Source organism: Marmota flaviventris, chromosome 1 (genome assembly GCF_047511675.1).
Source record: "Marmota flaviventris isolate mMarFla1 chromosome 1, mMarFla1.hap1, whole genome shotgun sequence".
Taxonomy (NCBI): domain Eukaryota; kingdom Metazoa; phylum Chordata; class Mammalia; order Rodentia; family Sciuridae; genus Marmota; species Marmota flaviventris.
In genome coordinates this window covers 208,490,865-208,635,043 of record NC_092498.1, presented here as the reverse complement: position 1 = coordinate 208,635,043, position 144,179 = coordinate 208,490,865, and the positions used below count along the sequence as shown (strand labels likewise).

General features: G+C 43.2%; 3 protein-coding genes and 5 pseudogenes across 3 annotated transcripts; 6 read left to right on the top strand and 2 right to left on the bottom strand.

Moving 5' to 3' along the window:
• The first annotated feature begins 13,252 nt into the window (after nt 1-13,252).
• LOC114107720 (olfactory receptor 7A5-like) lies at nt 13,253-15,527 on the top strand (annotated as a pseudogene).
• Nucleotides 15,528-19,937: 4,410 nt separating this feature from the next.
• Nucleotides 19,938-20,867, bottom strand: LOC114107722 (olfactory receptor 7A10-like). The gene has a single exon (XM_027955080.2). The coding sequence runs from the start codon at nt 20,865-20,867 to the stop codon at nt 19,938-19,940; it is 930 nt and encodes a 309-aa protein (XP_027810881.2).
• Nucleotides 20,868-24,832: 3,965 nt separating this feature from the next.
• Nucleotides 24,833-38,686, top strand: LOC139707386 (olfactory receptor 1571-like; annotated as a pseudogene).
• A 5,515-nt stretch (nt 38,687-44,201) lies between these two features.
• On the top strand, nt 44,202-73,813 carry LOC114082210 (adhesion G protein-coupled receptor E2-like). Its single transcript, XM_071618603.1, has 17 exons — nt 44,202-44,253; nt 45,857-45,976; nt 46,522-46,677; nt 52,617-52,763; nt 52,878-52,924; nt 57,854-57,931; nt 58,342-58,519; nt 61,061-61,168; nt 61,509-61,732; nt 61,936-62,115; nt 67,518-67,715; nt 68,986-69,221; nt 69,452-69,518; nt 70,107-70,198; nt 70,967-71,135; nt 71,219-71,329; nt 73,647-73,813. The coding sequence occupies exons 1-17, from the start codon at nt 44,202-44,204 to the stop codon at nt 73,653-73,655; spliced, it is 2,172 nt and encodes a 723-aa protein (XP_071474704.1). The 3' UTR covers nt 73,656-73,813.
• Nucleotides 73,814-76,833: 3,020 nt separating this feature from the next.
• On the bottom strand, nt 76,834-84,962 carry LOC114081988 (zinc finger protein 333-like; annotated as a pseudogene).
• Nucleotides 84,963-86,126: 1,164 nt separating this feature from the next.
• On the top strand, nt 86,127-98,807 carry LOC139707316 (olfactory receptor 1571-like; annotated as a pseudogene).
• A 4,376-nt stretch (nt 98,808-103,183) lies between these two features.
• On the top strand, nt 103,184-127,963 carry LOC114082423 (adhesion G protein-coupled receptor E2-like). Its single transcript, XM_071601814.1, has 11 exons — nt 103,184-103,241; nt 105,568-105,621; nt 105,796-105,915; nt 112,519-112,665; nt 112,780-112,826; nt 112,939-113,016; nt 113,426-113,603; nt 116,217-116,324; nt 116,666-116,889; nt 117,094-117,273; nt 126,902-127,963. Exons 1-11 carry the CDS (start codon nt 103,211-103,213, stop codon nt 126,908-126,910), a joined length of 1,176 nt encoding a protein of 391 aa, XP_071457915.1. The 5' UTR covers nt 103,184-103,210; the 3' UTR covers nt 126,911-127,963.
• Nucleotides 127,964-139,701: 11,738 nt separating this feature from the next.
• On the top strand, nt 139,702-140,614 carry LOC114082357 (olfactory receptor 7A5-like; annotated as a pseudogene).
• Nucleotides 140,615-144,179: the final 3,565 nt, after the last annotated feature.

Sequence of the window (144,179 nt, the reverse complement as noted above, 5' to 3'; positions counted from 1 at the left end):
ATGCTTTCATATGAAGAAAGATGCGTCCCAGTGACATTGCATGCAGGCTTTGAGGAACATTGCTCTGTCCTGTACCCTGTGCTCCATAGGTGGCATCAATTTGAGAGTGTGGCCACAGAAACAGACCTTATGTGAGAGGTGCCCATTCTCCTAACAAGGGAAGAAAGGAGAAGCAGTAGAATCTCATAAGCCTCTTGCAACTTCTCCTGAATCAGAAGCACATCATCTTGGCACATGTCCTATCAAATAAAGAGGGTCATTTGTTTTATTAGTCAGCGTTGTCCAAAGAAAAAGAACAAACAGAAGGTAAATAGAGAGATTCATGGGATGATAGAGATACAGATAGAAATAGAAGATTGACTCACACAATCACAAAGGCTGAGTATTTCCATAATGACTCTCTATAATCGGGGGCCAGTAAACCAATCTTGTTGCTCTATCCAAGAAGGTGAAAGCTGCAGAGCCATGGAGGTCAAGGGTGCAGCCCCTGGTCCAAATAAAGGCTAACAAGACCCCCAAGGGCTGATGGTGCAGGTCCCATAGTCCAAAGATTGAAAATTAGAGTCTGACATCTGGGGGTAGCAGCAGGAGAGACCGTGCCCTGCTCCAGAAGGAAAACCCAGCGAGAGTTTCCCCTTGTTCTCCCTTCCTGTCACATCAACCCCCTTGACAATGGAGGGTTCCCTCACTACCCACATTCAGGATGGGTGGTCCTCACCCACTCACTGACCCACACACAGCTCTTCTCTGGAAACACCCTCCCAGACACACTCAATTCTTGAGAAATCCCTCCATGTAATAAATTTCATATCCCAAATGGATTTTCATGTTGTCCAAATGAAAAGGCACAAAGAAGGGACACACGATCCTAACATGTGGAGCACTATCTAGACCCAGGTAGTGGGTGGGGTTGTGCAGTCTCCCTGTAGACAACACAAGAGTGACAACCAACTGCGAAATGGAAAATTGGTGAGGCATTTCACATTCCTTCAAGCATCAAATGTCTACTAATTGTGTGTCTTGGATTTGCAACAAGGAGGATGAGAAGAGAGGGAGAGATTACTTAGTGCATCAAGAACCATCAGCTGCATTGATTGGCTAAGAGTGTAAAATAGTAGAAAAGAATCTAAAAATCCTTACTGTGCCTACTTGGAGCCACCATGAGTGAGTCAGAGATGGCGCCTGTGAATCCAACACAGCATAAGGTGGTGGACTCAGACCTCGCTTGAACAGCCTGCCTGGGTCCTGGGATGTTTTCCCTTGCACCACCCCTCCCTGTCTCCCAGGAGCATCTGGATGCTAGACTCACATCCTGTGCCAGGACACTTGTGACATCACAATGAACTGAGCCAATGAGGAACAAGAGGTGATGGTCACAATGGATGCTATCTGTGGGGCACCTGCCCTGGGCAGATCATTTCCTGCAAGCTTCAACTTATGAACCAGTTCACACCAAAACTAAATGAAAAAAGGAGAATCTACCAAGTTTATATATAAGGAGACAAGGTCAGTAAATCTGAATTCCTGTTGTGAAGGGAATATTGAGGAAACAAGTGTCAATGTTTTTAGGCAGAAACTGAGCTGGTAAATCCAGATTTGATCTCCTAAAATCAGAACTGAGATTGTGGAGGTAATTATCAGTAGAGAAGTCCTCAAAATGCCTAAACCTGACTCTTATTCCACATCATACCCTCCATGCTCTAAGCATAATGTACAGACCAGGACAGGAAGCATCAACATTGAGGGCTATCAACAAATGCAGAGTCTCTGGGTGACCCTAGACCTGCCAAATCACAAATCACAGTCTGAATTTGAACAAGACTCTGGAGAAATTCACATTCACATTGAAGCTGGAGAAATTCTGGTCTGCTTTCCTCAACTTCTCTCCTGTGGAATTTGTGCTAGATAATAACTTGGTGTGGTGTCCTGTCTCTTATAGGATGTCAAGTAGCATTCCTGGCTTCAGCCTGCTAGGTTCGGTATCAACTCCCAAGCTGTTACAATCCAAAGTTTCTCCAGACATTGGCAAGAGTCTCCTGAAGCCATAAACAATATGTTACTGAATGAACAATGGGTTACAGAGCACATCAAGGAGATTAAAAAATTCTTAGAGGTAAATTAGAACATAGACACAACATATCAAAATTTCTGGGACACTATGAAAGCAGTACTAAGAGGAAAATTCATTGCATGCAATTCATTCCTTAAAAGAAGAAAAAGTCAACAAATAAATGACCTCACACTACATCTCAAAGCTCTAGAAAAAGAAGAACAAATCAACAGCAAAAGCAGTAGAAGGCAAGAAATAATTAAAATTAGAGCTGAAATTAATGAAATCAGAACAAAAGACATAACTGAAAAAATTGACCAAACAAAAAGTTGGTTCTTTGAAAAAATAAATAAAATTGACAGACCCTTAGCTATGCTAACGAAGAGGAGAGAGAGAACTCAAATTATTAGCATACGTGATGAAAAATGTAATATCAAAACAGACACTACAGAAATCCAGAGGATAAGTAGAAATTATTTTGAAAACTTATACTCCAATAAATTAGAAGACATTGAAGGCATTGACAAATTTCTTAAGTCACACGATTTGCCCAGATTGAATCAGGAAGATATACACAATTTAAACAGACCAATATCAAGTGATGAAATAGAAGACGCCATCAGAAGCCTACCAACCAAGAAAAGCCTAGGACCAGACGGTTACACAGCCAAGTTCTACAAAACCATGAAAGAAGGGCTGGGGATGTGGCTGTAGTGGTAGCACACTCGCCTGACATGCGTGCGGCCTGGGTTCAATCCTCAGCACCACATACAAAGATGCTGTGTCCGCCGAAAACTAAAAAAATAAATACTAAAAAATCTCTCTCTCTCTCTCTCTCAAAAAAAAAAAAAAACACCATTAAAGAACAACTAATAATCACTCTTGATGGAGCTCACTGACCTGGAGCAAAACTGAGAATGTTTTGATGGAGTTCTCACCAAAGCTCAACTCAGGGCATATGGATTAGCATTTTGAGCCACATTTACAAAGGTTAAATGAATCCCTGAGTTATGAGTTATAATGGACACCTGTTGAAAACTAAATGAAACTATAATAGATTCTACCTTCAGTCTATGGTGCCATAAAACATACAAATGTACCTATTAGACCTACCAAGTGTTTCATAAAGGAAAGAGGAAATGACAAGGTTTAATTTGTGATCCAAGATTGAACCTCCTTAGTGCTTCATAGAAATGAAGCTAAGAGTTGTGGAAACTTCTCATCGTTTTATAATAAGTAAACACAAATCTCTCAATGAAAGAAAAAATAATTTCTGAAGACATCAGAAAATCAGGAGCTGTGTTCCCACATAAGTCAGGGTTTTGGAGTCCCAAATAATCTAGCAAAATCAGGTATCCTGGACTTTGGGGTAAATTGTTAACTAAAGATTGGGTGAAAGTGCTGTGGAGGTTAGACTTCTGGGGGGCAGGAGGCTTCATGGAGAAGGAGCAATAATGACTGGATCCCCCTGATTTCTAACCTTTTCTCTTGGGAACAGAGAAAAGCAGGACAATTATATTTTCTGCTCTGACCAATGTCCCAGAGGGACATCAGGTGCACAGGGGTTGCAGAAAAAAAGAAGAAATGTACCTAATGAGCAGAGAGAGGGAGGTATAAATAGATCCTCTGATGCTTTCCCTCTGCACATTTATAGTCTAGACAGGACATGATGGTTTCTTGTAGAGTCCTAGGGGTGGTTAGGCGACCAGTTCTTCACTCCTTCCTGTTTTCTTGTATGTGATAGAGCTGTGGTCTTCATCATCAACCAACCTGGGGGAATCCAGACTGCCATACAGAGACCTTCTTCTCAGACACCCCATCCAGGTGAGTCTGAGATCCCAGCAGGTACTAGGAAAGGTTCAGTAAGAATAGAAGGTGATAAAATCGACCTGAGGTACCTGAGAACCAAGCCAGCCCGGCCTCAAGCTGAGACCACTGTCTTGGTTTGCTTTCCTAACTGACTCATTTCAACCTCATTAGCATTTTATAAAGAGGTGTCTTTTAGAATTTTGAATGCATAAATCCTCATTGACAATTATGAGATGGGAATAGAATTCTATATAGATGAGAAATGGTATAAGGCATTTCTCATAAAGTATAGTCTATCTATAGAGTTTTGCAGTTTGGGAATGGGAAAATTGATTATTAAGGTGTGGTCATCTGTGCCATGAAGTGAGAATGATTTTTCTTAAATTTTTAACATGAAATATATCTGAGCCTGGCCCTGCACTCATCACAGGACCTGATAACAGATCACTTACTAAACCTACCATGAAACAGTTCCTGAGAAATAGTTTTACAAGGCCTTCTTTCGTGCTTGGTGTTCACATGGGGAAGACACAGTTTCATATAATAAGCAGAAGGAAAGTCAAGTGGCCTGACATGGCAATGCCTTTGTCACTGCGGAGGTAGGACATATTCTGTTAGCCTTTTCCTTTCCCTTTACAATTCCAAAATCCTTGTGGGGACTGAGTACTTTTATCTTTTGGTTTCCTTCTTTCAAAGTGGAAAAATGGAGACTTTGCACTAGTTTTGCTGTTTGCCATGGAGGTCTTTTACATGGGTCTTCCACGTGGTGAGGGGGTAAGTGGAAGTTCCTAGATCTCATGAGGGGGAGCCCATCAGTCATACTTCAGGCCAATCCCCTAGGTCACTTTTTAAATTAGAAAGATTTTCTTCATGGTCTGTTGTAAGGGATTTTTTTAAAAATTCCTTTTGCCATTCTATTTCACATAGATTTTACCTCACTGGTACGTTTTTTGCCTATTGATATTTTACAACTATCTTTCCATTTCCACCTGCTTGTGGGGCTTATTCTTTTGCATTTAACGACAGGTGACCCACATCTTTCTAACAAGCAGATGTGTTTACACATAGGAGTTTCACTATGTTTATGGAGACTGCCTATCTGTACAATTGATATCAATAATCAGCATCCTAGGTTTCCCGTGGAGAATGAATGAGATAATGCATGTAATGTGTTAGGTCTAGCTCACCTGCATGGTGAGACTCCTATAAAATCATTTACTGGAATACTTGAATCATGCTCACTACTCAATTTCATTATCCTATCCATTGGGTCCAGTGTCAGAAGCACATTTGAGTCCAACATATGCCTGCCTTTGTGAAAACACAAAAATAGCAAAGCAGGTAAGATCTCTGCTTCACTGGTTCTTATGTTACAATGGCAAAGGTAGACAATGATGACATCACCCATCGATTTGATCACTATCTCCGGGGTGAATCCCAGGAGCAGAGGCCAGGTCTTCAGGAGAGGTGCACTATGCACAGATACTGATAGAGAGTGAGCAGCCCTGGAACCAGTTTCTGAGCTCCTACATTCCACAATGGGAATGACCCTTTAACGTGCGGGTGTCATCATTTTGCTAGTATTTTATTGGGGATGTTTTCCACTACTGTTCATCAAGTCACACTGGCCTGTAATTTTATTTTTTGGTAGTGTTCTTTTCTGGCCAAATTGTGACCCTTATGATATTCCCCCTTGAAACATAAGTAACAGAGAAATAAGGAGGAATCCACTTTGATCCACAGGATACTTTTGAAATAAAAGTACTGCATGATTACACATAGAGCAATATCTAAAGCTGTCAAGCTCATAGATACCTAGAGTAGAATGGCAGTGTCAGCAATGGTTAAGGGGAGATATGGGCTGTGTATTTAGGTTTATAAAGTCACAGTTATGTAAGATGACTAACTTCTAGATACCTGCTGTACAATTCAGTACCTAGCACTAACATTATAATATTGTGCATGTGAAATTTTGCTATTAGAATATATACCTTGTGTTAAGAAGAAAAAAAAACACAAATAAAATTAAAAATAAGAGGAGCAAGAAGAGTCTGAGAGCTGATGAATATGTCTAGCACATTAAATGTGGTGATGGGATTGCCAGGGTTTACAAATATCTGAATTCATCTGATTGCACTGATTGCATATGTGCTGTTCATCATCTATCAACTATACACCTACCTAAAGCCGATATTTTTGACAACATGGAAACTAAGGACCCTCTGCATCCTGAGAAGCTTAGCATCTCCATAGCAGCCAGGAAGCTGTTCCTTCCTCAGCATTCACAGACGAGGCCTCTCCTCCACCCCATGGTTCATGCTGGCTGCCACCATGGCTTCCCTTGGAACGTGGATGTGTGCAGCCAGCTCTTCCCCTGGACCCCTGCCCATCTTGCTCCTCATACCAGGCCCAGGCCTCTACAGACCACCTCAGGGCGCCCTCCTCTCCTGGAGGTCTCTGCTTAAACATGACCTTTACCTCTCTTACCTGGACCCCCATAGGAATAGCACCTCCACCTCCCTCACTTATTACCTGTATGTTTTATTCATAGCAATTGTACCATGTGAACACTCTGGGTCATTTTTGTATACACACACACACACACACATAAATGTATTTATGGATTGCCACATGATGTTTTAATTTGTAAATACATTTATAATGTTCAAGTCTATCTTCTCAAGCATGTGTAATTAATTTATGGTGAAAACATTCAAAATCTTAGTCTAGATCTAGTTTTCAAATTGGCTTGTGTGATTCTGTTCTGATTTTAGGTATTTTGCTCTTTCAGGACTCTGTGTTCATTGCCTGGACAGTGCCAGGAACATGTTAGGAACTCAATTTGCACTCCTCAAGAGCATGAAAAATTAATCATTAAAACTGTGGCATAGACAACATATTGAGGAAAAGATATAGAGGGACTCCAATTCCTAATCACCAGTTGACACCAGGAACATCTAAAAGGGGAGCTGATACAAATATTAGTCATGTTTGTTTTCTCTTTACAGCACATGAAACCACAATATGACAGGCAAATTTCAGAAAATGACACACAAATTACAAAGTTTCTTCTTCTGGGATTTTCAGAGGACCCAGAACTGCAGCCCCTCATCTTTGGCCTTTACCTGTCCATGTACCTGGTCACTGTGCTGAGGAACCTGCTCATCATCCTGGCTGTCATCTCAGACTCCCACCTGCACACGCCCATGTACTTCTTCCACTCCAACCTGTCCTTTGTGGACATCTGCTTAACCTCCATCACCATCCCAAATATGTTGGTGAACATCCAGGCACAGAGCAAGGACATTATCTACGAAGGCTACATCACACAGATTTATTTTTTTTTACATTATTTGTAGTGATGGACAACTTCCTTCTGACTGTGATAGCCAATGACTGGTATGTGGCCATCTGTCACCCCCTGCACTACATGGTCATCATGAACCCCAGGCTCTGTGGATTGATGGTGCTGGCATCCTGGATCATGAGTGACATGAATTCCTTATTACAAAGCTTAATGGTGTTGCGACTGTCCTTCTGCACAGATTTGGAAATCCCCCACTTTTTCTGTGAGCTTAATCAGGTGGTCCACTTTGCCTGCTCTGACACCATTCTTAATGACCTGGTGATATATATCACAGCTCTGCTGCTGGTTTTTGGCCCCCTCATTGGCATGCTTTACTCATACTCCAAGATCGTGTCTGTTGGGAGTCTCTCGAGCTCCAAAGACTAACTTCCCCATCACCCAAGAAGAGTTGTCCAATTGTGAGCCCTGCTGGCTCACATGTTCCTTACCCACCAATTAGAGCCCTGATGGCTCACATGATCCTTATCCACCAATCAGAGTCCTGCTGGCTCATCTGATCCTACTCACCAATCAGACTAGCCTTGCTGGCTCACCTGATCCTTACCCTCCAATCAAAAAGCACCCCAGGCCAACTGTCAAACCACCCCTGGCTCTATAAATATGCAGAGCTGTTCCTCAATAAATGGGCATTTGCTCTGATGACAAGTCTTGTTCGTTCTTTCAGTGTCCTCCATTCGTGCAATCTCTTCAGCTCAGGGCAAGTACAGAGCATTCTCCACCTGTGCGTCTCACCTCTCTGTGGTCTCCTTATTTTATGGCACAAGCCTAGGTGTGTACCTCAGCACTGCTGTGACCCCAAACTCACACTCTATTGCAGCAGCCTCGGTGATGTACACTGTGGTCACCCCTATGCTGAACCCTTTCATCTATAGTCTGAAGAATAAGGACATCAAGAATGCTCTGAAAGAACTTTTTGGAAGGAAACCACAAAAGCCCTCATTATCCCGAGCCTTAAAAGTGTTGTGGATCTATCTCTAGCAATTAGAGAATGCAAATTAAAACTACACTTAGATTTCATCTCACTCCAGTTAGAATGGCAATTATCACAATTAACAATAAATGTTTTGTGAGGATGTAGAGGAAAAGGTTCACTCATAAATGCTGGTGGGACTGCAAATGGGTACACTCACTCTGGAAAGCAATATGGAGATTCCTTAGTGAACTTGGAATGTAACCACCATTTGACCCAGTTATCCCACTCCTCAGCATATACCCAAATGACTTAAAATCAGCATATTACAGCTAAATTCACAATAGGCAAGCTATGGAACCAAGCTCTGGAACCAACCTAGGTGCCCTTCAATGATGAATGGCAGGAGTTATTGGTAGAGGAAGCCTCTCTCCTCATTGTAGACAGGAAGTAGAGAGAGAGGATGATAGTTTACAAGGGCACAATACATAATCCCCAAGGACACACCTCCAGAGATGCACTTATTCCAGCTCTGCCCCACCTGCCTACCATTGCCACCCAGTAGAGCAATTCTTTAAAATTAGAAGATGGGAGAAGCAGATGTTGAACAAAAATACAAAGTTTCAGTCAGACTGGAGGAATAAGTTTTAGTGACCTACTGCTCTGCATGGTGACTGCAGTTTATAAAAAAAAATATTGTATATGTTAAAATTCCTGAAATAGGCTTGTAACGTGGGGTGAGTTTTGTGCCCATCAATAGATGAATGCATAAAGAGAATATGGCGTATCCACACAACGGAGTGTTTTGAGACATAAAGAAGGAAATCCTGCCATTTGCAGCAGAATGAATAGAACTGGAGAAAAGTCAGAAACAGAAAGACAGGTTCTTGGGAGTCCCCCTGGCTCCAAAGACTAACTTCCCCATCCCCCGAAAAGAGCCATCCAATGGTGAGCCCTGCTGGCTCACATGATCCTTACCCCAAATCAGACTAGCCCTGCTGGCTCACATGATCCTTACCCACCAATCAGACTAGCCCTGCTGGCTCACATGATCCTTACCCACCAATCAGAAAGCACCCCATGCTAACTGTCAAAACCTTTAACCATTAAACTGTCATAACTGTCAAAACACCCCTGGCTCTATAAATATGCAGAGCTCTTCTTCAATAACCGGGCATTTTCTCCAATGACAAGCCTTGTTTGGTCTTTCACAGGTAATGCATCTGCCCTTTCATAGATAGAAACAAGAAAAACGAAGATGACTGGCAAGTAGAAGAGGGATTGCTAGGCACCTGGGAAGGGTGGTAGCAGGTAGAGGAATGGATGGACATGATCAGTGCACAATGTTTGCATGGGTGGAAATATCACAGTGAATCCCATTAATTTAGACAATTAGTATGTGTGTATGATAATAATAAAATAGATGTTTCATGTTCTCATCACATAAAATAATGCATTGGTGAAGAAATGAAATTGATAATTAACTAGATTGAGATTTTGTATCATGTATACATGCATCAAAACTTCACATTGTGCCCCACAAATACACATAATTGTTTCAATTAAAAATTAATAAAAAATTTAAAAGAATGATAGTAAACAAAATTTGACAGAACATTAACATGAACTGAAGCAAGATATGTGTGAAGGCATGAACATTGAAAAATTTGGTTTTATCAAATATCTCATCTGGTTCTGTCCTGTTTCCTTCATTACCTCACATTCAACAGCACCCTAGAGAGTCTGTCCAAGTAAGTACAAAGTCTAATTATTTAACTGACTGAAAAATATTTTATGATATGGCTTAACATTTACATGTCTGATGGTCTATGATATCATTCTTCATTAAACCACTATAATATAATCAATCTACAGTGATTTTTACAAAGGTATTTGGGGGTTGGTTATTTAAAACTGTGGTTCTGGACTTGGTTTATTTTGGTACTCTGGGGGACACTGGGAAATGGCTGGAGATGGCCTTGACTGAGACACCAGGAGGGGTGACTTGCTAACATCCCACCACGCAGAGGACAGCACAGCAATGAGGCCTGGGAACTCAATGGTCCCTTGACTCAGAAAGCTGGGTTGGGATCACCTGCATTTTTGGAATTGAAATCTGCATTTAGATATTTTTCCAGGTACCATAATTCTTCCCATTTCCAGAAAAATTAGAGCATCCCTTTTCCCACCTGTTTAAAACTTCCAACCCCATCAATTTGATAGCTCTTTATGTTTTTCCCATGTAAATGGGTGTGCTTGAGATTTACAGTGGTTTCCTTCCAGCATTACTGGTTTTCTGTAAATATATGTCCAATCACCATTTCAGTCTATTTTGATTCTAGTCTATTATTTACAGTAAACATTCCAAATAAGCATTGCAGATTATTATTTCTTAATTGATTTTCAGGTATTTTGGCCATAAAAACTTTAAAATTTTATTCAGATAAATGTGTCTGTCTTCATACTTCTAAGTTTCTTGCTTTACTTAAGATAAATCTCCTATGTTGAGAGCCACAGCCGAAGGGGCCCCAGCAAACTTCCAGCTGCCAAATCCAGCTGCCGGCTGATGATTGGCTCACAGCGGCCCCAGCAACATCTAGCTGATTGCCTCCTCGGCCCCAGCAACATCTAGCTGATTGGCTCCTCTGCGGTGATGCTCATTGGACTGTTTCCCTGCCCTTTCAGACCACGGAGCTGCTCATTGGGGGACTTTTTGGCTCTGCCCACGTGACCCAGCCAATCGGCCTCAAGAGCAGGAGGTTTGTGGGAGGTGGAGAAGAAGCTTAGGGGGGGAGAGACAGGCTTGAAAAAAGCCGGTGGTGGCAGTTGAGGCTCTGAGGATTTTTCCTGAGGAGCTGTTTTGTTTGGTGTGTGGTTCTAAAAATAAAGTTAGTTTCTTTTGACAAGTGGCTCCTGATTGTGCCCAGCCAGACTGCGGCACTCCTACCCATAGATTTTGTATATATATTCTTCCTGGATGTTCATCTGAAATGTATTGGTTACATTTACACCAAGTTCTTTAATTCCTCTGATTTTTTGCTAAGATATGGAGCTAGGGGACCATCTTAATTTTCCTCCAGATACACAGTGTTATGTTTAGATAACCCCAAAGTTCATTTGTGGAACAATGAAAGAAAGTATAGAGGTGAAATTATTGGTGTTTTGAGATCCTCAATCCAATCAGTGAATTAATCCCCTGATGGAGATTAACTGAGTGGTGACTGTAGGCAGGTGGGGTATGGCTGCAGGAGGTGGGACCCTGGGGGCTTGCCTTTAGGGTTCATATTTTGTCCTTGTTGAGTGGAGCACTCTCTGCTTCCTGATCCTCATGTCCTAGCCTGCTTTCCTCCACCATACTCTTTTGCCACAACATTCTGCCTCACAACAAGTCCCAAATATTGGAGCTAGTCATCTTTGGGGTGAAACCTATGAAACCGTGAGTCACCAAATAAACATTTTCTCCTTAAAATTTTTCTCCTACGTTCCTTTGGTCATTGAAAAAAACTGAATAAAACATAGCCACTTACACCAGCTTTTATTTACTTTTTCAGGCTCTTCCAACTATATTCAAATATAATCTTGTCATTTACTAAATTTGCATATATGCTGAAACATAATCCCTGATTTGCTCAACAAATAATTCTAGTAATATATTATTCTAGAATATTATATAGGTATATGAATGTGTATGAATACACACACACACACACAGATACACATACTTAAGGATGTACCAATGTAATTAAATTATTGCTATTTTATATTTTTCACTTTGTTTAATACTTCTTTCATTTTGTTTGTTACAGTTGTTTTGACACTAATGTATTCAACCTGGCTCTATTGCCTTGAAATTATTTTTATTTTAAAACTTCTTCCTTCAAAATGAACCCTATTATGATGTGTAACTATAATATACTATCAAAAACATTAAAAAACTTCTCCCATTCTATAAACTTTTCTAAATAATGCACATGTATCCACATATAATAAACATAAAGGCGAAAACATAAAGGAGAAAATAGAAGATGAATGTCCCTGCTCATTTGTCCCTTGCATTACAATGGCACAGAGTATAGCTAAGTAAATGTATGTGCCATTGTGTCCTCAGAGATATACCATATGGAGAGTGTCATGTGTGTGAAAGGTTGTACTCATCACAGGAGCACAATTTTGTAGAGTATGGGGAGGGGGCCTTCAAATGTTGGAATAAGTCCAGAACAGGACCAGGGTGAGCCCATCTGGTGTGTCAGAGAGCTGAACAGTGGTTGCCAGAGGCTGGGATGACATGGTAGAGAGAGAGGAGGGCCCATGGGTACAGCCTGGAGCAGTAACTTCCCATGTCATGGTAACGGTGGTGGACAACACTTGTGGGTTTCAAAGCAGCTGGTGGAGAGGCTTTGTGATTGTTCCCACATGAAGAAACCATGGAAGTTCAAGGTGCTGTATACACACACGACCCTGACCTGATGGTTACACAGTGTGGATGTATATTGTCATGTCACATTGTACCCCAAATGTAAAAAAAACATGACGCATCAGTGGTAAATTTTAGAACTATTAAAAAGAAAGTCTAAGACCCAAGAAAAGAGCTGCCTGAGGAAAATGAGACAGAGGCCCTGCTCACCTGCCATCCAGTCCTGTGAAGACCAGTGGGGAAATCAATGGGGGTGAGCACATGAAAGGCCATTCTGTCTCACAAAACAGGACAAAGAGCATTTGTGGTTCTTGGTGTATTTCCTTTGGTGAGTTGTTGATTTACTCTCTAGGTAACAGTTTCTTCTATTTAGACATTTGATGTATGTGCTTTTCAACACTCTGATGCTATCCTTACTCTGTTCTCGTGGCTAATGTGGTTTTGATCTCTTGTTTTGGGGGGCATCAAGAGGAAAGAATGGGACTTGGAATGCCACCAGAAAAATGGAAACTGTTTCTTCCTTACAGTCTCCTGGGGACCTCCTGAGTTTATTAGCTCTGTCTCTTCCAGGTCCACTTACCACCCCCCTCTGTTCATTCAGCATATTTTTTGTTGTTTCTTTTAACACAGGGCAGATAAACACCACAGAAAAAGGGAACCAAAATGTAACCTGTGATGAAAAATTGACAGCCTGAGTCTCTGATGACCAATTCTACATTCTTTCAGGTAAGTTAATTTGATATCAGTAGCTCAAATCCATTTCTTTCTTATGGTGTGGCTGGGAGTGAGAAGAGACTTGTGTTATTAATTCATGCTGCGTGTACAGGGCTGTGTGTGTTGGGTGGGTGTGTGTACCTTTAGCGTTGAGAGCAGGTTTCAGAGTAGGTGTACCTGGGCACAGTATACAGACTCTCCCCGGATTTGATGGTTCTACCTGTTATTCCTCGACTTTAAAATGGTATAAAGCAATGTGCATTCTGAAGAAAATGTACATTGAATTTCAAACTTAGGTTCTTTTCCAGGCTGGTGTTAGGCTGTATGATACCCTCATGTTGCTGAGAACAGACAGCATGTGCCCTGCCAATTCTACATTGCAAGGGCTTGCAAGGGCTCAGAACTGCACTGAGGCTACAGTTACTGTGTTGCCCAGCTGGGATGTTCATGAGGTTAAGGCAGTCAAGGCTTTTTCACTTTACAGTATTTTCCACTTGTTCTAGGTTTATTAGGCCATAATATAAATTATGGAATAAAAAATCATGGAATATCTTTTGTATTCCTAATGGAGATTCATCATCCAGAGCCCAGAACATCTTCTGTCATCTAAAGTGTTATGCAATTTAAGTTTTTTCTTAAATATTTCTACATCATAAGATTTTAGGTTATACTGCATGTTATTCAAATGTCACCAGAAACTAAAATTCTAAACACTGAATGACTCAGAAAACTCTAGAAAGTCAAAAACTTCTAATGCACAAGATTTTTATAAACAGAATCTGAAAAGCATGACATTATTTTTCATTTTTATTTCAATCATAGTCTTCACTGGATTCAAAACCAAACTAAAATATACCCCTCAAACCAAAGGAAGGCTGAAAAAATGGCACTTGAAAAACAGAAAGAGAATGTCACCTCCTGCAGAGAAATAAAGGTGTTGAAACAAACAAAAAAAGATTTTAGGGATGCATGTCTTTTTTCTGCATTGCTTGCACAATGTCTACACAGCCCCAGGAACTGGGTTTATACTGAATTTGATTCTGTAAAGGCATAAAGAAATTTGTTATTGTAGAATACATGATCTCTTGGGAAAAGCTGAGAATGGGAAATCATAAATATTGGGGTGTTTCATACAGGGGAAAAGATTCACATAGGAAACACAAAAATAGTTTCTTGCCTGTAACATAAATGAGATCATTTCTGAAAAGTTAGTCATGCATGTCTGATTATTGTTGTTGTTGTCTCTCCCTCTCTATGTGTTTCTCTCTCTCTCTCTCTCTCTCTCTCTCTCTCTCTCTCTCTCTCTCTCTCTCTCCCCCCCCCCCCCGCTAGTCAGATGGACCACGTGGAACAAGGGAATAGTACACACATTTCAGAATTCCATCTTCTGGGATTTTCAGAGCAACCTGGATGGCAACCCTTCCCCTTTGGGCTTTCCCTCTCCATGTAGCTGATAACTGTGTGTGGAAACCTGCTTATTATCCTGGTCATCACCTCAGTCTCCCAACTGCACACACCCATATACTTCTTCCTCAGCAACCTGTCTTTTTCTCTCATCTATATCACCTTCACCACTGTCCCAAAGATGCTGGTGAACATGCAGACACAGAGCAAGGTCATAAGCTTTGAAGGCTGCATCATGCAGATGCACTTTTTCATAGTCTTTGCCAGTTTGGAAAACTTCCACCTGGCCGTGATGGCCTATGACCACTTTGTGGCCCATCTGTCACCCCCTGCACTACACAGTCATCATGAACCCCCAGCTCTGCATGTTGGTGGTTGTGGTGTCCTGGATCCTGAGTGTCCTGCATGCCCTGTTACAAAGCTTAATGGTGTTGCAACTGTCCTTCTGCACAGACTTGGAAATCCCCCACTTTTTCTGTGAACTTAATCAGGTGGTCCAACTTGCCTGTTCCGACACTTTCCCTAATGACATGGTGATGTACTTTACATCTGTGCTGCTGGGCAATGGCCAGCTCCCTGGCATCCTTTACTCTTATTCTAAGATAGTTTCCTCCATAAGTTCAATCTCTTCAACTCAGGGCAAGTACAAAACCCTCTCCACCTGTGTGTCTCACCTCTCTGTGGTCTCTTTATTTTATTTAATGAGCTTCAGTGTGTACTTTAATTCTGCTCTGACCATAATTCATACTCAAGTGCAACAGCCTCGGTGATGTACAGCGTGGTCACCCCCATGCTGAACCCCTACATCTATAGTCTGAGGAATAAGGACATCAAGAGCACTCCAAGAAGATACCCCTGAGGAAAACGGTAATGGTGGTTTTCCAGAACTCTCCCTGCTTGCAGGACTGTCCTCCTCTGAGATAGTGACTGCAGTTTCATGGTCAGATCATGGAAGTACAACTTGTTGCTCCCAGATTTTTCTTTGAGTGTCAAGTTTCTTTAACTTTCATGACTTTATATAATTTAAACAACTACTTTTATTAAAGTTTCTGCTGTTTCTAATATTCAATGGTATTTTTTCATGTTGTCATTTTTGCTACTTTCTCAAAGTTTTTAGCAATTTTTGAAAATATTTTGAGTTTCCCACTGTCCAATGTGATTATTATTTGCACTAATGTGGTATGAACTACATTAGGCAGCTGAGGTCGTTTGTATAACTTTATAGCAGGAGACAATCTGAAAGTAAATTTTTTGACACCTGCATTCCTGATTCCTTGCTCATCTCTCCTTAACCACTCTCTCTGGTAACACAGACCTTAAAATACGAGTATGTTTCCCAGCTGTCACGGGTATTTGTTTTCCCCATGATGGTCTTGTTTCTCTCCAGCATGGTCCTCAGTGCATCCTGTTTACCCTGCATAGTGTAGTAAGGCCAAAATTATGAATCTAATACATGTTAGAACTATAATGGACACTGAGAGTCCAATTTTAATGTGTTGGTTGACTTAGAGTCAGATATGACCAAGAATCCTGTGGATTAAAATGTTCAACCATACTTGAATTACTCTGGAAGATTTCTTTTTGGTGATGTACATGCTTCTGGAGCAAATGGGCCTGGTGTATGAGAACCACCCCCAACCTACTGGAGGGGGGGCTTAAGAAAACAAGGCCGATGGACCCAGAGAGCAGAGTACAGTTTATTGGGTCTTACTGACAGAAGCCTGGTCCTGGACCATCAGCTCAGGGCAAATACAAAGCCCTCTCCTCCTGTGCATCTCACCTCTCTGTGGTCTCCTTATTTTATTTCATGAGCTTTGGTGTGTACCTTAATTCTCCTGTGGATCCCTGCAGTTTGGGTCAGAAGGAAGAGCATATATATGTGGGTTAGGACAATTGACTTCATCTGAGCCAGAATGTACCTGGTTTACCTTAAGCTTATATCAAGTCAGGGCCATCCCTAGAGCCAGGTCCAGGTGTACAGCTGCACACACCAGGATGATGGCTTGGTCTGCTAGAATTTTCTGGAAACTCTGCAGGAAACACCACCATGGGTTACTTTGGGGCAATTGTGGTGGCTAAGACTCCAGATGGCTGCAGCTGTGCCACGCTGGGTCCATGCACACATCTAGTCACCAAAGCATGGACACTTGTTGTCCACACCATGGGGTTCCACTTGGCAGAAAGACCTGGTGAATTTTCTATATTATTTCATCTAATGTTTCTGCTTAAAACTCTCCAGTACTGCAAACTAATATGTTTCCCTCCATTGCCATTAACAAACTATCTCCCCCCTTTAAACACTTTGCCACACTCATTAGTGTGCAAGTGAGTGACAGGAGCATCACTGTAATCAGTTTCTCTTTAATCTCCTAAATTCTCTTAAAACCTCATTGTCAAAGGATGACTCATGCAAGACATTGACTAAGAGACCCAGTTATGGCTCTGGTGATGGAGACTTCTGCTTTGGTCCTACAGGGTACTTCTAGGGGGGAAAACCTGCTCTGGAGGGAAAGGAAGGTATTGGGGAATAAGATTAATCAAATTTTGTTATGGGGGCTGGGGAGTTGGCTCAAGCGGTAATGCGCTCACCTGGCATGCGCAGGGCACTGGGTTTGATCCTCAGCACCACATAAAAATAAAAAAAATAAAGATGTTTGTCCAATGAAAACTAAAATAAATAAATAAATATTTAAAAATTCTCTCTCTCTTGCTTTAAAAAAATAGTTATGTGCATGTGCAGATATGGCATAAAAAACCTCTCTTTTATTTACAATTGTAATTCAATAATAAAAAATGAAATTAAAATTTTAAAATATGGTTGCAATCACTCCTAAATGCTTAATGGTAATATAAATCATATTCTGTTTTTTAATACAGTAATCTGAAATGAATATGAATATCCAGGTCATTAGGAATAATGCCATAAAATATTAGAACAGATGCCAAAAATAAGAAACAGCAGATTATTCTGAATGACCTCTGATCTGTTTGTATCAATCACTGTATCAGTAAGCCATTGCTGCATAATGATCTATCCCCAAGGAAAATGGTTTAAGATAATGTTTTTCTTATTTCATGGGCATCTAACAGAATGTGCCTGTCATACTTCTCTTAGCATGGCATGCTCCAATGTCACTTGTGTTGTTGTAAATGAAACAATGAGAGCTGTGTGGTATTTCATTGTGTAATATATACTACATTGTATTTATTCATCTGCCAATGAATGTCAAAAGCACTGTATTAAATTGGCTTTATTTTCTTGCCATCATTTTGTTTCCTAAGCTTCTTTGCTATATTTTCTATACATAGTGCACATATATTTACACAATACCATGAGAATGTAAGGACCAACATATCAGGTGAAGTCCCTGGATATCTGTGTGGATGACGTGTGGATATCATTCTGGTGAATAGAGAAAACGAGATAAATGTGTGTATGGTTGCTGTCTTCAGGGATAAATCTTATGAAAAAAGCCATCCTAAAAGTACACCATCATCATGGTCTGCACGGATTCTTATGGAATATGGTCAGGGGAGATCTTTGCATTTTGAAAGAAGACTAGAGCCAGGAATGAAGCATACCCATTAGACTTGTCAAAAAAGAGATCAACCCCACCCCCCACCACCATCAAAAAATGGAAAAAATGTCACATAGAGCAGTAATAAAGTCTATTTTAATGTACATACCAATGCACAATGAAGCCCACCATTCTGTATAATTAACATACATGAATAAAAAGATTATATAATAACATTTTCCAACCCCCCTCTGTCTCCTTCCCCCTTCCCTGTCAGCAAATCAGGGTCTCTATGCCACACTCTGCTTCTGTGACAGCAATGATCTACCCATCCCTGATCTACCCACCAACAGTGAGAAGCTTGCAGTGCTTAGACACAGAGCCCATGAAGACGTGCACATCTCACCTCCAGGTTGGGCTCTGGACATCCTCATTCCCACAGTGGTCAACACTGTCCACAGCTATTGGTCAAGTTTGTCACTTAAGTGTGTGTGGGTGGTAGCACCTGATTATGCAGAGACAGCTCCAAACATACATTCTCCAGGATCTGCTCCCAACCAAGACAACAGGTGTTCTTTTCGCAACACTTTATTATTAAAATTTTCACAGGTACACTGAGGTGACCGAATTGTGCCTAGAGCAGCCCCACTAACTCACCACACATCTGCAAGAAACTTTCTGATACTTTTGCTTTCTTACATGTCTTCCCCTCTACTCACTCCTCCTCCCCCATCCATCCATCCATCCACCCATCCACCCACCCATCAGCCCATCATGGGAGTTTATTCCTCCCAATGCTGCTCTGCTGGGTCTCCTCCCAGGGCCATCATGGCTAATCAGGAAATATATTTGTAACTCCTTAGCTCAGTTCCATGGTGACCCACTCATTGTCACATTCCCTGTCACTCCGTGAGAACTGGCTGCCTTACATACTCCAAACACTTTGTCATACACAGGATGTAATAAGGGTGCACAAAATATCATATTAAACAAAACAGGAATTTTCATGTATTTTCTGATGCAACACAAGAAATAACTGCAGGAAAGCATGAGGATGGCCAAGGGAAGAAACGTGTGAGAATCAGAGAGAGCAGAATATTAATGAAGATAGAGAAGGAAACTGTGGGATATAAAGGGAAAGATAGGCTCTCCTCCCACCACCTGACAGAGAATCACCATTTCTGACTTTGAAGCTTTGGGCTTAGCCATCAGAATCACTTTTTCATCCTGAAAAAGGTGTTCTTTCCAAAGAATAATTTTGGGCCAGATTTATGTCTTTATTCCACAGATTGTGGCTGAGGAGCCTCCCTTAGGGGGTGATGATGGTGAACCCCATCAAGGCTGCAGCACTTCAAGGCACTTCAAGGTTCTAGAACCAAGAAACCCTTTGACTTGCACAGTGAAACAGGGAGACAACTACGAGTTGAGACACAAACAGAAAGCACATTATAATATTTCTGCTTTGTTGTATAAATTCCACTAACAAAATAAAAAAGTGTTAGAAAAAGAAAAACTATGATCAACCTGCATATACATGTTGACTGCCCTATTTGCAATAGTCAACATGAGAAATCAATCAAGGTGTCCATTGGCTGAAGAGCAGAAAAATATATGTAGTACAAGCACAAGGTCAACTATAATTCAGCCAAAAAAAAAAAAAAGAATGAAGTCCTGTCATTCAGCACAACTTTGATGGAACTGGAGCACACCATGTTAAGTGGACTCACCAGACAAAGAAGGAAAATTACTGTCTATAGTTGCCCTCCCAATTGTCTTCTCAGAGCACTCTTAATGTCCTTGTTCCTGAGACTGTAGATGAAGGGGTTCAGCATGGGGGTGACTACAGTGTACATCACAGAGGCTGTTGCAGTAGAGTATGAGTTTGGGGTCACAGCAGAACTGAGGTACACACCCAGGCTTGTGCCATAAAATAAGGAGACCACAGAGAGGTGAGACACACAGGTGGAGAAGGCTTTGTACTTGCCCTGAGCTGAAGAGATTGCACGGATGGAGGACACTATCTTAGAGTAAGAGTAAAGGATGCCAGTGAAGGTACAGAAAGCCAGAAGTAAAGATGAAAAATACATCACTATGTCATTGAGAAAAGTGTCAGAACAAGCACGGTGGACCACCTGGTTAAGTTCACAAAAGAAGTGGGGGATTTCCACATTTGTGCAGAAGGACAGTTGCAACGCCATTAAGCTTTGTAACAGGGAATTTGGGAAACTCAAGGTCCAGCACATTAGAACCAGCAACACACAGAGCCCATGGTTCATGATGACTGTGTAGTGCAGTGGGTGACAGATGGCCACATACCGGTCATAGGCCATCACAGTCAGAAGAAAGATGTCCAGCCCTGCAAAGTGTATGAAAAAGTACATCTGGGTGATGCAGCCTGCATAGGTAATGGCCTTGCTCTGTGTCTGGATGTTCACCAGCATCTTGGGGATGGTGGTGGAGGTGAAGCAGATGTCCACAAAGGACAGGTTGGAGAGGAAGAAGTACATGGGTGTGTGCAGGTTGGAGTCTGAGATAGTGGCCAGGATGATGAGCAGGTTCCCCAGCACAGTGACCAGGTACATGGACAGGAACAGCCCAAAGATGAGGGGCTGCAGTTCTGGGTCCTCTGAAAATCCTAGAAGAATGAATTCTGAAATCTGTGTGCTATTCCTTGATTTCATGTGGTGGCTGTGACAATTAGCAGAAGAGAGAGAGAGAGAGAGAGAGATGCGTTACTATTTAATTTCTATTTTGCTCTCATTTCTATTTATAGTAAAGACATCATTTTTATATTTTATCTGAATCTGGTCTCCTTTTGAAACATCATCCTACACTTTTTTAAGAAAATTTTTCCCACATTTCTCAGCATTTCCTCGAGTTCAGTACTCTACAATTATAGTGAGAGACTCCTAATGCATTTGAAGAACAAAAGTTGAGTATTTACTACGTTCTAGGAATAATCTAGAAAATGTAGGAACCATGCAGAAAAACAAATGTCCCTACAATATAAAGATGGAGAAAAATTAAAAACAAACTTCCAAAATTATACAAAATGCCAGGTAAGACAGATGCTTGGAAGAAGAGGAAAGAAGGTAAGAAACAAGACAGTGGATGATAAAGATGCTTTTTTAAAAAATCCGACTTCTGGCAAGACCAGCAAAGAAAGTAACAAATAAGATTTTAACAAAATCTGAAGGAAGAAAGAGCAAGTGCTACAAAGAGCAAGTCGTCAGGGAAGATTGTCTGGCAGGAGGTACAGACTGTGCAAAGGCCCTGAGGTAGCTGCCCATTTCAGATATCCAGGGCTAACAAGAACTAGGGTGGCAAGAGGAAAGACCAAGAGCGAGCGAGAGGGGAGGCTCAAAGGCTGAGAGCACAACAGTGGTAACCCGAGGATGGGAAGGTGAGCAAGGAAGGGAGGACATACATCGGTTAATTGATGGGTACACAAACACAGATAGGAGAATTAAATTCTAGTGTTCCACAGCACAGAAGTGGGCCTTGGGCTACCCATATTTTTTGTTTATTTCAAAGTAGTTAGAAAACAGGAGTTTGAATTTTCCTGTTGATAGTAATGATAAATGTTCAAGGACATGGGTGTGATAATTACCCCAATTTGGTCATTAAACATTTACACAGGTAGCAACGTATCACACAGTCAACCATAAATATATGCAATTAATTTTGTGTGAACTGAACATGTAAATAAATTTAAAAAGAAGATTCTCCTTATAATTTCTTCTGTAGGATACTTTCTTTGGTAGTATCTATCCCAAGATGTGATTATGCTTATTAAGTGAAGATCCATGTGTAGCTCTTTGGATCTCAGAGCTTAAAGCAACTTGCTGAGTTCAAAAATGTCAGCCCAGTAATTGTATTAGTTACGATTGCATGAACATAGTAAAGCACTCGGAAACTCCATTTCTTTAACTGTAAATGTGACGATAATGGTACCCAATACATAAGGACCTTGTGAGAAGCAAATGAGGTGATGTGTAGGTAATTTTAACTTAATTTACAGAAGGTGGAGAGGGATGTGGACAGAGAATGCTAAACAATGTTGCATATAGATGCAACATAAATGAATCTGTGCTGAGATCCATGCACAGCTCTGATTATTGCAGCACTGTTAACAACACCCAAGATGTGGAATCTGCCAGGACATCCATCAGGGGATGAATAGCGAAAAAAAAATTCCATTGGTAGGAGGATGGATACAAAACACAACAGAATCTTATTCAGCCTAAGAAACAATGAAATCCTCCCATGTAGCAATGTGGATATAAATGGAGCTCATTATTATATGTGAGATAAGCCCAGATAGTAAGACATATCCCTCCCGCTATCATTCATGTGTGGAAGCTACAGCTCCTGAAAGAGAGTAGAATTGTGGTCGCTGAAGACAGGGAAGTTATGGAGAGAGGGAAGACAAGGCAGGGGAGACGCTAAGCTCCCACACACTGATAGGCAGGAGGAGCAGCTCTGGTGGTCTGTAGCAGGGGAGGGGAACAGTAGCCATAGAAACCTTCCAACATTTCAAAGTAACTAGAAGAGTCTGAAGTTTCTCAATATGTAGAAGTGATTAATGCTTGAGGAGAAGGAAATGTTAACTACCCTGACTGGTTCATTTCACATACAATGCATCTTCCACATTATTCTATGCACCTAATAAATATAGGAATGTTATGTGTCCATTAAAATATTTTAAAAATCGTATTTAGCATGTTGAAGAACCAAGTAATCTTGTGCCACTGAAACATCAAGACAAATGATTCTGCCCACTCTTTGCTTTTGCACTATTAAATTTGCTACAAAATTTTTCCTTTGAATTGTAGTGCATTGTCATTTGATTTCTACGTGTCATTTTGAGTCCTGGGATCTATATCAGGAACCCGCATTAGGAATGTGGAAGCTAGTGGACGTATGATGGGGTTTTGTCCTGATAAAGCCACCATAAGAGTTGTAACATCATAAGTCAAAAATGCACTAACATCCCCAACCCACCAGCATCCCAGCTGAGCAGCACGGCAGCTATGGAGTCTCAGGTGCTTACCCAGGGGATAGTCTGGCTGACCAGGAGTCCAGCTCTGTGCTACAAGAGTGCAGCATCATTAAAGGGTATTGTATTACATATCACCAGCCTGGAAAAGATCAAAATTGAAAATTCAAAGTAGTTTTTTTTATAATGCACATCATTTTTAGATGATCATAAAGTTCAAAAAATCATTATTATTTTGAGCCTCATAATTTGGAGACAGTCTGCATACTATTCTCAGGTCCACTTGCTCTGAAACCAACACACAAACTGGCACACACACATACACACAACAGCCCAACGTGTTCATATCATGCTCTTCTCACCCCAGCCACACTATCCAATAGGAATGGATACAAGGCAAGTTGTCAAATTCAGATTCACTTTCCCCTAAAGAATGAAGCAATGGTGCTCAGAAACTCCAGGTTCACGGTCTCCCATCACAGGTAACCTTAGAGATCCATTTTTGTATGGTCATTATCTGCTCTGCATTTAAAGAAACAAGAAATATGCTCAATAAAGGGAAGGGGATGTAAAAGGGACCTGAGAGAGGAACCGTCTAAGGAGGCAGGGGTCCCTAGGATGCTGCAAGGAAGGAGAAGCTGCCTTGATTCTGGTGGCATTTCCTCCCATGTTTCCCTCGGTGGCCAGCAAAACTATAAGGGATCTTTAATAAAGAAAGGGCATCTTTTCAGTGTCCAGAAACATCACATCAACATCCAAATAGACAAACTGAATATTGCAAGCCATCAACCCACGAAAGGAAGTTCACCAAGAACAACAAATGCTCTCCTCATTGTTCCCGGAACAGCAGGGGAATGGCCTCCCTGAGGCTGCTGCTCTCTGGCCATGAGAGGAAGAGAACAGCCACGTCCTGTCAGTCCAAGGTGGAGCATTCTGAGGAACGGCAGCAGAGGAGACATATACAGCTCCTCAGACTGCTCATTAGGTGTGTTCCTCATTATGGCAACACTGGGCACACAACCAATTCCCCTGCTGGACAGTGCTCTGTACACAAGAATGTTTCTTTTTCAAGCAGATTCTCTATTCTCAAGAGACAGAATTAAAGTCAGCAGAATTCATCCTATTACTTCATCTCACGCCCTCTTCTTCCTTCCAGAGATTTAACCTCATGACACCCCAAGCTGAAGTTCTCTTCCAAGTCTGACAGGAAGAACATATCTTATCCATGAGGCTTGGAATGGTTAAGTGATGTGTCCACTTGGGCCCATTGAGAGTCAGATTCTCAAGACATGAATTTTGGAAGAAGCAGAAATATTAATTTAATAACAGAATAGAATTGCCCCAGACCAGGAACTACCTGCCTTGAACAGGTGCTCAATAGGCATTTGGGAGGGAAAAACATGGTGGTGGGGAGGGAGTGAGCCGCCAGGGCCCTGTGCTGCCAGACCTGCAGATCTCACCTAGTCAGAATACTGCGTCTCTGAGGTGTAGGAGCACCCCTATCCAGCTGCTCTCTGCAGAAATCACCAGCGCTGTGACCCCATGCAGGGCTCCGGGCCTCAGCGTTCCAGGAGGTCATCCAGCATTGGAGCAGGACCTAAGCCTGGGGGAGGGCCTTAGCAGAATCACCTATGAACACATCCGCAGATGGCCAAGATGTCACTCGGCTCCCACACAGGTCACTCAGCTGCTACCTACCTACAGCCCAACGCCATCACCCAGCTCTCCCCACCTCACCAGGCTCCCTCCACCTCACCAGACACCCAGGTGCTAAAAGCAGGCCACCACCATCTTGGCTCAACATTCTCGCCATATTATCTAGGGGCAGTTCCCAGATAGGATCTCTAGTGGCCAGGTACCAGATTCCCAACCTTCCCCCCATCCCCAACGGCAGTAACCCAACACAGTAGTTACACAAACAGGTGTGCAGTGAGACCAGGGAGCTGCCCACAGATCAATTGAGAGTTTCCTCAATTGGAACTGCTAGAGGAGAGGGAAAGACCAGGAACTGGGAAATCTCCAGGCAAGAGAGGGAGATAGTAAAAGGCACTCATGTCATATAAGTAAGCGGTCCCAAAAAGAGACGTGTGAGGTGCAGTCTTTCTTCAGAGACTGGTGGTGCCACTCCTCACATCCAGGCACCTTGCTCCAGGACCAGTCTTCCCACCCTGGTTACCTCCACCATCCAGAGGACAGAGGCACCAGGTTACAACAGAGGATGACACTTACTGGATGAGAAAAGAATCAGGACAGATATGGATCTCTAAAGCTAGACCCCGGCTTCTTCCTTCGAGGTTTTGGTTGGTTGGTTGGTTGGTTGGTTGATTTTTTTCTCTTCTACCCCTCCATCCTCCGGCCCTCATGTCCCCAATATATGTGAAACCAAGAACTTTGCATGAAATAAGACTTTGAGTATTGAGTCATCTGAATAATATAATATAGAGGTGTTGTATATGCCCCTTTTTTCTCTTCCTTTTTATTCTTTCATTTTTCTTTCTCCCCTCCAATATTTACTGTGCTAACATCTGTATTTTTCTAAATACCTATGTATGTTTATTTTATGTACTCTACTGTCATTCCATGTACTTACCTAATCCTCTTGCTACTAACCTTCTTCACTAGATTTCTCCTGCACACTTCCTAAGATATATTAACTCTATATCCTCACATCCTACCTCCTAAGCACATCATCCTAATCCACACCCCCAGTTTATTATCCACTGTTAGAATCTGTAAACCTTTTTACAAAATTACTGATTATATTTTAGATAATAATTGAATCCAACATTTCTGTACATCGAGACTAAACTGTAAACATTTTAATAACAAGAAATTGTTTCATAGGTGTTATATTGTTACTATCGGGATCTGTTAACATTGTCCTTCCCCACAAAGGAGAGGTCTTGGAGCCCGACAGGAGCCCTACAAACCTGTAGGGTAAAACAATAACAATCTAGACCCACAGAGCTGGAAAGGAAGACACGAGCAACATGAAAAGACAAGGGAAGAAAGTACCACAAACAAATCAAGACACCACATCATAGAATCATTGGCAGCCATAACAGACGAAATGACAGAGAAGGAGTTTAGGATGTACATGGTTACAGTGTTCTTGGAACTCAAGGAAGATATAAGAAAGAAATTCCAGGAAGTGAAAGGTCACTTTGACCAGGAGCTACATAAACAAATACAGGAAGCAAAAGATCACCTCAACAGGGAGATAGAGGTGCTAAAAAACAAACAGAAATCCTTGAAATGAAAGAAACACTAAACCAAATTAAAAGCTCAAATGAAAGCACCACCAACAGAATAGAACACTAAGAAGATAGTTCATCAGACAATGAAGTCAAAATATATACTCTTGAAAAGAATATAGAGCACACAGTGATAATGGTAAGAGACCATGAGCAGAACATTCAAGAATTATGGGTTACCATAAAAAGACCAAATTTAACAGTTATTGGGATAGAGGAATGCATAGAGGTCCAAACCAAAGGAATGAACAATCTATTCAATGAAACAATATCAGAAAATTTTCCAAACATGAAGAATGAATTGGAAATCCAAATTCAAGAAGCCTACAGGATGCCAAGTGTACAAAATCTCAACAGATCCACACCAAGGCACATTATAATGAAAATGCCCAACATACAGAATGAGGAGAGAATTTTAAAAGCCACAAGAGAAAGGAATAAGATTACCTATAGTGGAAAATCAATTAGGATAATGGCAGATTTTTCAACACAGACCCCAAAAGCTAGAAGATCCTGGAACAACATATATCAAGCTCTGAAAGAAAATGGGTGCCAACCAAGAATCTTGTAGCCAGCAAAATTAAGCTTTAGATTTGAAGATGAAATAAAAACATTCCGTGATAAACAAAGGTTAAAAGAATTTATAACTAGAAAACTGACACTACAAAATATCATTGGAAAAATATTCCATGAAGATGAAACAAAAAACAAAGAAAATTAGCAGAGTTCCCTAAAGGAAAAACTAATCAAAGAAGAAAATCAAGTCAAGTTAAATAACAAAAATAAATAAATATGACTGGAAATACAAACAATGTCTCAATAGAAATCCTGAATGTTAATGGCTTAAACTCACCAATCAAAAGACATAGACTAACAGATTGGATTTAAAAAAAGACCCAACAATATGTTGCCTCCAGGAGACTCATCTGATAGGAAAAGACATCCACAGACTGAAGGTGAAAGGTTGAGACAAATCATACCACTCACATGGATTGCAGAAACAAGCAGGGGATTCCATCCTCAAACCAAATAAAGTAGACTTCAAGCCAAGGTTAATCAAAAAGGATAAAGATGGACATTACATACTGCTCAAGGGAACCATACACCAACAATACATAACAATCATAAATATATATGCCCCAAACAATGGTGCAGCCTTGTTCATCAAACAAATTCTTCTCAAGTTCAAGAGTCAAATTGATCACAACACAATAATCTTGGGTGACTTTAACACACCTCTCTTTAAAATATATCTTTGAATATATCTTTGAAACAAAAGTTGAATAAAGAAAGTCTAGAACTCAATAATACAATCAATAACTTAGACTTAACTGACATATATAGAATATTTCAACCTGCATCAAGTAAAAACACTTTCTTCTCAGCAGCACATGGATCCTTCTCTAATATAAACCATATGCTATGCCACAAAGCAACTCTTAGCAAATACAAAAGAGTACAGATACTACTATGTATTTTATCAGATCATGATGGAATGAAATTGGAAATCAATGACAAAATAAAAATTACTACAACACCTGGAGACTAAACAATATGCTACTGAATGAACAATGGGTTGCAGAAGACATCAAAGAAGTGATTAAAAAATTCTTAGAGGTAAATGAGAACATAGACACAACATATCAAAATCTATGAAAGTAAATCTAAGAGGAAAGTTCATTGCATAGAGTTCATTCCTTGAAAGAAGAAAAAGTCAACAAATAAGTGACCTCACTTTACATCTCAAAGCCCTAGAAAAAGAAGAACAAGTCAGCATCAAAAGCAGTAGAAGGCAAGAAATAATTAAAATTAGGGCTGAAATCAATGAAATCAAAACAAAAGAAACAATTGAAAAAAAATTGACAAAACAAAAAGTTGGTTCTTTGAAAAAATAAATAAAATTGACAGACCCTTAGCTATGCTAATGAAGAGAAGGAGAGAGAGAAATCAAATTACTAGCATATATGATGAAAAATGTAATATCACAACAGACACTATAGAAATATAGAAGATAATTAGAAATTATTTTGAAAACTTATACTCCAATAAAATAGAAGCTAGTGAAGGCAATGATGAATTTTTTAAGTCATATGACTTGCCCAGACTGATTCAGGAAGATATACACAATTTAAACAGTATCAAGTGATGAAATAGAAGACGCCATCAGAAGCCTACCAACCAAGAAAAGCCCAGGACCAGACGGTTACACGGCAAAATTCTACAAATCCTTTAAAGAAGAACTAAAACCAATAGTCTTCAATTTATTTCAGTAAATAGAAAAAGAAGCAGCACTTCCAAACTCATTCTATGAGGCCAATATCATCCTGATTCCAAAACCAGGCAAAGACACACCAAAGAAAGAAAACTTTAAATAAACCAATATCCTAATGAACATAGATGCAAAAATTCTCAATAAAATTCTGGCAAATCGAATACAAAAACATATCAAAAAGATCATGCACCATGATCACGTGGGATTCATCCTAGGGATGCAAGGTTGGTTAAACATAAGGAAACCAATAAATGTATTTCATCACATCAATAGACTCAAAGATAAGAATCATATGATCATCTCAATAGACACAGAAAAAGCATTTGACAAAATACAGCATCCATTCATGTTCAAAACACTAGAAAAACTAGGGATAACAGGAATATATCTCAACATCGTAAAGGCTATCTATACTAAGCCCCAGGCCAACATCATTCTAAATGGAGAAAAATTGAAGTCATTCCCTCTAAAATCTGGAACAAAACAGGGATACCCTCTTTTACCACTTCTATTTAACTGAGTCCTTGAAACACTGGCCAGAGCAATTAGACGAAAGAAATTAAAAGGATATATATAGTAAAAAATGAACTTAAATTAGCACTATTTGGTGACCCTGGGCAGGTCATTTCTTCTAAGCTTTATCCTGTGACTTAGTTTACACAGATCCTCCATGAAGAAGGGAGAATCTACCCCACTTATACATATTGTGCCAAGGTCTGTAAGTTTGATATCTTGTCATGAGGAAACATTCAAGAGGGTATGGCAATTTGTAAATCAATGGATGTGTAACTGATGTGATTCTGCAATCTGTGTATGGGGTGAAGGTGGGAGTTCATAACCCACTTGAATCAAAGTGCGGAATATGATATGTTAAGAAATTTGTAATGTTTTGAACAACCCACAATAAAAAAAAAAAAAAAAAAAAAAAAAAAAAAAAAGAAATTTGTAATGTTTTGAACAACCCACAATAAAAAATTAAAAAAAAAAAACATTCAAGAGGCAAATGTCAAATTGTTTAGGCAGAAACTGAGCTACAAAGTCCAGCATCTGACCTAAAATCAGAACTCAGTTGTTGGAGGCCTTCATGGTGGAGAAGGCTTTGGAATGCCTGCACTTTACTCTAACTCTATACCACAGCCTCACTGCTAAATATGGAACCACCATGTGACCCCACAATCCCACCACTGCTGTTTGTTAGTCAGCCTTGTCATTGTTGTGAGGAAAAGACCCGACAAGAGCAACACAGAGTGGGGAAAGTTGATTTAGGGCTCATAGTTTCAGAAGTCTCAGTACATAGATGGCTGACTCCATTGCTCTGAATCTGAGATGAGGCAGAACATTATCACAGAAGGGTTTGGAGATGGAAAATAATAAGCAATCAGAGAGAGCTCTATTCACCATGGACAAAATATAAACCCAAAAGGTACAACCTCACTGACCTAATGTTCCAACTACCTTCTACCTGCCTACAGTTACCACCCAGTAATTCTCTATCAGTGAATGAGTGCACTGATTAGGTTATTTCACCTCTGAACTTTCTTGTACTGTTTAACACATGAGCTTTTCGGAAACACCTCATATCTAAACCATAACAGTCAGTATTCATTCAAAAGAATGAAGTATCTCAAATATCTCCACTGCTACATTATTCAAAATAGCTAAGACCTGGAATCCACCTAAGTATCCATCAACAGATGAATGGATAAAGAAAACACAGCACATATACACAATGGAACAGGATTCATCCATAAAAATAGATGAAGTCCTGTTCTAACAAAATGGATGGAACTAAAGGTCATAATGTTAAGAAAAATTAGCAGACACAGAAAGACAAGTGCCACATGACCTCACTCCTGTGTGAAATATAAAAATTTTAATTTCATCAAACTGAAGATTCAAATATGAGGGATGAGTTGGTTTTGGGGAGAGAAAGTTGCGAAAATGTTGGCCAAAGAATACACATTTCCATCAGATAAAGAAGAATAAGTTCATGAGCTCTACTGTACAACATGGTCAATAGAGTTAAAAATATATTGAATCTTCAAAAGTACCAAGAGTAGATATTAAGCTTATTAATTAGATATTAAGACTGTCATTCTACACCACAAATGATAAATCCATAATCTTTATGATGATGAGCTATATTTAGTCATTCATATGTATCTATATATGATATGTATATAGGAATGTGCACATAAAGACATATATATTTGAAAAGTTCATATACAATCAGAACATTATGGTTTATGCTATAAATGAATGCAACTTTATCTGTCAATTAAAAAAGGTAGTCCACCAATCAAGTCTGGGAGCCTCAAGATCCCTGGGCATTAGTTTCAAATGCACAATCTCTGGGCCACCCTGACCTCCCTGATCATAATCTACATTCAAACAAATCCCCAAGTAATTCATATTTTCATTGACTTTGGAAAACTTCTGGTCTAGAAAGGATGTTTCTCACCTCCCCATGTTGACCTCTATGCAAGAGAACCCTGTGGTGTGGCCTCCTGTGCACTGAGGAATGATGAGTGACATCCCTGGCTTCCATCCACAGTCAAGACCCAAAGTAGTGGGTAGGGTTGGACAGTCCTTCTGCGGAAAATGTGAAAGTGATGACTAATTGTAAAATATAAAACAAGTTCTCCATGGGGCATAATCATGAAGAAAATAGTTTATTTTTCCAGTGGTACCAAAAAGTTTATGAATATATTATATGGATTTGCACCAGGAAGGTGAGAAGCAAAGGAATTTGATGCACCAAGAAATATCAATTTTATAAATTTTCCCAAGAGTGGAACATAGTAAAACAACTGAAAATAGTCTGAAAATCCTTACTGAGCCTAGTTGGAGCCATCTTGAGCGGGTCAGTGATGGTGTCCGTGAGACCAGCACAGCATAGGCAGGTGGACTCAGGCTCTGAGCTGCCTGCCTGGGTCCTTGGAGGAGTCCCCTCCACAACCACCATCACTGTCTCCCAGGAGCCACTCAATGCTGGACTCATCACAAGGGATGCCAGGAAACACTTGTGATGTCACAGTGACCAGAGCCAATGAGGAGCAAGGTAATGGTCACAATGGCAGCTGTGTGTGGAGCATCTGCTCTATGCAGGTCATTCCTGTGAGCTTTAACCTTAGTTCACACAGAAACTAAAGAAGGGGGAATCTACCAAGTATGTCTATAAGGAGCCTTTGCTTGTAATTTTGATTTCCTATCACAAGGGAAGCCTTCAAGAGGCTAGTGTCAACTTACTTAGACAGAAGCCAAGCTAGAGAGTCCAGCCCCTGACCACCTAAAATCAGAACTGAGGTAATGGAGGCCTTCATTGTGGAGAATGCCTTGGAATGCCTGCACTTGACTCTAACACTGGTCCACAGCCTCAGTGCTAATTAATGGAACAACCATGTGACCCTGCAGTCCCCCCACTGGAAATGGTCATCCAAAAAAATGAAGGTGGCATCTCAGAGACTTCTGCACTTCCTTATCACTTCAGCATTTACCAGAGTAAGTAGATATGAATCCACTTAGGTGTCTATTCATGGATGTATGGATAAAGAAAACACCTTATGTATACTCAGGGGGTATGGTTCAACCATAAAAAATTTAAGAAATCCTGTCAATTGTGACAACACAGATGTAAATGGAGTCCCTAAATAAGTGAAATCAGGGAGACAGAAAGAAAAATGCCACATGTGGAATCTAAAAACACTGATTTTATGGAAATAAAAAGAGTGAAATGGTGGTCTCCACGGACTGATATGGTTTATGGGGTTGTGTGGAGAGATGTTGGTCAAAGGATCTGAGGTTCAGCTAGACAGGAGGAAGAGTTCAGAGTTCTACAACTGGTGACTCTAGTTAGGTACAGAATCTTTAACAATACTGAGTGGATATTGAGTGTCTCACCACAAAATATAACAATTATGTGAAGTGATGCACCTGAAAATTAGCTGGATTTAATCATTGCACAATGCATGTGTTCTTGAAAATGTTCTGCCATAGGCCATAAACACAATTTTCCTGTGTATTTAAGAAGAGTTATCTACCACCAAATGGCAGCCTCAATGCCAACTGGGAGCTCTTAGACTAACACATTCTCACCTCACTAACGTACCAAATCACAACCTTCATTTCAACCATATCCCCAAGTGATTCATATTCACACTGAAGTTGGAAAGATTCTAGTCAGAAATGTGTTTCTCAAACTCCCCAACATTGACATTTGTGCTAAACAACACCTTGGTGTGTGGGGTCCTCTGCTTTGCTGGCCACTGAGGAGCATCCTTGGCCTCAACCTGCTAGGCACAGTAAAAATCCCAAGTTGTAACAACCCCAGACTTCCTCAACCACCCATCTCCATCATCATGCCTCATGGAAGACCAGTGCCCTGAAGCAAGAGAACTGGAACACCAGGAGGAAAGCTCCTTCTTACTCAGTTCATAATTAGAGGAAGATCTCTTAGTCTCTGGGCCTCATTTATACAGATGTAAAAAAAATAATCCTCGTACATCTGTAAAAATGAAATGAAGCAATCCTTGTAAGATTTTAACTTCAGTCTATGCTGCACACACTCAAGAATATCTCTAAATATAACTCTAATAATTACCTAATGTTTTATAAATGAAGGCATAAGTGACCATTTTATACTTGATATCCAAGCATGAAACTCATAAGTGCCTTGTAAAAACCATCATGAATCCAAGGGTTCTGGCAAATTCCCATGACTTTAACAAATGAAGACAGTTCTCTCCTTTGATGAAGAGGAAATAGCAATTTCCTAAAGATAATGGGAAATGTGCCCTCTACAAGACTATGCTTGGGAGATCCAAGAATCTAGCAAAGCCAAGTAGCTCAGATGTTTTGAGGGTTGGGCACAAATGCTAAGAAGTTTGGACTTCTGGATCGTGGAGGATTTTATGGACAAAGAAAAGCAAAGCCTAGTTTCACCTAATTGCTCTGATCTCCTGGGAACATAGAAGGAGCAGGAACATTTTCCTTGCTGCTCACAAAAATGTGCCCCAGGGAAGTCAAGTGCTCAGGGGAAGGAGTTAGGAGAGGACTGAACCTAATTAGCAGAGACAGGGAGCTACGTGTAGATGTCCTGATGTTGTCCCTCAGAGCAGGCAATCGCAAGCTGAGCAGGATGTGGTGGCTTGTTCTGGAGTCCTAAGTCTGGCTCGGGGGCCTGGGCTTCCCTCTCCTGCTGTCTTGTCAGGGGACAAAGCTTCAGTCTCCACCATCAACTAGGCAAACTCCAGACTTCCACAGGAAGACCTTCTCAGAGTCCCCATCCATGTGAGTCTCAGACATGATAGGTCCTGCAGGAAATGTTCAGCAAGAACAGAAGCTGACAATATCGACCCACCCAGCCCAGAGCTGAAAGAGCTGAGTGCTGACTCACTCATCTGCCACAGGTTAACATGTTAAAAATAGAAGCGACTCTCAGACTCTGCAGTGCTTAGATCATTGCTGACCACATATAATGGGAACAGAGTCCAATTGGACAAGACTGGGAAAGTGTATCAAGTATTTTCCATAAAATGAGAACATATCCAGGGAGCTCCCCAGTTGCAGGTTGGACAAAATGAGTCTTATTGGTGGCGGGTTGTGCAGTGAGGTGAGGGCATTTCTTTCTTTAATTTCAGCCTGGAGTGTATTCAAGCTCTTTCCATATTCATTACAAAGGGGAGACTAATGGGCTGCTTACAAATACTGCCTTACCACCATCCTTCAGGGGACACACATCTCAAGGCATCCTGTCTCGTGCTGGGTGGTCACTTGAGTGAAATAATTTTTATTTGATGGGTCAAAAGAGAAAATTAAAGGGCTTTATTTTGAATTTCTTTCCTTACTGCACAGGGTAAGTACATTTTTTAGATTGTTAGCCTTTTTCTTTCGATTTGCAATTGCAAATACTTTGCTTTTGTGGGAATTTGGCATCTTTATATTCTGCATTCAAAGAAAGAATTGGAAGTTATTTTCGCTAAGATTGCTGCTTGCCATTGAGCTCTCTATATATGTCTTGAAATTTAGAGTGGGAACATTGAGTTTATGAATTTCATGTAGCAAGATCTAAGAGCTGGTCATGTTGCTGACCCACCCGACCACTGCTTTTTATATTTAATCTTCCTCTGCATGATCTATAATAATCAAGTTCCTTTTTTACCATTTTCTTCTATTTTCTTATCTGTTTTTCCTTATTATTCCCTTATTCCTTGAGGTGGTTCTATTTTTATGAGTAGCAACACCCTTTCCCCTCTTGTGGAACATATTCTGTTATATTCAAGTGAAAATCGACTGTGTCTTTCTCAGAAGCCCATGTTTCATACACAGGAGTTTCATTACCTCTACAGAGATGGCCTCCCTGCACAGTTGGAATATGCACCTGGCCTCACGGGTTTACAGGTGGGAATAGGTGGGAAGATGCAGGTAGCACTCCTTTCCCACGTGTGTGGTAGGAACTCATGAAGGGAGTGTTGCTACTGGTCAAACCATGGTGGTTACTCACTCCATCACTACTACTGCTATGTCCAGTGTCCTAAGCACATTTGAATCCACTTATGTTTTTACAGGGTGAAATTAGAAGTTGGAATACCACTTCTTTCACTGCTCCTAAAAAAAAAAGTATTTTTTTTATTATTTTATTTGCAGGTATTTGTCAATCTTGAACTAGAGACTCATGATGATGGTTATTTTAGTTATTATTTAAATTTATTTATTCTAATTAGTTATACATGACAGCAGAATGCATTTCAATCCATAGTACACATATAGAGCACAATTTTTCATGTCTCTGGATGTACACATTTATGTCTTCATATATGTATTTAGGGTAATGATGTCCACCTTATTCCACCATCTTTCCTACCCTCATGCCCCTCCCTTCCTTACCCTACACTTTTCCCTATCTAGAGTTTCTCCATTCCTCCCATGCTCACTGCCCCATCACTATTATGAGTCAGCATCCACATATCAGATAAAACATTTAGCATTTGGTTTTTTGGGGGATTAGCTAGGTTCGCTTAGCATTATATTCTCCAACTCCATCCATTTACCTGCAAATGCCATGATTTTATTCTCTTTTAATGAAGAGTAATATTCCATTGTGTGTGTATGTATGTATGTATATGTATATATATGTGTATATATATATATATATATATATATATATATATATATATATATATATCAGAGTTCTTTATTCATTCATCTACTGAGGGGCATCTAGTTTGGCTCCACATTTAGCTATTGTGAATTGTGCTGCTGTAAACATTGATGTGGCTGTGTCCTTGTAGTATGCTGTTATTAAGTCCTTTGGGTATAGACCAAGGAGTGAGATAGCTGGATCAAATGGTGTTTCCATTCAAAGTTTTCCTTATTGGCTGCTCGAATTTGCAGTCCCACCAGCAATGTATGAGTGTGCCTTTTTCCCCCAAATCCTCACCAAAACTTATTGTTGTATGTATGATTAAGAGCTGCCATTCTGACTGGAGTGAGATGAAATCTTCAAGTAGTTTTGATTTGCATTTCTCTAATTGCTAAAGATATTGAACATTTTTCATATATTTGTATATTTGTTGATTGATTGTATATCATCTTCTGAGAAATGTCGGGTCAGTTCCTTGGCCCATTTATTAACTGGGTTATTTGGTTTTTTGGTGTTAAGTTTTTTGAGTTCTTTATATATCCCAGAGATTAGTGCTCTGATATGTGTGTGGTAAAAATTTTCTCCATTCTATAGGCTCTCTATGCACCTTATTGATTGTTTCTTTTGATGAGAAGAACTTTTTAGTTTGAATCCATCCCATTTATTGATTCTTGAATTTAATTCTTGTGCTATTGCAGTCTTATTAAGGAAGTCAGGCCCTAGCCCTAATCCAACATCATGAAGATTTGGACCTACTTTTTCTTCTATTAGGCACAGAGTCTCTGGTTTAATTCCTAGGTCCTTGCTCCACTTTGAATTTTGTGCATGGTGAGAGATAGGGCCTTAATTTCATTTTGCTGCATATTGATTTTCAGTTTTCCCAGCACCATTTGTTGAAGAGGCTCTCTTTTCTCCAACATATGTTTTGGTACCTTTGTCTAATATGAGATGACTGTATTTATGTGGGGTTGTCTCTGTGTCCTCTATTCTGTACAATTCTACAAGTCTATTAGCCTACAAGTTTATTTTGGTGTCAATACCATGCCACTTTTGTTACTATTGCTCTATAGTATAGTTTCAAGTCTGGTATAGTGATGCCACCTGCTTCACTCGTCCTGCTAAGGATTGCTTTAGCTATTCTGGGTCACTTATTTTTCCAAATGAATTTCATGACTGCTTTTTCTGTTTCTATGAGGAATGCCAATGGTATTTTGATTGGAATTGCATGAAATCTGTATAGGGCTTTTGGAAAAATGGTCACTTTGACAATATTATTTCTGCCTAACCAAGAGATAGGTAGATCTTTCCATCTTCTAAGGTCTTCTTTATTTCCTTTCTTTAGCATTATGTAGTTTTTATTGTAGAGGTCTTTCACCTCTTTCATTTAGTTGATTACCAAGTTTTTTTTGAGGCTATTGTAAATAGGGTCATTTTTCTCATTTCTCTTTCAGAAAATTTGTCACTGATGTACAGAAATGCCTTTGATTTGTGGGTGTTGATTTTATATCCTGCTACTTTTTTTAAGGAGTTCATTCCTTAAAAGAAAAAGTCAACAAATAAGTGATCTAACATTACATCTCAAAGTTCTAGAAAAAGAACAAATCAACACCAAAAGCAGTAGAAGACAGGAAATAACTAAAATCAGAGCTGAAATCAATGAAATTGAAACAAAACAAAAAATTGACAAAACAAAAAGTTGTTTCTTTGAAAAAATAAATAAAATTGATAAACCATGATAATGAAGAGAAGGAGAGAGAAAAGTCAAACTACTAACATCCACGATGAAAAAGGAAATATCATGCTTGACACTACAGAAATACAGAAGATAATTAGAAATTATTTTGAAAATTTGTATTCCAATAAAATAGAAAATATTGAAGGCATCAACAAATTTCTAGAGTCATGAGATTTGCCCAAACTCAGTCAGGATGATATACACAAGTTAGACTGATCACTTTTAAGCAATGAATTAGAAGACGCCATGAGAAGCCTACCAACCAAGAAAAGCCCAGGATCAGATGGATACACAGCTGAGGTCTACATTAGTTCTTTTGATGGAAGTTTTATTTTAGTTTTGTTTTATTTCAATGTACTTCTTCCTCTCCAACCTGTTCTTTGTGGACATGTGCTTCACTCCACCACCGTCCCAAAGATACTGGTGAACATCCAGACACAAAGCAAGGCCATAAGATATGAAGACTGCTTCATACAGATTTACCTTTTATATTATTGGTAGGGTTGGGCAACTTCCTCCTGGGCGTGATGGCCTATGACGGATATGTGGCCATCTGCCGCCCTCTGCACTGCATTATCTTCATGAACCACAGGATCTGTGGAGTGCTGGTGCTGGCATGCTGGGTCATAAATGTGCTGAATTACTTACTAGAAACTTTAGTTACATTGTGGCTGTCCTTCTGCACAGACCTGGAAATCCCACACTTTGTGAACTTAATCAACTGGTCCTACTTGCCTGCTCTGACACTTTTCTTAATGACACAGTGATGTATTTTGCACCTTTGCTACTGGATGGAGGCCCCCTCATGGTTACCATTACTATTACTCCAGAATAGTGTCTTCCATGAGTGCAATCTTACCAGCGCAGGTAAAATACAAAGTATTCTCCACAGGTGCGTCTCACCTCTTCTCACTCCTTACTTTATAGTACCCTCCTGGGGGTGGACTTTAGTTCTGCTGTGACCCAAAATTAATGCTCTACTGCCACAGCCTCGGTGATGTACACAGTGGTCACCCCCATGCTGAACCCCTTCATCTACAGTCTGAAGAATAGAGACATCAAGAAAGCTCCGAAAAAAAAGTTCAAGATAAAACTATAAAAGGGCCCATGTTACTGGGTCTGAAAGATTTTTTTTAGATCACAGAGCTCAAAGCCTCAGGGGAAAATATTACAATTTTTTCATCTGATTTTAGAAGTACAACTTGTTCCTTCTGTTCATTTTCTGGAGTTTCTCTTCCTTTGATCTCAACTTCTCTACAAAAGTTATAAAGCACACCCTGATGTGCTTTCTGTTCCCTCTGAGATATGAACAGTGTTCCTCTTAACCACTTGCATACTTCCTCAAACTTATTTTCTTTTCTTTATTTTTAAGAGAGAGAGAGAGAGAGAGAGAGAGAGATAATTTTTTAATATTTATTTTTTAGTTTTCAGCAGACACAGCATCTTTATTTGTATATGGTGCTGAGGATCGAACCCAGGGCCGCACGAATGCCAGTTGAGTGCGCTACCACTTGAGCCACATCCCCAGCCCTTCAAACTTATTTTCAATCCTGGATTAGAGATATTGGAACTTCACTTTCATCTCATGGGATGACATGCATTTCTGAAAACCATTTCCTCTCCCATGATGGATCATATGGAGTAATTTTTCTTTTATTGATACTAAAACACACAGTCATGCATTGTACTCCTGTGGGGGAAATGCATTTGACAGTTAAGATGGCCTGTGTAATAATCCTATACTGGAGGGAATCCCACAGAATGGCTTTGCCCTTGTGGTTCCCTCATGACTCCGTGTGTCCCCATCTCAGCTTGCTTCCTGATGAGGCAGATTCTAACAGACCAGTGAGCTTCATGGCTGAGCACTGGCTTTTCTTCTCGCCATTGGGATTCTTTTCTCTTGCCCAGCTTGGTGTCCACAGCCTCTACCATAATCACTGACAAAGTTTATTTTCAAATACATGTCTCCACTTGAAGTCTAGATGGAAAGAAAAACTTAAAATGAAAGTTTGGTTAATTTGGTCTCAGAAACAGAGAGGACATTAAATATGATGAGACAAACCTCTACATTACACATTGTATTGCTATGTAAAATATGTCATTTCATCTGGTAAATAAAATCACCAAGGTGTGGAAGGTTGGTGTTCGTGTGTCAGAGGTTTGATCGTTGAGGTTGGTCAGTGTTTTCTAGGTTGCACTGTTGAGTCAGTGATGTGTTTCTGCTTGAAAATGTTCAGCGCTCCCTGGAAATATTAATCCTTCCATTGTTCTAAGTGAAATCTTCCTCCCCTTTCTGAATTTTGCCACAGCAAGAGAAGGGTAGTAAATGAGCAATACCCATATCCTCCATTATGTGTGTCTTCAGGCTCAGAATGACTTCAGTCCTCAAGATCAAAGGATGGGCTCACAAGGGAGCTTGATTCCTGCCCTTCATGTGATTTCTGGCCACAGGCTCTCCTATGAACATGAATGTTCTTTTCCTGAGTCAGACTCAGAAAACCCCAATAGGTAGTCCCATTAGGTAATAAAAAAAAAACCTTATTAAACTATTTGCATTGAGGACTGCTTGTTCTACAGCAATAGCTAGGCCTTGCAATAACTAAAGAGAACAGAGTTAAGGGTAATTGTAATAAACTGCCAGTTTGTTTCTTTAGTATTTGTTCTGATTTTAAAGACAATATTCACAGTTGGATATAAAAGGTGGGTAAAGTAGTCACAGGTTGCAAAGATGAGAGCTTGGATACCTGTGGGGGACTGTCCTTCTGTCCATCACATCCCCCACTTACCCAGCAGCTCTGAAAGCTCTGACCTAGAGAAGCTCATGCAAAAACACACACACACGCGCGCACACACACACAGACACACTCACTCACTAACATGGTTCTCACCTTGCCAACTTGCTTGAATGGGGGGCCCAGCAAATTTCTGAGAAGATGCACATAGTCAATATCTTCGGCTTCACAGGACACATGGTCTCTCACAGTGACTCAGCTCTTCCATGAGGGTGGCAGTCACCATATATATGAAAGGAATAGGTGTGGCTGTCTCCCAACAAAACTTTACTTATGGAGACCAAAATTTGAACTTGATGCAAAACCACAGTGAGATGCACTTCACACCCCAGAATGAACATAGAGAGCCAAAGACTGCAGAATACCCTTGAGGTAGAACCCAGAACTGCTGGTGTCTGGGGAACAGAGAAGAGACTAATGGTTACCAGGGCTGGACAGGGAAGAGGAAGGGTAGTAGAGGTCGTCAACAGGCACAAAGTCACAGTCAGGAGGAATGCGTTTTGGTGTTCTGTTGCATTCTAGAGTCACTAAAGCTAATCAGAATGTAATTTTTTTAAATCTAGAATATTTTGGATAATCTCAGCACAAAGAAATGATATATGTTTAAAGTGATGCATGTGTCAATTACTCTAAAATGATCACTACATATTATTGACAATAGGTGTATTTAAGTAATATAAAAAGTATCATTTTTTAAAAGAAAATAAAAATATTGCTGAGGATAGGAATGGAAAATAGTCCAGCCAGTGTGGAAAACAGTTTGGCAGTTCCTCAGAAAGTTAAACATAGAATTATCATATTACACAGCAACTCCACCCCATCTGTGTGCACCCCAAAGAATAGAAAACTGGGTCTCAGATAGATGCTTGTACACCAATGTTCATAGCACATATTTAGTGCTGAGTTGCTGAGGCTGGCTTTATACTTGCAATCCTCCTGCCTCAGCCTCCTGAGCCACTGGGACAAAGACAAATTTATATGTTCTTAACTGAAAAAGAAGAATGACTGGCAAATAAATACACAGCAATCAAGGAAACTGGAATTAATTTTTTTTAAAGAGCTAAAATTTCAAGCATTAGTTTAGGAAAAATCTACCAAATTGATTATATTCAACAGTTGTTAGACCAGGGGTGAAATGGATATTCCTATATGGTAGGCACTAGAGAAAACTTATACAAACATTTTATTCAGCAATTTGGTACCAGTTATGAAAATTTAATCTGGATATACCTAAGGCCCAGCAATCACACCTCTTTTATCTATGTCACATTAAACAATCCCATGTTCACAGAAAGCTATTTATAAGGTTTACTGCAGTATATTTGCAAGAGTGAAAAATTTCACTACATACAAGCAGCCATCAATAAAGAATAGCAAAATGAATAGGATATATTGGTATAAATTTTAAAAACAGGATACACCTGTGCATGATATAGCTCTTATACAGATATTGAAAAGATCTCCATTATTTCCCCCCACCATAGGGCATCAATGCATTCTACTGTCGTGTATAACTAATTAAAACAAATAAAAATTAATTTAAAAACGCTCCAATACACGAAGTTGAATGGGAAAGGCAAGTTGAAATATAATCCATATGGTATTATCAAGTTAATACTTACAGTATAATATTGTATCTTTCTATAAGTGCAAGGTGAAGAGCCTGAGTTTAGGATCAATGATTTTAAACATAACAGCCCCCATTGGTAACATGAGATTTTTTTCAATAGTACATACAATTATTAATATTATTTCATTGTTACAAGAGTTGGCTTAGGGATTATAATGGAGAAAATACAGATGAGACTTTTGCCTAGAAAACTAAGATTGGCCAGGAAGCAATACAGAATTTGGTGTAACCTGGGGATGGGGACATTCAAACTTTCAGTGTAGGGATTTGTCATTATATTCCCCATGGCATAGTAATACACTTAACAATAAAGACTGCAAAGAATAAGATGTCTACAGGTATTTGAAAGAATAGTTTAATTTTTCACAGCAATTAACCATATTTCTTTCAATGTGATTATGCATCATAAATACAGAAAACACAATACTAAAATTTGTAACAAACAATAGTAGTATGGGGACCAGGTGGCTCTGCGGGAACTGCCTTCTCAGACTTTCCAGGTGTGAGTGTTGGGAATGCCAAGTCTTGTCTCTGGTTTGGGGACATGGTGTTTTTGGTGGAAAGGAAATAGTAAGACACAAACTTACACAGACTCACCTTCTCCCTGCCCCGGAGGAGAGTCACATGTTGGGCTGTTTGACTTCTCCTGTGCCATCTACTGAAGCCCTGAGTTCTATATTTAATCATGAGCCTTGTTTTCATGTAAGTTACACAAGTAAGTCTAGTGATAGGCAATAAATAGATAAGTCTATTCATTCTAAACCAAGGTCCTAATGGGGCAAAAAGACCAGGAGTATGATCCTTCATGCCTGAGCTTCTAATACACAGTGTCCCACCTTCCTGTCTTGAAAGATGGAAGTCATGTCCAAGGAGATCTTCAGCATGATTATTATCCATACTAAGCAAATATTTGGAAACAAACCTCTGAGTTCTGAGAAATTCACCAGGGAACTGATAGGAAGAAGAAAGCATCCAGACTGTGATTTCTTCTCTGTGGTCAACTTCGTCACGAGTCATATTTAAACAGGAAGCACTCTGAACTCTAACCAGAACCAAACGTCCACCGTCACTAGGCTGGCTGGTCTCAGCACCATGAGGAGCAGATGTCTAAGACTGGTCCACGGTAAGTGGAATCGTGACCATGTGACAGGCAAGAAAGGGAGCTAGGAGCTACCAGCAAGTCCTTTGCTTCATTTTTGACTGGTTTTCTCACTGTCCCTGTAAAGGAGAGCAGGGAGGGTATTTTTAAAAGATATCAGCTCTTTTTTAAAAAATTAAGTTCTCAAAGGAGAAATTTATTCCTAGAAAGTTACTCTTAGTGAAAACTTTGGGACTTAGCAGGGATTTGTCATTATATTCCCCACGTGCAGCAGGGTTCTCATGAATAAGACCAATAGGGCACTATACAGAAAGAGGGAAGGATGATTTTTTAAGGATATGCTCATGCAGTTGTACAGGATGAGAAGTGCAGACTATACTGGGTATGTGGCAGGAGGAGACCAGGGAAGAGGTTGAAGAATGGAAACTAGGAAAGAGGCACAGAATCCAGACTAGGAAGAGTTGGCAAAATGGAGACCAAGAAAAGGGGTCGAATGATGGAGACCCAGGGAAGAGGTGGCAAGATGGAGACCAGGGAACAGGTGGAAGGATGGAGACCCTGGGAAGACGTGGCAAAATGTAAACCCAGAAAAGAGGTGGTAGGATGGAGACCCAAAATGAGATGACAGGATGGACCAGGAAAGAGGTGGCAGGATGGAGACCCTAGGAAGAGGTGGCAAGATGGAGACCTAGAAAAGAGGTGGTAGGATGGAGACCAGGGAAGAGGTGACAGTATACAGACCAGAGAAAAGGTGGCAGGATGGAAAGAAGAAGAGAGATAGCAGGATGAAGATCTAAGGAATAAGGGTCAGGATGGAGACACGGGGAAGAGATAGCAGGAGGGAGACCAGGGAAGAGGTGGCAAATTGGAGACCCAGAGAAGAGGTGGCAGGATGGAGACCAGGGAAGAGGTAGCAAAAGAGAGGCCCAGAGAAGAGACAGATATGAGGAAGAGGCAGCAGAATGGAGACCCAGGGCAAACGTGAAAGAATCCAGACCAGGAAAGAGGTGGAAGAATGGAGACCCAAGAAAGAGGTGGTAGGATCCAGACCAACTAAAAGGTGACAGGATGGAGACAGGGAAGAAGTAGCAGGATGGAGACCCAGAGAAGAGGAACCGGTGGCAGAATGAAGTCCCAGAAAAGAGGTAACAGATGGAAAACAGGGAAGAGGTGGTAGGATGGAGAAAGAGACCCAGGGAAGATATGGCAAGATGAAGACTCAAGGAAGAAGCATCAAGATGGAGACCAGGAAAGAGCTGTTAGACCAGGGAAGAGGTGTCAGGATGGAGACCAGGGAAGAGGTGTCAGGATGGAGACCAGGGAAGAGGTGTCAGGATGGAGACCAGGGAAGAGGTGGCAGGATGGAGACCAGGGAGGAGGTGGCAGGATGGGGACCAGGGAGGAGGGGGCAGGATGGAGACCAGGGAGGAGGTGGCAGGATGGGGACCAGGTAGGAGCTGATGTTCCATCTCAGGTCCAGAAGCAGTCTGGGCCAGAACTCCGTCCTCCTCAGGGGGCCAGTCTTGGTCTCTTAGGGCCTCCATGGGTTAGATGAGCCCACACAGGAGAGGGGATTCTGCTTTCCTTGCAGTCTTCACATTCAGTGGGGTCTCCTCTGATGAAGGCCTCATGGCAATGTTTAGAGCCTGACCAGCTGTCCGGGCAGCGCATTAGATAAACTGACCAAGAAGGAACCACCAATACCCCCAGACTTTATTTTGGGTATTGAGAACCAGACTCTCTTTCACTACTTGCCTGTCTCTCTGTTGAACAGCAAGAGGCTCATGTACCAAAGACCTTGTTGACTTGAGAAGGGTCCTCAGGATGTGCCCTGGGAGGGGGCAGCTGCTGAGTGGCAGGAACAGCAGGAGGAGGCCCCCCAGCCTGAGCCCAGCACCTGCCCACAGCACCTTCCTGTTGGGGGGTAATAGGGCACCACGGGGTCCCAGGACAGGCCATGGGGCTGACAGTGGTGGTGGGAGATGTGGCTCTCAGGTGCTCCAGCCACAGCTGCAGGCCAGGTGGCTAGTGTGGTGTGTGTCCCAGGAAGGGGACAGGGCCAGAGCACCTGCACAGGGCCAGGTAGGGGACCTGAGAGAACAGCTGGCCCAGACCCTCCCTTCCTACACCTAAAGGTCAGCGATGGTGGTAAACACCCTGACACACTGGGGTTTGTTCCCACGTGACCTTAGGACGTGGGTTTCATCTTATCCCCACTCTACAGAAAGAGAAACTGAGGCAGGGCAGTGAGGCAGCCTGCCTGTGCTCCAGGTTCTGAACCAGGGACACCAGGCTCCAGTCCCCCACCCACAGGCCAGGAGAGCCACGGCTGGAGCCCAGAGCTTGCCAGGCTCAACCTTCTTCCCATCCCCCATACCCTCCGGGAGGCGCCACCTGGACTCCCTCTGTGGAGTAGACCAGGTCCGAGCCCAGGAGGGTCCACAGCCCCTGCCCTCCAGTGCATCACCTCCGGCCTCCTCTGCCTGCTGGGCCCACTGACCTGCCCTCTCTGTGTTGCAGGGCTTCTGTGTGTCCTGCTGAGTCTCTCCAGAGCCAGAGCCTGGGACTTTCAGCGTGAGTGTGTGGGGAGCAGCCTGTCCACAGCCAGAGCCTGGGAGGGGCCCTGCACCCACAGCCCAGGGAGGAGAGGCCTGAGCAGGGAGGCTCAGGGCATCTCCCCACCTCCTGGGACCTCCTCTGGGACCACATTGCCCCCTCCCAGACTCTGACCAGTCTGTGCCCCCACAGCCTGTAACCCCCGGTGCCCTCTCAACTCGGAATGTGTCAATGCCACCGCCTGTCGCTGCAAGCCGGGGTTTGCCTCTTCATCTACAGAGATCTTCACTGACCCCCTGGAGATCTGTGAAGGTAAAGAGGATGGGGGAGGGGCCGAGCCACATCAGAGTTTGCAGGTGCCCACTTGCCAGTGGGGTCATGGGTAATGGTCAAGGGCTGAGCCTTTGACCTCAAGGCCATCATCAAAGACAGAAAAGAGAAAGGAAAGAGTAAGATGGCAGAGAGACCAGGGAATTACTTGGCTTCCTGCACAGAAAGGACCTGGGCCCCAGGAGTTGGTCTCAGCCTGCCCTTAGGTCTGGGGAGGGTGACACTGAGCTTGTAGCCCACACACTACCTTGGCATTGTCCCCTGGGGACAATGTCCAATTGTCCAATTGCCCCCTTTGGACAATTGTCTAAACTGGGGGTGTTAGTCAGAGAACTGTGTTGAGCAGATCAGACTGTGTGGACTTCAGCAATGGCTTGGCCCAGCATAGCCTCAGCAGTGCATCCCAGGATTCTGTCCAAAAGATACTAACTCAACATCAGACCCCATGCTGGAGGGTCAGGTAGGGGACAGGAGTCTCTTCCCTAAGAGACCACACACCTTATGGAGGTGACCCTATTATGTTGCAGACATCAACGAATGTTTGTTGCCCCAGAAAGTGTCCTGTGGATATTTTGCTGACTGCCACAATGTGCAGGGGAGCTACTACTGCACGTGCTTCCCAGGATTTGAGCTTCTTTCTGGGGCAAAAACATTCAGTAATGCGAGTGAGAACACATATCAAGGTAAGGCCCACCCTGCCCCATGCAGTTCAGGGCACCAGAGCTGATCTGGGGACAATGCCCAGTTGTATTCTCAGCACCTGGACTCTGAGATGGGGCAGCTGTGCGTGCACCCGTCACCAGTGTGAGAGGCGCCGGTGGGTCAGGACACTCTGGGACCAGCTGCTTGGCCCCATTCTGATAGCTCTGCTTGTGATGATGGCCAGGGTGCTTATCAGGAAACCCTATGGACATGTGAGATGACACAACATCATTGTTGTTTTCTGTTTTAAAAAAATGCGAGGCACCTGTGGCCTGTGCCTGTGATCTCAGTTAGTTGGGAGGCTGGGGCAGGAGGATCACTAGAGCCCAGGAGTCCAACTCAGCCTGGGAAACAGAGAGACCCCATCCCTAGCAGGGAAAAGTGGGAGAGAGAGAGAAAAGAAAAAGAAAACCACAGGAAGGAGCCCCTATCTTGTAAAGCTACAAACAAAGATAGAGGCTGGGGTGCGGCTACCGGGCAGAGCCCTTGCCTGGCATGAGCAGGGCTCTGGGCTCCCTCCCCAGCACTGCAGAAAAACAAATCCAAAACCAGAGGTAGCTTTGCTCTTGGTTCACTGTTTGACTTCAGTCAAGTCACCTCACCTCTCTGTGGTGCAGTGTGTCCATCTGCAGAAGGGGAGTCCTGGGACTGGGCCGAAGCTCAGTGGTAGAGCACTTGTCTAGCAGGTGTGAGTCCCTGGGTCAGTCCCCAGCACCAGGGGAAGAAAGAGGGAGAGGGGAGAGTCATAAGGAAGGAAATGAGATTCAAAGGCACTGAGCAGGTCCTGGCTCCCAGAAAGTGCTGTTAGCAATGGCTTCTGAGCTGAACAGGGCCTGGGCCCCACGAGTTGTGCTCACCTGCCCTTAGGTCTGGGGCGGAGGGGAGCTTCCAGCCCACGTGCACCTCAGCATTGTCCCCTGGGTCCAGATCCAGGGGTGTCAGCCAGAGAACTGGGACAGAGGTATCCTGTGGCACCCAGGGGCCAAGGCCCTGGTTGACACAGGTGGTGCCCACTCCAGGCCACTGTCCCAGCAGCACAGAGAGGGAGGGTGGTGTGATGGCCAAGGTCAGAGGCAGGGATCAGCTCCCTGGGTCCGAAGCCTGGAATGGCCACCCGTGAGCAGCATGGAATCAGCAAAACCACTTCCTCTCTTGGAGCCCTCCTTGCATCTGCCCCCAGGAGCCTGGAGCCCCAGAGATCCCATGAGGTGGTGGCTCTCAGTGGCTCATTACTGGGGAACCCAGGGAGCTGGCGGGGGGAGGCTGAGCCCAGGATGTGGGGAAATGTGGGAGTTGGTGGAAGGTCCCCTGGGGGTGCTGCACCTCATTCCCAACTGTCCCCACAAGACCACACCCCACCTCGTCCCCTCAACCTATGGCACACCTCTGCAGCCATTGCTACCAGCTGGGAACAGGGGAGGGGACTGGGATCGCCCCGTGGGGGCTGGACAAGAGCCCTAAAGGTGCATCAGCCCCTGTCCTGGCCCGTCCTGCTGTTGATCCACACAGCCCGGATGAGGGTTCCCAGCAGGGCATCCTCAGGTGCAAAAATGGGTCCAGGAGACCAGAAGCCCTCCCTGCCACATCCTGACTCCAGGAATCCTCTGGGCTCCGGGAATCTTTGGCCCCTTTCTGAGACACCCAGGGCCATCTGCCATGAGCTGTCACTCACTCCTGTCTTGGGTTCTCTGAGGCTCCTGTGTTGGCCATTCACCTCAGGCCTCTGTCCTGTGGGTCCCTGTGGCACTCAAAGGGGACCTGCTTCCTGAGCATGTTCCCCTCACGTTTAGAGACCAGGAGAGATAAGAAGCCAGGAAACAGCCCCGGGCCTCAGCTGGGAGCTGCTTCCAGAAGCTTCCTCATTTCATGTCTGTGGCCCTCTCTGATAAGGGGGAACTTCCTCCAGGGGTGGTGACAGCAAGACTCCCTGGAGACAAGCTGGGCACCTTGGAAAGGCTGTCAGTGTCCACCCACAGTTCTGAGTGCCACACTAGGAGCTGGGGGATTCCTGGGGACGATCAAGGGTACATTTGTGTCACTGTGAGGAAAGGCAGGTGGGACCTTCTGGGGCCTGGGCACCTGGGGCTTTTGGTTTTCTAGTTGTTTGTTTGTTTTGGTCCTGGGGACCTAACCCTGGGGCCTTACCACTAACCACATCCTTGGCCTCCTGAGTCACTGGGATTACAGCGTGTGCCACCTCACCTGCTTGAGCACCTCACTTTAGTTCTTCTTGCTGCTGCTCAGTGGCAGGGTTTTAGAAATTTTAATAAAACCTATATACCATAAAACTTATCATTTTAACCACGTTCCAGTATACTAGTTCTGTGGCACTGAGCACATTCCTGTTACACAGGCATCTCAGTCATCCCTCTCCAGGAATATATTCCTGTTTTTTTTTTTTTTTTGTATTTATTTAATTGACAAATAAAAATATTGTACATATTGATCAGGTACAGAAGGATATTTTGAAACATGCATGCCCACTGGGAAGGCTAAATGGAGCTGATTAACATATGCAATGCCTCAGGTGCTGATTTTTGTGGTAAGAACACTTCAAATCTAATCCCTTAGTGATTTTCAAGAATATAGAACATTGGCCAGACCCAGTGGTGCACACCTGGGATCCAGCAGCTCAGGAGGCTGAGACAGGAGGATCTTAAGTTCAAAGTCAGCCTCGGCACTTAGCAAGCAAGGCCCTTAGCAATTTGGTGAAACCCTGCCTCAAAGTAAAAATTAAGAGGGCTGGGGATGTGGCTCAGTAGTAGAGTATACTGTCTTCAAACCCTGGTAAAAAAATAAATAAATATGAACAATAGATCTCTTGAACTTAGCTCCTCCTACCTGAAGTTTGTGCCTTGGATGCATATCTCTCCAACCCCCTCCTGTTGCCCAGACCCCTGGGAAACACCATGCTACCCTCTCCTTCCAGGAGTTTGACTGTTCAGGTCCCACGTGGAGGTGACACCGTGTGGTATTTGTCCTTCTGTTCCTGGCTTATTTCACTTAACATATGTCCTCCAGGTTCACCTGCGTTATTGTGATTGAGAGTTTCCTCCCTTTTTAAGGCTGAAAAGCATCCCCCTGTGGGTGGGTTTTCTGCTTATTCACTCTCCTGTGGATGGATGGACTCCTCGGTTGACTCCAGAGCTTGGCTATTGGGAATAGTGCTGCAACATGAAGCATACTCGTCTCTCTACTGATAGATAGAGGTCAGATCAATATTCTGATCTGGTTTCCTTTGCATGCAAACCCAGAAGAAGGATTTCTGGATCCCATGCAGTTCTACTTTTAATATCTGAGGACAGTCCCCACTGCCTTCCATCACAGCAGGGCTCACTTAAGTTCCCAGCCATGGTGTGCATATTGTCCTTTGCTCTGACTGCTGGCTACCCGTGTGCACATCCGGCTTCCCAAACAGCTACCCAGCTGGTGTGAGTTGATGTTTCACTACAGTTCATTTCTAGTCCCCTGAGGATTGGCGATGGCACGGGATTTCTCCTGGGCCTCTGGGCCCTTCTCCTGTTGTCCTTTGAGAAGTGTCTGTTCAGGTCATTTGCCCATTTGCGGATGGGGTGAGCGGGTTTCTTACTGCTGAGTTGCTTGATCAAGCTCCTCATGATACTTTGCATATTAACACCTAATAAGATGTGTGGCTTGTGAGTGTGCCTCCCGTTCCCTGAGTTGTCCCTCACTCTGTCCACTGTTTCCTTTTCTTTTCAAAAGCTGTTAGTTGGCTACGATCCCCTTGGTCCGTTCGTATTTTGCTGCCTGTGCCTTGGGTCCCCTCCAAACCATCACTGACAGGCCACCGTCACGCAGCTCTCCCCTGTGCTCTCCGCTAAGCAGCTGGGCAGCTCCAATCTGACCTTCACTATTTAATCTGAGGTGATTTTTATGTGGTGTGAGGGGAGGGTCTGATGTCCTCCTGGTTGGCATGTCCAGGGTCCCACACTTTTTACTGAAGAGTCCTTCCCATTGTGCGCTCTTGGCACCTTCATCAAAAATCAGCTGTAAATACGTAGGTTTTTCTGGGCTGTCTGTTCTACTCCGGGGCTGTGTGTGTCTTTCCCCATACAGAACCACACTGTGTTGTCACTACAGCTTCCCAGTAGATTCTGAAGTCAAGTCATGGGATGTGCCCAGCTTTGCTCTTTTTCTGAGCACCTGGCTTTATCCTCAGATGTTAATGATGAGTGTCACTCTGGGAAGCCCTTGACCATGATCTCCTACCCCCCACTGCTTAGGCATCAAGAGTGGCCATCACTGCCACCTTGTCCCTGAGCGTAGACCACCTGTACGACCCCAGTGGTGCAAAGATTCCCACAGGGGAGGGTCCAGGGAATGGCTGGGCCTCCCTCTGCCACTCAAGGATGGAGAGGAGATGTAGATCCCTTGCCAGGCCCCACCGTGGCACAGAATCTGAACCCACATGTCCTTGGGCTCTGCTCCAGAGAGCAGAGTGGTCCTGGGACTTCCAGAGCAGCCCGGCTCAGGAGGTCCACCTGGGGTCTTAGGTCTCTGTGTGTCTCACAGCAGGGTCAGGCTGAGAACCAGGGTCTCTTCCCTGAGAGAAAGCACAACTTTGGGAGGTGAGCCTTTGACCCGTTATGTTGCAGACATCACCAAATGAGGGCCATGAGAGTGCCCTGTGGAAAATCTGCAGACGGCCAGATCATACAGGGCACAATTGCTGCATGCACAGCCCAGGCTGTGTGCTCATTTCTGGAGCCAAGAATCCTTTATTAATTAGATGAGAACAGCTGCAAGGTAGGCCCTTCCCCCACCTCCCCATCATCAGGGTTGAGGTTGCCAGACCCTTTCCTGTGACATCTAGATGGCAGAACCCTGGTTACAGGAGTGTTGCCCTGGTGTGAGGCAGATGTGCATGTTCCTGTTGCCCAGCACAGTAGCAGGGTAGCATGCATGCCAGGGGCTAGCTCTGCATCTGGCTGCCTGGGGCTAAAACCTGCCTGCACCACCTGTTAGCTGCATGTTATTAGTCAAATCACTACCTCTCTTTGAACTTGGTCTACCCATCTGTATCATGAAGGTGATCATTACAGTGCCGACCTCCTGTGTCTTCCAGGAGGATTATGAAAATTACAAGTGCCTGTAAGAGAGCCTGGAACATGGTGGGTGCTGGACTCATCTTATGTGTTTAAAAGATGAGCACATCTGCACCCATTGAAGGAGTTGCTCAGAGGGTTTGGGTCTTCCTGGGGGCCATGTCCCTGCCACTCAGAAGAAAGCTAGTTCCACACAACTTGCTCTGATCCTTGCCATGGTCTGGCCTGACACCATGATTCCCAGGAGGAGTAACTTCCACGCATGAGCAGGATTCGCCTCCTTCCAGGGCAAGGTGGTTAGGCAAAGAAAGCTGCTTCCAGCATCCATGGGGCCAGGTGGAATCCAGCAGTGGGTGGGAAGGAGCCAGGACCCATCCACGGAGAAGATGGTAGTGCCAAGTACACAGAGGGAAAAGGGAAGGTGCATGAATGTAAGAGGTACACAGGGCTAAACTGGGGATCAAGGGGATTATGAGGACACATGGTCCCTATGGGTGCACATTGTGCCATGTGTACATACCTTGGCCAAAGTATCCAGGGAGCTGTATGGAAAGACCAGGGTCCTGGGAAAGGAACAGGGGTTCTGAAGAGGCTGTGGAGGGACCTGGGAAGCAGCAAAAAACTAACTGGGGTGACATGTTTCTGCAGCCTCACAACCTGCATCAGTACAGAGAAGGCATGGGGTGCATCAGGCCTCACACACTCCTCATCACACATGCAAGTGTGTAGGTCGCTAGGTGGCAGCACCACAGCCCAGGCAGGGCACTAATGGGGGAAAAGGGGGTGGAGCTCGGATGGTGGAGAACACTGGTCCTGGCTTCAGCGGGAACCAACCCCTCTGTCTATGTCCCCAGATGTGGACGAGTGCAGCTCCGGAGAGCATAAGTGCCACCACTCCACCACCTGCACCAATACCTGTGGGTGGTACTGGTGCTACTGCCTCCCAGGCTGGGAGCCGATTCCTGGGAGCATCAATGGCATGTACAACAACATCTGCAAAGGTACCCAGCCTGCCCTGACCCCAGAACCTCCTCCACCCCACACACACCAGCGCACGCACACACATGCCCATACACACATGCTCCTCCTAATGAATCACTGTCCTGTCCCTGCAGTCAAGCCCTTCTTCACCTGGCCTCTGCCCCCTGGAGTCCACAGCCAGGTGAGCCACCCCAACCAGGACACGGAGATGGGAATCCCTGGTGCAGCACCCTGTCCACCAAATGAGGGCCATGAGAGAAAGGAGCTGCCTATTCCACTATTTGGCCCTGAGAATCCCACCCACCTGTGACCCCTCATCTCACCTCCCAGAGTCTCTCCCGCTTCATTGACAAAGTCAACAATCTGCAAAAGCATTTAAAGTCAGCCATGGCCAAGGACACCATTCAGGTAAGGGCAGGATCCAGGGGAAGCTGGTGGAGACCTCCCATAGAGGGAGGGGGGCAGATTTGGTCTTGGTGGGGGGAAATAGGCCCAAGCACAGTGGGGTCCTGCTCTGAGCTGGCCAGTCTCTCAGGGCAGGTGGAAGAGGACACTGGGAGCCACAAAAACTGTTGGACGCCCAGGTGCACTGTCTATACTCTTGCTCTCATCCTGGTCTTTGGGTTTTGTCATCCTTGATGGTCACGAACCAGGGGTGACCTCTGAGGAGCAAGGACCACCCAGGGAGTCCCAAACCATGCTCTCTCTATCCCCAACTGGACAATGTCTGGGTCTGTTCTCTCGGCTGAGTGGTCAAGTTTTTCGTATGGTCCTTTTGGCCCAAGTCCAACTGCTCTGTGCCCTTATCCCTCCAGGGGATCATAAAGGAGGTGGATGAGCTGCTGGAGACCCCTGGGGACCTGGAGACCCTGCCCCCCTCACAGAAGCACTGTGTGGCCACTCACCTGCTGGCAGACCTGGCGAGTGCCCTGAGACACCTGAGCAGGGCTCTGCCTGAGGGGACATCAACCTTCAATTATTCTGCAGGCACACGTAAGTCCCTGGGTCTGTGCCATCTCCTGTTCCTTGCCTCATCCTCTTCTGATCCCACTAGAGATGAGTGGCCACACTGTACCTCAGCGTGACTCACATAAATAAACACAACAGTGAAAAAGGCATAAAACCAAAAATAGTACACATTTAAGTAGCAAAATAGAAACAGATTCAAAAAACTAATGTGGAAGAATACAAATGAATATTTTTTTAAGTATGCTATGTTTAATTGTGGTAAAATTAACATCACATAAAATTCACCATTTAATACCAACACTTATCATGCACCAAAAAATAAATATGTGAATAAAATCCACCAGTTCTACATTTCAGTGGAATCAAGAACCTTCACAAACTGATGAAGCCATTACCGTCATTTCTAAGACATTTTTCTCTAAAATTAAACACAGTGCCTCCTCAGCTTTCATTCCTCATTCCTCCCCTCCCCCAAACCTGGCATCCACTCACCTGCTTGCTGTCTTAAAGGAGCTGCCTATTCTACAACTTAGTGTAAAGCAAAGTGTGACCTGTCCCTCTAGCTTCTTTCACCTAGAATAATGCAGTTGAGCATGGCATAGCATCACTCCATCCCTCTTCACAGTTGAGTATTATTCCATCCTATAGGTGTTGAGTTGACCCACTCAGCCACTGATGAACATTTGGGTTGGTGCTACGTTTTGGCTGTTGTAAATAGTGCTGCAAAGATATTGTTATGTAAGTGTTGTTTGAATAACTATTTGCAGTTCTTGGAGTATCTACCAAGAACTTGCTAGATACCATGGTAATTCTGGGTTCAATTTTGGGGGGAACCACGAGACTGTTTGCAAAGTTGCTATATTACTGTATATTATACCAGAGGGTGCAAAACCATGGAAAAAAAGTGTTATTTCTGATTAATTTGGTTTTATCACAGCCATTCTAGTGAATGTGAGGAGATGTCTCACAGCCGGTTTGAGTTGCATCTCCCTGGTGACTGGTGATGGTTAGCATCTTTTCATGTGCCTCTGGCCATTTGTGTATTTTTTTGGAGAAATGTCTGTTCAGATCCTTTGTGCATTTGTGATTGGGTTGGTCCTTTGAGTTGTATGAGCTTTTCATCTACTTTGACAGGAGACCATTATGATATATGCAACTTGGAAATGGTTTCTCCATCCTATGGATTATATTTTCATCTCTGTGATAATCGTTTCACTTTAAAGTCAGATGTTTTGAATTGTGAGGACGTCTACTTTATCTACTTTCTCATTCATTGCCGTACATTCAGTGTCATATATAAAAATCCATTGCCAAATCCAAGGTCCTCTTATGGGCTTCAGTTCTTAGATTGAGGCCTTTGTTCTATTTTGAGTTAATCTCTGTGTGTGTGTGTGTGTGTGTGTGTGTGTGTGTGAGGTAGGGTCCCTCTTTCTTCTTTTTTCTTGGATATCCAGTAATCCCTCATCAATCATTGAAGACACTGTTCTTATGCCCATTGAATAGTCTTGGTCCCCAGGCTGAAAACCAATTGACTTCAGAGGTGTAGGTTTATTTCTGGGCTCACCTTTCCCTCTGTCTTCATGCCAGTACCACTCTGTTTTGGGCTCCTCTCATTGGCCTTCAGTTCTGAAATCGGGAAGTGTGAGTCCTCCCCCTTTGTTGCTCTTTTCAGCCACACTTTAACTACTTGGATCTCTTGCAATTCCATGTTAATTTTCAAGTGAGTTTTCCATTTAAGCAAATTATAATGTTAATGGGCTGTTGGGACATTGATAGGATGACATTGACCCTGTAGATCTCTTTGGAGAATGTCTCCATCTTACCAATATAATGTTTCCCAATCCATGAACATGAGGTGTTCATGTTAGGGTCTCCTTTCAAAACCCTCTCCAGTTCTCTAAGGGCAAGTCCTGAGTTTCTTAGTTAAATTGATTCCTAATATTTTGTTACAGATTGTGTTCATAAGCAATAAAGTCTCTTATTTTCTTTTCTTGTGATGTATTTATCTGGTTTGGGCATCAGAGTAATATTGGCCTCCAGGAATTACCAGATGGTGTCCCTCTTCTGTTATTTGAAAGAGTTTAAAAAGTTGTCATTCTTCCCTATATTGTTGGTGAATATCACAATCAAAACCATTTGATTTCAGATGTTCATTTAGGAGGTTTTTCATTATTGCTTCAATCCCTTTACCCGTGATAGGTCTCTTCAGATTTTCTACTTCTTCTAGAGTCACTTTTAATAGTTTCTGCATCCCTAAGAATTTGTCCATTTCATCTAAGTTTTCTAATTTGTTGGTGCAAAATTGCTCCTACTGTTACAATTCTTCATAACTTCAGATTTCATATACAAATGTGTATGCACTCATGTACACACACACTATATATATATATATATATATATATATATATATATATATATATGAAATCTGAGGTTACAAAATATTATATACATATATATGTGTCTTTATATACACTTGAATATATATGTGATTATAGTAAAGGAGAAGTTCAACAAATACATGTATATCATGAGACATACATATACATATACAATATTCACATATACACATATATATTCCTAACATAATTCTTCTTATTCCTACACCTCATAGAACTGTCTGTAAAAGTGCAGAAGCGAGGAGATGGCAATGTCACCTTGAGTCTGAATCAGGCAAAGATGCAGCTGAACTGGAATCTGGCACAGAAATCTGCTCACAGAGGTAACATCTGAGATGGGAAAAGGTGGGATGTCCATCTTTACACAAGTACCATACTGTTTGGAAGAGGCCGCAGGGTGAGAAAGATGCCCAAGGATGTGAAAAAATACAGAATTAAAGACTAAAGGTGATGTGGATGGGAAAAGGTCACTAGAAGAGCGTCCAAAGGGGCGGTTCTGGGGAGTGATGAGGCCACATTCTGTTGAGTGCACGTGTGAATGTGGAGCAGCAAGTCCCACTATTATGTATCATTATAATACAACAATTCAAAAGGAGGAGAGGCCATCTAAGGAGGAGGCCCTGGAGGAGACCCTGAGACTCACCCATGGCCTCGTCCTGCAGGCCCTTCTGTGGTGGGCTTGGTCTCCACCCCAGGGATGGACAAGCTACTGGCTGAGGCTCCCCTGGTCCTGGAGCCTGAGAAGCAGGTGGCTCCGCATGGGACATATGAGGACTTGCTGCCGAGAGTCTCACCTGTCCTGCTCTCAGATGTCATCTCAGTCTCTTTGAGCAACAAGGACACCCAGAACCTCAACTGGCCAGTTACCTTCACCTTCTCCCATCCTGTGAGTGTGCGGGTGTGGGGGGCACCATGGTGTGGGAAGAGCCCCAGATCCAGGCACACTCTTGTTGTCTGTCTTAAAATTGAGGTTCAGTGGGACTCCCTACAGGTGCCCCGCATCCAGGAAATTCAGCCCTTCCCAAGCCAGCCCTAAGGGATCAGTATCTCCAAGCACAAAAAGACCAGCTCACACCTCTGTTCTGTTCCTATAGCTGTTGACCTCTGAGCCAAAGCAGGAATTTCTCTGTGTCCTTTGGGACCATGGTCAGAATGGATGTGGTCATTGGGCCACTGCAGGCTGCAAGACATTGGGCACCAGAGATGGCAGCACCACCTGCCGCTGTACCCGCCTCAGCAACCATGCAATCCTTAGGGCCAGCTACAACGTGCAGGTGAGAGGCTGCCTTCATCATTGACTGCTGCAAAACAGATTTATTCAAATGTCGCTGTTCAAGTAAAACAAATTTGTTATCTCACAATTCTGTGGATCAGCAACCCAACACGCAGGGGATAGGTTCCTTGCACATGGTCTTACAAGGCTGAAATGATTGCATTGGTCAGGACTTCAGTCTTACCTGGGACTCACGGCCCTCCCCCCCAGCTCCCTGGTTGCAGGAAGAATACAGTTCCCTTCCCTTAGCAGCTTTCAGCAGGGGACCACACTCCCTTTCTACGAGTCACCCACATTTCTTCTCATATGACCTCTTGTAGGCCTTCTTCACCAAGCCTCTGCCCCCTGAAGTCAACAGCAAGGTGAGCCACCCCAGCCAGGACAGGGAGGTGGGAATCATGGCATGGCCGAGAGTCCACCCCTTAGTCCTGAGTTTCCCATCCACCCATGACCCCTCATGTCACCTCCCCAGAGTCTCTCTCATTTCTTTGACAAAGTCAACAATCTGCACAGAGATTTCAAGCCAGCTGTGGCCAAGGACATCATCCAGGTAAGGGCAGGATCCAGGGGAAACAGGGGGAGACCTCCCATAGAGGGAGGTGGGGCAGCTTTGGTCTTGGGGGAAGGGTGACAGGCCCCAGCACAGTGGGGTCCAACTCTGAGCTGGCCACCCTCCCAGGGTAATTAGAAGAGGACACAGGTAGCCACACACACTGTTGGACTCCCCCATGCACTATCTGTACTCTTGCTCTCATTCTAGTCTTTGGGTTTTGTCATCCTTGACAGTCACGAACCAGGGCTGACCTCTGATGAGCAAGGGCCACCCAAGGAGTCCCAAACCATGCTCTCTCTATCCCCAACTGGACAGTGTCTGGGTCTGCTCTCTAGGGCTGAGTGGTCAAGCTTTTCGTGTGGTCCTTCTGGCCCAAGTCCACCTGCTCTGTGCCCCCATCCCTCCAGGGGATCATGCAGGAGGTGGATGAGCTGCTGGAGACCCCTGGGGACCTGGAGACCCTGCCCCCCTCACAGAAGCACTGTGTGGCCACTCACCTGCTGACAGGCCTGGAGAGTGCCCTGAGAAACCTGAGCAGGGCTCTGCCTGAGGGGACAGCAACCTTCAATTATTCTGCAGGCACACGTAAGTCCCTGGGTCTACACCAGCCCCTGTTCCTAGCCTCATCCTCTTCTGATCCCACTAGAGCTGAGTGGCCACACTGTACCTCAGCATGACTCCCATAAATAATCACAACAGTGCAAAAGGCAGAAAACCACAAATAGCTCACATTTAGGTAGCAAATAAAAACAGATTCAAAAAACTAATGTGGAAGAATACAAATGAATCTTTTTTAAGTATGCTTTGTTTCATTGTGGTAAAATTCACATAACATAAAATTCACCATTTAAGTTCATCACTTATCATTCACCAAAAAATAAAATACGTAAATAAAATTTACTTGTTCTACATTTCAGTGGAATCAAGGACATTCACAAATTGATGCAGCCATCACCTCCATTTCTAAGACATTTTTCTCCAATATTAAATACAGTGCATCCTCAGCTTTCATCCCTAATTCCTCCCCTCCCCCAAACCTGGCATCCACTCACCTGCTTGCTGTCTTAAAGGAGCTGCCTATTCTACAACTTAGTGTAAAGCAAAGTGTGACCTGTTCCTCTAGCTTCTTTCACCTAGAATAATGCAGTTGAGCATGGCATAGCATCACTCCATCCCTCTTCACAGTTGAGTATTATTCCATCCTATAGGTGTTGAGTTGACCCACTCAGCCACTGATGAACATTTGGGCTGGTTCCACCTTTTGGCTGTTGTAAATACTGCTGCAAAGATATTGATGTATAAGTGTTTGTTTGAATAATTATTTGCAGTTCTTGGAGTATCTACCAAAGAGTAGACTTGCTAGGTACCATGGTAATTCTGGGTTCAATTTTGGGGGGAACCATGAGACTGTTTGCAAAGTGGCTGTATTACTGTATATTATACCAGAGGGGTGCAAAGCCTTGGAAAAGAGTGTTACCTCCGATTAATTTGTTTTTATCACGTCTGTTCTAGTGCATGTGAGGCGATGTCTCGTTGCCAGTCTGAGTTGCATCTCCCTGTTGACTGGTGATGGTTAGCATCTTTTCATGTGCCTCTGGCCATTTGTGTATCTTTTTGGAGAAATGTCTGTTCAGATCCTTTGTGCATTTGTGATTGGGTTGGTCCTTTGGTTCTTGAGTTATAAGAACTTTTCATCTATTTTGACAGGAGACCATTATGAGATGTGCAACTTGGAAATGCTTTCTCCATCCTATAGATTATATTTACACATCTGTGATAATCTTTTCACTTTAATGTCATATGTTTTCAATTTTGAGGACGTCTACTTTATATACTTTCTCCTTCATTGTTGTACAGTCAGTGTCATATCTAACAATCCATTGCCAAATCCAAGGTCCTCTTATGGGCTTCAGTTCTTAGATTGAGGCCTTTGTTCTATTTTGAGTCAATCTGTGTGTGTGGTGTGAGGTAGGGGTCCCTATTTCTTCTTTTTCCTTGGATATCCAGTAATCCTTCATCAATCATTGAAGAGACTGTTCTTATGCCCATTCAATAGTCTTGGTCCCCTGGCTAAAAACCAATTGACTTCAGAGGTGTTGGTTTATGTCTGGGCTCACCTTTCCCCCTGTCTTCATGCCAGTACCACTCTGCTTTGGGCTCCTCTCATTGGCCATCAGTTCTGAAATCAGGAGTGTGAGTCCTCCCCCTTTGTTGCTCTTTTCAACCACACTTTAACTACTTGGATCTCTTGCAATTCCATGTTAGTTTTCAAGTGAGTTTTCCATTTAAGCAAATTATAATAATGGACTGTTGGGACATTGATAGGATGACATTGACCCTGTAGATCTCTTTGGAGAATGTCTCCATCTTACCAATATAATGTTTCCCAATCCATGAACATGAGGTGTTCATGTTAGGGTCTCCTTTCAAAACCCTCTCCAGTTCTCTAAGGACAAGTCCTGAGTTTCTTAGTTAAATTGATTCCTAATATTTTGTTACAGATTGTGTTCATAGCAATAAAGTCTCTTATTTTCTTTTCTTGTGATGTATTTATCTGGTTTGGGCATCAGAGTAATATTGGCCTCCAGGAATTACCAGGTGGTGTCCCCTCTTCTGTTATTTGAAAGAGTTTAAAAAGTTGTCATCCTTCCCTATATTGTTGGTGAATATCACAATCAAAACCATTTGATTTCAGATGTTCATTTAGGAGGTTTTTCATTATTGCTTCAATCCCTTTACCCGTGATAGTTCTCTTCAGATTTTCTACTTCTTCTTGAGTCAGTTTTAGTAGTTTCTGCATCCCTAAGAATTTGTCCGTTTCATCTAAGTTTTCTAATTTGTTGGTGCAAAATTGCTCCTACTGTTATAATTCTTCATAACTTCATATTTCATATACATGTGTGTATGTACTTACATGTATACACAACACATATATATGAAATCTGAGGTTACATAATATTATATACATATATATGTGTCTTTATATACACTTGAATATATGTGTGATTATAGTACATGGGAAGTTAAACAAATACGTGTGTATCATGTGACATATGTGTACATATATTATATTCACTTACACATATATATTCCTAACATAACTCTTCTTATTCCTATAACTCATAGAACTGTCCGTAAAAGTGCAGGAGCAAGGAGATGGTAATGTCACCTTGAGTCTGAATCAGGCAAAGATGCAGCTGAACTGGAATCTGGCACAGGAATCTGGTCACAGAGGTAATATCTGGGATGGGGAGAAGGTGGATGTCCACCTTACACCAGTACCATACTGTTTGGAAGAGGTATCAGGGTGGGAAAAGATACCCAAAAATGTGAAAAAATACAGAATTAAAGACTAAAGGGTAATGTGGGTGGGAAGAGGTCATTAGAAGAGCGTCCAAAGGGGCGGTTCTGGGGAGTGATGAGGCCACATTCTGTTGTGTGCACGTGTGAATGTGGAGCAGCAAGTCCCACTATTATGTATCATTATAATACAACAATTCAAAAGGAGGAGAGGCCATCTAAGGAGGAGGCCCTGGAGGAGACCATAAGACTCACCCGTGGCCTCGTCCTGCAGGCCCTTCTGTGGTGGGCTTGGTCTCCACCCCAGGGATGGACAAGCTACTGGCTGAGGCTCCCCTGGTCCTGGAGCCTGAGAAGCAGGTGGCTCCGCATGGGACATATGAGGACTTGCTGCCGAGAGTCTCACCTGTCCTGCTCTCAGATGTCATCTCAGTCTTTTTGAGCAGCAACAACACCCAGAACCTCAGCTCGCCAGTTACCTTCACCTTCTCCCATCCTGTGAGTGGGGGGTGGGGGGGACCATGGTGTGGGAAGAGCCCCAGGCCCAGGCACATCCTTGTTGTCTGTCTTAAACTTGAGGTTCAGAGGGACTCCCCCAGGTGCCCCGCATCCAGGAAATTCAGCCCTTCCAAAGCAGCACTAAGGGGTCAGTATCTCCAAGTACAAAAAGACCAGCTCACATCTCTGTTCTGTTCCTATAGCTGGTGACCTCTGAGCCAAAGCGTGAAGTTCTCTGTGTCTTTTGGGACCATGGGCAGAATGGATGTGGTCATTGGGCCACTGCAGGCTGCAAGACATTGGGCACCAGAGATGGCAGCACCACCTGCCGTTGTACCCACCTCAGCAGCCATGCAATCCTCATGGCCAGCTATGATGTGCAGGTGAGAGGCTGCCTTCTGCATGGATTGCTGCAAAACAGATTTATGCAAATGTCACTGCTCAAGTAAAACAAATTTGTTATCTCACATTTCTGTGGGTCAGCATCCCAGTGCAGGGGGGGGGGATAGGTTCCTTGCACATGATCTCTCAAGGCTGAAATGATCGCATTGACCAGGGCTGCAGATTCACCTGGGACTCATGGCCCTCCTCCCATCTCCCTGGTTGCAGGCAGAATACAGTTCCCTTCTCTTAGCAACTTTCATCATGGGACCACACTCCCTTCCTAAAAGCTACCCACATTTCTTCTCATATGACCTCTTGTAGGCCTTCTTCACCAGTCCTCTGCCCCCTGAAGTCAAAAGCAAGGTGAGCACCCCATCCAGGACAAGGAGGTGGGAATCCCTGGGGCAGCACCCTGTCAACCCCTTTACATTGAGCTTCCCACCCACCCATGACCTCTCCCCCTCTCACCTCCCCAGAGTCTCTCCCGTTTCTTTGACAAAGTTAACAATCTGCACAGAGATTTCAAGCCAGTTGTGGCCAACGACACCATCCAGGTAAGGGCAGGATGCAGGGAAGCAGGTGGAAACCTCCCACAGAGGGAGGGGGGCATCGTTGGTCTGGGAGAAGGGGAACAGACCCAAGCACAGTGAAATCCTGTTCTGAGCTGGCCACTCTCCCAGGGCAGGTGGAAAAGGACACTGGGATCCACACACACTGTTGGATGCCCACGGGCACTGTCAGTCCTCTTGCTCTCATCCTGGTCTTTGTCATTCTTGACAGTCACGAACCAGGGCTGACCTCTGATGAGTAAGGTCCACCCAGGGAGTCTCAAACCATGCTCACTATCCCCAACTGGACAGTATCTGGTCTGCTCTCTGGAGCTGAGTTGTCAAGCTCTTTGTGTGGTGCTTCTGGTCCTTGTCCACCTGCTCTGTGCCCTTATCCCTCCAGGGGATCATGCAGGAGGTGGATGAGCTGCTGGAGACCCCTGGGGACCTGGAGACCCTGCCTCCCTCACAGAAGCACAATGTGGCCACTCACCTGCTGACAGGTCTGGAGAGTACCCTGACACACCTGAGCAGGGGTCTGCCTGAGGGGACATCAACCTTCAATTATTCTGCAGGCACACGTAAGTCCCTGGGTCTGTGCCAGCCCCGGTTCATTGCCTCATCCTCTTCTGATCCCACTAGAGCTGAGCGGCCACACTATACCTCAGCGTAACTCACATAAATAATCACAACAGTGAAAAAGACAGAAAACCAAAAATAGTACACATGTCGGTAGCAAAATAGAAATAGATTCAGAAAACTAATGTGGAAGAATACAAATGAATCTTTTTTAAGTATGCTTTGTTTCATTATGGTAAAATTCACATAACATAAAATTCACCATTTAAGTTCACCATTTATCATTCACCAAAAAATAAAATATATAAATAAAATCCACCAGTTCGACATTTCAAGAACATTCACACCTGCCATTGGAATCAAGAACATTCACAAACTGATGCAGCCATCACCTTCATTTCTAAGACATTTTTCTCCAAAATCAAACACAGTGCCTCCTCGGCTTTCATCTCTCATTCCTCCCCCCCACCCCAACCCTGGCATCCACTCACCTGCTTGCAGTCTTAATGGAGCTGCCTATTCCACCATTTAGTAAAAAGCAATCATACAAAGTGTGACCTGTCCCTCTAGCTTCTTTCACCTAGAATAATGCTTTTGTAATCAGAGTTTAGAAAGAATTCATGTTCATTCTTCCCTATATGGTTAGTGAAATTCAGCCATATGAATTTGGTGAAAATCTGATCTCTCATGTTCATGTAGGAGGTTTTTCACTATTGATTCAATCTCTTTACCCATTATAGGTCTCTTCAAGTTTTCCACTTCTTCCTGAGTCAGTTTTGATAGTTTCTGTGACCCTCAGAATGTGTCCATTTCATCTCAGTTATCTAATATGTTGGTGCACAATTGCTCCTATGGTTAAAATTCTTCACAACTTCAGATTTCATACAATGTATGTATACACACATATGTATATACAACACACACATATATATACACATATATATAAAATCTGAAATTACAAAGGATTATATACATATATGTATGTGTACACTTATGTGTCTATGTATACACATACATATACATGTGTGTGGTTATAGTGAATTGGAAGTTACACATAGGTCCTTGATATATGTGATATACACATGTAGATATTCAATATCCACTATACACATATATATTCCTAACATAACTCTTCTTCTTCCCATGACTCATAGAACTGTCCCTAGAGGTACAGAAACATGGAGTTTGCAATGTCACCTTGAGTCTGAATCAGGCAAAGATGCAGCTGAACTGGAATCTGGCACAGGAATCTTCTTACACAGGTAACATCTGAGATGGGGAGAAGGTGGATGTCCACATTACACCAGTACCATACTGTTTGGAAGAGGTTTCAGGGTGGGAAAAGATACCCAAGGATGTGAAAAAATACAGAATTAAAGACTAAAGGGTGATGTGGGTGGGAAGAGGTCACTAGAAGAGCGTCCAAAGGGGCGGTTCTGGGGAGTGATGAGGCCACATTCTGTTGTGTGCACGTGTGAATGTGGAGCAGCAAGTCCCACTATTATGTATCATTATAATACAACAATTCAAAAGGAGCAGAGGCCATCTAAGGAGGAGGCCCTGGAGGAGACCCTGAGACTCACCCATGGCCTCGTCCTGCAGGCCCTTCTGTGGTGGGCTTGGTCTCCACCCCAGGGATGGCCAAGCTGCTGGACGAGGCTCCCCTGGTCCTGGAGCCTGAGAAGCAAGTGGCTCCCCATGGGACACACGAGGACTTGGTGCCGAGGGTCTCGTCTGTCCTGCTCTCCGATGTCATCTCAGCCTTTTTGAGCAGCAATAACACCCAGAACCTCAGCTCACCAGTTACCTTCACCTTCTCCCATCCTGTGAGTGGTGGGGGGGGAGACCACTGTGTGGGAAGAGCCCCAGGCCCAGGCACATCTTGTTGTCCTCTTAACCTTGAGGTTCAGCAGGACTCCCCACAGGTGCACCCCACACAGGAAAGCCAGCCCCTCCTGGGTCAGCATCTCTGAGTGCAGGAATACCAGCTCACATCCCTGTCCTGTTACTATAGCTGGTGACACCTGCACCAAGGCATGAGCTTCTCTGTGTCTCCTGGGACCACAGCCAGAATGGGAGTCACTGGACCACTGCAGGCTGCAGGACAGTGAGCACCGGAGGTGGCAGCACCACCTGCCACTGTACCCACCTCAGCAGCTTTGCCGTCCTCATGGTCCACTACCACGTGCAGGTGAGAGGCTGCCTTCAGCATTGATTGCTGCAAAACACACTTATGCAAATGTTGCTGCTGAAGTAAAACAAATTTGTTCCCTCGCGGTTTCTGTGGGTCAGCAACCCAGCACAGGGGGATGAGTTCCTTGTACAGGTTCTAAAAGACTGACAAGATCACATCAGCCAGGGGTGCACTCTCTTCTGGGTCTTGCAGCCCTCCTCCAGCTCCCTGGTTGCAGGCAGAGTTCAGTTCCCTTCTCTTAGCAGCTGTCAGGGGGGACCACACTCAGTTCCTAAGAGCCACCCACATTTCCTCTCCTATGACCCCTGGTTGGCCTTCTCACAAAATGCTCCTATCTGAAAACCAGCATGAAAATGTCCCTTATATAGAATCCCTCTCAAGTTTTGAATCTGTTTTCCCAGGAAGAACCAGATATTTAAAGCAATTGCTTGATTACACCAGATCAGGAGAATAAACTCCCTAATCTAAAAGTCAACAGATCGAGTCCTAAATTCCACCTGCAAAATCCCTCTACAGCAACACCTAGTTTATCAGAGAATTTAATAATTAGGAGAAGGTTTGTGTAACAGCAGGGGGTGGACATATGAAGACCAAGTTAGAATTCTACTTACCACCAGGGTCTGTAAGTCAACCATGGTCAGGTTTCAGGTTTACAAAAAAGGAAGGTCTGGTGAAGGTGGAGGTCAGAGGGGGTCAGGGGAGTCAGAGAGGATGGCTGGACTGGGGGCTGTTTACCTCCTCCTCCTATATCCAACTGAGTGGACACTTCTGCTTCCCCAGATTCAGACTCTTAGGTGAGCTCATATTATGGGTATTTACTGTGAACACCCTGTGACTATGAACATGACAAAGGTCTCAGCCAAGAGCTTTTTATATATTATAGAAATTAGATTTTGTCTTTACATCAGATGATCTCAAAATTCAGCACATGTTAATATCACTTGGAGGACCGTTTATTTTTAAGTGCTTTCTTAGGAAACAATTTCAATTTTTTGATACATTTCAAGAACAAAAAATAGAAGAAATAGATCAGATACTCGGTTAAAGGAAGAAAAATTAATGATGATAGTAACTTAAAATTTACACTTTCCCACCTATTTCTCCAAGTCCTCTTAAAACCATGAGGAAATGAAAAGAGAACACACCACACCATTACTCTTTACCCAGAGGCATCTATTTTGAAAGTTTTGCCTCTGTTTCATTTATCAGGTGTCATTCTTTCCCTCTGCTCCTCCCCTGTCCTGCCTCCTAATTTCCCAATTTTGTCTTTACATCAGGGTCTTAAATGTAGCATGCACAAATGTCACCTGCAGGGTTTGTACTTTGTTTTCAAACATTTTCTTGGGAAACCATTTCAAATTTACAGATATGTTGCAAAAACAAAATCCCCACAAACAACACCTGTGTGCACGTGATTCAGATGCGCCTGCTTTGAAATTTTACCATTGAACATTTCCATTTGAACATTTCCCCCTCCCTCTTTCCTCTTCTCTCCTCTTCCCCTCAATTACACTGAAAGAGAATTGATGGTGGGCTTTTAAATATCCTCATGGCTTTAAGATGACTTTCAGAAAGAAATGGGGGAAAGGTGAATTTTAAGCTACTGTTATCATTAATTTTATTTTTAACCAAGTATCTAATTCTAACTACACAGGGATTTGTGGTCAGTAAGGAACAGGCAGAGCTGGATTGAGGCCAGTGATGTCTGGGATGGGAGGTTAATGCCTGGAAACTGAGATGCAGGTTCTGCCCTGTGGCCTCGTGGGACAGGGACAGAGGGACACTCAGCAAGGGCTTCACACACACTTACATATCAACATGCCGCCTTACTGTGCCCCAAAGTCAGGAATCCCAGTCTCCTTCTTGACTAAGGAATCTACACATCCGGGTTCTTCTAGCCACTTACCTGCTCCATTCAGAAAACCTTACAGTCCAACCTTCTGAACCTGGAGCCCCATCAGCTTCACACCTGGACCTGGTCCCTCCATTCCTGAATCTGCTGCACCAAATAACAGATAGCAGAGGGGTTCCTACCCCAGAGCAGGGCACGTGGCTGTGAAGGCTCCTCCCTCTGCCCCAGGACAAGGACCCTGTGCTGGACTTCATCACCTGCGTGGGGCTGGGCGTGTCGCTGCTGTGCCTGGTCCTGGCGGCCCTCACCTTCCTCCTGTGCAGAGCCATCCAGAACACCAGCACCTCCCTGCACCTGCAGCTCTCGCTCTGCCTCCTGCTGGCCCACCTGCTCTTCCTCACGGCCATCGACAGAACCCAGTCCAAGGTATCCAGGGGTCCCCGCCCCGCAGCCCAGGGGTGCTGAACTCAGGAGCCAGGATGCCCCGGCTCCTAATCAAACAGCCTGGGCCCCAGGGAAGTCCAGAGGAGGTCAATGCCCATTTCACGTTGACGGATTCAACGAGAAAACGAATCCTCTTTACAACTCCATCACCTACGTCTCTTGTTGCTTAGCAACAGGGCTTGCATCCTGGGGAAGTTCCTTCATTAGGGGACCCTTAGGATGAACTGACGCAAACTCTAGATGGCATCCGTCAATCACTGGACGTGGCCTCCTGATTCACTCAGGAGACACGAAGGAGGCGACGGGGCTGGCGTCTCGCGGCACCCCGTTTCACAGCAGACATTTTTTACCAGGAGAAAAAGGAGGTTCTACTGAATTTTTAATTTGGTTAATCAAGTCCTTCGTTTTCAGAATTTCTATTTGGTTCATTTTTAGAATCTGGCTTTAGTGAAATTTTCTTCCACTTCCTGTATCTTCTCCAAATTCATTCCTTACATATTCTTTAAGCTCTTTCAACATTTTAACTAGGGGCTTTCTAAATTCTTCTCCAACATTTCTTCTACTGTCATGCCTACAGAGTTGGTTGTTGGAGTGCTGTGGGCTGTGTGGTTTGCTCCCTTGCTCTTTCCTGCTGCTTGTAGGTCTGCCCACCTTCTGGGTTGATTATCTTCTCTGCTTTGATGCACTCTTCTGTCTCTTAAGAGCCCGGGGATCGGTGAATATCCAGCTACTGACACTGTCATTCAATGTGTATCCTCAGCTGTTCCCAGGATCAGCACCATTTCTAGAAGATACTAAACCCTGTGAACTACAGTCATTTCTAAAATAATGTTAAAATCATAGTGCAGTAAATGCATAAGACGTCACATGACCATTGGTTGCCATTTGTAAGTATTAGGTCCTGTGGGTCATTGTGTGGCCCTGCTGTTCTGTAACCGGCAGCACGGTGGGTTTGTCCACAAGATCATCCCCACTACTGCATGAGGAATGCCACAGGGCAGCCCTGGGAGGTTGTGATGTCACCACTACTGCATGAGGAACTCCGCAGGGCAGCACTGGGACGCTGTGACGTCACTGGGCAGCAGGCCCTTTCCAGCTCTGCTGTGATCTATGGGAGCACACACGCAGCCCATGGCTGAAGCAACACAGTGCAGCACCTGGTGCACAGCAGATTCCCCTACCACAGGGCGCAGGGGGCATCCAGGGCCACACCCAGACCCTGACTGTGCCCTGGGGTCTCTCTCCTCCCCAGGTGCTGTGCGCGGTCATTGCAGGCGCCCTGCACTACCTCTACCTGGCCTCCTTCACCTGGATGCTGCTGGAGGGGCTGTTCCTCTTCCTCACAGCGCGGAACCTGACCGTACTCAGTTACTCCAGCAGAAACAGGCTCATGAGGAGGCTCATGTTCCCTGTGGGCTACGGGGTCCCGGCCGCCATCGTGGCCGTGTCTGCAGCAGCCAGACCTCACCTGTATGGCACCCCTGCTCGGTAAATGTGGACCCCACTTGTCCTTCTCCTCTTGAGCATGTCCACGGCCATCACTTGAACCAAAGTAGCATTTTGAGTATTTCAGAGCTTAAACAGAGAGTGTACTATAACATATCACACATACAGGGAGTCTGACTTCCCGTCCTTGTGGTTGGGCATGTGTGGAGTGACACTGGTCATGGAGTCCTACATGAACACAGCAAAGTGATGTTGTTCTCTCTCTTGCTCAGCTGCTGGCTCAACCCCAAAAACGGGTTTGTGTGGGGCTTCCTTGGACCTGCCTGTGCCATCTCTTGTGTGAGTGATGTCATCAGAGTTCCTTCCTGTCCATCTGAGGGTTACTAGAAGAGCAGGATATTAAGGATGGTGATAGAACAGGATTATCCCTGTATTGTTATGGGTTGCGTTGGGTTTTCCAAGACTTCTACATCTACAAATTCTAACCCTACTGTCAAATACTAAAAGCCACTCAGGTGTAGAATGGATGCTGCAAGGGCTAGAATGGAGAGATAACAGATTTAAATTTTTATTCAATAAAACTTTGCCATGGGGTATGGGGGTGTAGCTCAAGGGCAGAGAGCTTGCCTGGTATGCACTAGGGTCTGGGTTCCCTCCCCAGAACTGCAAAAGAGAAAGTAAAATATTAATAAACATTCTGCAGTTTCTTTTTTTTTTTTTGGGGGGGGGGTTCTTTTAGTTATACGTGATGGTAGAATCCATCTGATATAATTACACAAGCATGGAATATACCTTATCTAGTTAGGAGCCCATTCTTGTGAATGTACATGATGGTGGGATTCACGGTGATGTTGTCATATATGTACACAGGAAAATTATGTCAGATTCATGCTGCTGTCTTTCTTTTGCTTCTGTGGTTTCTTGAAGGTCAATATGGTTTTCTTCCTGATGACCCTCTGTATTGTGAAGAGCAAGCTGTCCTCCATCAACAGAGATGTGTCCACCCTCCAGAACACGAGGTGAGATGGACCAGGGGACATAGATGCCAATGATGCCCAAGAGTAGAGCCATGTGCCTCCTCTGGGGCTTCTGAGTGGCCCACAATTAACAAATGTGGCTGTGCTTCCATGGCTGCCATCTCAGACTCAGGGCTCTGCTGCTTACTCCAGTTCAATCCTCCAGGGGGCGGGATTGTTCCTTCACTCAGCATCTTGTATAAAATTCATGCTCTTTCTTCTGGGTTCCTCTGATTAACCTTTCAAATTTTTGCATATCATCATTTAGTTGTATTAGACACTTGAACAGAGCATACAATTAATGAAAACAGGAATTTTGCCCTGTGTTTGTTTTCTGAGATACAGTCTCACTATGTTTCCCAGGCTGGCCTCCAATTCCTGGGCTCAACTAATCCTCTTGCCTCAGCCTCCTGAGTAGCTGGGGCAACAGGTGTGCACCCCTGCCCCCAGCTTCTCTTTGTAATTTTTTATGTCCAAGCCCTAGCACGGGGCATCCTCAGTAATGCTGGATTAATGAACTTAAGGATCTTCATGGAACATCATAAAACTCTTTGAAGTAAGCTTATGAATTATCACTGTCCTGGGTCCAAGTCAAAAAGCTATCCTGGACCCAAAATGGCATTTCTATTGTGGGGTATCATTGAGAGTAAAGATCAGAGTTCAGTCCAAGAAATTGCTTACAGGGGAGAGTAGGTGCATCCATGGGTGGAGAGGGGAATAGCCTGATTTTGTTGTGGGTGCATTATAAGCCTCCATTCTCCCCCAACCTAGGGTGCTGACATTTAAAGCAATGGCTCATCTCTTCATCTTGGGCTGCACGTGGTGTCTGGGTGTCCTGCAGGTGGGCTCCCTGGCCCCCATCATGGCCTACCTCTTCACCATTGTCAACAGCCTGCAGGGTGTCTTCATCTTCCTGGTGTACTGCCTCCTCAGCCAACAGGTAACCCTGCCCAGCTCCCACCCATGCCTCCCCACCCGCACCACTCTCTGTGAGCTGACCCAGAGCGTAAATTGCCTCTGCAGGTCCAGGAGCAGTACAGGAAATGGCTCGAGAGGATCTGGAAATGGACAACTGAATCTGAGTCCTACACTCTGTCTAGCAAGGCTGTGTCTGACGCCTCCAGACCCAGTACGGTAGGGTCACTCCCTGATCCCAGAGCTCATGTTCCTGGTATTGGCAGGATTTCTCTCCTCCTGTACACAGAACATGCTTCCCCTGTCTCCTGGACTCCACCATCATGCCTGCCTGTGTGCTGACCTTACATTATTCTCTCTCCCTCCCACCCACCCTTATCTGAATCTCCTAAAGACCCTGGTGTTGACCTTAACCTCACCTGGACAATCCAGGACAATTTTGTCATCCCAAGATGCTTAACATGCATGATCCCAGTGATATGTGAAATGCAAACATTGATCTCATAGAAAAAAAGAGTAGAACAGTGGTTCCCAGAGGCTGGGGAGGAGGGGGTGGGAAAAGCTTGATCAGTGGGTACTAAGTTACAGTCAGGAGGAAGAAGCTCTGTGGTAGGTCGCTCAGGAGGGTCACTAGAACACAAAGTGTGCTGTGCCTTTCCAACAGCTCTGAGGGGCTGGGGGCCGCTCAGTGGGAGGGCCCTTGCCTGGCATGTGCAAGGCCCCAGGTTCCATCCCAACACCACATCTCCTTAAAAGCCAGAAGAAAAGATTTTGAGATTTTACCACAAATAACGAATGCATGTTGGAGGAGATAGTTATGTTTAACCTGATGTAAACACTCACACTGTAGACAGGCATGAAAACATCCCATTATACCATTAATATGTGCCATCTAAATAGATTTAATGTAAAATTAGATTTTTTAATCTTTAACATACTCCTTCTTGAGAAGTTCCATTTCCAGACATGGTAACACTCACAGGCTATGGGATTAGGGTGTGGACATCTTTGGGGTCATTATTTTGTCTACCCCATCAATTACAATAGGTTCGGTTTCTCTCTCATGGAGCCGTCAAAATCTGCCTCATGTTGTAGATAATTGAATGGATTCACCACCCCCTCCCTCCACCACAGCCCTAGGAATGATATACACATTGAGGAAAAGAAATATCAACTTTTGTTCCAAAAAATAGGAAGCCATCAGATGGGGAAATTCAGGTGTTTCTACCATCTTGGGCACTGGACCGCTGTGTTGGTTCCCTGATGTCATTTTATCTTCCAGTGTCTCCTTAAACTGGGCATCTCCAGGGTTTGAGTTATTGGAGAATATTCCTCTCATTTTGGAATCCCTTCCTTGGCTCATTTAATAAAAACAAAACATTTGTCTTGTAATCAGTTCTGAATAATTTTCTGAAGCACAGCATTCATAAGGCTCGAGTGAGGTTGCCCATCTAAATCAGTAGGAGTGTGCTGAGCTTCCACAGATGCAGGAATAAAAAACTCCCTGGGGACGGGGAAGATATGGAAAGAGAGAATTCAACACTCTTTCCTTTAATAGTAGGTGATGGGCAATAGATAACAATGGCAGCCTTTCCTTAATGTTCTTCCTGTTCTCAGAAAAACACATACACTGAAGTGGAGTTCAGATACGTCTTTATTTTTTTTTTATTTTTTTTTTTTTTTTGGCAGAGAGGTACCAGGGATTGAAATCAGGGGATTCAACCACTGACCCACATCCCACCCCCACACTGTATTTTATTTAGAGACAGGGTCTCACTGAGTTGCTTAGCGCCTCACTGTTGCTGAGAATGACTTTGAGCTCATGATCCTCCTGCCTCGGCCTCTCCAGCTCCTGGGATTACAGACATGGACCACCATACCTAGTTCAGATCCATCTTTTGAAAGATACATTTTTGTGTGTGTTTTTGCAGCACATTTACCTGCTCTTATCTTCTGTAACTTAAGGGTTAGGAAATGTAGGAAGATGAGACTTCTGAGAAAAACCAAAATCAACAAAATTAAATCCAATGTAGCCTGTTGGTCAAGCCCTAAGAAATCCATCAGGCAAGACAATTTTGTGATTGAAATCTTCATTTGAAGTGTGTGTGTGTGTGTGTGTGTGTGTGTGTGAGAGAGAGAGAGAGAGAGAGAGAGAGAGAGAGAGAGAGAGAGAGAGAGATTAAACCCCATAGACATATATGATTATTATTTGCTGACTAAACATTTCAAAAACTAGGGAGCTGGATGGTGGCTAAGATCTGCCAGTAGTCATACCCCAGGCACAACAGGTTTAACAGATGTAATTTTAAAATTCCCTGTGTATATTTGAGGTGTGCCACATGAATATAGGATACATACAGAATATAAAATGGTTACTGTAATAAGGCAAATTAACTTACCCATCATCTCATATTCTTTTTAAACCAAGCAACTAAAATCTATTTATATAACAAATTCTTCTTTCCTTTTTTAAACAGAACTTGTAAGTTACTTTTCTACAAACTTATATGTCATTTTCAAATAATTACCATTCCAGACTGATTAGAAAGACCATCTGAGCTACAGCCTCCTTCCCCATGGACAATCTGAACCGCCACTGGGTCACTTTTTAGCCATTAGGACAGGACAAAGACTCTGTGCTGTGTGTTTCAAGAAATCCATCGTGTTGGCCATGTGAAGGGATTCTTGGAGGACATGATCGACATTCAACTCCCACAGAACCTGATATGTGTCTATGCCCGACATGTTGCTGAGCAAACTCAACATCCAGATGCCATCTGCCACCCAATTCCTCAGTTTCTCTGTTAAACGTTCTTCTACTGCCCCCCCTTCCTATGAGGCCTCTTCCATGCAAAAATTCTAGAAGCAAGAAAACCAGCCTCCCAGGATGCTCACATCAACAACATTTAAAAGGATTTGAATGTGATTTAAACGTTTTAACAGAAAAAAAGAAGAAGAAGAAGAAAACATAAAAGTTTTGTATGGAAATATTGTGGTGTCTGCAAGGAAAACGTCATGCCCTATGTGGGATTTGGACTTTTCAGGATGTGGAAGGCTCCCAAGAATGCCATATCCCACTTAAATCTTTCATAGTGGTGAAGTCATGGCCAAATTGCCAAGAAAATAGATCCCCAGATAATGTCATGACAGATGTGTTAGTGAAATCAGGAGGAGGAGATAAGACTGAGCAGACAGGGAGATGGGCCTGGGTCACTTCCTGGGCAGTGAGTACAAATAGCACCTGCAGATATTTGCTAAGAAACTTACAAAAAGACTAATTTTAAATCAGGACCCTATTTGACCCTGGTCCTTGCTTCTCCACAGAAGAAAAAATGCTTGATGGACATTTTGACTAGACTGAAGGCTGCATGGACACTGCATGCCATGCCCAGGAGTGGGCAGGGGGTTGACTTCCTTAAACCTCTATATCTATATAAACCCCTAGACAATTGCCACACTTCAGTGTCCCTCTCTGGGACCACCCCCCCCCCCTTGGGGAGTTCTGCTTTCTATTACTCTAATAAATTCTGTTACTTTGCTCTCACTCTTGTGTCCATAGAAGTTTATATTCTTTAAATTTATGAGAGAAAGAACCCAACCCCATGCTCTGTGCTACATTAGTAATAATCTTGTTTTCATTCCAAAAGTAATTTAAATCAGAATTTTTGCCTTAAATAAAAGCCATTAAATATTTTCATACTCCCAATTTTCTAAATAAAATGTAGATACATATTTTTCCATATGTGGAATGTTTATCTCTGGGTCATGAGTTTTAGAAAGAAGTTCTCCTTTTGACATTTTTTAAGCCTTTAGGCAATGGGATAGATCACTTTTGCAATAGGAAATAACTAAAGTGTCTCAAGGAACATCATGCCTCTGTTCACAACAACATCACTAAGCAGTGGGTAAGAAAGAGGTTAGGATTTACACAGGCAGGTTAGCATAAATACAATGATAGAGTTGTTTCTTTAGAATTCTTTAATGATACTGCTACAGTAATCAGTGAAAAGGACATAAAACTTGAGAATCTTACATTTCCCACCAAACCCAAGTCTGTTTACTCCCCTGCTGGAAAAGGGCCCAGTGAATCAAGGGCAGTTTGGGGGGTGAGGAAAAATCATTTATTTGCTAACAAAACTGAGCTGATGGTGGGCTAGCAGCCTGAAAGACTGCCTTAACTCAGAAGATGCTTGAGCTCCTTTCAATCTTTAGGCAAGGGGGAAAGAAGGGGAGTTAGGTTAGGAAATGACAGGTGACCAGACTTCTAGACATCTCTCCAGTGTCCCCACGCTGGCCACCTGTTGATCATGGAGCTCCTATAAATCCTGAAAATGTCTTAGTTATGCTTATCTTGGTATCATCAGCCTTGAAGGGGGAAGAGAGAGATTAGGGAGGTTTCAGATAAATCAGATTTATGCTGCTAGTTTGGGGGAAACATTCCTGAAAAGATGGACTCACCTACATGCAGAGTGGAGCAGAAACAGTCTCGTCAGTGGTCGGGGCAGCAAAGGGGGTGGACACGATATGGAGGCAGAGACACTGAGGCAGTTCACAGCTGCACAGGCCCAGGAGAAGCGCTGTTGACAGAAGAGCTCAAGCCCCTAAAAGGCAGCACCAGCCACTGTTACCACGCAACGTGGATCACCCTCACTGCCATGGTATTGAGGGGTGCCACGTGAATATAGGATACATACAGTGGAAAAAACAACTGAAGAGGGCTCTGTATGCTTCAATTTCCATGAACAGGAAGTGAAAACTTATGGTGGTACAAGTCAGAGCAGTGGTGACCTCTGGGGACAGGGCTTACAGACTGGGGTGGTGTCCAAGGGAAACTTCTGCAGAGATGAAGTATTTACTTTTTGATGGGGTAGTAGCCAGTGTAGACACACATAAAACTCATCAAGGTTCACACTAAGACTTATGAACTTTGGTGTAAATCATCCCTCAAATAACAGTATTATAAAACATAAAAAAACACAGTGAGAAGACACACAAATGGACACCATGCTGAGTCAGAGCACCATGAGAAAGTCACTCCCTGTCCCTTAACCAGTGGCCTCGAGTACTCCCCTCAACTTGCTGAGCCCCAGCTTCCACGTGTGATAGGGGTGAACACAGGACCCACCTCAAGGCATCGCTGAGGAGACTAAGAGATGCAGTGCCTCCGGCAGAGGCTGCAGTCTATTAACAGGAAGGGTGTAGGGCTAAATGGCCACCCTTAGGGTAAAATGGCCAGTTTATAAAAGTAATGTTTCACTGGAAATGCACAAAATGTGAAAAGCTTTCTTTAATTCCATTGCTTCAAAATATACACATGAACTTAAAAACTGATGGAATTATTCAGTTCTCCATCACCATCCGTGGGGAGTATACCATACCTCTCTCAGGAAATGAGTGATCAGAATCAATATTTATAAGTGTGTGTTTACACAAATAATATGCTTGATCCAGTGGGCTACTGTAGAACTTAATACATTGATTTCAACCACCATAAAGTGTTTATATAAACAGACATGATGAATACATCAGTTAGGGATTTGTGGTAAAATAAACAAAAACACACCCATTCTCTCCTATTCTTTCCTCAAAAACAATGTCTTATGTTAGTAAGAAATGCATTCTTTTCATGTAACAAGAAATAAACAGGCCAGGGCTGGTTCCACCTGCTGGATGTGAAAACATGAGACACATCCTAACAAGTATTCTGAGAACAACCCAACTGTCTACACTTCCACAAACCCACAGCTAACAGTTGAGGGGCCACTGTAGCAATGAGACGCTGACAAAGGCAAGCCACCTTTCCTGATGTTCTCTCTGCCACTGTGGGTCCTTTTGTGCACAGCAAGTGAGGAGTTGTGCCTGAAGGCTTTCTCACACTGATTTCATTGATAGGGTCTCCCTGAGGTGTGGGTTTTCACATGCACAATGAGGTGTGAAGACTGGCCGAAGGCCCACCCACACTCCTGGCACACATAGGGATTCTTGCCACTGTGAGTCCTCACGTGTTTTCTGAGAGACGAGGGATGACCAAATGCTTGTCCACACTCCTGGCACTGGCAGGGCTTCTCTCCAGTGTAAGTCCGCATGTGACTCTTAAGGGTGGACAGATGACTCTAGACCTGACCGCAGGTCGCACACTCATACAGCGACTCCCCCATGTGGATCCTCTTGTGCACGTTCAGGTGTGTGCTGGTCCAAAAGGGCTTCCCACACTGAGTGCACTCGTAGGGTTTCTCTCTGGTGTGAGTCTGCAGGTGCGTCTTCAATGACGAATGTTCCCTGAAGGCTTTCCCACACTGGCTGCACGCGAAGGGCTTCTCTCCAGTGTGACTTATTATATGGCTCCGGAGAGATGAGGGTTGGTTGAAGGCTTTCCCACAGTCCTTGCATGCATAGGGCTTCTCTCCTGTGTGGTTTCTCTGGTAGAATCAGGTTGAAGTTCCTGGTGAAGGTTTTCCTACACTGACTGCATTCAAAGGGCTTCTCTCCAGTGTGAATTCTCAGGTGTCTCCGCAGATTCGAGGAATACTTGAAGGCCTGTCCACATTCTTGGCACTGGAAGAATTTCTCTGCAGTATGAGTCTTCTCATGCCTGAGAAGGCCAGAGCTGTAGTGGAAGGACTTTTCACACTGGTCACATGCATATGTCTTATCCATGCTGCGGATTTTTTCAGGTGTGATTAGGTGAGTGTTCTGGAAGAAGGACTTCCTGCTCTCTGGACATTCATGGGGGTCCTCTCCAGCAGAAATTGCCTGTAATATTGTTTCAATAGTACTAAAGAGTTTCCCTGGCTCATTATATTCATAGAGATCTTCTCCAGGCTGTGGTTGCTCCTGTCGGTTAAGGAAAATGTGAAGACAAAGCTTTATCTCACTCAGAGATTGTATTCCCCATGGAAGCTGAATTCAGCAGAAAGTCAGTCCTACATCTACTCAGAGTTCCCTTGAGAGACACAGGGTGGACACTCTCCACCAGAGCTCTTTTCATTACTTTCCTGGGGCTTCTTAGATCAGAGGTTTTCTGAATTGTTTAAGCAAAATTAAGTTTTGAACACCAAATACCTGCATGCAATCTGTGAAAATGATTACTGAAGGAAACTCTGAAGATTCAAGGGTTTCTTTCTAGTGCTGGGGATGGAACCCAGGGTCTTTCAAATGCTAAGTCCATATGCTATTATTTACACCCTGGCATCAAGACACAAGTCTTAATCTACATTTAAAGTTTTCTCCAACTTATGACATTCACTGACTTAAAAATAAAACTGCTTCCTCCTGGGAAAGCACCCTTTGCCACCAATCTCTCTCTCAGCTCTTAGGCAGCTTTTCTACCCTATGACAACCATAGACTTGTCCTACTATAGAGATCCAAGAGTAACCCCTTGTGAATCTTATCTGTTTTGTGTCAATGGAAAAATCCCCACAGAAATATCTTGGCTAGGAATTGATTCTTGGGGTTGAAGTGGAGGTTCTGAAATGAATTAGGGAGTAAAAGAATTAAAGGCACAGAGAAATAAACTCTGGGATCAAGATAACCAAAAATAACAAGGCTAGTGTGGATTTTTTCAATACTTATCCCAAACATAGGAAGACTATTGTAAAGAGGAATAATGTATCAGAGAGCCAAGCAAAATTACTGACGGGATTTCACTATGTGCAGAATTATGTAATCACAGAACAAGGGATAAGAATCATAGACAATTTGCTGAGAAAAGATTCCATGAAGACTGGGACTGACGCTAAAGGGAAATATTAGCAAGAATGTACAGTGGGGAGGTACGGATAAAATACCTGCATAAAAATAGTAAATATGAAGAGAAGGAGGCACAAATATTTCTGTCAAATCAGAGGAAAATATTAAAGATAAAAAGGAAAGGTTGATTTTCTAAAGGAGCTCAACCTAACATCCCTCTCATTCAAGGCACTGAGAATGTCCCCTGTTGACAATTTCCAACTCTCATGACCCTTTTGCCTCCCAGAGCTAATGCTCACCAGTTCTGCTTGAACTCACCTAAACAGGTCTCTGGGAAGACTCCTCTCTCAGGGCTCCACAGCTCCACTCTTTACTTACAGTGGGACAACGTACTGGGTTTGCCTAGTTCATCTCCTGCTTGTGGGAAAGAATATGCCCAGTGTGGGAAGACCATGCCCTACCATGACCCAGATGTAAAATGACATCCTAAACATCATTGAGGTTCTAGAAATTCATGCCTGAATCCTGAGGGACACAGCTAAGGTCTTTCACTAATGAACAGAATCCTAGCCTCTTCACTGGGACATAAAGGACAGGGGGATCCCTGGTCCCAAAACCAGGGCCAGGCTCAGAGACATACTTGAGAATACTGGAAGCTTTTAATCATGGAGAGACAAAGCAGAAGACAAATATTCACCTCTGGGTGGCCACAGGAGCATCATGAGGACGTCCTGGCTGGTCTGTCTGCCTCTGGATCTCCCAGACCTCTATTCAATTTGTTGAACCCCATTGCTTGGAAGAAATTCTATGGACCATGGTTACATTCTCCTTGCATTATTTGAATTTCCTAACTTACTACTTTCTTATATTTTTCTCTAGTAATTGCAGATAGACTTCTTTACCTTTGGGAAAATACAAAGGTGAACACAGCAGATGAAATCTCTGCTCACCTGTATCTGGTTTTATCAGATCATAGACTGACAACAGAGAGATAAATGTGTTATAACAAAATTACCCAGCAATGGGAAGGAACAAAAGGACAGGACTGTCATGACATGTGCATGGGATTGTGGAGAACAGCTGGGGAGACCTCTGCTGGTTGGCTGAAGGCCAGAACCAGGGCCAGAGTGCACCTGTGGGCTTTGTTAAAAAATAACATCCAAACCTGAAGAATAACAAAGAAAAGATGCCACATGAGAGAAGTGAGGAAGAGAACTCCTCAGCCACCAGGTCAAAATCAACTGGTCAAGGAGACCTGGAAGAGGCACAGGAAAAACAAGAGGTCCTGTATCATATAAAACCATGACAAGATTCTGTTGTACTTTAATGGAACAATTTCTGAATTGTTAATTTATTCCCCTTTATCCTTTTATCTTTGTATCATTTCTATATCACTTTGAAACCATGAAAACATCTCTATTTTTGACTTTGGATGTGTTTATTTCTGCTCCTTTCTTATTTTGCTGGGCACCCAGGAGACAGACTGGGCTGGAATGCTACTGGAACCAAGAGAGTGATTTCCTCCTGTTGGTCTCTCAGGGACCCTGAGCTGATTACCTCACCCCTCCCACCCTGTGTCCATTTCATCCCACTACTTTCCTGTCTATTGACATCTTTCTCCATATGTGTGTTTCTTTAAATGCAGGGTATAATCTAGAAAAATGTAACAGTATTTGCCCTGTGTTTATTTGTCCAGGGAGGCTTACAAAATAAACATTCTGGCTGTTATTTCTACATTAGGAGAAAGATAATTTGTTCTGGCCAGCTTGCATTGTGTACACTAGGAGTCTAACAGTGTGGTGTGAAGGTCAGAGGCCACAGGGGTGATAGTGTGATGTGTGTGCATGTGTGCCAACCTCAAGGCAGGGCACTGGGACTCAGATAGGCCAGGGTGATGGTCATAGAACATAGATCAACTCAACACTGGCTGAGAAGCACTTGTTGGAACTTAACAATAGCAACCTATTCTTGCAACATTGATATAACATTGAATTAATGAGAACAAATATGAAAGGCCTAGAAAGTATGAGTAGCACAATAACATTATGAAATACTGTGCATCCTTTGAAGTTCTTCAACGGCATGGAGTTAGTTGACTGCAGGAAGTCCACAGGAATTATGGAGTGAGAAGGTAAGTGGGGATAAACTAGAAAAGAATACTGCACCACTGCAAAGAGCATTTATGATGTGCATAGGATTGTACTCATGTGTTTGCATAAAAGTGTAAGAGCATGTGTGTATGCATAACATAGAAAGAAAAGTTTTAAAATAGCCTGAGATTTTATAGAACATAGAATGGCAGCATAGATTGAATTAGTACAAGTATAGTGCTTTTTTCTTTAAGGCATAAGATTATGGGTTTTATTTCTATCTTAAAAGTTTATTTAATACCCAGACATTAATTTATTCATTATATTTTGGTTTTTGTTTTCTTTGGCAGGGCTGGGTCTCAAGCCCAAGGCCTTGTGTATGCTAGGCAAGCTCTCTACAATTGAACTACAACTTTAGCCCGAATTGATACACAATACCTGTACATGTTAACAGGGTGCAGTGTGAGAAATCAGTATACGTATTCAAAATGAAATGTTCAAATCAGAATAATCAGCATTTCCTTCTCCTTCAATAGTTATCAATTTTCAGTGTTGGGAAACTTCTAATTTCTCTCTTCTAATTCTTTATAAGAATATATAATTAAAAGATGGTCTACTGTTTTGAAGTAATTTTATGTTTTGCACATAAATATAAAATTATGGCTATAAAAATACAGAATAAGATGAGCTGCAGTCATTATCCTGTGAACATCAGGATTTATGGCTCTTATATAAGTGTGTGTTGGTGTCCATCAACAACCTCCTCCTGACTCTCCTCCACACTTCCTCCGCTCCACTGAGCACACATTCTATTTTTCACTATTTAATTTGTTGATTTTATCATTTTTATTTGTATATACTCATTGTGCATATTAATGGGATTCATGTCATTTTCCAATACAAGCAAAAAGCTCACACTGACTGAAACAAAATTGAATGAAAATCTAAAAGAAAAGTTATGAAATATTAATGATTTAATAATATCCACCCGGGTTCCTAACTCAGGAATAAATTGCCAAAAACTCATAAATATTAAAATATGAACAAAATCCTCTACAATACACAGTGGTAACAATGTTGAATGTCTGAATTGGTTTTATACACACAATATAGATAGGACGAGCTTTCATCAAATGGGAAGGAAGCTGGAATGCCTTCCCAGGGCGGGCTGAAGCCAATGCCTCTCTGAGAAATGTACCTGATCACAAAAAGGTAAGGGTCACAATAAGCAGCAACAGATATGTGAAAACAAGTTGTAAATACACATAAAACATGACCCATGAGCACCAGAGATGCACAAGAACTGTGAAGCAAGAACTCACAAGTAAAGAATACCGATCGTTGGGCTCTTTCAGAAATAAAGTGGGAACATAATCCAATTGACATATTGGACTACACAAAGTTCATAAATTTTCACACATTTCCCACAAATATCTCTATACACACCTGAAACAAATAAAGTAAAATGCAAACAGGGAGTTTGGGGTGGGGACAGTGATAACTGGCTACCAACACACACAAATGTGCAGCCTCACAGATATTGCAAAGTAAGACTCCTAGATATATATGTATTCAGGTGTGACATAATGATTTTTCATGTGAATATCAAAGGGAGAGACAATACTATCAGAAGTGTGTCCATGAACTTCTGTTGCAAGATAATACTTGCAAGATCCTTAATATGGATCCTTGCCAACAATACACAAACATAATCAAATATTTATAATTGGAAGCAAACACATTTTTTTAAATTCCCTAATCTAACTTATTTACCCTTCATAGTTGAAGCCTATTCCTTTATCCCCTTCATTGCAAAGATTATTGGGTCTCTGTTTTTTCTCTGGAAGCTCTGGACACCTCCCTCCCATCTTCTCTTCAGCCACTATAAGCACCACTTAATGGTCAGCAGAGAACCCTGTGTTAGTGCAACATTCACTTCTCTGGAAGTGTTATGAATCAATGCAGCCTGTGAATAAATCATCCATCAGGACAGCAAGCAGCCACAGCAGCCCTGCTGTGGGTTAGCTCAGCCTGGCTCTCCCCTGACCTCAGCTAAAGAGTCTTGGGTTTGGTTCTCTCTGCTGCTCTCCTGCAGTGTCCACTGAGCTCTCAGACCCACCTGGAGACCAGCTCTGAGAGGAAGGTCTCTCTGTGAAAGTTCAAAGTCCTGCCTGGGTGGGCTTGATGGTGACTGAAGCTCTGTCCCCAGAAAACACACCAGGAAGGAGTCAAGTGCTGGGCTCCTAGGCATACTGAAGACCTCAAAGACACATCCATGTCCTGTCCAGCACAGGGTTGTGCACTGAGGGACCACATCAGAGCAGAGAGCCACAGCTCCCTATATCTGCTCATTAGCTCATTTCCCTCTTATTCCCCCAAGGGACACTGGCCTTGAAAGACAGGATATTCTTCCTGCTGATTCTCTGTTCCCAGGAGACCTATTTATAACCCCTGAAACCTAGTGTTTATTGCTCCTCCATGGACCCACCTGCCTTCCAGAGGTCCTGCCTCCTGACACTTCATTACTGCTTTGCCGGAAAATGTTTTCTGAGTCTCACGCTGATGAGCCCACACACACACTCGCACACACACATACACACAATAGCCCAATGTGTTCATATCATGCTTTTCTCACCCCAGCCGCACTATCCAACAGGAATGGATACAAGGCAAGTTGTCAAATTCAGTTTCACATTCCCCTAAAGAATGAAGCAATGGTGCTCAGAAACTCCAGGTTCGCGGTCTCCCCTCACAGGTAACCTTGGAGATCCATTTTGGTATGGTCATTATCTGCTCTGCATTTAAAGAAACAAGAAATATGCTCCATAAAGGGAAGGGGATGCAAAAGGGACCTGAGAGAGGAACCGTCTAAGGAGGCAGGGGTCCCTAGGATGCTGCAAGGAAGGAGAAGCTGCCTTGATTCTGGTGGCATTTCCCCTTCCATGTTTCCCTCGGTGGCCAGTAAAAATATAAGGGATCAAAATAAAGAAAGGGCATCTTTTCAGCGTCCAGAAACATACACATTCAAATAGACAAACTGAATGTTGCAAGCCAACAACCCACAAAAAGAAGTTTACCAAGAACAACAAATACTCTTCACACTCTCCCCGGAACAGCAAGGGAATGGCCTCCCTGAGGCTGCTGCTCTCTGGCCATGAGAGGAAGAGAACAGCCACGTCCTGTCAGTCCAAGGTGGAGCATTCTGAGGAACGGCAGCAGAGGAGACATATACAGCTCCTCAGACTGCTCATTAGGCGTGTTCCTCATTATGGCAACACAGGGCACACAACCAATTCCCCTGCTGGACACTGTTCTGTACACAAGAATGTTTCTTTTTCAAGTAGATTCTCTATTCCTAAGAGACAGAATTAAAGTCAGCAGAATTCATCCTATTACTTCATCTCACGCCCTCTTCTTCCTTCCAGAGATTTAACCTCATGACACCCCAAGCTGAAGTTCTCTTCCGAGTCTGACAGGAAGAACATATCTTATCCATGAGGCTTGGAATGGTTAAGTGATGTGTCCATTGGGCCCATTGAGAGTCAGGATCTCAACACATGAATTTTGGAAGAGGCAGAAATATTAATTCAATAACAGAATAGAATTGCCCCAGACCAGGAACTACCTGCCTTGAACAGGTGCTCAATAGGCATTTGGGAGGGAAAAACATGGTGGTGGGAAGGGAGTGAGCCACAAGGGCCCTGTGCTGCCAGACCTGCAGATCTCACCTAGTCAGAATACTGCATCTCTGAGGTGTAGGAGCACCCCTATCCAGCTGCTCTCTGCAGAAATCACCAGCGCTGTGACCCCATGCAGGGCTCCGGGCCTCAGGGTTCCAGGAGGTTATCCAGCATTGGAGCAGGACCTAAGCCTGGGTGAGGGCCTTAGCAGAATCACCTATGAACACAATCAGAGATGGCCAAGATGTCACTCGGCTCCCACACAGGTCACTCAGCTGCTAACTACCTAGAGCCCAACGCCATCAACAAGCTCTCCCCACCTCACCAGGTTCCCTCCACCTCACCAGACACCCAGGCACTGAAAACAGGCCATCACCATCTTGGCTCAACATTCTCGCCATATTATCTGGGGGCAGATCTCAGACACGATCTCTAGTGGCCAGGTACCAGATTTCCAACCTTCCCCTCTCCCCAACGTAGGGAACCCAACACAGTAGTTACCCAAACAGGTGTGCAGTGAGACCAGGGAGCTTCCCACAGCTCAATTGAGAGTTTCCTCAATTGGGAACTGCTAACGGAGAGGGAGAGACCAGTAACCGGGAAATCTCCAGGCAAGAGAGGGAGATAGTACAGGGCACTCAAGTCATACGAGCAGTCCCAAAAGGAGACCCGTGAGGTGCAGTCTTTCTGCAGGGACTGGTGGTGCCACTCCTCGCATCCAGGAGCCCTGCTCTAAGACCTGTCTTCCCACCCTGGTTATCTCCAACATCCAGAGGTCAGAGGCACCAGCTTACAACAGAGGACGACACCTACTGGATGAGAAGACAATCAGGACAGATGCGGATCTCTAAAACTAGACACAGGCTTATTCCTTTGAGGTTTTGGTTGGTTGGTTGGTTGATTTTTTTCTCTTCTACCCCTCCATTCTCCAGCCCTCACATCCCCAATATATGTGAAACCAAGAACTTTGCATGAAATAAGACTTTGAGGACTGAGTCATCTGAATAATATAATATAGAGGTGTTGTATATGCCCCTCTTTTCTCTTCCTTTTTATTCTTTCATTTTTCTTTCCCCCCTCCAATTTTTACTGTGTTAACATATGTATTTTTCTAAATACCTGTGTGTGTTTGTTTTATGTACTCTACTGTCATTCCATGTACTTAACTACTCCTCTTGCTACTAACCCTCTTCACTAGAATTCTCCTGCACACTTCCTAAGATATATTAACTCTATATCCTCACATCCTACCTCCTCAGCACATCGTCCTAATCCACACCCCCAGTTTATTGTCCACTGTCAGAAACTGTAAACCTTTTTAAAAACTACCCATTATATTTTAGATAATAATTGAATCCAACATTTCTCTACATTGAGACTAAACTGTAAACATTTTAATAACAAGAAATTGTTCATAGGTGGTATATTGTTGATATTGGGATCTGTTAAAATTGTCCTTCCCCACAAAGGAAAGGTCTTGGAGCCCTACAAGAGCCGTACAAACCTATAGGGTAAAAACAATAACAATCTAGACCCACAGAGCTGGAAAGGTAGACATGAGCAACAAGAAAAGACAAGGGAAGAAAGTGCCACAAACAAATCAAGACACCACATCATTAGAATCATTGGCAGCCATAGAAGAAGAAATGACAGAGAAGGAGTTTGGGATGTACATGGTTACAGTGTTCTTTGAACTCAAGGAAGATATAAGAAAGAAATTCCAGGAAGTGAAAGGTCACTTCGACCAGGAGCTACATAAACAAATACAGGAAGCAAAAGATCATCTCAACAGGGAGATAGAGGTGCTAAAAAAACAAACAGAAATCCTTAAAATGAGAGAAACAATAAACCAAATTAAAAACTCAAATGAAAGCACCACCAACAGAGTAGACCACTTAGAAGATAGGTCATCAGACAATGAAGACAAAATATATAATCTTGAAAAGAATATAGAGCACACAGTGATAATGGTAAGAAACCAGGAGCACAATATTCAAGAATTATGGGTTAGCATAAAAAGACCAAATTTAACAGTTATTGAGATAGAGGAATGCATAGAGGTCCAAACCAAAGGAATGAACAATCTATTCAATGAAACAATACCAGAAAATTTTCCAAACATGAAGAATGAATTGGAAATCCAAATTCAAGAAGCCTACAGGATGACACATGTACAAAATCCCAACAGATCCACACCAAGGCACATTATAATGAAAATGCTCAACATACAGAATAAGGAGAGAATTTTAAAAGCCACAAGAGAAAGGAATAAAATTACATATAATGGAAAAACAATTAGGATAATAGCAGATTTTTCAACACAGACACTAAAGCTAGAAGATCCTGGAACAATATACATCAAGCTCTGAAAGTAAATGGGTGACAACGAACAATCTTGTATCCAGCAAAATTAAGCTTTAGATTTGAAGATGAAATAAAAACATTCTGTGATAAACAAAGGTTAAAAGAATTTATAACTAGAAAACCGACACTATAAAACATCATTGGAAAAATATTCCATGAAGATGAAACAAAAAACAAATAAAATCAGCAGAGGGAGGTAGTACTCTAAAGGAAAAAACTAATCAAAGAAGAAAATCAAGTCAAGTTAAATAACAAAAATAAATAAATATGCTTGGAATTACAAACAATATCTCAATAGTAATGATGAATGTTAATGGCTTAAACTCACCAATCAAAAGACATAGACTAACAGATTGGATTTAAAAAAATACCCAAAAATATGCTGCCTCCAGGAGACTCATGTGATATGAAAAGACATCCACAGACAGATGTTGAAAGGTTGGGACAAATCATACCACTCACATGGACTGCAGAAGCAAGCAGGGGTTTCCATCCACATATCAAATAAAGTAGACTTCAAGCCAAGGTTAATCAAAAAGGATAAAGATGGACATTACATACTGCTCAAGGGAACCATACACCAACAATACATAACAATCATAAATATATATGCCCCAAACAATGGTGCAGCTATGTTCATCAAACAAATTCTTCTCAAGTTCAAGAGTCAAATTGATCACAACACAATAATCTTGGGTGACTTTAACACACCTCTCTCAACATCAGATATATATTTGAAAGAAAAGTTGAATAAAGAAACTCTAGGACTCTATAATACAATCAATAACTTAGACTTAACTAACAAATATAGAATATTTCAACCTGCATCAAGTGAAAACACTTTCTTCTCAGCAGCACATGGATCCTTCTCTAAAATAGACCATATGCTATGCCACAAAGCAACTCTTAGCAAATACAAAAGAGTAGAAATACTACTATGTATTTTATCAGATCATAATGGAATGAAATCGGAAATCAATGACAAAATAAAAATTACTCCAACACCTGGAGACTAAACAATATACTACTGAATGAACAATGGGTTGCAGAAGACATCAAAGAAGTGATTAAAAATTTCTTAGAGGTAAATGAGAACATAGACACAACATATCAAAATCTATGAAAGTAAATCTAAGAGGAAAGTTCATTGTATAGAGTTTATTCCTTGAAAGAAGAAAAAGTCAACAAATAAATGACCTCACTTTACATCTCAAAGCCCTAGAAAAAGAAGAACAAGTCAGCATCAAAAGCAGAAGAAGGCAAGAAATAATTAAAATTAGGGCTGAAATCAATGAAATCAAAACAAAAGAAACAATTGAAAAAATTGACAAAACAAAAAGTTGGTTCTTTGAAAAAATAAATAAAATTGACAGACCCTTAGCTATGCTAATGAAGAGAAGGAGAGTGAGAAATCAAATTACCAGCATATATGATGAAAAAGGTAATATCACAACAGACACTATAGAAATATAGAAGATAATTAGAAATTATTTTGAAAACTTATACTCCAATAAAATAGAAGCTAGTGAAGGCATTGATGAATTTCTTAAGTCATATGACTTGCCCAGACTGAATCAGGATGAAATAGAAGACGCCATCAGAAGCCTACCAATCAAGAAAAGCCCAGGACCAGACGGTTACATAGCCGAGTTCTACAAAACCTTTAAAGAAGAACTAATACAAATAGTCTCCAATTTATTTCAGTACAAAGAAAAAAAAAAGCAGCACTTCCAAACTCACTCTATGAGGCCAATATCATCCTTATTCAAAAACCAGGCAAAGACACACCAAAGAAAGAAAACTTTAAATAAACCAATATCCTAATGAACGTAGATGCAAAAATTCTCAATAAAATTCTGGCAAATCGAATACAAAAACATATCAAAAAGATCATGCACGATGATCACCTGGGATTCATCCCAGGGATGCAAGGTTGGTTCAACATAAGGAAATCAATAAATGTATTTCATCACATCAATAGACTCAAATATAACAATCATATGTTCATCTTCATAGACACAAAAAGCATTAGACGAAATATGGCATCCCTTCATGTTCAAAATACCAGAAAAACTAGGGATAACAGGAATATAACTCAACATTGTAAAGGCTATCTATACTAAGCCCCAGGGCAACATCATTCTAAATGGAGAAAATTGAAGTCATTCCCTCTAAAAACTGGAACATGACAGGGGTGCCCTCTTTCACCATTTCTATTTAACATAGTCCTTGAAACACTGGCCAGAGCAATTAGACGAAAGAAATTAAAGGGATATATATATACTAAAAAATGAACTTAAATTAGCACTATTTGGTGACCCTGGGCAGGTCATTTCTTTTGAGCTTTATCCTGTGGCTAAGTTTACACAGATCCTCCAGGAAGAAGGGAGAATCTACCCCATTTATACATAATGTGCCAAGGTCTGTAAGTTTGATATCTTGTCATGAGGAAACATTCAAGAGGCAAATGTCAAATTGTGTAGGCAGAAACTGAGCTACAAAGTCTTGCATCTGACCACCTAAAATCAGAACTGAGTTGGTGGAGGCCTACATGGTGGAGAAGGCTTTGGAATGCCTGCACTTTACTCTAACTCTATACCACAGCCTCAGTGCTAAATATGGAACCACCATGTGACCCACAATCCCACCACTGCTGTTTGTTAGTCAGTGTTGTCATTGCTGTGAGGAAAAGGCCCAACAAGAGCATCACAGAGTGGGGAAAGTTGATTTAGGGCTCATGGTTTCAGAAGTCTCAGTACATAGATGGCTGACTCCATTGCTCTGAATCTGAGATGAGGCAAAACATTATCACAGAAGGGTTTGGAGATGGAAAATAATAAGGAATCAGAGAGAGCTCTACTCACCATGGACAAAATATAAACCCCAAAGCTGTAACCTTACTGACCTAATGTTCCAACTACATCCTACCTGCCTACAGTTACCACCCAGTAATTTTCTGTAAGTGGATGAGTGCACTGATTAGGTTATTTCACCTCTGAACTTTCTTGTACTGTTTAACACATGAGCTTTTGGGAAACACTTCATATCTAAACCATAACAGTCAGTATTCTCTTCAAACGAATGAAATATCTCAAATATCTCCACTTCTACGTTTGGTACAACATTATGCAAAATAGCCAAGACCTAAGTACCCATCAACAGATGAATGGATAAAGAAAATGCAGCACATATACACATTGGAACATCCATAAAAATAGATGGAAGTCCTGTCCTAACAAAATGGATGGAACTAAAGGTCATAATGTTAAGAGAAATTAGCAGACACAGAAAGACAAGTGCCACATGACCTCACTCCTGTGTGAAATATAAAAAATTTAATTTCATGAAACTGAAGATTCAAATATGAGGGATGAGTTGGTTTGGGGGAGAGAAAGGTGGGAAAATGTTGGCAAAAAAATACATATATCCATCAGATAACGAAAAATAAGTTCATGAGCTCTACTGTACAACATGGTCAATAGAGTTAATAATATATTAAATCTTCAAAAGTACCAAGAGTAGATAATAAGAGTAGATATTAAGCTAATTAAGTAGATATTAAGACTGTCATTCTACACCACAAATGATAAATCCATAATATATGTGATGATGAGCTATATTTAGTCATTCATATGTACTTATATATGATATGTACATAGTAATGTGCGCATATAGACATATATATTTGAAATGTACATATACACTCAGAACATTATGTTTTATGCTATGCAACTTTACCTGTCAATTTAAAAGGTAGTCCACCAATCAAGTCTGGGAGCCTCAAGATCCCTGGGCATTAGTTTCAAATACACAATCTCTGGGCCACCCTGACTTCCCTGATCATAATCTACAATCAAAGAAATCCCCAAGTGATTCATATTTGCATTGACTTTGGAAAACTTCTGGTATAGAAAGGATGTTTCTTAATTCCCCATGTTGACCTCTATGCAAGGGAACCCTGTGGTGTGGCCTCCTGTGCACTGAGGAATGATGAATTACATCCCTGGCTTCAGTCCACAGTCAAGACCCAAAGTAGTGGGTAGGGTTGGACAGTCCTTCTGCAGAAAATGTGGAAGTGATGACTAACTGTAAAATATAAACAAGGTCTCCATGGGGCAGAATCAGAGAAGAAAACAGTTTATTTTTCCAGTGACACCAAAAAGTTTATGAATTATATTCTATGAATTTGCACCAGGAAGGTGAGAAGCAAACTAATTTGATGCACCAAGAAATATCAGTTTTATAGATTTTCCCAAGAGTGGAACATAGTAAAACAACTGAAAAGAATCTGAAAATCCTTACTGTGCCTAGTTGGAGCCATCTTGAGTGGGTCAGTGATGGTGTCCGTGAGTCCAGCACAGCACAGGCAGGTGGACTCAGGCTCTGAGCTGCCTGCCTGGGTCCTGGGAGGACGTCCCCTCCACCACCACCATTACTGTCACCTAGGAGCCATTCAATGCTGGACTCACTTCCTGTGCCAGAAAACCTTTGTGATGTCACAGTGACCTGAGCCAAGGAGGAGCATGGTAATGGTCACAATGGCAGCTATTTGTGGAGCATCTGCTCTGGGCAGGTCATTTCCTGTGAGCTTTAACCTTAGTTCACACAGAAACTAAAGAAGGGGGAATCTACCAAGTATGTCTATAAGGAGCCTAGGTTTGTAAGTTTGATTTCCGGTCACAAGGGAAGCCTTCAAGAGGCTAGTGTCAACTTATTTAGCCAGAAGCCAAGCTAGAGAGTCCAGCCCCTGACCACCTAAAATCAGAACTGAGGTAATGGAGTCCTTCATTGTGGAGAAGGCCTTAGAATGCCTGCACTTGACTCTAACACTGGTCCACAGCCCCAGTGCTAATTAATGGAACAACCATGTGACCCTGCAGTCCCACCACTGGAAATTGTCATCCAAGAAAATGAAGGTGGCATCTCAGAGACTTCTGCACTTCCTTATCACTTCAGCATTTACCAGAGTAAGCAGATATTGAATCCATCTAGGTGTCTGTCCATGGATGGATAAAGAAAACACCTTATGTATACTCAGGGGGTATGGTTCAACCATAAAAATTTAAGAAATCCTGTCAATTGTGACAACACAGATGGAGATGGAATCCCTAAATAAGTGAAATTAGGGAGACAGAAAGAAAAATGCCACATATGGAACCTCACATGTGGAATCTAAAAACACTGACTTTATGGAAATAAAAAGAGTGAAATGGTGGTCTCCATGGACTGATATGGTTTGTGTGGTTGTGAGGAGAGATGTTGGTCAAAGGATCTGAGATTCAGCCAGACAGGAGGAAGAGTTCAGAGTTCTACAACTGGTGACTCTAGTTAGCTACAGAATCTTTAACAATACTGAGTGGATATTGAGTGTCTCACCACAAAATATAGCAATTATGTGAAGTGATGCACCTGAAAATTATCTGGATTCAGTCACTGTACAATGCATGTGTTCTTGAAAATGTTCTACTGTAGGCCATAAACGCAATTTTCCTGTGTATTTAAGAAGAGTTATCCACCACCAACTGGCAGCCTCAATGCCAACTGGGAGCTCTTAGACAAACACAATCTCCCCACACTAATGTGCCAAATCACAACCTGCATTTCAACCAGATCCCCAAGTGATTCATATTCACACTGAAGTTGGAAAGATTCTGGTCAGAAAAGTGTTCTCAAACTCCCCACCATTGACATTTGTGCTAAACAACACCTTGGTGTGTGGGGTCCTGTGCTTTGCTGGACACTGAGGAGCATCCTTGGCCTCAACCTGCTAGGCAAAGTAAAAATCCCAAGTTGTAACAACACCAAACTTCCTCAACCACCCGTCTCCATCATCATGCCTGGTGGAAGACCAGTGCCCTGGAGCAAAAGAACTGGAACACCAGGAGGAAAGCTCCTTCTTACTCAGTTCATAATTAGAGGCAGATCTCTTAGTCTCTGGGCCTCATTTATACAGATGTAAAAAAAATTAATCCTCGTAACATCTGTAAAAATGAAATGAAGCAATCCTTGTAAGATTTTAACTTCAGTCTATGCTGCACACACTCAAGAATATTGAATCAAATGCATGAAAGATGATATGTCATGAGCTTTGTAATGTTTTGAACAACCAATAAAAAAATAAAAAACAAAAAAAGAATATCTCTAAATATATCTCTAATAATTACCTAATATTTTATAAATGAAGGCATAAATGATCATTTTTAACTTGATATCCAAGCATGAAACTCAAAAGTGTCTTGTAAAAAAACATCATGAATACAAGGGTTTTGGCAAATTCCCATGACTTTAACAAATGAAGACAGTTCTCTTCCTTGATGAAGAGGAGATAACAATTTCCTAAAGATAATGGGAAATATGCCCCTCTACAAGACTGTGCTTGGGAGATCCACATAATCTTGCAAAGCCAAGTAGCACAGACGTTTTGAGGGTTGGGCACAAATGCTAAGAACTTTGGACTTTTGGAACATGGAGGATTTTGTGGACAAAGAAAAGCAAAGCCTCTTGCAAACATAGAAGGAGCAGGAACATTTTCCTTGCTGCTCACAACAATGTCCCCCAGGGAAATCAAGTGCTCAGGGGAAGGAGTTAGGAGAGGACTGAACCTAATGAGCAGAGACAGGGAGCTACGTGTAGATGCCCTGATGTTGTCCCTCAGAGCAGGCAATCGCAGGCTGAGCAGGACATGGTGGCTTGTTCTGGAGTCCTAAGTCTGGCTCAGGGGCCAGGGCTTCTTTCTCCTGCTGTCTTGTCAGAGGACAAAGCTTCAGTCTCCACCATCAACTTGGCAGACTCCAGACTTCCACAGGAACATCTTCTCAGAGACCCAATCCATGTGAGTCTCAGACCTGGTAGGTCCTGCAGGAAATGTTCAGCAAGAACAGAAGCTGACAACATCCACCCAGCCAGCCCAGAACTGAGAGAGCTGAGTGCTGACTCACTCATCTGCCACTGGTTAACATGTTAAAAAAAGAAGTGACTCTCAGATCTGCAATGATTAGATCATTGCTGACAACATATAATGGTAACAGAGTCCAATTGGACAAGACTGGGAAAGTGTATCAAGTATTTTTCATAAAATGAGAACATATCCACGGAACTCACCAGTAGCAGGTTGGGCAAAATAAGTCTCAGGGGTGGCAGATTGTGCAGTGAGGTGAGAGCATTTCTTTATTTAATTTCAACCTGGAGTGTATTCAAGCCACTTCCATTTCATTACAAAGGGGAGACTAATGGGCTCCTCCGACCCTCCTTCAGGGGTCACACATCTCACAGCATCCTCTCTCGTGCTGGGAGGTCACTTGAGTGAAATAGTTTTTATTTGATGGGTCAAAAGAGAAAATTAAAGGGCTTTATTTTGAAGTTCTTTCCTTACTGCCCGGGGTAAGTACATTTTTTAGCTTGATAGCTGTTGAGAGCCACAGCCCAAGGGGCCCCAGCAAAAACTTCCAGCTGCCAGCACTAACTTCCAGCTGCCAGCAAAAACTACCAGCTGCCAGCTGATGATTGGCTCACAGGGGCCCCAGCAAACTTTTAGCTGTCAACTGATTGGCTCCTCTGCGGTGATGCTCATTGGGCTGTTTCCCCGTCCTTTCAGACCAGGGAGCTGCTCATTGGGGGACTTTTTTTGGCTCTGCCCACATGACCCAGCCAATCAGCCTCAAGAGCAGGAGGAGTGTGGGAGGTTGAGAGGCTTGTGGGAAGCCGGTGGTGGCAGTTGGGCTCTGAAGGTTTTTCCTGAGGAGCTGGGTGATTAGGTGTGTGTGTTCTAAAAATAAAGTTTGTTTCTTTTGACAAGTGGCTCCTGAATTGTGCCCAGCCAGACTGCGGCAGTTAGCCTTTTTCTTTCAATTTGCAATTGCAAATACTTTGCTTTTGTGTGAACTGGGCATCTTTATATTCTGCATCCAAAGAAAGAATTGGAAGTTATTTTCACTAAGATTGCTGCTTGCCCGTTGAGCTCTTTATATATGTCTTGAAATTTAGAAAGGGAAAATGTGAGTTTATGAATTTCATGTAGCCAAATCTAAGAGTTGGTCACGTTGCTGATTCACCCCACCACTGCTTTTTATATTTAATCTTCCTCTGCACGATCTGTAACAATCAGGTTCCTTTTATAACATTTTCTTCTATTTTCTTATCTGTTTTTCCTTATTATTCCCATTTTCCTTGGGGTGGTTCTATTTTTATGAGTGGCAACACCCTTTCCCCTTTTGTGGAACATATTCTGTTATATTCAAGTGAAAATCGACTGTGTCTTTCTCAGAAGCCCAAGTTTCAAACACAGGAGTTTCCTTATGTCTACAGAGATGGCCTCTCTGCATAGTTGAAATAGGCACCTGGCTTCACAGGTTTACTGCTGGGGATAGGTGGGAAGATGCAGGTAGACTCCTGGCCCACGTGTGTGGTGGGAACTCATGAAGGGAGCATTGGTGATGCTCAAACCATGGTGGTTACTCACTCCATCACTCCTACTGCTATGTCCAGTGTCCTAAGCACATTTGGATCCACTTATGTTTTTACAGGGTGAAAACATTATAAGTTGGAATAACACTTCTTTCACTGCTCCTAAAAAAAAAACTTTTTTATTATTTTATATACAGATATTTGTCAATCTTGAACTTAGAGACTCATGATGATGGTTATTTTAGTTATTTTTAAAATTTATTTATTCTAATTAGTTATACATGACAGCAGAATGCATTTCAATCCATAGTACACATATAGAGCACAATTTTTCATGTCTCTGGTTGTACACATTCATGTCTTCATACAGTACTTAGGGCAATGATGTCCATCTCATTCCACCATCTTTCCTACCTCATCCCCCCTCCCTTCCTTTCACTCCCCTTTGCCGTATCTAGGGTTTCTCCATTCCTCCCATACACACTGCCCCATCACTATTATGAATTAGCATCCACATATCAGAGAAAACATTTAACATTTGGTTTTTTGGGGATTAGCTAGCTTCACTAAGCATTATATTCTCCAACTCCATCCATTTACCTGCAAATGCCATGATTTTATCCTCATTTAATAAAGAGTAATATTCCATTGTGTATATATACCACAGTTTCTTTATTCATTCATCTACTGAAGGGCATCTAGGTTGGCTCTACAGTTTAGCTATTGTGAATTTTGCTGCTGTAAACATTGATGTGGCTGTGTCCCTGTAGTATGCTGTTTATAAGTCCTTTGGGTATAGACCAAGGAGTGAGATAGCTGGATCAAATGGTGGTCCCATTCCAAGTTTTCCATATTGGCTGCACAAATTTGCAGTCCACCAACAATGTATGAGTGTGCCTTTTTCCCCACATCCTCACCACCACTTATTCTTTTATGTATTCTTAATAGCTGCCATTCTGACTGGAGTGAGATGAAATCTTTGAGTAGTTTTGATTTGCATTTTTCTAATTTCCAAAGATGTTGACCATTTTTCATATATTTGTATATTTGTTGATTGATTGTATATCATCTTCTGAGAAGTGTTGGTTCAGTTCCTTGGCCCATTTATTGATTGGGTTATTCGTTTTTTTGGTGTTAAGATTTTTGAGTTATTTATATATCCTAGAGATTAGTTCTCTGATTGTGTGTGGTAAAAATTTTCTCCATTCAATAGGCTCTCTATCCACCTTCTTGATTATTTCTTTTGATGAGAAGAACTTTTTAGTTTGAATCCATCCCATTTATTGATTCTTGAATTTAATTCTTGTGCTATTGGAGACTTATTAAGGAAGTCAGGCCCTAGCCCTAATCCAACATCATGAAGATTTGGACCTACTTTTACTTCTATTAGGCACAGAGTCTCTGGTTTAATTCCTAGGTCCTTGCTCCACTTTGAATTTTGTGCATGGTGAGAGATAGGGCCTTAATTTCATTTTGCTGCATATTAATTTCCAGTTTTCCCAGCACCATTTGTTGAAGAGGCTCTCTTTTCTCCAACATATGTTTTGGCACCTTTGTCTAATATGAGATGACTGTATTTATGTGGGGTTGTCGATGTGTCCTCTATTCTGTACAAGTCTACAAGTCTATTGGCCTACAAGTTTATTTTTGTGTCAATACCATGCCATTTTTGTTACTATTGCTCTATAGTATAGTTTCAAGTCTGGTATAGTGATGCCACCTGCTTCACTCGTCCTGCTAAGGATTGCTTCAGCTATTCTGGGTCTCTTATTTTTTCAAATGAATTTCATGACTGCTTTTTCTGTTTCTATGAGGAATGCCAATGGTATTTTGATTGGAATTGCATGAAATCTGTTTAGGGCTTTTGGAAAAATGTTCATTTGACAATATCATTTCTGCCTAACCAAGAGATAGGTAGATCTTTCCAACTTCTAAGGTCTTCTTTAATTCCTTTCTGTAGCATTTTGTAGTTTTAATTGTAGAGGTCTTTCACCTCTTTCATTAAGTTGATTCCCAAGTTTTGTTTTTTGGAGGCTATTGTAAATGGGGTCATTTTTCTCATATCTCTTTCAGAAAATTTGTCACTGATGTACAGAAATGCCTTTGTTCATGGGTGTTGATTTTATATCCTGCTACTTTTTTAAGGAGTTCATTCCTTAAAACAAAAAAAGTCAACAAATAAGTGGTCTAACATTACATCTCAAAGGTCTAGAAAAAGAACAAATCAACACCAAAAGCAGTAGAAGACAGGAAATAACTAAAATCAGAGCTGAAATCAATGAAATTGAAACAAAAGAAAAAATTGAAAAAATTGACAAAACAAAAAGTTGGTTCTTTGAAAAAATAAATAAAATTGATAAACCATGCTAATGAAGAGAAGGAGAGAGAAAAGTCAAGCTACTAACATCCATGATGAAAAAGGAAATATCATGATGGACACTACAGAAATACAGAAGATAATTAGAAATTATTTTGAAAATTTGTATTCCAATAAAAAAGAAAATATTGAAGGCATCGATAAATTTCTAGAGTCATAGGATTTGCCCAAACTCAATCAGGATGATATACAGAAGTTAGACGGATCACTTTTAAGCAATGAACAAGAAGACTCCATGAGAAGCCTACCAACCAAGAAAAGCCCAGGATCAGATGGAAACACAGCTGAGGTCTACATTAGTTCTTTTGATGGAAGTTTTATTTTAGTTTTGCTTTATTTCAATATACCTCTTCCTTTCCAACCTGTTCTTTGTGGACATGTGCTTCACCTCCACCACCGTCCCAAAGATGCTGGTGAACATCCAGACACAGAGCAAGGCCATAACACATGAAGACTGCTTCATACAGATTTACCTTTTTATATTATTTGTAGGGTTGGACAACTTCCTCCTGGGCGTGATGGCCTATGATGGATATGTGGCCATCTGCCGCCCTCTGCACGGCATTGTCATCATGAACCACAGGGTCTGTGGAGTGCTGGTGCTGGCATGCTGGGTCATAAATGTCCTGATTTCCTTACTAGAAACTTTAATGGCATTGTGGCTGTCCTTCTGCACAGACCTGGAAATCCCATACTTTGTGAACTGAATCAACTGGTCCTACTTGCCTGCTCTGACACTTTTCTTAATGACAAAGTGATGTATTTTGCACCTTTGCTACTGGATGGAGGCCCCCTTGCTGGTATCCGTTATTATTACTCCAGAATAGTGTCCTCCATGAGTGCAATCTTATCAGCTGAGGCAAAATACAAAGCATTCTCCACATGTGTGTCTCACCTCTTTGTGGTCTCCTTATTTTATAGCACCCTCCTGGGGGTGGACTTTAGTTCTGCTGTGACCCAAAACTCATGCTCTGGTGCCACAGCCTCGGTGATGTACACAGTGGTCACACCCATGCTGAACCCCTTCAGCTACAGTCTGAGGAATATAGACATCAAGAGAGCTCTGAAAAAAAAGGTCAAGATAAAACTATAAATGGGCCCATGTTGCTGGGTCTGAAAGATTTTTTTAGATCAAAGAGCTCAAAGCCTCAGGGCAAAAAATTACAATATTTTCATCTGATTTTAGAAGTACGACTTGTTCCTTCTGTTCATTTTCTGGAGTTTCTCTTCCTTTGATTTCAACTTCTCTACAAAAGTTATAAAGCACACCCTGATAAGCTTTCTGTTCCCTCTGAGATATGAACAGTGTTCCTCTTAACCACTTGCATACTTCCTCAAACTTATTTTCTTTTCTTTATTTTTAAGAGAGAGAAAGGGAGAGAATTTTTTAATATTTATTTTTTTCGTTTTTGGCAGACACAACATCTTTATTTGTACGTGGTGCTGAGGATCGAAACTAGGGCCACACGAATGCCAGTTGAGTGTGCTACCACTTGAGCCACATCCCCAGCCCTTCAAACTTATTTTCAATCCTGGATTAGAGATATTGGAACTTCACTTTCATCTCATGGGATGACATACATTTCTGAAAACCATTTCCTCTCCCATGATGGATCATATGGAGTAATTTTTCTTTTATTGATACTAAAACACACAGTCATGCATTGTACTCCTGTGGGGGAAACGCATTTGACAGTTAAGATGGCCTGTGTAATAATTCTATACTGGAGGGAATCCCACAGAATGGCTTTGCCCTTGTGGTTCCCTCATGACTCTGCGTGTCCCCATCTCAGCTTGCTTCCTGATGAGGCAGATTCTAACAGACCAGTGAGCTTAATGGCTGAGCACTGGCTTTTCTTCTCACCATTGGGATTCTTTTCTCTTGCCCAGCTTGGTGTCCACAGCCTCTACCATAATCACTGACAAAGTTTATTTTCAAATACATGTCTCCACTTGAAGTCTAGATGGAAAGAAAAACTTAAAATGAAAGTTTGGTTAATTTGGTCTCAGAAACAGAGAGGACATTAAATATGATGAGACAAACCTCTACATTACACATTGTATTGCTATGTAAAATATGTCATTTCATCTGGCAAATAAAATCACCAAGGTGTGGAAGGTTGGTGTTCCTGTGTCAGAGGTTTGATCGTTGAGGTTGGTCGGTGTTTTCTAGGTTGCACTGTTGAGTCAGTGATGTGTTTCTGCTTGAAAATGTTCAACGCTCCCTGGAAAGATTAATCCTTCCATTGTTCTAAGTGAAATCTTCCTCCCCTTTCTGAATTTTGCCACACCAAGAGAAGGGTAGTAAATGAGCAATACCCATATCCTCCATTATGTGTGTCTTCAGGCTCAGAATGACTTCAGTCCTCAAGATCAAAGGATGGGCTCACAAGGGAGCTTGATTCCTGCCCTTCATGTGATTTCTGGCCACAGGCTCTCCTATGAACATGAATGTTCTTTTCCTGAGTCAAACTCAGAAAACCTCAATAGGTAGTCCCATTAGGTAATAAAAAACATTATTAAACTATTTGAATTGAGGACTGCTTGTTCTACAGCAATAGCTAGACGTTGCAATAACTAAAGAGAACAGAGCTGAGGGTAATTGTAATAAAGTGCCAGTTTGTTTCTTTGGTATTTGTTCTGATTTTAAAGACAATATTCACAGTTGGATATAAAAGGTGGGGTAAAGTAGTCACAGGTTGCAAAGATGAGAGCTTGGATACCTGTGGGGGACTGTCCTTCTGTCCATCACATCCCCCATTTACCCAGCAGCTCTGAGCTAGAGAAGCTCATACAAACACATACACACACCCACACACATGCACACACACACACACATAGACACACTCACTCACTAACATGGTTTTCACCTAGCCAACTTGCTTGAATGGGGGCCCCAGCAAATTCCTGAGAAGATGCAGATAGTCAATCTCTTGGGCTTCACAGGACACATGGTCTCTCCCAGTGGCTCAGCTCTTCCATGAGGGTGGCAGTCACCATATATACGAAAGGAGCGAGTGTGGCTGTCTCCCAACAAAACTTTACTTATGGAGACCAAAATTTGAACTTGATGCAAAACCACAATGAGATGCACTTCACACCCCAGAATGAACATAGAGAGTCAAAGACTGCAGAATACCCTTGAGGTGGAACCCAGATCTGCTGGTGTCTGGGGAGTAGAGAGGAGACTAATGGTTACCAGGGCTGGACAGGGAAGAGAAAGGGTAGTAGAGGTCTTCAACAGGCACAAAGTCACAGTCAGGAGGAATGCGTTCTGGTGTTCTGTTGCAATCTAGAGTCACTAAAGCTAATCAGAATGTAATTTTTTTTAAATCTAGAATATTTTGGATAATCTCAGCACAAAGAAATGATATATGTTTAAGGTGATGCATGTGTCAATTACCCTAAAATGATCATTACACATTATTGACAATAGGTGTCAATAAGTAATATAAAAAGTACCATTTTTTAAAAGAAAATAAAAATATTGGTGAGGATGGGAATGGAAAATGGTCCAGCCAGTGTGGAAAACAGTTTGTCAGTTCCTCAGAAAGCTAAACATAGAATTGTCACATCACACAGCAACTCCACCCCATCTGTGTGCACCCCAAAGAATAGAAAACTGGGTCTCAAATAGATGCTTGTACACCAATGTTCATAGCACATATTTAGTGCTGAGTTGCTGAGGCTGGCTTTATACTTGCAATCCTCCTGCCTCAGCCTCCTGAGCCACTTGGACAAAGACAAATTTATATGTTCTTAACTGAAAAAGAAAAATGAATGGCAAATAAATACACAGCAATCAAGGAAACTGAAATTAATTTTTTTAAAAGAGCTAAAATTTCAAGCCTTAGTTTAGGAAAAATCTGCCAAATTGTTTATATTCAACAGTTGTTAGACCAGGAGTGAAATGGATATTCCTATATGGTAGGTACTAGAGTAAACTTACATAGACATTTTATTCTGCAATTTGGTACTAGTTATGAAAATTTAATCCGGATATACCTAAGGCCCAGCAATCACACCTCTTTTAATCTATGTCACATTAAACAATCCCATGTTCACAGAAAACTATTTATAAGATTTACTGCAGTATATTTGCAAGAGTGAAAAATTTCACTACATACAAGCAACCGTCAATAAAGAATAGCAAAATGAATAGGGTATATAGTTATAAACTTTAAAAACAGGATACACCTGTGCATGATATAGCTCTTATACAGATATTGAAAAGATCTCCACTATTGCCCCCATACTATAGGGCATAAATGCATTCTACTGTCATGTATAACTAATAAAACAAATAAAAAATTAATTTAAAAAACCTCTAATGCACGAAGTTCAATGGGAAAGGCAAGTTGAAATATAATCCATATGGTATTATCAAGTTAATACTTACAGTATAATATTGTATCTTTTTATAAGTGCAAGGTGAAGAGCCTGAGTTTAGGAGCAATGATTTTAAACATAACAACACCCATTAGTAAGATGAGATTTTTTTCAATAGTATATATAATTATTAATATTATTTCATTGTTACAAGAGTTGGCTTAGGGCTTATAAGGGAGAACACACATCATATTCATAATAGATGAGACTTCTGCCTAGCAAACTCAAATTGGGCCAGGAAGCAATACAGAATTTGGTGTAACCTGGGGATGGGGACATTCAAACTTACAGTGTAGGGATTTGTCATTATATTCCCCAAGGCACACTTGTAACTTAACAATAAGACTGCAAAGAATAAGATGTCTACAGGTATTTGAAAGAATAGTTTAATTTTTTCACAGCAATTACCCATTTTTCTTTCAATGTGATTATGCATCATAAATGCAGAAAACACAATACTAAAATTTGTAACAAACAATAGTAGTATGGGGACCAGGTGGCTCTATGGGAACTGCCTTCTCAGACTTTCCAGGTATGAGTGTTGGGAATGCCAAGTCTTGTCTCTGGTTTGGTGGAAAGGAAACAGTAAGACACAAACTTACACAGACTCACCTTCTACCTGCCCCAGAGGAAAGTCCTCTGTTGGGCTGTTTGACTTCTCCTGTCCCATCTACTGAAGCCCTGAGTTTTTATTTAATCATGAGCCTTGTTTTCATGTAAGTTACACAAGTAAGTCTAGGGATAGGTAATAAATAGATAAGTCTATTCATTCTAAACCAAGGTCCTTATGGGGCAAAAATACCAAGAGAATGATCCTTTATGCTTGAGACTTCTAATACACAGTGTCCTACCTTCCTGTCTTAAAAGATGGGAGTCACGCCCAAGGAGATCTTCAGCACGATTATTACCCATACTAAGCAAATATTTGGAAACAAACCTCTGAGTCTTGAGAAATTCACCAGGGAACTGATCGGAGGAAGAAAGCATCCAGACCGTGATTTCCTCTCCGTGGTCAACATCGTCACGAGTCATATTTAAACAGGAAGCATTCTTAACTCCAACCAGAACCAAAAGTCCTCAGTCACTGGGCTGGCTGGTTTCAGCACCATGAGGAGCAGATGTCTAAGACTGGTTCAAGGTAAGTGGAATCATGACATGTGACAGGCAAGAAAGGGAGCTAGGAGCCACCAGCAAGTCCTTTGCTTCATTGTTGACTGGTTTTCTCACTGTCCATGCAAGGGAGAGCAGGGAGGGTATTTTTAAAAGATATCAGATATTTTTTAAAAAAAATAAGTTCTCAAAGGAGAAATTTATTCCTAGAAAGTTACTCTTAGTGAAAACTTTGGGACTTAGCAGGGATTTGTCATTATATTCCCCATGTGCAGCAGGGTTCTCCAGATAAATAAGACCAATAGGGCACTATACATAAAGAGGGAAGGATGATTGTTTTAAGGATATGCTCATGCAATTGTAGAGGCTGAGAAGTGCAGACTATACTGGGTATGTGGCAGGAGGAGACCAGGGAAGAGGTCGAGGAATGGAGACTAGGAAAGAGGTACAGAATCCAGACTAGGAAGAGTTGGCAAAATGGAGACCAAGAAAAGGGGTTGAATGATGGAGACCCAGGGAAGAGGTGGAAGGTTAGAGACCCAAAATGAGATGACCAGATGGACCAGGAAAGAGATGGCAGGATGGAAACCCTAGGAAGAGGTGGCAAGATGGAGACCTAGAGAAGAGGTGGTAGGATGGAGATCAGGGAAGAGGTGACAAAAATACAGACCAGAGAAAAGGTGGTAGGATGGAAACAAGAAAAGAGATGGCAGGATGAAGATCTAAGGAATAGGGGTAAGGGTGGAGACACGGGGAAGAGGTGGCAAATTGGAGACCCATAGAAGATGTGGCAGGATGGAGACCAGGGAAGAGCTGTTAGACCAGGGAAGAGAAGGTAGGATGGAGACCAGGGAAGAGGTGGCAGGATAGAGACCAGGGAAGAGATGACAGGATTTAGACCAGGGAAGAGGTGGCAGGATGGAGACCAGGGAAGAGGTGGCAGGATAAGGATCCAGAAAGAGGTGGCAGGTGCCAGACCAGGGAAGAGAGGACAGGATGCTGACCCAGGGAAAATATGACAGGATCCAGACCAGGAAAAATCTAATAGGATCCAGACCAGGTAAGAGTTGCCAGGGTGGAGACCAAAAAAGAGGTGACAGTAGATAGACCAGGAAAGAGGTGGCAGGATAAGGGCCCAGGGAAGAGGTGGCAGAATGGAGACCCAGATGAAAAAGTGGCATGATGGAGAAGTAAGGAAGATGTGGCAAGATGGAAACCAGGAAAGCACTGACAAGATCCAGACCAGGGAAGAGGGGGCAGGATGGAGACCAGGAAAGAGGTGGCAGGATGGAGACCAGGGAGGAGCTGATGTTCCATCTCAGGTCCAGAAGCAGTCGGGGCCAGAACTCCGTCCTCCTCAGGGGGCCAGTCTTGGTCTCTTAGGGCCTCCATGGGTTAGATGAGCCCACACAGGAGAGGGGATCCTGCTTTACTTGCAGTCTTCACATTCAATGGGGTCTCCTCTGATGAAGGCCTCATAGCAATGTTTAGAGCCTGACCAGCTGTCCAGGCAGTGCATTAGATAAACTGACCAAGAAGGAACTACCAATACCCCCAGACTTTATTTTAGGGATTGAGAACCAGACTCTCCTTGACTCCTTGCCTGTCTCTCTGTTGAACAGCAAGAGGCTCATGTACCTAAGACCTCGTTGACTTGAGGAGGGTCCCCAGGATGTGCCTCTGGAGGGGGCAGCTGCTGAGATGCAGGAACAGCAGGAGGAGGCCCCCCAGCCTGAGCCCAGCACCTGCCCACAGCACTTTCCTGTTGGGGGGTGGGTAATAGGGCACAGGACAGGCCATGAGGCTGACAGTGGTGGTACAGATGTGGCTCTCAGGTGCTCCAGTCACAGCTGCAGGCCAGATAGCTAGTGTGGTATGTGTCCCAGGAAGGGGACAGGGCCAGAGCACCTGAGAGACCAGGTAGGGGACCTGAGAGAACAGCTGGCCCTGACCTCCTTTCCTACCTAAAGGTCAGCGATGGTGGTAAACAGCCTGACACACTGGAGTTTCTTCCCACATGACTCTAGGACGTGGGTGTCATCTTGTCCCCACTCTACAGAAAGGGAAACTGAGGCAGGGCAGTGAGGCGGCCTGCCTGTGCTCCAGGGTCTGAACCAGGGACACCAGGATCCAGTCCCCAACCCACAGGCCAGGAGAGCCACGGCTGGAACCCAAAACTTGCCAGGCTCAGCCCCCTTCCCATCCCCCAAACCCTCTGGGAGGCACCACCTGGGCTCACTCTGCAGAGTGGACCAGGTCCGAGCCCAGGAGGGTCCACAGCCCCTGCCCTCCAGTGCATCACCTCCGGCCTCCTCTGCCTGCTGGGCCGCTGACCCGCCCTCTCTGTGTTGCAGGGCTGCTGTGTGTCCTGCTGAGTCTCTCCAGAGCCAGAGCCTGGGACTTTCAGCGTGAGTGTGTGGGGAGCAGCCTGTCCACAGCCAGAGCCTGGGAGGGGCCCTGCACCCACAGTCCAGGGAGGAGAGACCTGATCAGGGAGGCTCCAGGCATCTCCCCACCTCCTGGGACCTCCTCTGGGACCACATCGGCCCCTCCCAGCCTCAGACCAGTCTGTGCCCCCACAGCCTGTGCCCCCTGGTGCCCTCTCAACTCGGAATGTGTCAATGCCACTGCCTGTCGCTGCAAGCCGGGGTTTGCCTCTTCATCTACAGAGATCTTCACTGAACCCCTGGAGATCTGTCATGGTAAAGAGGATTGGGGAGGGGCCAAGGCACATCACAGTCTGAAGGTGCCCAGTGCCAGTGGGGTCATGTGTAATGGTCAAGGGCTGAGCCTTTGACCTCAAGGCCATCATCAAAGACAGAAAAGAGAAAGGAAAGAGTAAGATCGCAGAGAGACCAGGGAATTACTTGGCTTCCTGCACAGAAAGGACCTGGGCCCCAGGAGTTGGTCTCAGCCTGCCCTTAGGTCTGGGGAGGGTGACACTGAGCTTGTAGCCCACACTTTACCTTGGCATTGTCCCCTGGGGACAATGTCCAATTGTCCAATTGCCCCCTTTGGACAATTGTCTAAACTGGGGGTGTTAGTCAGAGGACTGTGTTGAGCAGATCAGACTGTGTGGACTTCAGGAATGGCTTGGCCCAGCATAGCCTCAGCAGTGCATCCCAGGATTCTGTCCAAAAGATACTAACTCAACATCAGACCCCATGCTGGAGGGTCAGGTAGGGGACAGGAGTCTCTTTCCTAAGAGACCACACACCTTTGGGAGGTGACCCTATTATGTTGCAGACATCAACGAATGTTTGTTGCCCCAGAAAGTGTCCTGTGGATATTTTGCTGACTGCCACAATGTGCAGGGCAGCTACTATTGCACATGCTCCCCAGGATTTGAGCTCCTTTCTGGGGCAAAAACGTTCAGTAATGTGAGTGAGAACACATATCAAGGTAAGGCCCACCTTGCCCCATGCAGTTCAGGGCACCAGAGCTGATCTGGGGACAACGCCCAGTTATATTCTCAGCACCTGGACTCTGACATGGGGCAGCTGTGCGTGCACCCGTCACCAGTGTGAGAGGTAGGGGAGGGTCAGGGCACTCTGGGACCAGCTGCTTGGCCCCATTCTGACAGCTCTGCCTGTGACGATGGCCAGGGTGCTTATCAGGAAACCCTGTGGACATGTGAGATGTGACAACATCATTGTTGTTTTCTGTTTTAAAAAATGCCAGGCACCAGTAGCCTGTGCCTGTGATCTCAGTTAGTTGGGAGGCTGAGGCAGGAGGATCACTAGAGCCCAGGAGTCCAACCCAGCCTGGGAAACATCCCTAGGGGGGAAAAGTGGGAGAGAGAGAGAGAGAAAAGAAAAAGAAAACCACAGGAAGGAGCCCCTATCTTCTAAAGCTACAAACAAAGGTAAAGGCTGGGGTGCAGCTCCCGTGCAAAAGTGTTGCCTGGCATGAGCAGGGCCCTGGGCTCCCTCCCCAGCACTGCAGAAAAATCAAAACCAAAACCAGAGTTCGCTTTGCTCTTGGTTCACTGTGTGACTTCAGGCAAGTCACCTCACCTCTCTGTGCTTCAGTGTGTCCATCTGCAGAAGGGGAGTTCTGGGACTTGGCCGAAGCTCAGTGGTAGAGCACTTGTCTAACAGATGTGAGTCCTTCCTTGAGTCCCCAGCTCCAGGGGAAGAAAGGGGGAGAGTGGAGAGTCATAAGGAGGGGAATGAGATCCAAAGGCACTGAGCAGGTCCCAGCTTCCAGAACAGGCTGTTAGCGATGGCTTCTGAGCTAAACAGGGCCTAGGCCCCACGAGCTGTGCTCACCTGCCTTTAGGTCTGGGCGGGGGGCGGGGGAGAGGAGCTTCCAGCCCACGCCTAGCTCAGTATTGTCCCCTGAGTCCAGATCCAGGGGTGTCAGCCAGAGGACTGGGACAGAGGTATCCTGTGGCACACAGGGGCCAAGGCCCTGGTTGACACAGGTGGTGCCCACTCCAGGCCACTGTCCCACCAGCAGAGAGAGGGAGGATGGTGTGAAGGCCAAATCAGAGGTAGGGATGAGCTCCCTGGGTCCAAAGCCTGGACTGGCCACCCGTGAGCAGCATGGGATCAGCAAAACCACTTCCTCTCTTGGAGCCCTCCTTGTAACTGCCCCCAGGAGCCTGGAGCCCCAGAGATCCCATGAGGTGGTGGCTCTCAGTGGCTCATTACTGGGGAACCCAGGGAGCTGGGGCGGAGGCTGAGCCCAGGATGAGGGGGAAATGTGGGAGTTGGTGGAGGGTCCCCTGGGAGTGCTGCTGCACCTCATTCCCAGCTGTCCCCACACGACCACACCCCACCTGGTCCCCTCCACCTATGGCACACCTCTGCAGCCATTGCTACCAGCTGGGAACAAGGGAGGAGACTGTGATCGTCCCATGGGGGCTGGACAGGGGCCCTTAGGGTGCATCAGCCCCTGTCCTGGCCTGTCCTGCTGTTGATCCACACAGCCCGGATGAGGGGTCCCAACATAGCATCCTCAGGTGCAAAACTTGGTCCAGGGAGACCAGAAGCCCTCCCTGCCTCATCCTGACCCCAGGAATCCTCTGGGCTCCGGGAATCTTTGGCCCCTTTCTGGGACACCCAGGGCCGTCTGCCATGAGCTGTCACTCCTGTCTTGGGTTCTCTGAGGCTGCTGTGTTGGCCATTCACCTCAGGCCTCTGTCCTGTGGGTCTCTGTGGCACTCAAAGGGGACCTGCTTCCTGAGCATGTTCCCCTCACATTTAGAGACCACAAGAGAGATAAAATGCCAGGAAACACCCCCAGGCCTCAGCTGGGAGCTGCTTCCAGAAGCTTCCTCATTTCTTGTCTGTGGTCATCTCTGATAAGGGGGAACTTCCTCCAGGGGTGGTAACAGCAAGACTCCCTGGAGACAAGCTGGGCACCTTGGAAAAGCCTGTCAGTGTCCACCCACAGTTCTGAGTCCACACTAGGAGCTGGGGGCTTCCTGGGGCTGATCGAGGGTGCATTTGTGCCTCTATAAGGAAAGGCAGGTAGAACTTCTGGGGCTTTTGGTTTTCTAGTTGTTTGTTTTGGTCCTGGGGATCTAACCCTGGGGCCTTACCACTAACCACATCCTTGGCCTCCTGAGTCACTGGGATTACAGCATGTGCCACCTCACCTGCTTGAGCACCTCTCTTTAGTTCTTCTTGCTGCTGCTCAGGGGTAGGGTTTTAGAAATTTTAATAAAACCTGCATCCATAAAACTTATCATTTTAACCACGTTCCAGTATACTAGTTCTGTGGCACTGAGGGCATTCCTGTTACACAGGCATCTCAGTCATCCCTCTCCAGGAATATATTCCTGTTTTTTTTCTGTATTTATTTAATTGACAAATAAAAATATTGTACATATTGATCAGGTACAGAAGGATGTTTTGAAACATGTGTGCACACTGGGATGGCTAAATGGAGCTGATTAGCATATGCAATGCCTCAGGTGCTGATTTTTGTGGTAAGAACACTTCAAATCTAATCCCTTAGTGATTTTCAAGAATATAGAACATTGGCCAGACCCAGTGGTGCACACCTGGGATCCAGCAGCTCAGGAGGCTGAGACAGGAGGATCTTAAGTTCAAAGCCAGCCTCAGCAACTTAGCAAGCAAGGCCCTAAGCAATTTGGTGAGACCCTGCCTCAAAATAAAAATTGAAAGGGCTGGGGATGTGGCTCAGTAGTAGAGTATACTGTCTTCAATCCCTGGTACCAAAAATAAATAAATATGAACAATAGATCTATTGAACTTAGCTCCTCCTACCTGAAGTTTTGTGCCTTGGGTGCACATCTCTCCAACCCCCTCCTGTTGCCCTGACCCCTGGGAAACACCATGCTACCCTCTCCTTCCAGGAGTTTGACTGTACAGGTCCCATGTGGAGGTGACATCGTGTGGTATTTGTCCTTCTTTTCCTGGCTTATTTCACTTAACATAATGTCCTCCAGGTTCACCTGTGTTGTTGTCATTGACAGAGTTTCCTCCCCTTTTAAGGCTGAATAGGACCCCACTGTGGGTGGGTGTTCTAATTCATCCTCCTGTGGATGGATGGACACCTCGGTTGACTCCAGAGCGTGGCTATTGTGAATAGTGCTACAACATGAAGCATGCACGTCTCTCTGCTGATAGATAAAGGTCAGATCAATATTCTGATCTGGTTTCCTTTGCGTGCAAACTGAGAAGAAGGATTTCTGGATCCCATGCAGTTCTATTTTTAATATCTGAGGACCATCCCCACTGCCTTCCATCATAGTGGGGCTCACTTACATTCCCAGCCATGGTGGGCACATCGTTCTTTGCTCTGACTGCTGGCCAACTGTGTGCCCATCTGGCTTCCCCAACAGCCACCCAGCAGGTGTGAGGTGACATTTCACTACAGTTCATTTCTAGTACCCTGAGGATTCTCAATGGCGGGGGATTTCTCCTGGGCCTCTGGGCCCTTCTCCTGTTGTCCTTTGAGAAGCCTCTGTTCAGGTCACTTGCCCATTTGCGGATGGGGTGAGCGGGTTTCTTACTGCTGAGTTGCTTGATCAAGCTCCTCATGATACTTTGCATATTAACACCTAATAAGATGCGTGGCTTGTGAGTGTGCCTCCCGTTCCCTGAGTTGTCCCTCACTCTGTCCACTGTTTCCTTTTCTTTTCAAAAGCTGTTAGTTGGCTATGATGCCCTTGGTCCGTTTGTATTTTGCTGCCTGTGCCTTGGGTCCCGTCCAAACCATCACTGACAGGCCACCGTCACGCAGCTCTCCCCTGTGCTCTCCGCTAAGCAGCTGGGCAGGTCCAATCTGACCTTCACTATTTAATCTGAGGTGATTTTTGTGTGGTGTGAGGGGAGGGTCTGATGTCCTTCTGGTTGGCATGTCCAGACTTTTACTGAAGAGTCCTTCCCATTGTGCGCTCTTGACACCTTCATCAACAATCAGCTGGAAATACGTGGGTTTCACTGGGCTGTCTGTTCTGTTCCGTGGCTGTGTGTGTCCCCATACAGAACCACACAGTGTTGTCACTACAGTTTCCCAGCAGATTCTGAGGTCAAGTCATGGGATGTGCCCAGCTTTGCTCTGTTTCTGAGCACCTGGATTTACCCTCAGGTGTTAATTTGAGTGTCATTCTGGGAAGCCCTTGGCCATGATCTCCCATCCCCCACTGCTTAGGCATCAAGAGTGGCCATCACTGCCACATTCTCCCTGAGCGTAGACCACCTGTAGGACCCCAGTGGTGCAAAGATTCCTAGAGGGGAGGGTCCATGGAATGGCTGGGCCTCCCTCTGCCACTCCAGGATGGAGAGGACTTGTAGATCCCTTGCCAGGCCCCACCGTGGCACAGAATCTGAACCCACATGTCCTTGGGCTCTGCTCTAGAGAGCAGAGTGGTCCTGGGACTTCCAGAGTAACCCGGCTCAGGAGGTCCACCTGGGGTCTTAGGTCTGTGTGTGTCTCACAGCAGGGTCAGGCTGAGAACCAGGGTCTCTTCCCTGAGAGAAAGGACAACATTGGGAGGTGAGCCTTTGACCTGTCATGTTGCAGACATCACCAAATGAGGGCCATGAGTGTGCTCTGTGGAAAATCTGCAGACGGCCAGATCATACAGGGCACAATTGCTGCACGTGCAGCCCAGGCTGTGTGCCCATTTCTGGAGCCAAGAATCCTTTATTAATGAGAGGAGAACAGCTGCAAGGTAGGCCATTCCCCACCTCCCCATCATCAGGGTTGAGGTTGCCAGACCCTTTCCTGTGACATCTAGATGGCAGAACCCTGGTTACAGGAGTGGTGCCCTGGTCTGAGGCAGGTGTGCATGTTCCTGCTGCCCAGCACAAAAGCAGGGTAGCAAGAATGCCAGGGGCCAGCTCTGCATTGGCTGCCTGGGTCTAAAACCTGCCTGTGCCACCTGTTAGCTGCATGTTATTAGTCAAATCACTACCTCTCTTTGAACTTGGTCTACCCATCTGTATCATGAAGGTGATCATAACAGTGCCTACCTCCTGTGTCTTCCAGGAGGATTATGAAAATTACAAGTGCCTGTAAGAGAGCCTGGCACATGGTGGGTGCTGGACTCATCTTATGTGTTTAAAAGATGAGCACATCTGCACCCATTTAAGGAGCTTCCCAGAGGGTTTGGGTCTTCCTGGAGGCCATGTCCCTGCCATTCAGAAGAAAGCTAGTTCCACACAACTTGCTCTGGACCTTGCCATGGTCGGGCCTGACAACGTGATTCCCAGGATGAGTAACTTTCACGCATGAGCAGGATTTGCATCCTTCCAGGGCAAGGTGGTTAGGCAAAGAAATCTGCTTCCACCATCCATGGGGCCAGGTGGAATCCAGCAATGGGTGGAAAGGAGCCAGGACCCATCCACGGAGAAGATGGTAGTGCCAAGTACACAGAGGGAAAAGGGAAGGTGCATGAATGTAGGAGGTACACAGGGGTAAACTGGGGATCAAGGGGACTCTGAGGACACAAGGTCCCTATGGGTGCACATTGTGCCATGTGTATATACCTTGGCCAAAGGATCCTGGGGGCTGTATGGAAAGACCAGGGTCCTGGGAAAGGAACAGGGGTTCTGACCGGAGGCTCCTGAAGGACCTGGGAAGCAGCAAAAAACTAACTGGGGTGACATGTTTCTGCAGCCTCACAACCTGCATCAGTACAGAGAAGGCATGGGGTGCATCAGGCCTCACACACTCCTCATCACACATGCAAGTGTGTAGGTCGCTAGGTGGCAGCACCACAGCCCAGGCAGGGCACTAATGGGGGAAAAGGGGGTGGAGCTCGGATGGTGGAGAACACTGGTCCTGGCTTCAGCAGGAACCAACCCCTCTGTCTATGTCCCCAGATGTGGACGAGTGCAGCTCCGGAGAGCATAAGTGCCACCACTCCACCACCTGCACCAATACCTGTGGGTGGTACTGGTGCTACTGCCTCCCAGGCTGGGAGCCGATTCCTGGGAGCATCAATGGCATGTACAACAACATCTGCAAAGGTACCCAGCCTGCCCTGACCCCAGAACCTCCTCCACCCCACACACACCAGCGCACGCACACACATGCCCATACACACATGCTCCTCCTAATGAATCACTGTCCTGTCCCTGCAGTCAAGCCCTTCTTCACCTGGCCTCTGCCCCCTGGAGTCCACAGCCAGGTGAGCCACCCCAGCCAGGACACAGAGTTGGGAATTCCTGGGGCAGAACCCTGTCCACCCTTTGGCCCTGAGCATCCCACCCACCTGTGACCCACTCATCTCACCTCCCCAGAGTCTCTCCCACTTCATTGACAGAGTCAACAATCTGCAAAAGAATTTAAAGTCAGCCATGGCCAAGGACACCATCCAGGTAAGGGCAGGATCCAGGGGAAGCTGGTGGAGACCTCCCATAGAGGGAGAGGAGTAGCTTTGGTCTAGGGGGAGGGGAATAGGCCCAGGCACAGTGGGGTACTGCTCTGAGTTGGCCACTCTCCCAGGGCATGTGGAAGAGTACACTGGGAGCCACACACACTGTTGGACACCCACGTGCACTGTCTATCCTCTTGCTCTCATCCTGGTCTTTGGGTTTTGTCATCCTTGACAGTCACGAACCAGGGCTGACCTCTGAGGAGCAAGGACCACCCAGGGAGTCCCAAACCATGCTCTCTCTATCCCCCAACTGGACAGTGTCTGGGTCTGTTCTCTGGGGCTTAGTGGTCAAGCTTTTCGTGTGGTCCTTCTGGCCCGAGTCCACCTTCTCTGTGCCCTCATCCCTCCAGGGGATCATGCAGGAGGTGGATGAGCTGCTGGAGGCCCCTGGGGACCTGGAGACCCTGCCCCCCTCACAGAAGCACTGCGTGGCCACTCACCTGCTGACAGGCCTGAAGAGTGCCCTGAGACACCTGAGCAGGGGTCTGCCTGAGGGGACAGCAACCTTCAATTATTCTGCAGGCACACGTAAGTCCCTGGGTCTGCGCCAGCCCCTGTTCATTGCCTCATCCTCTTCTGATCCCACTAGAGCTGAGTGGCCACACTGTACCTCAGCATGACTCACATAAATAAGCACAACAGTGAAAAAGGCAGAAAACCACAAATAGTACACATGTAGGTAGCAAAATAGAAACAGATTCAGACAACTAATGTGGAAGTATGCAAATGAATCTTTTTTTAAGTATGCTTTGTTTCATTGTGGTAAAATTCACATAACATAAAATTCACCATTTAATTTCACCACTCATCATTCATTAAAAAATAAATATGTAAATAAAATCCACCAGTTATATATTTCAGTGGAATCAAGAACCTTCACAAACTGATGCAGCCATCACCTCCATTACTAAGACATTTTTCTCTAAAATTAAACACAGTCCCTTCTCAGCTTTCATCCTTCATTCCTCTCCTCCCCCAAACCTGGCATCCACTCACCTGCTTGTTGTCTTAAAGGAGATGCCTATTCCATATTTAGTGTAAAGCAAAGTAGTACCTGTCCATCTAGCTTCTTTCACCTAGAATAATGCTGTTGAACATGGCATAGCATCACTCCATTCCTCTTCACAGTTGAGTATTATTCCATCCTATATGTGTTGAGTTGACCCACTCAGCCACTGATGAACATTTGGGTTGGTCCCACCTTTTGGCTGTTGTAAATAGTGCTGCAAAGATATTGATATATAAGTGTTTGTTAGAATAACTATTTGCAATTCTTGGAGTATCTACCATAGAGTAGACTTGCTAGGTACCATGGTAATTCTGGGTTCAATTTTGGGGGGAACCAGAAGACTGTTTGCAAAGTGGCTGTATTACTGTATATTATACCAGAGGGGTGCAAAGCCTTGGAAAAAAAGTGTTACTTCTGATTAATTTGGTTTTATCACGTCCATTATAGTGCATGGGAGGAGATGTCTCATTGCCTCTTTGAGTTGCATCTCCCTGTTGACTGTTTGATGGTTAGCATTTTTTCATGTGCTTCTGGGCCATTTGTGTATCTTTTTGGAGAAATGTCTGTTGAGATCCTTTGTGCATTTGTGATAGGGTTGGTCCTTTGGTTCTTGAGTTGTAAGAGCTTTTCATCTACTTTGACAAGAGACCATTATGAGATGTGCAACTTGGAAATGCTTTCTCAATCCTATGGATTATCTTTTCACATCTGTGATAATTGTTTCACTTTAAAGTCAGATGTTTTGAATTTTGAGGACGTCTACTTTATCTACTTTCTCCTTCATTGCTGTACATTCAGTGTCATATATAAAAATCCATTGCCAAATCCAAGGTCTTCTTATGGGCTTCAGTTCTTAGATTGAGGCCTTTGTTCTATTTTGAGTTAATCTGTGTGTGTGTGTGTGTGAGGTAGGGTCCCTCTTCCTTCCTTTTTCTTGGATATCCAGTAATTCCTCATCAATCATTGAAGAGACTGTTCTTATGCCATTGAATAATCTTGGTCCCCAGGCTGAAAACCAATTGACTGCAGAGGTGTAGGTTTATTTCTGGGCTCACCTTTCCCTCTGTCTTCATGCCAGTACCACTCTGCTTTGGGCTCTGCTCATTTGCTGTCAGTTCTGAAATCAGGAAGTGTGAGTCCTCCCCCTTTGTTGCTCTTTCCAGCCATGCTTTAACTACTTGGAACTCTTGCAATGCTGTGTTAATTTTAAGGTGAGTTTTCAATTTAAGCAAATTATAATGTTAATCAGCTGTTGGGACATGGATAGGGATGACATTGACCCTGTAGATCTCTTTGGAGAGTGTCTCCATCTTACCAATATAATGTTTCCCAATCCATGAACATGAGGTGTCTTTCCCTTCATTTAGGGTCTCCTTTCAAAACCCTCTATAGTTCTCTAAGTACAAGTCCTGAGTTTCTTAGTTAAATTGATTCCTAATATTTTGTTACAGATTGTTTTCATAAGCAATAAAGTCTCTTATTTTCTTTCCTTGTGATGTATTTATCTGCTTTGTGCATCAGAGTAATATTGGCCTCCAGGAATCACCAGGTGGTGTCCCCTCTTATGTTATTTGAAAGAGTTTAAAAAGAATTCATATTCATTCTTGCCTAAATGGTGGGTGAATTTCACAATCAAAACCATCTGATTTCAGATGCTTCAATCCCTTTACCCATGATAGGTCTCTTCAGATTTTCTACTTCTTCTTGAGTCATTTTTAGTAGTTTCTGCATCCCTAAGAATTTGTCCATTTCATGTAAGTTTTCTTATTTGTTGGTGCAAAGTTGCTCCTACTGTAAAAATTCTTCATAACTTCAGATTTCATATACAAATGTGTATGCACTCATGTACACACACACACACACTATATATATATATATATATATATATATATATATATATATATATATATATACACACACACACACACACACACACATATATGAAATCTGAGGTTACAAAATATTATAAACATATATTTGTGTCTTTTATACACTTGAATATATGTGTGATTATAGTAAATGGGAAGATCAACAAATACATGTATATCATGAGACATATGTGTACATATACAATATTCACGTATACACATATATATTCCTAACATAACTCTTCTTATTCCTACACCTCATAGAACTGTCCATAAAGGTGCAGAAGCGAGGAGATGGCAATGTCACCTTGAGTCTGAATCAGGCAAACATGCAGCTGAACTGGAATCTGGCACAGAAATCTGCTCACAGAGGTAACATCTGAGATGGGGAAAAGGTGGGATATCCATCTTCACACAAGTACCATACTGTTTGGAAGAGGCCTCAGGGTGGGAAAGATGCCCAAGGATGTGAAAAAATACAGAATTAAAGACTAAATAGTGATGTGGGTGGGAAAAGGTCACTAGAAGAGCGTCCAAAGGGGAGGTTCTGGGGAGTGATGAGGCCACATTCTGTTGTGTGCACGTGTGAATGTGGAGCAGCAAGTCCCACTATTATGTATCATTATAATACAACAATTCAAAAGGAGGAGAGGCCATCTAAGGAGGAGGCCCTGGAGGAGACCCTGAGACTCACCCATGGCCTCGTCCTGCAGGCCCTTCTGTGGTGGGCTTGGTCTCCACCCCAGGGATGGACAAGCTGCTGGCTGAGGCTCCCCTGGTCCTGGAGCCTGAGAAGCAGGTGGCTCCCCATGGGACACCCAAGGACTCGCTGCTGAGGGTCTCACATGTCCTGCTCTCAGATGTCATCTCAGCCTTTTTGAGAAGCAAAAACACCCAGAACCTCAGATCTCCAGTTACCTTCACCTTCTCCCATCCTGTGAGTGGGAGGTGGGGGACCATGATGTGGGAAGATCCACAGGCCCAGGCACACCCTTGTTATCCATCTTAAACTTGAGATTCAGTGAGTTTCCCCACAAGTGCCCCCCCATCCAGAAAACTCAGCCCTTCCCAAGCCAGCTCTAAGGGGTCAGAATCTCCAAGCAAAGAAAGACCAGCTCACACCTCTGTGCTGTTCCTACAGCTGGTGTCCTCTGAGCCAAAGCGTGAAGTGCTCTGTGTCTTTTGGGACCATGGCCAGAATGGATGTGGTCACTGGGCCACTGCAGGCTGCAAGACATTGGGCACCAGAGACGGCAGCACCACCTGCCACTGTACCCGCCTCAGCAGCCATGCAATCCTCATGGCCAGCTACGATGTGCAGGTGAGAGTCTGTCTTCATCATCTATTCCTGCAAAACAGTTTTATGCAAATGTCGCTGCTTAAGTGAAACAAATTTGTTACCTCACATTTCTGAGGGACAGCAACCCAGCACAGGGGGAGATAGGTTCCTTGCACAGGGTCTTACAAGGCTGAAATAATTGCATTGGCCAGGGCTGCAGTCTCACCTGGGACTCACAGCCCTCCTCCCAACTCCCTGGTTATAGGCAGAATACAGTTCCCTTCTCTTAGCAGCTTTCAGCAGGGGAAAACACACCTTTCCTAAGAACCACCCACATTTCTTCTCATATGATGCTGTAGGCCTTCTTCACCAGGCCTCTGCCCCTTGAAGTCAACAGCCAGGTGAGCGCCCCAGCCAAGACAGGGAGGTGGGAATCCTAGCATGGCCGAGTATCCACCCCTTAACCCTCAGCTTCCCATCCACTCATGACCCCTCATCTCACCTCCCCAAAGTCTCTCCCACTTCTTTGACAAAGGCAACAATCTGCACAGGGATTTCAAGCCAATTGAGGCCAAGGACACTATCCAGGTAAGGGCAGGATCCAGGGGAAGCAGGGGAGACCTCCCATAGAAGGAGAGGAGCAGCTGTGGTCTGAGGGAAGGGGGACAGGCCCAAGCACAGTGGGGTCCTGCTCTGAGCTGGCCACTCTCCCAGGGCAGGTGGAAGAGGACATTGGGAGCCACACATACTTTTTTTTTTTTTTTTAATTTTTTATTGTGGGTTGTTCAAAACATTACAAATTTCTTGACATATCATATTCCACACTTTGATTCAAGTGGGTTATGAACTCCCACCTTCACCCCATACACAGATTGCAGAATCACATCAGTTACACATCCATTGATTTACAAATTGCCATACTAGTGTCTGTTGTGCTCCACTGCCTTTCCCATCCTCCACCCTCCCCCCTCCCCACCTCTCCCCTCCCCTCCCCTCCTCTCTCTCTACCTCCTCCACTGTATAACCCTGAGGGTCTCTTTCCATTACCATGCAATTTCCCTTCTCTCTCCCTTTCCCTCCCACCTCTCATCCCTGTTAAATGTTAATCTTCTTCTCCTGTTCTTCGTCCCTACACTGTTCTTAGTTACTCTCCTTATATCAAAGAAGACATTTGGCATTTGTTTTTTAGGGATTGTCTAGCTTCACTTAGCATAATCTGCTCTAATGCCATCCATTTCCCTGTAAATTCTATGATTTTGTCATTTTTTAATGCAGAGTAATACTCCATTGTGTATAAATGCCACATTTTTTTTTATCCATTCGTCTATTGAAGGGCATCTAGGTTGGTTCCACAGTCTTGCTATTGTGAACTGTGCTGCTATGAACATCGATGTAGCAGTGTCCCTGTAGCATGCTCTTTTTAGGTCTTTAGGGAATAGACCAAGAAGGGGAATAGCTGGGTCAAATGGTGGCTCCATTCCCAGCTTTCCAAGAAATCTCCATACTGCTTTCCAAATTGGCTGCACCAATCTGCAGTCCCACCAGCAATGTACAAGTGTACCCTTTTCCCCACATCCTCGCCAGCACTTGTTGTTGTTTGACTTCCTAATGGCTGACAATCTTACTGGAGTGAGATGGTATCTTAGGGTGGTTTTGATTTGCATTTCTCTGACAGCTAGAGATGTTGAGCATTTTTTCATGTACTTGTTGATTGACTGTATGTCCTCCTCTGAGAAGTGTCTGTTCAGGTCCTTGGCCCATTTGTTGATTGGGTTGTTTGTTTTCTTATTGTCTAATTTTTTGAGTTCTTTGTATACTCTGGATATTAGGGCTCTATCTGAAGTGTGAGGAGTAAAGATTTGTTCCCAGGGTGTAGGCTCCCTATTTACCTCTCTTATTGTTTCTTTTGCTGAGAAAAAACTTTTTAGTTTGAGTAAGTCCCATTTGTTGATTCTAGTTATTAACTTTTGTGCTATGGGTGTCCTATTGAGGAATTTGGAGCCCGACCCCACCGACTGTAGATCGTAGCCAACTTTTTCTTCTATCAGACGGCGTGTCTCTGATTTGATATCAAGCTCCTTGATCCATTTTGAATTCACTTTTGTGCATGGCGAGAGAAAGGGATTCAGTTTCATTTTGTTGCATATGGATTTCCAGTTTTCCCAGCACCATTTGTTGAAGATGCTATCCTTCCTCCATTGCATGCTTTTAGCCCCTTTATCAAATATAAGATAGTTGTAGTTTTGTGGATTGGTTTCTGTGTCCTCTATTCTGTACCATTGGTCCACCCGCCTGTTTTGGTACCAGTACCATGCTGTTTTTGTTACTATTGCTCTGTAGTATAGTTTGAAGTCTGGTATCGCTATACGGCCTGATTCACACTTCCTGCTTAGCATTGTTTTTGCTATTCTGGGTCTTTTATTTTTCCATATGAATTTCATGATTGCTTTCTCTATTTCTACAAGAAATGCCGATGGGATTTTGATTGGCATTGCATTAAACCTATAGAGAACTTTTGGTAATATCGCCATTTTGATGATGTTAGTTCTGCCTATCCATGAACAGGGTATATTTTTCCATCTTCTAAGATCTTCTTCTATTTCTCTCTTTAGGGTTCTGTAGTTTTCATTGTATAAGTCTTTCACCTCTTTTGTTAGATTGATTCCCAAGTATTTTATTTTTTTTGAAGATATTTTGAATGGAGTGGTTGTCCTCATTTCCAATTCAGAGGATTTGTTGCTGATATACAGGAATGCCTTTGATTTATGTGTGTTGATTTTATATCCTGCCACTTTGCTGAATTCATTTATTAGCTCTAATAGTTTCTTTGTAGAGCCTTTTGGGTCTGCTAGGTATAGAATCATATCATCTGCAAATAGTGATAATTTAAGTTCTTCTTTTCCTATTTTTATGCCTTTAATTTCTTTCGTCTGTCTAATTGCTCTGGCCAGTGTTTCGAGAACTATGTTGAACAGAAGTGGAGAGAGAGGGCATCCCTGTCTAGTTCCAGATTTTAGAGGGAATGCCTTCAGTTTTTCTCCATTCAGAATGATGCTAGCCTGAGGCTTAGCATAGATTGCTTTTACAATATTGAGGTATGTTCCTGTTATCCCTAGTTTTTCTAGAGTTTTGAACATAAATGGATGCTGTACTTTGTCAAATGCTTTTTCCGCATCTATCGAGATGATCATATGGTTCTTATTTTTAAGTCTATTGATGTGGTGAATAACATTTATTGATTTCCGTATATTGAACCAGCCTTGCATCCCAGGGATGAATCCTACTTGATCATGGTGTACAATTTTTTTGATATGTTTTTGTATCCGATTCGCCAGAATTTTATTGAGGATTTTTGCATCTAGGTTCATTAGAGATATTGGTCTGTAGTTTTCTTTCTTTGAAGTGTCTTTGTCTGGTTTAGGTATCAGGGTGATGTTGGCCTCATAGAATGAATTTGGAAGTTCTCCCTCCTTTTCTATTTCCTGAAGTAGCTTGAAAAGTATTGGTATTAGTTCTTCTTTAAAGGTTTTGTAAAATTCTGCTGTATACCCATCTGGACCTGGGCTTTTCTTAGTTGGTAGTCTTTTGATGGTTTCTTCTATTTCCTCAATTGATATTGGTCTGTTTAGGTTTTCTATATCCTCCTGACTCAATCTGGGCAGATCATATGACTTAAGAAATTTATCTATGCCTTCACTATCTTCTAATTTATTGGAGTATAAGGATTCAAAATAGTTTTTGATTATCTTCTGTATTTCTGAAGTGTCTGTTGTGATATTGCCTTTTTCATCCCGTATGCTAGTAATTTGAGTTCTCTCTCTTCTTCTCTTCGCTAGCATGGCTAAGGGTCTGTCGATTTTGTTTATTTTTTCAAAGAACCAACTTTTAGTTTTGTCAATTTTTTCAATTGTTTCTTTTGTTTCGATTTCATTAATTTCAGCTCTGATTTTAATTATTTCTTGCCTTCTACTTCTTTTGCTGTTGTTTTGCTCTTCATTTTCCAGGATTTTGAGATGAAGTATGAGATCATTTATTTGTTGGTTTTTTCTTTTTTTAAGGAATGAACTCCAAGCAATGAATTTTCCTCTTAGAACTGCTTTCAATGTGTCCCATAGATTCCGATATGTTGTGTCTGTGTTTTCATTTATCTCTAAGAATTTTTTGATTTCCTTCTTGATGTCTTCTATAACCCATTGATCGTTCAGTAACCTATTGTTCATTCTCCAAGTGATGTATGCTTTTTCCTTCCTTCTTTTATCGTTGATTTTCAGTTTCATTCCATTATGATCAGATAAGATGCATGGTATTATCTCTACTCCTTTATATTGTCTAAGAGTTGCCCTGTGACATAATATATGATCTATTTTTGAGAAGGATCCATGTGCTGCTGAGAAAAAAGTGTAACTGCTTGATGTTGGGTGGTATATTCTATATATGTCAATTAGGTCTAGGTTATTAATAGTGTTATTGAGTTCTATAGTTTCCTTATTCAACTTTTGTTTGGAAGATCTGTCCAGTGGCGAGAGAGGTGTGTTGAAGTCTCCCATGATTATGGTATGGTGGTCTATTAGACTCTTGAACTTGAGAAGAGTTTGTTTGACGAATATAGCTGCACCATTGTTTGGGGCATAAATATTTATGATTGTTATGTCTTGTTGGTGTATGGTTCCCTTAAGCAGTATGTAGTGTCCCTCTTTATCTCTTTTGATTAACTTTGGCTTGAAATCTATTTTATTTGATATGAGTATGGACACTCCTGCTTGTTTCCGAAGTCCATATGAGTGATATGATTTTTCCCAACCTTTCACCTTCAGCCTATGTATGTCCTTTCCTATCAGATGTGTCTCCTGTAGGCAGCATATTGTTGGGTCTTGTTTTGTGATCCATTCTACTAGCCTGTGTCTCTTAATTGGTGAGTTTAAGCCATTAACATTTAGGGTTATTATTGAGATATGGGTTGTTCTTCCAGCCATATTTGTTTATTTCTGTTACTAAACATGGTTTGTTTTCCTCTTTGATTATCCCCCCCCTTTACTGTCCTACCTCCCACTGTTGGTTTTCATTGTTATTTTCCATTTCCTCTTCCTGTAATGCTTTGGCGAGGATGTTTTGAAGAGATGGTTTTCTAGCTGCGAATTCTTTAAACTTTTGTTTATCGTGGAAGGTTTTAATTTCATCCTCCATCCTGAAGCTTAATTTCGCTGGATACACAATTCTTGGTTGGAACCCATTTTCTTTCAGTGTTTGAAATATGTTATTCCAGGATCTTCTAGCTTTCAGAGTCTGTGTTGACAGATCAGCTGTTATCCTGATTGGCTTACCCCTAAATGTAATCTGCTTCCTTTCTCTTGTAGCTTTTAAAATTCTCTCCTTATTCTGTATGTTGGGCATCTTCATTATAATGTGTCTAGGTGTGGATCTCTTATGATTTTGCACATTCGGCGTCCTGTAGGCTTCTAGGATTTGGGATTCTGTCTCATTCTTCAAGTCTGGGAAGTTTTCTTGTATTATTTCATTGAATAGACTTCTCATTCCTTTGTTTTGGAGCTCTGTACCTTCCTGTATCCCAATGACTCTTAAATTTGGTCTCTTAATGTTATCCCATATTTCTTGGATGTTCTGCTCATGGTTTCTTAACAGTCTTGCTGAGCTGTCTATGTTCTTTTCCAGTTGAAATACTTTGTCTTCATTGTCTGATGTTCTATCTTCTAAGTGTTCTACTCTGCTGGTAGTATTCTCCATTGAGTTTTTAAGTTGGTTTATTGCTTCCTGCATTTCTAGGATTTCTGTTTGTTTGTTTTTTATAACCTCTATCTCCCTGTATAGTTGATCCTTTGCTTCCTGGATTTGTTTGCGTAATTCGTTGTCAAAGTGATCTTTCATTGTCTGATTTTGCTGTTTAATGTCTTCCTTGATACTCCAGATCATCTGAAGCATGTATATCCTGAATTCTTTATCTGACATTCCATCTGCTGCAGCTGTTACCTCTTCTAAAGTTGCGTTGACCTGCATTGCTTGTGGTCCTTTCTTTCCTTGTCTTTTCATACTGCTTGCGTATCTTTCCTGCAGGTGCGGGCGGCGGCTCTGCTCTCTTCTTATTCCAATTGGGGTGTCGTGGCTACCACGCCGGCAGGTCACTGGGCCTGTTCTGGGAGCTGGCGGTGGCTCTGTTCTGCCCCTACTCCAATTGGGGTGACGAGTGTACCACGCCGGCAGGCCACTGGGCCTGATCCGCCGGTCGGTTGCAGGTTTGCCTACCCTGCAGGCGCGGGCGGCGGCTCTACTCTGCCCCTACTGCAAATGGGGTGACGTGTCTGTCGTACCGGCAGGCCACTGGGCCTGTCCCGCTGGTCGGTCGCAGATCTGCCCACCTTTCGGGCACGGGTGGAGGCTCTGCTCTGCCCCTACTCCAATTGGGGTGTCGTGACTACCCCGCCTGCAGGACACTGGGCCTGTTCCTGGCACGGGCGGCGACTCTGCTCTGCCACTACTCCAATTAGGGTGGTGTTTGTACCACGCCGGCAGGCTCCTGGGCCTGATCCGCAGGTCTGTTGTAGGACTGCCTACCTTGGAGGCGCGGGCGGCGGATCTGCCCTGCCCCTCCTACCACGCCTGCGGACCCCTGGGCCTGATCTACAGGTTGATCACTGGTCTGCTCACCCTGCGGGCACGGGTGGCGGTTCTGCTCCGCCCCCGATTGGGGTCACGTGACCACCACACCGGCAGGGCCTGATCCGGGCGTGGGAGAAGGATCTGCTCTGCCCCTACTCCAGTTGGGGTGACGTGTGTACCACACTGGCAGGCCACTGGGCCTGACCCGCCAGGCTGTCACAGGTCTGTTTACCTTGCACGCTCATTCGTCACAGCGCGAACCGCGGCTCTGCCCTGCCCCTCCTACCACGCCCATGTACCACTGGGTCGCGGGTCTGCCCACCTTGCGGTTGCGGGTGGCGGCTCCGCTCCGCCCCCTCTCCAATTGGGGTCACGCGGTCACCACGCTGGCAAGCCGCTGGGCTTGCTCCGGGCGCTGGCGGCGGCCCGGCTCCTTCCCTCTGGCTCGACGACAAATTGAGGAGACTCGGGTGACTGTGCCTCACCCCCCCTACCAGGAGACCAACTGCTTATGTCACCACTGGTATTGATGAAGTTCCCTCCTCCGCCGCTTTCTGCAGACATCAGATCTCTGCCATGTTGGTATCCTATGCGAATGGCAGCATTTCGTTCCCCTTGCCGGGCAACCAAAGCACCGGGTGAGTCCTGACCGGCCCTCAGCAGGACCCGGACCGAGAAGCAGTTTCCGCGGGCTCCTAGCCCCGGGCCAGGGAAGTTCCGGGAGCCGGAACTTGGCCACTCCGTGCTCGGTGTAAGCTCCTATAAATGTAAGCTCCAAGAAGCAGTCCCCGCGGGCTCAGTTCCGGGAGCCGTAATTTGGCTGCTTAGTGCTTGTTGTATGCTCTGGTAGGCGCAGGGTCCAAGAAGCAGCCTCCGCGGGCTCAGCAGCCGCTCCGCGCTGGGTATTCACTCCGATAAGATCAGGTTCTAAGAAGCACCCAGGCGCTGAGCCCTAGCAATCTGTCTGCAAGCCGCAGGCGAATTGCAGCCTGAAATTACCTGTTCTATGGCTGAATGAGCTGCGGTCAGTCAAAAACAGCGGTGGTGACGTCAGTTTACCAACATGGTGGCTGCTGGCCTCCTCTGTGGTCTGACCGGTGTGGAGAACCGAGATGGACCGCTTCCTTCCCCCGTCTCGAACCCAGAATTCAGCCCTGAGTACGGTGCTTGCGCGGCTGGCAGAAACTGCAGCGCTGTAACCCTGCGTCTCTATCCCAGCGCACGCTGCAGATTCTAGCCTCGGGCCGATTTGCTGAATAAGCAGTGCGACAAACCTCTCGCGTTTGAGTCCCCGTAGCTGATCCTCGTGCGATGGAAATCCTTCCTCCAGGTTCCGGAGCACCCCACTATTGCTGGAAATTCCTAACAAGATATCCTTTAGCCGTCCTGACTTGTCATACTCCCACACAGTGAAGCAGCACACGGGGGCAATGCACTCCCCTCGCCGCCATCTTTAAACCTCCCACACATACTTTTGGATGCCCACGAACACTGTCTGTCCTCTTGCTCTCATCCTGGTCTTAGGGTATGGATGTCTGTGGGGTAATTATTTTCTCTATCACACCAATTACATAGGTTGGCTTTCTCTCTCATGGAGCCATAAAAATCTGCTTCATTTTCTAGATAATTGAATAGATTCACCACACCCTCCCTCCACCACAGCCCTTAGGAATGATATACACATTGAGGAAAAGAAACATCAACTTTTTGTCTAGAAAATAGGAAGCCATCAGATGGGGAAATTCAGGTGTTTTTACCATGTTGGGCACTGGACTGCTGTGTTGGTTCCCTGATGTCATTTTATCTTCCAGTGTCTCCTTAAACTGGGTACCTCCAGGGTTTGAGTTGTTGGAGTATCTTCCTCTCATTTTGGAATCCCTTCCTTGGCTCATTTAATAAAAACAAAACATTTGTCTTGTAATCAGTTCTGAATAATTTTCTGAAGCACAGCATTTATAAGGCTCAAGTGAGGTTGCCCATCTAAAACACTGCAAGTGTACCGAGCTTCCACAGATGCAGGAATAAATAACTTCCTGGGGACGGGGAAGATATGGATAAAGAGAATTCAACACTCCTTCTTTTAATAGTAGGTGATGGGCAATAGATAACAATGGCAGCCTTTCCTTAATGTTCTTTGTGTTTTCGGTCAGAAGCCAAAACAAACCCTGAAGTGGGGAGATCAGATCCATCTTTTTTTTTTTTTTTTTTTGGCAGAGAGGTACCAGGGATTGAACTCAGGGGCACTCAACCACTGACCCACATCCCAACCCTACACTGTATTTTATTTAGAGACAGGGTCTACTGAGTTGCTTAGCGCCTCACAGTTGCTGAGAATGACTTTGAGCTCATGATCCTCCTGCTTCAGCCTCTCAAGCTGCTGGGATTACAGACATGGACCAATATACCTAGTTCAGATCCATCTTTTGAAAGATACATTTTGTGTGTGTATTTGCAGCACATTTACCTGCTCTTATCTTCTGTAACTTAAGGGTTAGGAAATGTAGGAAGATGAGACTTCTGAGAAAGACCAAAATCAGCAAAAGTAAATCCAATGTAGTTTGTTGATCAAGCCCTAAGAAATCCATCAGGCAAGATAATTTTATGATTGATATCTTCCTTTGAAATTTGTGTGTGTGTGTGTGTGTGTGTGTGAGAGAGAGAGAGAGAGAGAGAGAGAGAGAGAGAGAGAGAGAGAGATTAAACCCCATAAACATATATGATTATTATTTGCTGACTAAACATTTTAAAAACTAGGGAGCAGGATGCTGACTAAGATCTGCCAGTGGTCATACCCCAGGCACAACAGGTTTAACAGATGTAATTTTAAAATTCCCTGTGTATATTTGAGGTGTGCCACATGAATATAGGATACATACAGAAAATAAAATGGTTACTGTAATAAGGCAAATTAACTTATCCATCATCTCATATTCCTTTTTTTTAAACCAAGCAACTAAAATCTATTTATATAACAAATTTTTCTTTCCTTTTTTAAACAGAACTTGTAAGTTACTTTTCTACAAACTTATATGTCATTTTTAAATAATTACCATTCCAGACTGATTAGAAAGACCATCTGAGCTACAGCCTCCTTCCCCATGGACAATCTGAACCGCCACTGGGTCACTTTTTAGCCATTAGGACAGGACAAAGACTCTGTGCTGTGTGTTTCAAGAAATCCATGGTGTTGGCCATGTGAAGGGATTCTTGGAGGACATGATCAAAATTCAACTCCTGGAGAACCTGAAATGTGTCCATGCCCCACCTGGTGCTGAGCAAACTTAACATCCAGATACCATCTGCAGCCCAATTCCTCAGTTTCTCTGTTAAACATTCTTCTACTGCCCCCCCTTCCTGTGAGGCCTCTTCCATGCAAAAATTCTAGAAGCAAGAAAACCAGCCTCCCAGGATGCTCACATCCACAACATTTAAAAGGATTTGAATGTGCTCTAAAGTCTTTAACAAAAGAAGAAGAAGAAGAAGAAGAAGAAGAAGAAGAAGAAGAAGAAGAAGAAGAAGAAGAAGAAGAAAAGAAAACATACAAGGTTTGTATGGAAATATTGTGGTGTCTGCAAGGAAGATGGCATGCCCTATGTGGGATTTGGTATTTTCAGGATGTGGAAGGCTCCCAAGAATGCCATATTCCACTTAAATCTTTCATAGTGGTGAAGCCGTGGCCAAATTGCCAAGAAAATAGATCCCTGGATAATGTCATGACAGATGTGTTAGTGAAATCAGAAAGAGGAGATAAGACTGAGTAGACAGGGAGATGGGCCTGGGTCACTTCCTGGGCAGTGAGTACAAACAGCACCTGCAGATATTTGCTAAGAAACTTACAAAAAGGCTATTTTTAAGTCAGAACCTATGTGACTCTGGTCCTTGCCTCTGCAAGGAAGAAAAAATCCCTGATTGATATATTCACTGGACTAAAGGCTGCATGGACACCCCATGGACACTGTGTGCCATGCCCAGCAGTGGGTAGGGAGTTGACTTCCTGAAACCTCTAGATCTATATAAACCCCTACACAATAACCACACTTCAGTGTCCTACTCTGGGACCCCTCCCTCTTGAGGAACCCTGCTTTCTATTATTCTAATAAATCCTGTTGCTCTGCTCTCACTCTTGTGTCCATAGAATTTTATTCCTTAAATTTATGAGAGAAAGAACCCAACTCCATTCTCTGTGCTACATTAGTAATAATACTGTTATCATTCTGAAAATAATTTAAATCAGAATTTTTACCTTAAATAAAATCCATTAAATATGTTCATCCTCTCAATTTTCTAAGTAAAATGAAGATACATATTTTTCCATATGCGGAATATTTATCTCAGGGTCATGAGTTTTCGAATGAATTTCTGCTTTTGACATTTTTTAAGCCTTTAGGCAATGGAATAGATCACTTTTGCAATAGGAAATAGCCAATGCTGTCTCAAAGATCACCATGCCTCTGTTCACCACAACATCACAAAGCACTGGGTAAGAAAGAGGTTAGGAAATACACAGGCAGGTTAGGCATAAATACAATGATAGAATTGTTTCTTTGGACCTTGTTAATTATACTGTCACAGTAATCAGTGAGAAGAACATAAAACATGGAAATCTTACATCTCCCACCAAACTCATGGCTGTTTACTCCCCTGCTTGAAATGGGCCCAATGAATCAAGGGCAGTTTTGGGGGTGAGGAAAAATCATTTACTGAGCTGACAGTGGGCTAGCAGCCTAAAAGACTGCCTTAACTCAGCAGACACTTGAGCTCCTTTCAATATTCAAGTGAGGGGGAAAGAAGAGGGTTAGGTTAGGAAATAACAGGTGACAAGACTTCTAGACATCTCTCCAATGGCCTGGACATCTAGACATCTCTCCAATGGGCCCACGCTGGCCACCTGTTGATCATGGAGCTCCTGTAAATCCTGAAAATGTCTTAGTTATGCTTATCTTGGTATCATCAGCCTTGAAGGGGGAAGTGAGAGATTAGGGAGGTTTCAGATAAATCAGATTTCTGCTGCTAGTTTGGGAAAACATTCCTGAAAAGATGGATTCGCCTACATGCAGAGTGGAGCAGAAACAGTCTCATCAGTGGTCAGGGCAGCAAAGGGGGTGGACACGATATGGAGGCAGAGATGCTGAGGCAGTTCACAGCTGCACAGGCCCAGGAGAAGCGCTGTTGACAGAAGAGCTCAAGCCCCTAAAAGGCAGCACCAGCCACTGTTACCACACCACATGGATCACCCTCACTGACATGGTATTGAGGGATGCCACGTGAATATAGGATACATACAGTGGAAAAAACAACTGAAGAGGGCTCTGTGTGCTTCAATTTCCATGAACAGGAAGTGAAAACTTATGGTGGTAGAAGTCAGAGCAGTGGTGACCTCTGGGGACAGGTTTTATGGACTGGGGTGGTGTCCAAGGGAAACCTCTGCAGTGATGAAGTATTTACTTTTTGACGGGGTAGTAGTCAGTGTAGACACATATAAAAATCATCAAGGTTCACATTAAGACTTATGAACTTTGGTGTAAATCATCCCTCAAATAAGAGTATTATAAAACATAAAAAAACACAGTGAGAAGACACACAAATGGACACGATGCTGAGTCAGAGCACCATGAGAAATTCACTCCCTGTCCCTCACACGGTGACCTCGAGTACTCCCCTCAACTTACTTAGCCCCAGCTTCCACATTTGATGGGGGTGAACACAGGACCCACCTCAAGGCATTGCTGAGGAGACTTAAGAGATGCAGCGCCTCCGGCAGAGGCTGCAGTCTATTAATAGCAGGCTCTAAGGGCAAGTGGCTGTCACAGGGTGTAGGCCTGAATGGTCACCCTTTGGGGGAAAATGGCCAGTTTATAAAAGTAATCAGAGAGCCAAGCAAAGTTACTGATGGCCTTTGACTATGTGCAGAATTATGTAATCACAGAACAAGGGATAAGAATCATAGACAATTTGCTGAGAAAAGATTCCATAAAGACTGGGACTGACACTAAAAGGAAATATTAGCAAGAGTGTACAGTGGGGAGGTATGGATAAAATACATGCATAAAAAATAGTAAATATGAAGAGGAGGAGGGACAAATATTTCTGTCAAATCAGAGGAAAATATTAAAGATTAAATGTAAATGTTGATCTGCTAAAGGAGCTCAACCTAACATCCCTCTCATTCAAGGCACTGAGAATGTCCCCTGTTGGCAATTTCCAACTCTCATGACCCTTTTGCCTCCCAGAGCTAATGCTCACCAGTTCTGCTTGAACTCACCTAAACAGGTCTCTGGGAAGACTCCTCTCTCAGGGCTCCACAGCTCCACTCTTTGCTCCCAGGGGGACAACATACTGGGTTTGCCTAGTTCATCTCCTGCTTGTGGGAAAGAAGATGCCCAAGTTGGGTAGACCATGCCCTACCATGACCCAAATGTAGACTGACACCCCAAAGTCCTTGAGGTTCTAGAAATTCATGCCTGAATCCTGAGGGACACAGCTAAGGTCTTTCACTAATGAAAAGAATCCCAACCTCCTCACTGGGACATAAAGGAAAGGGGGATCCCTGGTCCCAAAACCAGGACCAGGCTCAGAGATATACTTGAGAATCCTGGAAGCTTTTAATCATGGAGAGAGAAAGCAGAGGACAAACATTCACCTCCATGGGGAGGCCACTGGAAGCATCATGAGGACATCCTGACCAGTCTGTCTGCCTCTGGATCTCCCAGACCTCTATTCAATGTGTTGAACCCAGTTGCTTGGAAGCAATTCTATGGACTGTGGTTGCATTCTCCTTGCAATTTTGGATTTCCTAACTTACTACTTTCTTATATTTTTCTCTAGTAATTGCAGATAGACTTCATTACCTTTGGGAAAATACAAAGGTGAATAGAGCAGATGAAGTCTCTGCTCATCTGTATTTGGTTTTATCAGGTCATAGACTGACAACAGAGAGATAAATGTGTTATAACACAATTCCCCAGCCATGGGAAGGGGGCAAAGGACAGGAGGGTCATGACATGTGCATGGGTTTGTGGAGAACAGCTGGGGAGATCTCTGCTGGTTGGCTGAAGTCCAGAACCAGGGCCAGAGTGCACCTGTGGGCTTTGTTAAAAAAAATTAACATCCAAACCTGAAGAATAACAAAGAAAAGATGCCACATGAGAGAAGTGAGGAAGAGGACTCCTCAGCCACCAGGTCTAAACCAACTGGTCAAGAAGACCTGGAAGAGGCACAGGAAAAACAAGAGGTCCTCTTTCATAAACCATGACAAGATTCTGTTGTACTTTTATGGAATCTTTTCTGAATTGTTAATTTATTCCCCTTTGTCATTTTATCTTTGGATCATTTCTATATCACTTTGAAACCATAAAGACATCTCTATTTTTGACTTTGGATGTGTTTATTTCTGCTCCTTTCTTATTTTGCTGGGTGCCCAGGAGACAGACTGGGCTGGAATGCTGCTAGAACCAAGGGAGCGGTTTCCTCCTGTTGGTCTCTCAGGGACCCTGAGCTGATTACCTCACCCCTCCGTCCCCGTGTCCATTTCACCCCACTATTTTCCTGTCTATTGACATCTTTCTCCATATGTGTGTTTCTTTAAATGCAGGGTGTAATCTAGCAAAATGTAACAATATTTGCCCTGTGTTTACTTGTCCAGGGGAGGCTTACAAAATGAATATTCTGGCTGCCATTTCTACATTAGGAGAAAGATAATTTGTTCTGGCCAGCTTGCATTGAGTACACTGGGAGTCTAACAGTGTGGTGTGAAGGTCAGAGTCCAAAGGGGTGACAGTGTGATATGTGTGCATGTGTGCCAACCTCAAGGCAGGGCACTGGGACTCAGATAGCCAGGATGATGGTCATAGAACATAGATCAACTCAACACTGGCTGAGAAGCACTTGTTTGTTCTTAACAATAGCAACCTATTCTTGCAACATTGATATAACATTGAATTAATGAGAACAAACATGAAAGGCATAGAAAGTACTCGTAGCACGATACCATTATAAAATACTGTGCATCCTATGAAATACTTAAACTAATGGAGTTAGTTCTCTACAGGAAGTCGACAGGAATTATGGAGTGAGAAGGTAATGGGGGATGGACTAGAAAAGAATACTGTGCCAATGCAGAGAGCATTTATGATGTTCATAGGATTGTACTCATATGTTTGCATAGAAGTGTAAGAGCATGTGTGTATGCACAATATAGAAAGAAAAGCTTTAAAATAGCCTGAGATTTTATAGAACAGAGAATGGCAGCATAGATTGAATTAGTACAAGTATATGCTTTTGTCTTTAAGGCATGAGATTATGGGTTTTATTTCTGTCTTAAAAGTTTATTTAATACCCAGACATCAATGTATTCATTATGTTTTGTTTTTTGTTTTCTTTTGCAGGGCCGGGTCTCAAACCCAAGGCCTTGTGTATGCTAGGCAAGCTCTCTACAATTGAACTACAACTTTAGCCCAAATTGATACACAATACCTGTACATGTTAACAGGATACAGTGTGAGAAATCAGTATATGTATTCAAAATGCAATATTCAAATCAGAGTAATCAGCATTTCCTTCTCCTTCAATATTTATCAATTTTCAGTGTTGGGAAACTTCTAATTTCTCTCTTCTAATTCCTTATAAGAATATGTAATCAAAAGATTGTCAACTGTTTTGAAGTAATTTTATATTTTCCTATATAATTATGGCTATAAATATAGAGAATGAGATGAGCTGCAGTCATTATCCTGTGAACATGAGGATTTATGGCTCTTATGTAAGTGTGTGTTGGTGCCCACCAACAACCTCCTCCTGACTCTCCTGCACACTTCCTCCCCTCTACTGAACACACATTCTACTTTCACTATTTAATTTGTTGATTTTATCATTTTTATTTGTATATGTTCAATGTGCATATTAATTAGACTCATACATTTTTCAGTAGAAGCAAAAAGCACACACTGATTGAAACAAAATTGAATGAAAAACTAAAAGAAAAGTTATGAAATATTAATGATTTAATAATACCCACCCAGGTTCCTAACTCAGGAATAAACTGCCAAAATGTCATAAATATTAAAATATGAATGAAATCCTCTACAATGCACAGTGGTATCATTGTTGAAAATCTGAATTGGTTTTATAAAAAGTTAAGTGTATCCTAATATACACAATATAGATAGGAAGAGCTTTAATCAAATGGGAAGGAAGCTGGAATGCCTTCCCAGGGAGAGCTGAAGACAATGCCTCTCTGAGAAATGTACCTAATCACAAAAAGCTAAGGGTCACAATAAGCAACAACAGACATTTGAAAACAAGGGAAATACACATAAAACACGATCCACAAGCACCAGAGATGGCCAAGAACTGTGAAGCAAGAACTCACTAGTAAAGAATACCAATTGCTGGGCTCTTTCAGAAATAAAGTGGGAACATAATCCAATTGATATATTGGACTACACAAAGTTCATAAATTTTCACACATTCCCCACAATATCTCTATACACACCTGAAACAAATAAACTAAAAGGCAAACAGGGAGTTTGGGGTGGGGGCACTCCAATACTTTATAAGAATGCATAAGAAAATTGGAAAAATTCACCTGCATCTCCAGGGAGACAGTTTGCAATACAGAGTAACTGTCTACCAACCCACACAAATGTGCAGCCTCAAAGATATTGCAAAGTAAGGCTCTTAGGCATATCTGTATTCAGGTGTGACATAATGCTTTTCCATGTGAATATCAAAGGGAGAGACAATACTATCAGAAGTGTGTCCATGAACTTCCGTTGCATGATAATGCTTGCAAGATCCTTAATATGAATCCTTGCCAACAATACACAAACATAATCAAATATTTCTCATTGGAAGCAAACACATTTTTAAAAATCCCTAATCTAACTTCTTGACCCTCCACAGTTGAAGCCTATTCCTCTACCCCCTTCATTGCAAACATTCTTGGATCTCTGTTCTTTCTCTGGAAGCTCTGGACACCTCCCTCCCATTTTCTCTTCAGCCACTATAAGCACCACTTAATGGTCAGCAGAGAACCCTGTGTTAGTGCAACATTCACTTCTCTGGAAGTGTTATGAATCAATGCAGCCTGTGAATAAAACATCCATCAGGACAGCAAGCAGCCACAGCAGCCCTGCTGTGGGTTAGCTCAGCCTGGCTCTCCCCTGACCTCAGCTAAAGAGTCTTGGGTTTGGTTCTCTCTGCTGCTCTCCTACAGTGTCCACTGAGCTCTCAGACCCACCTGGAGACCAGCTCTGAGAGGAAGGTCTCTCTGTGAAAGTTCAAAGTCCTGCCTGGGTGGGCTTGATGGTGACTGAAGCTCTGTCCCCAGAAAACACACCAGGAAGGAGTCAAGTGCTGGGCTCCTGGGCATACTGAAGACCTCAAAGACACCTCCACAACCTGTCCAGCACAGAGCTGTGCACTGAGGGACCACATCAGAGCAGAGAGCCACAGCTCCCTATATCTGCTCATGAGCTCATTTCCCTCTTATTCCACCAAGGGACACTGGCCTTGAAAGACAGAATATTCTTCCTGCTGATTCTCTGTTCCCAGGAGACCCATTTATAACCCAGGGAACCTAGTTTTCATTGCTCCTCCATGGACCCACCTGCCTTCCAGAGGTCCTGCTTCCTGGCACTTCATCATTGCTTTGACGGAAAGTGTTTTCTGAGTCTCAGGCTGATGAGCTCATCCTTGTTGGGAGTCGCCCCAGCTCCAAAGACTAACTTCCCCATCCCTCCAGAAGAGCTGTCCAATGGTGAGCCCTGCTGGCTCACATGATTCTTACCCACCAATCAGACTAGCCGTTCTGGCTCACATGATCCTTACCCACCAATCAGACTAGCCCTGCTGACTCACATGATCCTTACCCACCAATCAGAAAGCACCCCATGCCAACTGTCAAACCCTTCAACCATTAAACTGTCATAACTGTCAAACCACACCCCCGGCTCTATAAATATGCCGAGCTTTTCCTCAATAAACGGGCATTTTCTCCATCAAGGAGCCTTGTTCGGTCTTTCACAGGTAATGCATCTGCCCTTTCATAGGTGGAAACAAGAAAAAGGAAGATGACTGGCAAGTAGAAGAGGGATTGATAGGCACCTGGGAAGGGTGGGAGCAGGTAGAGGAATGGATGGACTTGATCAGTGGACAATGTTTGCATGGGTGGAAATATCACAGTGAATCCCATTAATTGAGACAATTAGTATGTGTGTATGATAATAATAAAATAGATGTTTCATTTTCTCATCACATGAAATGATGCATTGGTGAAGTAATGAAATTGTTAATTAACTATATTGAGATTTTGTATCATGTATATGCATCAAAATTTCACATTGTGCTCCACAAATACACATAATTGCTTCTATTAAAAATTAATAAAAAATTTAAAAGAATGATAGTAAAAAAATTGACAGAAATTAACATGAACTGAAGCAAGATATGTGTGAAGGTATGAACATGGAAAAATTTGGATTTATCAAATACCTCATCTGGTTCTGTCCTGTTTCCCCCATTACTTCTTATTCAACAGCACCCTAGAGAGTCTGTCCTATAAAGTAAGTACAAAGTCTAATTATTTAACTGACTGAAAAATATTTTATGGTACGGCTTAAAATTTACACTTCTGATGGTCTATGATATCATTCTTCATTAAACCACTATAATATAATCAATCTACAATGATTTTAACTAAGGTATTGTGGGGTTGGTTATTTAAAACTGTGGTTCTGGACTAGGTTTATTTTGGTACTCTGGGGGACACTGGGAAATGGCTGGAGATGGCCTTGACTGAGACACCAGGATGGACGACTTGCTAACATCCCACCACGCAGAGGACAGCACAGCAATGAGGCCTGGGAAGTCAATGGTCCCTTAACTCAGAAAGCTGGGTTGGGATCACCTGCACTTTTGGTATTGAAAGCTGCATTTAGATATTTTTCCCAGGTACCATAATTCTTCCCATTTCCAGAAAAATTAGAGCATCCCTTTTCCCACCCGTTTAAAACTTCCAACCCCATCAATCTGATAGCTCTTCATGTTTTTGCCAAGTAAATGGGTGTGCTTGAGATTTACAGTGGTTTCCTTCCAGCATTACTGGTTTTCTGTAAATATATGTCCAATCACCATTTCAGTCTATTTTAATTCTAGTCTATTATTTACAGTAAACATTCCAAATAAGCATTGCAGATTATTATTTCTTAATTGATTTTCAGGTATTTTGGCCATAAAAACTTTAAAATTTTATTCAGATAAATGTATCTGCCTTCATACTTCTAAGTTTCTTGCCTTATTTAAGATAAATCTCCTACCCATAGATTTTGTATATATATTCTTCCTGGATGTTCATCTGAAATGTATTGGTTACATTTACACCAAATTCTTTAACTCCTCTGATTTTTTTTGGTAAGATATGCGAGCTAGAGGGCCATCTTAATTTTCCTCTAAATACACAGTGTTATGGTTTTGATAACCCAAAATTTCATTTGTGGAACAATGCAAGAAAGTATAAAGCTGAAATGATTGGTGTTATGAGATCTTCAAGCCAATCAGTGAATTAATCCCCTGATAGGGATTAACAGAGTGGTGACTGTAGGCAGGTGGGGTGTGGCTGCAGGAGGTGGGTCCCTGGGGGCGTGCCTTTGGGATTAATATTTTGTCCTTGTTGAGTGGAGCACTCTCTGCTTCCTGATCGTCACATCCTAGCCTGCTTTCCTCCATCACACTCCTTTGCCTGACATTCTGCGTCACATCAAGTCCCAAACATTGGAGCTGTCCATCTTCAGGGTGACACGTATGAAACAATGAGTCCCTAAATAAACCTTTCTTCCTTAAAATTTTTCTTGTCAGTACCTTTGGTCACATACTCAAAACTAAAAAGCTGACTAAAACAGACACTTACACCAGCTTTTATTTAACTTTTCAGGCTTTTCCAACTACATTCAAATAAAATCTTGTCATTTAATAAATTTACATTTATGGTGAAACATAATTCCTCATTCATTCAACCAAATAATTCTAGGAATATATTATTCTAGAATAATATATATATATATATATATATATATATATATATATATATATATATATATATATTACAGATACACATACTTAAGGATGTACCAATTTAATTAAATTTTGCTATTTTATATTTTTTACTTTGTTTAATAATTCTTTCAATTTTTTTTGTTACACTTATTTTGACACTAAAGTATCCAACCTGGTCCTATTGCCTTGCATTTATTTTTATTCCAAAATTTCTTCCTTCAAAATGAACCCTATTATGATGTATAACTATAATACACTAACAAAAGCATTAAAAAACTTCTCCCGTTCTATAAACTTTTTAAAATAATGCACATGTATTCACATATCATTGTGAAAGCATAAAGGTGAAAATAGCAGATGAAAGTCCCTGCTCATTTGTCCCTTGCATAACAATGGCACAGAGTATAGCCAAATAAATGTGTGTGGCATCGCGTCCTCAGGGATGTACCATATGGAGAGTGTCCTGTGTGTGAAAGGTTGTACTCATCACAGCAGGAGCATAACTTTGTAGAGTATGAGGAGGGGGCCTTCCATGTTGGACTAAGTCCAGAACCAGGACCAGGACGAGCCATCTGGTGTGTCAGAGAGAGGGCATCATAGAAGCAGAGAGCAGAACAGTGGTTACCAGAGGCTGGGAGGATATGGTGGAGAGAGAGGAGGGCCCATGGGTACAGGCTGGAGCAGTAACTTCCCATGTCGTGGTAACTGTGGTGGACAATACTTGTGGGTTTCAAAGCAGCTGGTGGAGAGGCTTTGTGACTGTTCCCACATGAAGAAACCATGGAAGTTCAAGGTGCTGTATACACACACGACTCTGTCCTGATGGTTACACAGTGTGGATGTATATTGACATGTCATATTGTACCCCAAATATGAACAATCATGATGCATCAGTGGTAAAATTTAGAACAATTAAAAACAAAGACTAAGACCCAAGAAAAGAGCTGTCTGAGGAAAGACGGAGGCCCTCCTCACCTGCCATCCAGTCCTGTGAAGACCAGTGGGGAAATCAATGGGGGTGAGCACATGAAAGGCCATTCTGGCTCACAAAACAGGACAAAGAGCATTTGTGGTTCTTGATGAATTTCCTTTGGTGAGTTGTTGATTTACTCTCTAGGTAATGGTTTCTTCTATTTAGACATTTGACGTATGTGCTTTTCAACACTCTGATGCTATCCTTACTCTGTTCTCTTGGCTAATGTGGTTTTGATCTCTTGTTTCTGCTGAGCATCAAGGGGATAGAATGGGACTTGGAATGCCACCAGACAAATGGAAAATGTTCCTTCCATACAGTCTCCTGGGGACCTCCTGAGTTTATTATATCTGTCTCTTCCAGGTCCACTTATCACCCCCCTCTGTTCATTCATCATATTTTTATTGTTTCTTTTAACACAGGGCAGACAAAGGCCATAGAAAAAGGGAAATACAATGTAACCTGTGATGAAAAATTGACAGCCTGAGTCTCTGATGACCAATTCTACATCCTTTCAGGCAAGTTAATCTGATATCAGTAGCTCAAATCCATTTCTTTCTTATGGTGTGGCTGGGAGTGAGAAGACACTTGTGTTACCACATCGTGCTGCGTGTACAGGGCTGTGTGTGTTGGGTGGGTGTGTGTACCTTTAGCGATGAGAGCAGGTTTCAGAGAAGGGGTACCTGGGCAGTGTATAAAGACTCTCCCCGGGTTTGATGGTTCTACCTGTTATTCCTCAACTTTTCAATGGTATAAAGCAATGTGCATTCTGAAGAAACTGCACATTGAATTTCAAACTTAGGTTCTTTTCCAGGCTGGTGTTAGGCTGTATGATACCCTCATGAGGCTGAGAACAGACAGCATGTGCCCTGCCAGTTCAACATTGCAAGGGCTTACAGGGCCTCAGAACTGCACTGAGGCTACAGTTACTGTGTTGCCCAGCTGGGATGTTCATGAGGTTAAGGCAGTCAAGGCATTTTCAATTTACAATATTTTTTACTTGTTCTAGGTTTATTAGGCCATAATACAAATTATGGAATAAAAAAATCATGGAATATCTTTTGTATTCCTAATGGGGATTCATTATCCAGAGCCCAGAGCAACTTCTATCATCTAAAGTATTATACAATTTAAAATTTTTTCTTATATCTTTCTATATCATAAGATTTTAGGTTATACTGCATGTTATTCAAATGTCACCAGAAACTACAATTCTAAATACTGAATGCCATAGAAACTCTAGAGAGTCAAAAACTTCTAAATGTACAAGATTTTATAAACAGAATCTGAAAAGCATGACATTATTTTTCATTTTTATTTCAATCATAGTCTTCACTGGATTCAAAACCAAACTAAAATATACCCCTCAAACCAAAGGAAGACTGAAAAAACGGCACTTGAAAAACAGAAAGAGAATGTCACCTCCTGCAGAGAAATAAAGGTGTTGAAACAACAACAAGAAAAAAAAGATTTTAGGGATGCTTGTCTTTTTTCTGCATTGCTTGCACATTGTCTAGACAGCCCCAGGAACTGGGTTTATACTGAATTTGGTTCTGTAAAGGCATAAAGAAATTTGTTATTGTAGAATACATGATCTCTTGGGAAAAGCTGAGAATGGGAAATCATAAATGTTGGGGTGTTTCCTAAAGGGGAGAAGATTCACAGAGGAAACATAAAAATTGTTTCTTGGCTGTAACATAAATGAGACCATTTCTGAAAGGTTAGTCATGCATGTCTCATTATTGTTGTTGTTGTCTCTCCCTCTCTATGTCTCTCTCTCTCTCTCTCTCTCTCTCTCTCTCTCTCTCTCTCTCTCTCTCTCTCTCTCTCGTCAGATGGACCATGTGGAACAAGGGAATGGTACACACATTTCAGAATTCCATCTTCTAGGATTTTCAGAGCAACCTGGATTGCAACCCTTCCCCTTTGGACTTTTTCTCTCCATGTACCTGTGTGGGAACCTGCTTATCCTCCTAGTCATCATCTCAGTCTCCCACCTGCACACACCCATATATTTCTTCCTCAGCAACCTGTCTTTCTGACATCTGTATCACCTCCACCACTGTCCCAAAGATGCTGGTGAACATGCAGACACAGAGCAAGGCCATAGGCTTTGAAGGCTGCATCATGCAGATGCACTTTTTCATAGTCTACCAGTTTGTGAAACTTCCTCCTGGCTGTTATGGCCTATGACCACTTTGTGGCCATCTGTCACCCCCTGCACTATACAGTCATCATGAACCCCCAGCTCTACATGTTGATGGTTGTGGTGCGCTGGATCCTGAGTGTCCTGCATGCCCTGTTACAAAGCTTAATGGTGTTGCAACTGTCCTTCTGCACAGACTTGGAAATCCCCCACTTTTTCTGTGAACTTAATCAGGTGGTCCAACTTGCCTGTTCCGACACTTTCCCTAATGACATGGTGATGTACTTTACATCTGTGCTGCTGGGTGGTGGGTCCCTTGATTGCATCCTTTACTCTTATTCTAAGATAGTTTCCTCCATAAATTCAATCTCTTCAGCTCAGGGCAAGTACAAAGCCCTCTCCACCTGTGTGTCTCACCTCTCTGTGGTCTTCTTTTTTTACTTAATGAGCTTCAGTGTGTACCTTAATTCTGCTCTGACCATAATTCACACTCAAGTGCAACAGCCTCGGTGATGTACAGCGTGGTCACCCCCATGCTGAACCCCTACATCTATAGTCTGAGGAATAAGGACATCAAGAGCATTCCAAGAAGATACCCCTGAGGAAAACTGTAATGGTGGATTTCCAGAACTCTCCCTGACTGCAGGACTGTCCTCCTCAGAGATAGTGACTGCAGTTCCATGGTCAGGTCATGGAAGTACAACTTGTTCCTCCAAGATTTTTCTTTAAGTGTCAAGTTTCTTTAACTTTGATGACTTTATATAATTTAAAAAACTCCCTTTATTAAAATTTCTGCTGTTTCTAATATTCAATGGTATTTTTCCCTATTGTCATTTTTGCTACTTTCTCAAAGTTTTTACCAATTTTTGGAAATATTTTGAGATTCCCACTGTCCAATGTGATTATTATTTACACTAATGCAGTATGAACTACATTAGGCAGCTGAGGTCGTTTGTATAACTTTAGAGCAGGAGACAATCTCAAAGTATAGTTTTTGACACCTGCATTCCTGATTCCTTGCTCATCTCTCCTTAACCACTGTCTCTGGTAACACAGACCTTAACATACTAGTATGTTTCCCAGCTGTCACGGGTGTTTGTTCTCCCCATGATGGTCTTGTTTCTCTCCAGCATGGTCCTCAGTACGTCCTGTTTACCCTGCATAGTGTAGTAAGGCCAAAATTATGAATCTAATACAAGTTAGAACTATAATGGACATAATGTACACTGAGAGACCAATTTTAATGTCTTGGTTGACTTAGAGTCAGATATGACCAAGAATCCTGTGGACTAAAATATTCAACCATACTTGAATTACTCTGGAAGATTTCTTTTTGGTGATGTCATGGTTCTGGAGCAACTGGGCCTGGTGCATGAGAACCAGCCCCAACCTACTTAAGAAAGTGAGCCAGATGGACCCAGAGTGCAGAGTTTACTGGGGACTTACTGACAGAAGCCTGGTCCTGGACAACAGTGACACCAAGTGGATCCCTGCAGTTTGGGTCAGAGGAGGAGCATATATATGGGTTAGGACAATGACTTCATCTGAGCAAGAATGTACCTGGTTTATCTTAAGCTTATATCAATTCAGGGGCGTCCCTGGAGCCAGATCCAGCTGTACAGCTGCACACACCAGGTTGATGGATTGATCTGCTAGAGTTTGCTGGAAACTCTGCAGGAAACACCACCGTGGGTTACTCTGGGGCAATTGTAGTGGCTAAGACTCCACATGGCTGCAGCTGTGTCACGCTGGGTCCATGCACACATCTAGTCACCAAAGTACAGACACTCCCTGTCCACACCATGGGGTTCCACTCGACCAAAAGACCTGGTGAATTTTCTATATTATTTCATCTCATGTTTCTGCTTAAAACTCTCCAGTGCTGCCAACTAATACAACTCCCTCCATTGTCATTACCAAACTATCTCCCCCTTTACACGCTTTGCCACACACATTAGTGTGTAAGTGAGTGACAGGAGCATCACTGTCATCAATTCCTCTTTAATCTCCTAAATTCTCTTAAAACCTCATGGTCAAAGGATGACTCATGCAAGACATTGACTAAGAGGCCCAGTTATGGCTCTGGTGATGGAGACTTCTGCTTTGGACCTACAGGGTACTTCTAGGCGGGGAAAAAAAAACTCTGCTCTGCAGGGACAGGAAGGTATTGGGGATTGAGATTCATCAAATTTGCTATGTGCATGCGCAGATATGGTATACAGAACCTCTCTTTTATTTACAATTGTAATGCAATAATAAAAAAATGAAATTTTTAAAATATGATTTCAATCACTCCCAAATGCTTAGAATGTAATATAAATCATATTCTGTTTTTTAATACAATGATCTGAAATGAACGTGAATATCCAGGTCATTAGGAATAATGCCATCAAATATTAGAAGAGATGCCAAAAATAAGAAACAACAGATTATTCTGAATGACCTCTGATCTGTTTGTATCAATCACTGTATCAGTAAGCCATTGCTGCATAACTATCTATCCCCAAGGCAAATTGTTTAAGATAATGTTTTTCTTATTTCATGGCCACCTAACAGAATGTGCCTGTCATACTTCTCTTAGCGAGGCATGCTCCAATGTCACTCATGTTGTTGTAAATTAAATAATGAGAGCTGTGTGGTATTCCATTGTGTAATATATACTACATTGTATTTATAAATGTGCCAATGAACGTCAAAAGCACTGTATTAAATTGGCTTTATTTCTTGCCATCCTTTTTTTTTTCCTAAGCTTCTTTGCTATATTTTCTCTCATAGTGCACATAGATTACACAATACCATGAGAAAGTAAGGACCAACATAGCAGGTGAAGTCCCTGAATATCTGTGTGGATGACCTGAGGATATCATTCTGGTGAATAGAGAAAATAATGAGATAAATGTGTGTATGGTTGCTGTCTTCAGGGATAAATATTATGAAAAAATGCCATCCTAAAAGTACACCATCATCATGGTCTGCACAGATTCTTATGGAATATGGTCTGAGGAGATCTTTGCATTTTGGAAGAAGACTAGAGTCAGAAATGAAGCACACCCATTAGATTTGTCAAAACAGAGATTAACCCCACCTCACCCTCCCCCCCCAAAAAAAGAAAAAATACACATACAGCAGTGATAAAGTCTATTTTAATGTATATACCAATGCACAATGAAGCCCACCATTCTGTATAATTAAAATACATGAATAAAAAGCTTATATAATAATATTTTCCAACCTCCCACTGTCTCTTTCCCCCTTCCCTGTCAGCAAATCGGGATCTCTATTCCACACTCTGCTTCTGTGACAGCAATGATCTACCCATCCCTGATCTACCCACCAACAGTGAGAAGCTTGCAGTGCTTAGACACAGAGCCCATGAAGACGTGCACACCTCATCTCCAGGTTGGGCTCTAGACATCCTCATTCCCGCAGTGGTCAACACTGTCCATTGGTCAAATTTGTCTCTTAAGTGTGTGAGGGTGATAGTACCTGATTATCCAGAGACATTTCCAAACATACATTCTCCAGGATCTGCTCCCAACCAAGACAAAGAATATATCTTTCCCCAAACAATCAGGTGATCTTTTCCCAACACTTTATTATTAAGATTTTCAGAGGTACACTGAGGTGACCAAATTGTGCCCAGAGCAGCCCCACCAACTCACCACGCATCTGCAAGAAAATTTCTGATACTTTTGCTTTCTTACATGTCTTCCCCTCTACTCACTCCTCCTCCCCCATGTATCCATGCATCCACCCATCCACCCACCCATCAGCCCATCATGGGAGTTTATTCCTCCTGATGCTGCTCTGCTGGGTCTCCTTCCAGGGCCATCTTGGCTAATCAGGAACCATATTTGTAACTCCTTAGCTCAGTTCCATGGTGACATTCTCATTGTCACATTCCCATTCACTCCATGAGAACTAGCCGCCTTACAAACTCCAATCACTTTGTCATACACAGGATGTAATAATGGTGCACAAAATATCATATTAAACAAAACAGGCATTTTCATATATTTTCTGATGCAACACAAGAAATAACTGCAGGAAAGCAGGGGGGTGGCCAGAGGAAGAAACATATGAGAATCAGAGAAATCAGAATATTAATGAACATAGAGGAGGAAACTGCGGGATATAAAGGGAAAGATAGGCTCTCCTCCCATCACC

Excerpts from the sequence above, each read along its gene's own strand:
- LOC114107722 (XM_027955080.2), bottom strand. The coding sequence starts at position 20,867 with ATGAAATCAAGGAATAGCACACAGATTTCAGAATTCATTCTTCTAGGA.
- LOC114082210 (XM_071618603.1), top strand. The coding sequence starts at position 44,202 with ATGGAGACCCAGAGAAGAGGAACCGGTGGCAGAATGAAGTCCCAGAAA. Across the intron at positions 62,116-67,517 it reads TGGCCAGCTATGATGTGCAG|GACAAGGACCCTGTGCTGGA; the intron begins GTGAGAGGCTGC and ends CCTCTGCCCCAG. Across the intron at positions 70,199-70,966 it reads TCCACCCTCCAGAACACGAG|GGTGCTGACATTTAAAGCAA; the intron begins GTGAGATGGACC and ends CCCCCAACCTAG.
- LOC114082423 (XM_071601814.1), top strand. The coding sequence starts at position 103,211 with ATGAGGAGCAGATGTCTAAGACTGGTTCAAG. Across the intron at positions 105,622-105,795 it reads CAGAGCCTGGGACTTTCAGC|CCTGTGCCCCCTGGTGCCCT; the intron begins GTGAGTGTGTGG and ends GTGCCCCCACAG. Across the intron at positions 116,325-116,665 it reads ACAGAAATCTGCTCACAGAG|GCCCTTCTGTGGTGGGCTTG; the intron begins GTAACATCTGAG and ends CTCGTCCTGCAG.